The sequence below is a fragment of the Moschus berezovskii genome, chromosome 25, assembly GCF_049115385.1.
Source record: "Moschus berezovskii isolate FMDL1 chromosome 25, NW_MosBer_1.0, whole genome shotgun sequence".
NCBI lineage: Eukaryota > Metazoa > Chordata > Mammalia > Artiodactyla > Moschidae > Moschus > Moschus berezovskii.
Genome location: NC_142484.1, coordinates 7,619,536 through 7,726,470, shown reverse-complemented (window position 1 = coordinate 7,726,470; position 106,935 = coordinate 7,619,536). Strand labels below are relative to the sequence as shown.

Here is a 106,935-nt window from a genome sequence, read left to right as displayed (position 1 = left end):
TACCTGGGACTGAGTAGAAGATAGACCTTTCATTCCGGTTCACCTTGCGATGGGAGTGTTCTATGCAAAGGGAGGGACTTCACCGTCGTGTGCCTTCAATTCAGTTCAGTTCAGTCGCTCAGTCGTGTCCGACTCTTCGCGACCCCATGAATCACAGCACGCCAGGCCTCCCTGTTCATCATCAACTCCCGGAGTTCACTCAAACTCATGTCTACAGAGTCGGTGATGCCATCCAGCCATCTCATTCTCTGTCGTCCCCTTCTCCTCCCGCCCCCAACCTTTCCCAGCATCAGAGTCTTTTCCAGTGAGTCAACTCGTCGCATGAGGTGGCCAAAGTATTGCAGTTTCAGCTTTAGCATCAGTCCCTCCAATGAACACCCAGGATTGATCTCTTCTAGAATGGACTGGTTGGATCTCCTTGCAGTCCAAGGGACTCTCAAGAGTCTTCTCCAGCACCACAGTTCAAAAGCATCAATTCTTCGGCCATCAGCCTTCTTCATAGTCCAACTCTCACATCCATACATGACCACAGGAAAAACCATAGCCTTGACTAGACGGACCTTGGTTGCCTTCACCCCTCCCCAAGCCTACTGCGTTGCAGTTCTTAGATCATTCTGTCCTGGGCCGCCGTAGCCACAGCTCTCCAGATCTTGGCTGTCATCAGCCAACCCAGTCTGCTCATTAACAGAATAGAGCTAATGCGCCGACCGTGCGTTGCGTGTTCCTCGGTCATCGCATTTAATCATCAACCACTAAGTTGATAAGCAACGTGGTGCTAGTCTCATTTCGTACCGTGTGCTCAGTTGCTTCAGTTGTGTCCGACTCTGCGACCTATGGGCTGTAGCCCGCCAGGCTCCTCTATCCAGGGGATTCTCCAGGCAAGAATACTGGAGTGGGTTGCCAAGCCCTTTTCCAGGGGATCTTCCCGACCCAGGGTTCTAACCGCGTCTCCTATGTCGCCTGCATTGCATTTTATGTGTTCTTATTTTATACATTCTCATTTTATATGTTGGAAATTGAGGTATAGAGATTTAGCAAGTCCTGGGATGGACACCGGATCTGTCAAACTCAATTCCCATACTGTTAGTCTCAGCCACCTTTATCACCACTTGTTAACCTGAGTTGGCCTGACCAGTTTAACTTGTAGTCTGTCACTGAGCTGGCTTCCCCATAAGATCACCTATGACTTTCTAATGACTATATCCAGTGGGCAGCTTTCAGTTCTTGCGTGACTCAGCCATTCTCTCCTTCCTTCCTTCTGCACCGATTAGCATAAGGGATCTTTGATCCTCCAGGGATGGGATCCGTGCACCCTGCAGTAGAAGTATCCAATCTTAACCACTGGACCGCCAGGGACGTCCCCATCTCTCTGCTTCTTAAAAGTCTTCTCCTTGAGCGTCTGTGACCCCACATGCCTCTGTTTTTCCCCCAATTATGTATCTGCCCTCTTCCTCTTCCCTTCATTTAAATGTTGTCCAGAAAGTCCTTTCCTTCTCCAAGGAATGTCTTTCTCCTCAGTTATCATCACAGTAAACATTGCTTAACTCCTTGAGTTGGCTGGGGGCCCCTTTTATGTGTTTCCACGATGTTTTGTGCTTCTGGTATCGTGGCATTCAGCACCCTGAACTGACATTGGCAATGGACTTGACTCTCATTTTTAGAGGCCCTGAGCTTAAGGATGGAGGCCTGAGACTTTGCACCACACCGAACAGAAGAATTAGATTTCCAAGCAAACAGGATCACCACTGATGAGACTTCCCTGGTTGAACTGCTAGGAGAAATAGGCAAATTCATAATAATGGTCAAAGGTTTTAATAACCTTCTCTCATTTATTGACAGAACAATAAGTAGGCAGAAAATCAGCAAGGACATAGTACACTTGAGCAATAATATCAATCACTTGTCCTGATTAACTTTACAGAACACTTTATATGTTCTGTTGAAGCACACATGTTTTTCTTAAATGAATATAGAGCATTCATCTAGACTGATGGTGTGTGTGTGCTAAGTTGCTCGTTCATGTTAGTCTTTGTCCCTGTGGACTGTAGCCTGCCAGGCTCCTCTGTCCATGGGATTTTCCAGCCAAGGATACTGGAGTGGGTTGCCATTTTCTCCTCCAGGGAGACAGATTTATTCTGGGGCAGTAAACAAGACTCAATAAATTTAAAAGAATTCAAGTCATATAAAGTATTTCTATGACCACAATGGAATTAAATTGCAATCAAGAAAAATCCTTGGAAAATCCCCAAATTTTTGGAAACAATACACGATTAAGTAAGTAATGGATTAAAGAATAAGCCATAAGAAAAATTAGAAAGTATTTTTAACAGAGTGAAGGTGAAAACACACATAATGGAACTTAAGGGATTCCACTAAAGGAGTATTTGGGGGAAATTATAGCACTAAATGCTTATCTTAGAAAAGAAGAAAGAATTGGAATTATGACCTCTGCTTCCACCTTAAGAAACTGGAAAGAGAAGAGAAAAATTGAACCCCAAATAATAAAATAAAGGAAGTAATCAAATCCAGAAAGGAAATCAATGAAATAGAAAACAGAAAAAAAAATCAAAGGAGAAGCTGGTTCTTTAAAGAGATAAATAAAATTAATAGACTTTCTAATCAGATTGATCAGGGAAAAAAAAAGAGAAAGACACAAATTACTGATACCAGGATTGAGAGGGGTGACATCTGTATAGATTCTACAGATACTAAAAGGGCAATAAGAGTATCATGAATACTTTTATGCCAACAAATTGTACAGCTTCTAAGATGAGCAAGGCAAGGATGTCTGCTTTTCCCACTTCTACTCAACATTGTGCTGGAGGTCCTGGCCAGGACACTAAGGCAAGGGAAAAAATTACAGATTGTAAAAGAAGAAATAAAACTGTCTTTGTTCACAGTCAATGTTATTGTCTATATAAATACTACTAAGTGTTTCCCTGGTGGCTCAGTCGGTAAAGAATCCACCTGCAATGCAGGAGACCCAGGTTCAATCCCTGGGTCAGGAAGATCCCCTGGAGAAGGAAATGGCAACCCACTCCACTATTTTTGCTTGGGAAATCTCATAGAGGAACCTGGTGTGCTATGTCCATAGAGGCACAGAGTTGGATATGACTGAGTGACTAGACCACCACCAAGGAACCCACAGGAAAGCCACTAGAACTAAGTGAATTCAGCAGGTGTAGGATGGAAGGTCAGTATGCAAGAGAAACTACATTTCTAAATATCAGTAGTAAACAATTGGAAATCAAAAATTTAAAGATACTACTTCAGTTCAGTCTCAGTTGTGTCCATCTCTTTGCAACCTCATGGACTGCAGCACACTGGGCTTCCCTGTCCATCACCAACTCCTGGAGCTTGCTCAAACTCATGTCTATCGAATCAGTGATGCCATCCAAACATCTCATTCTCTGTCGTCCCCTTCTCCTCCTGCCTTTAATCTCTCCCAGCATCAGGGTCTTTTCCATTGAGGCAGTTCTTTGCATCAGGTGACCAACGTACTGGAGTTTCAGATTCAGAATCAGTCCTTCCAATGAATGTTCAGGACTGATTTCCTTTAGGATGGACTGGTTGGATCTCCTTGCAGTCCAAGGGACTCTCCAACACCACAGTTCAAAAGCATGAATTCTTCGGCGCTCAGCTTTCTTAATGGTCCAACTCTCACATCCATACACAACTACTGGAAAAACCATAGCTCTGGCTACACGGACCTTTGTCAGCAAAGTAATGTCTCTGCTTTTTAATACGCTGTCTAGGTTGATCATAGCTTTTCTTCCAAGGAGCAAGCGTCTTTTAATTCCATGACTGCAGTCACCACCTGCAGTGATTTTGGAGTCCAAGAAAATAAAGTCTTTCACTGTTTCCATTGTTTCCCCATCTATTTGCCATGAAGTAATGGAGAAAGCAAGAGAGTTCCAGAAAAATATCTATTTCTACTTCATTGACTATGCCAAAGCCTTTGACTGTGTGGATCACAATAAACTGTGGAACATTATGAAAGAGATGGGAATACCAGACCACCTGACCTGCCTCTTGAGAAACCTGTATGCAGGTCAGGAAGCAACAGTTAGAACTGGACATGGAACAACAGACTGGTTCCAAATAGGAAAAGGAGTACGTCAAGGTTGTATATTTTCACCCTGCTTATTTAAGTTATATGCAGAGTACATCATGAGGAACACTGGGCTGGAAGAAGCACAAGCTGGAATCAAGATTGCCGGGAGAAATATCAGTAACCTCAGATATGCAGATGACACCACCCTTATGGCAGAAAGTGAAGAGGAACTCAAAGGCCTCTTGATGAAAGTGAAAGAGGAGAGTGAAAAGTTTGGCTTGAAGCTCACATTCAGAAAACGCAGATCATGGCATCTGGTCCCATCACTTCATGGGAAATAGATGGGGAAACAGTGGGAACAGTGTCAGACTTTATTTTTGGGGGGCTCCAAAATCACTGCAGATGCTGATTGCAGCCAGGAAATTAAAAGACACTTACTCTTTGGAAGGAAAGTTATGACCAACCTAGATGGCATATTAAAAAGCAGAGACATTACTTTGCCAACCAAGGTCCTTCTAGTCAAGGCTATGGTTTTTCCCGTGGTCATGTATGAATGTGAGAGTTGGACTGTGAAGAAAGCTGATCGCCGAAGAATTGATGCTTTTGAATTGTGGTGCTGGAGAAGACTCTTGAGAGTCCCTTGGACTGCAAGGAGATCCAACCAGTCCATTCTAAAGGAGATCAATCCTGGGTGTTCATTGGAAGGACTGATGCTAAAGCTGAAACTGCAGTACTTTGGCCACCTCATGCGATGAGTTGACTCACTGGAAAAGAGTCTGATGCTGGGAGGCATTGGGGGTGGGAGGAGACGGGGACGACAGAGAATGAGATGGCTGGATGGCATCACCGACTCGATGGACATGAGTTTGAGTGAACTCCGGGAGTTGGTGAAGGACAGGGAGGCCTGGCGTGCTGTGATTCATGGGGTCGCGGAGAGTCGGACACGACTGAGTGACTGAACTGAATGGGACCAGATGCCATGATCTTAGTTTTCTGAATGTTGAGTTTAAAGCCAGCTTTTCCACTCTCCTCTTTCACCTTCATCAAGAGGCTCTTTAATTCCTCTTCACTTTCTACCATAAGGGTGGTATCATCAAACAATAGGGAGGGAACACAGCCCCACCCATCAACAGAAAATTGGATTAAAGATTTACTGAGCATCAGTTCAGTTCAGTTCAGTTCAGTCAGTCAGTCATGTCCGACTCTTTGCGACGCCATGAATCACAGCACGTTTTCATTAGTTATCTATTTTATACATAGTATCAATAATGTATATATGTCAATCCCAATCTCCCCATTCATCCCACCTCCCATCCTTCCTTGGTGCCATATGCTTGTTCTCTACATTTGTGTATGTATTTCTGCTTTGTAAATAAAATCATCTGTACCAGTTTTTTTTGCAGATTGCACAGTTCCATTAACATGATTATTTGTTTTTTCTTTCTGACTTACTTCACTCTGTATGGCAGTTTCTAGGTCCATCTACATCTTTATAAATAACCCAATTTTGTTCCTTTTTATAGCTGAGTAATATTCCATTGTATGTACAAATATATACATCTTGATTATTCATTCCCCTATTGATGGACCTTTAGGTTGTTTCCATGTCCTTCACTTTTTGATTCTTTGCGTGTCACCTGCTAGTAAATGACAAAACGAATTTACAAGTAGTGAATCAGTGTAAATTCAAACTTCATAATAGTGACAATAATAATAATCCTGCAATAACTCTCAATCATCTGTTCTATATAAATTAAGCTGCATATTGAATTTTATTTATATTCATTATATAATGTAGTTCTCCTACTAACAGAGAATTCCACTTTGCAGATGAGGAGACTGAAGTTATAGAGAATAAATAACTCATCTAATGCCTCTTGAAGTTTCTGCTTCTTCTTTATCATTCTCTTGCCCTGAATTTCACATATTCTTTGGGAATTATAATGAAGTGAACAGAGGAGGATATTCTAATCAAATCTTTTTGTGATATTAGTGTGATGGAAAAAATTAACCCAGAATTTTATGCTGTGTTTCATAAAGCTTTTATTTTGTTTCTATTTTGATGGCGAGGGGCTCATTTGAGAGAAGGCAGGTCAAATCAAAGTTCACAGAGAAAACCTTCTAATGCTACAGAATCCTGGTTGCAACCGACCATTGTTAAAGGTATTCAACTTATACCTTGTAAAAGTAAAAATGAGCCCCTCTCCATCAAAATAGAAGCAAATAAAGCTTTGCTGAGCATGGCCCCTTCCATCAGAACAAGACTCAGTTCCCCCACAGTCAGTCTGTCCCATCAGGAGCTTCCATAAACCTCTTATCCTTATCCATCGGAGGGTAGACAGAAAACCACAATCACAGAAAACTAATCAAACTGAACACATGGACTACAACCTTGTCTAACTCAATGAAACTATAAGCCATGCTGTGTAGGGCCACTCAAGACAGATGGGTCATGGTGGAGAGTTCTGACAAAAATGTGATCCACTGGAGAAGGGAATGGCAAACCGTTTCAGAATTCTTGCCTTGAGAACCCCATGAACAGTATGAAAAGGCAAAAAGATACGACACTGAAAGATGAACTCCCCAGGTCAGCAGGTGTAAAAATATGCATGACTTGTACACTGAAAAGTGCAAAACATTGCCAAGAGAAATTAAATATCTAAATAAATGGAGAGATATACCATATCTGTGGAGCATAAGACTCAATACTTCCATGATGTCAATAAAAGGGAGAAGATTCATAAAGTACAAAGCTGGCTCTTTGAATAAGCTAATAGGCAAAACTCCAGCGAGGCTGATTAAGAACATAAAGTGAAGGTAAAAGTAAACAATAGAATGAATGAAAATGGGAGATGAGCACAGACACAGCAAAGATTCAAAAATAATAAGAATATGATAGGTGTAACTTCATGGCAACACATTTGAAAACTTAGGTGAAAGGAATAATTTCCTAGAAAAGAAAAGGTGTGTCAGACTGACCCAGCACAGAATAGAGAACATGAATAGACCAATAAATATTTTTAAGATGACTCAGTATTAACTATCTCCATTTCTCCTCCAGACACAACTGATTATCCATGTGGGAAATAACTGGCTTTCTATTTCACACCGTATACAAAAATCAGTTCTAGGAAAATTGATTCACTTAAATGTTAAAAAGCAAAAATTTTAAACTTTCAGAAGAAAATATGGGGAAATATGAGGTAGTCAGGGATTTCTTTAAAAAGACCCAACAAGCACAAACCAAAAGGAAAACAAATATGGATAAATTTGACTTCATTAAAACATAAAATTTTTATGCACGAAAGATTCCATAAATAGGGTTAACAGTGGATGTAAAGAATCAGACTGAGGTGATGGAAATGTCCTAAAACTGATTTATGATGATAGTTGTATAACTTGATAAATTCACTAAAAATCTGTTGAATTGTGCACTTGAAGTGGGCCAGTGACAAATGTCAGATAAGCCTCAATGAAGTTACACCATTAAAAAAAAATTAAAAGATTCCATAAGCAAAGGAAACAATACATGACAGATGGGGAGAAGACTAAGGATTAGTATCCGGAATATGAAGAGTGCTCTTCCAAGTCAACAAAGAAAACCTGAAAGAAAAATGGTTGGAGTGCTTTTCTAGTTGTTAGATGAAATGCTGTTTTATTGATTCCTGGACTGTGTAATAAAACCAATTAATCCACAAAACTTGAAAAGGTACTCAACCTCAGCAATAATTAGGGAAATGAATGTACAAATAAAAATGAGATATAATTTTTTATTTATAGTGTTGGCAAAAAGTAAAAGTCTTAACATCCCTGTCCCTAGTGATCCAGCGTTTAAGACTCCACATTTCCACCACAGGGGGCATGAGTTCCATCCTGGTGGGAACCAAAATCCCACATGCCAAAAGGCATGGCCAAAAAAAATGTAAAGCAAAGTAACTCTGGTGGAAGAAGGTAAAGGAGAGTGGTTTGGCAATATCTGGTAGATTTAAACGCATAGCTGCCCTTCAATCTAGCAATTTCACTCCTTGAGAAAGTCTCTCATGTGTACAAAAAGGACACATACAGAGAATATCCATTGTGACTCTTCATAAGTAGAGGAGACATCCAAGTAGGCATTCTTAGAATGCATAAGTAAGTTGTAATTTAATCATGAGATGGAATATTGTATACTGAAAATGAACAGGAAAAGGTCAATTTTCATTCCAATCCCAAAGAAGAGCAATGCCAAAGAATACTACCTTACAATTGTACTCACTTCACATGCTAGCAAGGTGCTCAAAATCCTTCAAGCTAGGCTTCAGCAGTACATGAACTGAGAACTTCTAGATGTATAAGCTGGGTTTCAAAGAGGCAGAGGAAACAGAGATCAAATTGCCAACATTCGTTGGATCATGGAGAAAGCAATGGAGTTCCAGAAAAATGTCTACTTCTGCTTCATTGACTAAAGCCTTTGACTGTGTTCACAGCAATCTGTGGAAAAATTTTAAAGAGATGGAAGTCCCAGACCTCCTTACCTGTCTGCTGAAAAACGTGTATGTGGGTTAGGAAGCAACAGTTAGAACTTTACTTGGAACAACTGTTCAAAATTGGGAAAGGAATATGACAAGGCTGTATATTGTCATCCTGCTTATTTAACTTCTGTGCAAAGTACAACATTTGAAATGCTGGGCTGGATGAATCACAAGCTGGAATCAAGATTGCTGGGAGAAATATCAACAACTTCAGATATGCAGAAGATTCCACTCTAATGGTGAAAAGTGAAGAGGAACTAAAGAGCCTCTTGATGAGGGTTAAAGAGGAAAGTGAAAAAAAGCTGGCTTAAAATTCAACAATCAGAAAACTAAGATCATGGCATCCAGTCCCACCACTTCACGGCAAATAGAAGGGGAAAAAGTGGAAGCAGTGAAAGATTTTATCTTCTTGGACTCTGCTCCAAAATCACTGCAGATGATGACTGCAACCATGAAATGAAAAGATGCTTGCTCCTTGGAAGGAAAGCTAAGACAAACCGAGACAGTGTTTTAAAAAGCAGAGACATCACTTTGCAGACAAAGGTCCGTTCAGTCAAAGCTATAGTTTTTCCAGTAGTCATGTCTGGATCTGAGAGCTGGTCCATACAGAAGGCTGAGCACTGAAGAATTGATTCTTTTGAATTGTGATGCTGGAGAAGACTTTTGAGAGTCCCTTGGACTGCAAAAAGATCAAACCAGTCAATTCTAAGGGAAATCAGCCCTGAATATTCATTGGAAGCACTGTTGCTGAAGCTGAAGCTCCAAATCTTTGGCCACCTAATGTGAAGAGCTGACTCATTGGAAAAGACCCTGATGCTGAGAAAGATTGAAGGCAAAAGGAGAAGGGGTTGGCAGAGGATGAGATGGTTAGATAGCATCACCAACTCAATGGGCATGAATCTGAGCAACTCTGGGAGACAGTGGAGGACAGAGGAGCCTGGTGTGCTGCAGTCCATGGGGTAGCAAAGAGTCGGACATGACTTAGCAGTAGAACAACAAATTCAACGTGGAGAAATCTCTAAAAAGTGTTGATCAAAATAACAAGTTACAGAAGAACACATAGAACATGACACGCTTTCTTACATTTTGTTTATGGATAGAGATTTACTTACTAGTGAAAGTGCCCCAAATTTAGGACGGAAGTGGGGAAACATAAGAACACCATGGTCCTGCAGAGATACTTAGCTGTATTTATGGTGTTTCTTTTCCTGCTCTGGGTCGGGGGTTATGTGTGTGTGCCTACATTTTTCTCTTTTTGTAATCTGAAATATTTAAGTAACAAGAATGAGGCCAATCTGTGTATCCTGGTATAGAAACATTTCTAAGACATTTTATGAAGTTAAAAAAGGAACTTTTAGGGCTTCCCTGGTGGCTCAGTGGTAAAGGATCTGCCTGGCAATGCAGGAGATATGGGTTCGATCCCTGATCTGGGCAACTGCAACCCTACGCCACAACTACTGAGCCTCTGCACTAGATAGAGCCTGGGAGTCACAACTACTGAGCCCATGGGCCACAACTGTGGAAGCCCTTGAGCCCTAGAGCCCATGCTCTGCAATAAGAGAGGCCGCCCCAGTGAGAAGCTGGCACATCACAACTGGAGAGTACCCCCGTTCGCCACAACTAGAGAACACCATGTGTAGCAATGAAGACCCAGCATAGCCAAAAATATATTAATAAATGATTTTTTAAAAGTAACTTTTAGAAAAACGTTATAAACACGATCTCATTTACGTAAACACAAATAACCTACGTGTGTATATTTATATACATATGTATTATACGCACCTATTAATGAAGGGTGCACTGTTAACCAATGGACATCTCTAGAGAAAAGAGAATGGGGTGGGTGTTGTGAGGGGAGATTACGGTGCTTTACCCCATTTATTAGTAATTGTATAATAATTTATAAAATGATTTTGTAGATTTCAATGAATCAGAAAATTCAGATACCAATGACCCAGTAATTCCAGTTCTAGGAACCTTTCCTAACATAGAAGTCATTAAAGCAGGGTTTGTAATAGAGAAAACTGAGAAACAACCTATACATCCATCAGCAGGTAAGTGGTTAAATTATATATCCATACAGTGGAATGCTGGACTTCCCAGGTAACACTAATGGTAAAGAACCCACCTGTCAATGCAGGACATGTAAGAAGCACAGGTTCGGTCCCAGGGTCAGGAAGATCCCTTGGAGGAGGGTGTGGCAACCCACTCCAGTATTCTTGCCTGGAGAATCGCATGGACAGAGGAGTCTGGCGGGCTATGGTCCATAGGGTCGCAAAGAGTCGGACTCGACTGAAGTGACTTAGCACGCAGGCACAGTAGAATGCATTAGAAGCCTGGAATCTTAGCCACTGCACCATCAGGGAAGTCCTGTCCTTCCACTCTCTGATGGAACACTCCCAAGTACTCCCAGCCTCTCCCGATTTCCTAGAATGACCCTGCAGAACTGCACCACGTGTGAGGCTCATGCAAAGCCTTGACCAAATTGCAAAATTGTCAGGAAATAAATGATTGTTATTGTTGCAAACCTCTAAGTTTCAGCCGTTTTGTTTTGTTTCCACAGTCACTGACAACCCAGGTAGTCAGCGGCATGTCTGGTTCTTCTCCCTGTTCCCAGGCCCAACGCCAGGGCCTGGTACAAAAATAAGAGCCCAGTGAGTATTGAAGGAGTGAATGAACAAATGGATGTTTGGATAGATGGATAGAAGAATGGGTGATGGATGGATAAGTGAACTGTCTTGGGCCTGGTAACCTGGGGGTGGTAGGTTGTGGCAGCATCAGGGATCCCAAGAGTAACAGCTTTGTGGAGGATGAGGCAACAGTCTCTGCTGGTATTTTTATAAATGCAGGGTGCCTGCTGGGTCTAACTGGGGCAGCGTATTACAGGCAGTGCACTCACAGCTGTTCAAGTGAGATGATAACTGCACCTGGAGATGTGGAAGCCTCTGCGGTGCAGGGGTTCCAGAGCCACACCATACCTGCCAGAACCACGGCGGCCGAAGTGATGTCTGGAGAGCCACCATTTCATTCAGCTCTAAATGTAAGTCTCGCATGATTGCAACTGTGGGAGGAGTGCCTGAAACACGTGGTTTTTACTGTTCCAGCCTCTGCAGTCCAGGAAGGCAGCTGGGAGGAGGTGGCAACAGATGCTGAGTGAGCCAGTCGGCTACACCCACTTCCTCTTCTACTGGCTGCTCTGCCAAAGACCTTCCCAACTGGGCATCTAGATTCCTGCACAATCTTTTTTTTGTGGGGGACAGATGTCTTTTATTGGTCTGACTGGCGTGACCAGCAGTATGCCCCAGAAGAACTCCCCTATCTGTCCTGGCTCCCATCTTCCCATCCCTAGAGTTCATGATTCAACCACAGGGGAGAAGGGTGGCAGGCAGAGCCAGGATAGAACATACAAGGATGAGATCTGAAAGGGGCTCCAAACCATGCATAAAACATAAGGTTACTAGACCATCCAGATAAAATGTCCCTCAGGCAGAGCAGTTTCCCTACATAGGCCGCTCACCAGGAATGGCAAGGGGTCAGAAGGAAGAGGTTCCTGAGAGGCTGCCTACTGTGCCCTTCGCGCCATCAGCATCTTCCGGATATTGTCCTCAGCTTCCTTCACACTCCGCTCCAGATAGGATTTTTTCTGTTCCAATTCTTTAATTTTTTCTTCTGCTATCTTCTGTTTCTCTAGCAGCTGATTATGAATTGCTTCCTTGGATTGAAGAATAAACATTCTTCCCACACCTTCATACATGTTAGTCTCATCTACCAAAGTCATAATCTCTGTATCTGTAAGATGTGCATGCTTTTTTGTTCTGTTCAGCTGTTCAATCTGTACGTCTGCAAGCTTCACCTTCTGCTGAGTGTCAATAACTTTGGCTTGAAGCTCTGTGAAGGCCTTCTTCAACTCCAGATCCACGGGGGCCGCCATCTTCCTTCACTACTGCGCCTGCGCAGTCCCTGCACAATCTATAGCCAGCCTGCCTCCCCTTTCCCACATGATCCACTTTGTAATATGGCCAACTAACTTGTCCCATTCCCTGAAATATGCTTGCTCCTCAGACTAGCTTTCTCCTCTTCGGCTCCTCTTTGGCTCCTCTTTCTGCAAGATGCTCTCTGTCTCCTATTTGCTCAGAAAACCCTTCTCGCACAGAAGCTAAGAATCTGAGTGAGTCTCTCCTTTGTCTTGGCACCAGTGGCACTGACCCAATGGGAACACAGTCTTGTGCGGCCCGATGTTGTAATTGCTCCAATGTCTGTGACCTCCATCAGGGAAGGGCTCAGAATTAAAAATATATATATAGTAGTGTACATGTGCTGTAAATTGCAAGGATAGTTATACATCCCGTTGCATGTTGGGCTCGGACTGTCTACCAGACACATGTTTAACCCTCAAAACAGTCCTGTGAGTCAGGTCCTATTCTCATGCCTATTTTATAGATGAGGAAACTTAGGCACAGAAAAGTTAAGTGACTTGCCCAAGGTTTGCACAGCTAATAGGGGGAAACAAAGCCAGGATTTAAAGCAGGCAGTGTGGGGACTTCACTGGTAGTCCAGTGGTGAAGAATCCACCTGCCAATGCAGGGGACACAGGTTTGATCCCTGGTCAGGGAACTAAGATCCCACATGCCGAGGGGCAGCTAAGCCTGTGCGGTACAACTACTGAAGCCTCCGAACCCTAGAGCCTGTGCTCTGCAACAAGAGAAGCCACCGCAAGGAGAAGCCTGAGCACCGCAGCTAGAGAAAGCCCAGGCACAACGAGAAGGGCCCGGGCACCACGACAAAGACCCAGCACAGCTAAAGATAAATAAATCAATTTAAAAAGGAGAGTTTCTATAAATAAATGAAGCGGGCACTGTGGCCCCACAGCCCCACTCTCACCCTCCATACTTTGCAACATGTCCATCTTCTCAATCCTGTGGCAATTTGTTTCACTGATGAAAAAGCAGCAGTTCAGAGAGAGCAAGGAACTTACCCGAAGTCACCCTGGAGAGTGACTGAGGTGGGACTGTCTGGCTCCCTGACACACCATAGCCCTCTTATAAGCCACCAGGTCCCACTGTCTGGCCAACTCCCTCAGGGTCTGTGATGAATACACTCCCAATCCAAGCAGGGTCTGGGGGCTGTGTCCTTCCCAATAGTCTCTGGGCAAAGCCAGGGAACAGCCACCACTGGGTTAAACCACCCGGGTGTCCTTGGAGGGCAGAGCAGGGCCCGAAGTCTGAGTGTCAGCCCGCTGCAGGGGCAGGCAGCCAGGTCTGAGGCCACGTCAGGACTCACCTTGGGCCACCAGGGGTTCAGTGAACAGGACACACAATTCAGAAGACAGGTCCAGGGACAGCACCTATTGCCCAGGTCTAGCACAGACAAAGAAAGGTGTGGCTTGGGCAATCAGCTGGCACCCAGCCCATCAACACACTTGTGTGGAACCTGTTCTGCATCAGAGTAGGGCTGGGTGCTGGGAACTCGGTGGTGAGCAAAAAGATACCTTCCGCCCTCATGAGCCTTCTTGCCCAGGGTAAGAAACCTAAGGCACATACCTTTCCTCCTGCTTCTCCCTTGCTCCTGTCTTCTTCCCGTTAGAACAGATGGAGTTTCCCTCCTCTCATGGGTTTTTATTCATCCAACAAGTATATACCGAGTCTCCACCATTAGCCAGCCCTTGTTCTAAGTGTAGAGAATGAATCTGTGGACAAAAGAGATAAAAATCTCTGCCCTCCTGGAGCATGCAGTCAATAAGAGATGACAAACAAGGAAACACATAGGGAAGTGAGGACTTTGGGAAGTCCATAGGGGAGGGGAGAGGAGGGACTTCCTTGGTGGTTCAGTGGCTAAGACTTTGAGCTCCCAACACAGGGGCCCTGGGTTTGATCCCTAGTCAGGGAGCTAAATCCCACAAGCTGCAACTAAGAGTTAGCATGTGTGTCTGTGTGTGTGTGTGTGTTGTCACTTCAGTCATGTCCAACTCTTTACAAGTTTATGACCATAGCTTGCCAGGCTCCTCTGTCCGTGGGATTCTCCAGGCAAGAATACTGGAGTGGGTAGCCACGTCCCTTTCCAAGGGACCTTCCCAACCCAGGGATCAAACCAGCACTTCTTATGTCTCCTGCGGGAGCAGGTGTGTTCATTACCACTAGTACCACCTGGGAAGCCCAAGAGTTCAAATGCTGCAACTAAAGATCCCTCTTTAGTTTAGATCCCAAACACAAAATATTTTTAAAAATCAAAAATGGTAGAGAAGGCGGAGCAGATGAGGAGGATCCTGAGTGTTTGAAAGGTGGAGAGACAGTTCTGTCTGAGCTGGAGGTGGGTATAGATGTGGATTCAGGTAGATACAAGAGCAGGAAAAGAGAAGTGAGGAGTGGGGAAAAACTGGGATTAATTATCTCAGAAAGAGGGAACAGGAACTTTGTATTGAGCTGCAGTAGGAGTACCAGGAAGCATAAGAATTTTATGGGCCTTTGGCCCTGAGTTCAAAGTGAAACAACCTTCTGGTTATCTGAGTTGATTTCTATCCCCGTACAGGTACCGAGTTGGTGGAAGTGTTCAGCCAGGGATGGAATCTCCTGCGCGTGGTAGTTTGGGGACATGTCCATACACTCATGATACCTCTCATTTCAAGAGGTGGACCCTAATTCTCCTTCCCTTGAATGTAAGCTGTATTCAGTGATCGGCTTGTAATGAATAGAATAAAATGAAGTAGAGGGTAGGAAGGGAGAAAGGAATAAGGATCGGTGGAAAGACCTCTGGCCTGAAAGTCTGTATTTTAGGAGGCAAAGAGAATCCCAGCATGCCTGGAGCTTGGGGAGAGAAGCCTAGAATGGCCGAAAAGGAGCCTGAGGAGGTGGGTGGAGCCAGATGCACAGGGCCCTGTCAACAGCCTCTACAGGACTTTAGGGTTTATCCAGGTCTGTGAGATGACACTGCAGGGTTTCAGCAGAGACTTCAGAGACCTGATCACAAAAGGCACTCTGGCTTCCTGCTTGCTCTGTCTTGGATCAATCGCTCTGGAGAAAGCCAGCCGCTATGGCAGGAAGACACTCAAACAGCCCTACAGGCAAGTCCAGGTGCTGAGGAACTGAGGCCCACAGCCGTGGGAATGACCCCTGGGAAAGGGGAATCCTCCAGCCCCAGCCAGGCCTTCAGATGACTGCAGCTCTGGCCAGCTTCATGTGAGATTTGTAAATCTCACGAGACTGTGAGTCAGACCCTCCCAGCTAAGTTGCTCCTGAATTCTTGACCCACAGAACAGTGAGATAAATTGCTTTTTAAAATTTTAAGCCATAGAGTCCTGGAATAATTTTCACACAACAACAGTTAACTCTTACACCAGGTGTCCTGGATAGATTGAGAAGCAGTTGAAGGGTGGGCTTCCTCTTAGCATATTCGAGAACCCAACTCCTTCTATCTGATGGCCCTGCTATCTCCAAGGGGCCTTTGGAGTTCCCTGGAAATCTTCCGCATTTGGCTGGAAGTCAAGGATACAGAAAGTGAGAGAGATTGTAAGAGACAGAGGTTTTCAAAGGCCATACCTGGTAATGAATAATAAAAAGTCATGAAAAGTGGGACGAGGAAGTGACATAAAATGGAGCCAAAAGAGGATTAGAGGGTAGGAAGGGAGAAAGGCATGCAGATCAGTGGGAAGATCTCTGGCCTGAAAGTCTGTATTTTAGCAAGCAAAGAGAATCCCAGGGCGACTGGAGCTTGGGGAGAGAGGCTGAGAATGGCCAAAAAGGAGTCAGAGCAGGTGGGTGGGGTCTGATGTGCCAGATGGCACAGGGGCCTGTCGACAGCCTCTACAAGACTTGGGGTTTATCCAGGTCAGTAGGAAGACCCTGCAGGGTTTCAGCAGGAGACAGCTGAACAGATCTGCACAGAGCACCAGCCTGGAGGAGGGAGGGGAGCTTCAGCTGGAGCAGGAAGAGTGGCCAGGAAGCTGATGCAACTGCTCAGGGAGTGATAAAGACAGTGGTGTTGGGCTGGGCAGGGTGGACAGGCTGAAGGTATGACAGGCCAGGAGGCACTGTTTGATTAAGTGTGGGCGGGGGGAGGACCTCAGAGGCCCCAGTCGTCTTCTCTTTTTAAATATTTATTTTATTATTGTTTTTTCCTGTTTGGCTGCACGGCAGTCATGTGGGATCTTAGTTCCCCAACCAGGGATCCAACCCACACTTCCTGCAGTGGAAGTGTGGAGTCTAAATCTCGGAACCACCTGCCCCAGTCTTCTTGTGGAAGGTAGAATTGTTCTTGAGGATGGTGCTTCCCAGAGACAGCAGGTTTGCAGGCAGCATGCCGAGTTCACTTTGTAAGATAATGAGATATTTGACATGTACAAAGTAATTAATGTCAAATATACATAAGCAAGGGCTTCCCCAGTGGCTCAGGGGTAAAGAATCCTCCTGCATTCGATCTCAGGGTTGGGAAGATGCCCTGGAAAAGGAAATGGCAACCCACTCCAGTATTCTTGCCTGGGAAATCCCACGGACAGAGGAGCCTGGCAGGCTACAGTCCGTGGGGTCCCAAAAAAGTTGGACATGACTTAGGGACTAAACAACAACAATAACAAATATTTAAGCAATGGAGTGAAATCAAGATAAATACCCAACTTGAGAATCAGACTATTAGCAATATCGCCAGTTCCCTGTTTTTCCCATCACACCTCCCTGTCTCCCACCCCAAGATACCATATTCCCAATTATATTATTTTTAAATATTAGATGGTTTTAAACGCATTACCTTGATTTTATTTTTCTCATAAACCCAAGTAGCTATTTTATTGTAAATATGCTTGCAAAAATGTTCCAGTTAGTCATTGAATGGATTTGCTTTTCAGTGCAGAATTGACTGCCCTCCAGATCAAGCTGCCAGTGTTTTGATCCCATCTCAACTGCTGCCTCTCCTGTTGCTCTAACCACATGTCCCCCTCTGCCTCCTGGGGTCTTGATTACTGGGCACGGCACGATGAGCCTTTGCACTCTCTGAGATGATGAACTTTTTCCCTCCTCTTATCTGTTAAAAGGGTAAATTACATTAATTTTCTTATCCCTAACCTTGCATTTTTGGAAGAAATCCAACTTGGGCAGGTTGTCTTATCTTGTCTATATATTACTGCTGCTGCTGCTAAGTCACTTCAGTCGTGTCCGACTCTGTGCAACCCCATAGACAGCAGCAAACCAGGCTCCGCCGTCCCTGGGATTCTCCAGGCAAGAACACTGGAGTTGGTTGCCATTTCCTTCTACATATTACTAGATTCAGTTTCATAATTTGCTTCGGTTTTTTACATCTGTGTTTATGAGCCTGTATTATGAGCATGAAAGTTAGTTGCACAGTCATGTCCGACTCTCTGCGATTCCATGGACTGTCCTGCTGCTCCGTCCATGGAATTCTCCAGGCAAGAGTACTGGAGTGGGTTGCCATTTCCTTCTCCAGGGGATCTTCCCAACCTGGGGATCGAACCTCCCACATTGAAGGCAGATTCTTTACCAGCTAAACTACAAGGGAAGCCCAAAGTATGAGCATACTTGATGCCAAAATCTAAAAAGGACTGCATAAGAAAAAAAATACTGCAGGCTCATAAGCACAGATGTAAAACCTAAGCAAATTATTAACCAAACTAATAATGTATAAACAAGGTAACACATTGTCCCCAAGTTGGATTTATTCCAAAACTGCAAGGTGAGGAATAAGAAAATTAATTAATGCAATTTACCCTTTAACAGATTAGATGCTACATTTATGACATGTGAGTGGGAAAGGTCCCTCTTTTTATATACCCTGGAAGAATTTGTACAAGATAGAAGTGTTTGTTCTTTGAATGTCTAGTTAATCTTCCATTGAGGCCTTTTCTTTGTGATAAGATTAAAAAAAATTTTTTTATTGATGTATAGTTGATTTACAATGTTGTGTTTGTTAGTTACTGGTGTACAGCAAAATGATTCAGTTATACATATGTGCACATTGTTTTTTCAAAATATTCTTTTCCATTATGGTTTAGCATCGGATATTGAATAGAGTCCTCTGCTATATAGTAAGACCTTGTTGTTTATCCATTCTATATCTTTGTGATAAGATTCTATCTACTGATTCAATTTAATATTATAGGATTAATCAGCATTTTTTTTTTTTTTTGGTTGTGTGAACTTTTCGTTGTGGCTCAAGGGCTTAGTAACCCTGAGACATACGGGATCTTAGTTCCCTGACCAGGGATGGAACCCGCATCCCCTGCATTGAAAGGCAGACTCTCAACCACTGGACCACTAGGGAAGTCCCTAATCAGGATTAATAATTCTACTTGTTTTCATTTTGCTGAGTTTTATTTTTGTATAGGGACTTGTCTATTTTTATATAATAAAACATACAAGTTGGCATAAAGTTGTTTATAACATCTTTGCATTTTTATTGTCTAACATATCTCACTTCTTATTCCTGCTATTGTTGATTTGTATCTTCTCTTTTAAAAATTACTCTGATTACAGCTTGTCAAAGGTTTGTCAATTTTATTGGTATCATTCAGTTCATTTCAGTCGTGTCCAGCTCTTTGCAACCCCATGGACTGCAGCATGCCAGGCTTCCCTGTCCATCACGAACTCCCGGAGCTTGCTCAAACTCATGTCCATCAAGTCAGTGATGCCATCCAACCATTTCATCCTCTGTCATCCCCTTCTCCTCCCACCTTCAATCTTTCCCAGCTTTAGGGTCTTTTCCAATGAATTGGCTCTTTGCATCAGGTAGCCGAAGTATTGCAGCTTCAGCATCCAAGGTATTCAGCTTCAGTCCTTCCAATGAATATCCAGGTTAATTTCCTTTAGGATTGACTGGTTTGATCTCCTTGCTATCCAAGGGACTCTCAAGAGTCTTCTCCAGCACCACAATACCAAAGCATCAGTTCTTCAGCACTCAGCCTTCTTTATGGTCAAACTTAAATCCAGACATGACTTCTGGAAAAACCATAGATTTGACTATACGAAACTTTGTTGGCAAAGTAATGTCTTTGCTTTTTAATATGCTGTGTAGGTTTGTCATAGCTTTCCTTCCAAGGATCAAGCGTCTTTTAATTTCATATTGAAAAGAAAGTAAGGTTGAAGTTGAGAAGTCTTTTACCATCTAGGTTCAGAAATCACACAGTGTCATTTCCACAATGTCCTGTTGGTACACAGGTCAGCCTTATTCCATGAATACCAGGCTCATCTGAAGGCCACTTGGGAGGCTGGCTACCACAACTGTCCTGTCTCCTCGGTCTTCTCCATTTGGAACAATTTCTCAGGTTTCTTTTTCTTCTATGAACTTGAAACTTATGAAAAGTACTGGCCAGTTATTTTGTAGGCGATCCCTCAGTTTGGACTTCTCTGATGTTTTCTAATGCTTACTTTGAGGTTATTCATTAGGGGCAAGAATATACAGAAGTGATGTGCTCTTCTCAGTGTATCCTACTGGGTAGTATGTGAAATTGGCTTGTCTTTTTATTGATCACATTAACTTTGATCACTTGGTTAGGATGTGTCTGCCAGGTTTCTCCAATGCAAACTGACTCATTTCCCCTTTGTAATTAGTAAATATCTTGGGTGAGGGGAGATACTTTGAATTTATGCAAATATCTTATTTCTTATCATCCCTTGTTAATCATCGATGATTCCTGCCTGAAACAATTACTACTGTGGCATTTGCCTAATGGTCATTTTCTATTTTCATCATGCCTCTTCCTTTTATTTACGAAATCCTACTGGAAGAAACAACTATCCAGCTTCCGTGGTGGCTCAGTGGTAAAAACTCCACCTACCAATGCAGGAGACATGGGTTGGATCATTTGATCCAGGAAGATCCCATGTGCCTTGGAGCAACTAGCCCATGCACCACTATTGAACCTGTGCTCTAGAGCCTGGGAGCCATAACTATTGAGCCCACATGGTTCAACTACTGAAGCCCAAGTGCCTAGAGATTGTGCTCCACAACAAGAGAAGCCACTGCCGCAACTAGAGGGCAGCCACAGCTGGAGCCACAACTCCACTTGCCACAACTGGAGAAAAGCCCGGGCATCAGCCAAGACCCAGCACAGCCAAAGATAAACAATTGTTTAAAAGAGAGCTGTCACTTCTCCCCCATTTACTTAATTTATTTATACCAGTATAGATTCATGGATATTTGTTCTATTCCATGGGTAACAATCCCTTACAATCTATGATAGTTAATTTTATGTGTCAACTTGACTGTATCAAAGGGTGCCCAGATATGTGGCTACAGGTTTTGCCTGTGAGGGTATTTCCAATTGAAATTAACGTTTGAATCAGTGGACTCAGTTTGCTCAGAATCAGTGAAGAAGTTTGCTCTCCCAGATATAAATGGGCGTCATCCAGCCCACTGAGAGCTTCAGTAGAATGAAAACGTGGAGGAAGGAAGAATTCACCCCTTTACCTGACTCCTTGAGCTGGCCATCGATCTTCTGTCCTTGGCCACCCTTGTTTTCAGGTCTTCAAATTCAGAAGTAATTACACCACCGCTTTCCTGGGTCTCCAGCTTGCAGACAGCAGATGGTGGGACTTTTCTACCTCTGTAATTGCCTGAAGAAATTCCTAATAACCGGGGTCCCCAATCTCCCAGATCTAATGCCTATTGCTCCAAGGTGAAGCTGATGTAATAATAATAGAAATAAAGTGTACAATAAATGTAATGTGCTTGAATCATTGGAAACCATCCCCCCCACCACCATGGAAAAATTGTCTTCCAAGAAGTCAGTCCCTGGAGCCAGAGAAGTTGGGGACCGCTGCTTACACTAAATCTCTTCATATGTGTATCCTATTGGTTCTATTTCTCTGAAGAACCCTAACTAATACACTATCATTGCTTATTTTATTGTTCAAATTGTCCCAGATTAAGCCCCAGGGAGCTCCTTCAGGTTGACTCATCTGGCTCCTTGCTTTCTGTCACTCGGTGATATTCCAGATTTATGATGCACCATCTCTGCACCAGCCCTGAAATGAACCATTTCTCCAAAGAGCCCTGATTCCTTTTCACTGAAGAATGGAATTTAAGAACCAAGAACTGGGCATCAGCAGTGCTCACTGTTACTGGGGTGTTATCGCTTCCAGGTCCTCTCAGTGGATAGAGTAGGAAATATATGTATACCTGTACCCATCTGTTTATTTCTAGATCTACCCATCTGTACATATGTATTCATCACACAAGTTTATACTGATGCCTTTGATGCTCATTCAAAATCACGGGGTTCTTTCTAACTTTCCCCTTTTCCTACTTGTAATTCTTCTCTGACAGTGAGAAATAGGATCCTCATAATTTACAGTATTCTATTTATGTGCTTAGTACATGTAAGTATTAAATAGGTTCAGAATTTCTAACCCACATCTCTCTGAAAAACAAATCTGCTACTAAGAGTACAATACTTGTTCATTCCTTTTTTCTTACAGTAGTCACTCAAAGATTAAAGCTGGAATCAAGATTGCCAGGAGAAATATCAATAACCTCAAATACACACTTATGGTAGAAAACAAAGAACTAAGGAGCCTCTTGGTGAAAGTGAAAGAGGAGAATAAAAAAGTTGGCTTAAAACTCAATATTCAAAAAACAAAGATCATGGCATCTGGTCCCATTACTTCATGGTAAATAGATGCGGAAACAATGGAAACAGTGAGAGACTATTTTCTTGGGCTCCAAAATCATTGCAGATGGTGACTGCAGCCATGGAATTAAGAGACGCTTGCTCCTTGGAAGAAAACCTATGAGCAACCTAGACAGCATACTACAAAGCAGATATATTATTTTGCCAACAAATGTCCATCTAGTCAAAGCTATGGTTTTTCCACTAGTCATGTATGGATGTGTGAGCCGGACCATAAAGAAAGTTGAGTGCCGAAGAATTGATGCTTTTGAACTGTGGTGTTGGAGAAGACGGTTGAGAGTCCCTTGGACTGCAAGGAGATCAAACCAGCCAATCCTAAAGGAAATCAGTCCTGAATATTCATTGGAAGGACTGATGCTGAAGCTGAAGCTGCAATACTTTGGCCACCTGATGCAAAGAACTGACTCATTGGAAAAGACCCTGATGCTGGGAAAGATTGAAGGCAGGAGAAGAAGGGGACAACAGAAGATGAGACGGTTGGATGGCATCACTGACTCGATGGACATGAGTTTGAGCAAGCTCCAGGAACTGTTGATGGACAGGGAAGGCTGGCGTGCTGCAGTCAATGGGGTTGCAAAGAATCGGACACGACTGAGCGACTGAACTGAGGTAATCAAAATACTGTTTTCCAAAGTTACTTAGATGAGACTTTTACCTCGTCATTTCCTTCAGAATGGTTGTTACTCGTTTTAATACAGTTGGATTCATTTCTTATGGTTTAGTTTCCTTTTATGGGTTCTCCCGAACATTCTAGCTAATTTTATTGGATGTTTTGTGGAGTAAGTAGGTAAAGCACTAACATGGGTCTGAGAGTCAGAATTGTACCAAAAAACCACACTCAGAGAACTGTCACTCTTCTTTCATTCCTTTATGCCAGTTCTACCGCATTCCCACTTACTCCATGTGGGCGACAAACGAACATCATTGGTTCTGGTTTATCTTTCGTGTATTATTTTTTTCACAAAAGAACAGATATATGTGTATTTTCTTATAATCTTTTTCTTTTTTACATAAAAAATAGCATTCTATATGCTTTTAGAAATTACTTCCTGGGAATTCATAGAGACCTTTCTTATCCATCTTTACAGTTGCATAGTACTCCATTGTCCAGACGCATCAAATGTTTTCACCTGTCTTCCATGTATACTATAGTATGTAAAGATTGTTTCAATTATTTGCAATTGTGATCAATGTTTCAGTATATAATCTTGTGCATATACATTTTCTTATTCTTGGAGGTGTATTTTCAGGGTGAATTTCTCAAAGTGGCAGTGCTGGGTCAAAAGACACATACATATGTAGCTTTGGTAAACACTGTCAAATTTCCCTGCAGAACTATTGTACCAGTTTGCATTTCCATTAGCAACATATTAGAAGGTATATTTCTCCAGTCTCACCATCAGAATATGTTCTCATATTCTTTACTTTTGCCAATCTGATAAGAGAGGAATGGTATTTCAGTGCTGATTTAATTTGCATTTATTTAATTTTAAGTTAGTCCACAGTTTTTAAAATATATTTGAAGGAGATTTTGGTGTCTTTTTTTCCTGTGACTTTTCATACTTTTTTTCTAGTTCTCAAAGTATGGGCTTGATCATTTGTCCCTTAATTTGTAATAGTTCTCTCTATATTGAGGACTTACATTGAAAAATTTTCTCCTAGCTTGCCTTTGCTTGTTTGTTTATATATTAAGAAGCTGTGGGGAGCTTTTATTTTCTATTTTATATATTATATACATCATATATACATAATGTGTATACATACATAGGAACATATTATCATATAATTATATAATATATATTATAGTTACATAAAATATTATATATATTATGTATAATATACATACATAATATATAATGTGTGTATTATATATAATTATATATACATAATGTATATATATTATAATTTATATAACTATAGTATATATCATATAATTATATGATAATATGCTTCTATGTATATATGTTATACATTATATAACTATAGTGTATATTACATAATTATATGATAATATATTTCTATTGCTGAATGTTTCATGGTGATCAAATATATGGAATAATTTCAACTGCTAGTAAAAATCTTTTCTTCCAAAGGTTTTAAAACAGAGGACATTTATTATTTCATACAACAAGAAGTTCGGGCAGGTGGAATATGCCTCAGATTATTAAGTTGGTTGATACCATCAGAGACCTAATTTTTTTTTTTTTGCTTGCCATGGCATATGGAATTCTAGTTCCTCAACCAGGGATAGAACCTGTGGCCCCTGCAGTGGAAATGCAGAGTCCCAACATTCTGCCTTCTAGGTTTAGATGTCAATGTTTTACTTGCTTCATAAAAAAAATAAGTTGTAAGTCAAGTATATACAGGAAAAGGAAAGCTGTCTTTATTTTGGATTCCAGCAACCAGGGTTGAGAAGGGCCACCACCTGTCCAAAGGTTGATTCTCCCCCACTGACAATATAGACAGAGGGGGCTAATGCAGAAACAGCAGATAACTCTGACAGGCATCTTGAAACTGATCATCAGTGGTATGACCAGTATCATCTTGATTGTTTTAAGTACAAGATTGTTTTAATTTCTAGTTCCATGGTGGATTTGTTCCCATTTCTTAGAGGCCAATTCTTGAAATTGTGGCAGATTATGTCATGGCTACAATCTGGTCATCATGTAATTAACTTCTTCCACCAGGTGAGGGTTTCAGAATCTAAAAGACAGCTCACAGGATATGGCTCATAATATTATCTATAGCCCTTGAGAAGGAACTAAAGGTCCTTGACTAGATTTAATGACTAAACAATTACTTAGTCTTGTTGGACTGTTTCCCTTTGTTTCTGGTTTTCTCGCTTCTCTGATTAAACTTATTCTTTGGCTAAGACAAAAGGTAGGCTGAGGACACAGGGGCAAGGATCATAGGGTCCTGCTCCATTTCACCATTAAGACAGACAAATAGATCAATATAATAGAATTGGGCATCCAAAAATAAACCCCTATGTTTGTGGTCAACTGATTTTCTGTAACAGTGCCAAGATCTTTCAATAAGGGAAGAATAGTCTTTTCAGTAAATGGGTGCTGGGACAACTGGATAATCACATTAAAAGGAATGAAGTTGGACACCTGCCTCATACCAGATGAATAATAAAATAAAAATAAATCATAGACCTAAAATCTAAGAACTAAAACCAGAATATTCTCAGAAGAAAACATGGGCACAAATCTTCGTGATCTTGGGTTAGGCTTTCTTAGATACGACACCAAAAGCACAAAAGAAAAAATAAGCTACGTAAAAATTAAAAACTTTATGCTGTGAAGGATCCTACCAAGAAACCAAAAAGACAGCCACAAAATGGGAGAAAATGTTTGCAGACCAAGTATCTGATAGGGAACTTGTACCTGTAATACTGAAAGGACTCTGACAACTGTAGCCCTTATTTTTTTATTTTAATTATGTATTTGTTTATTTACTGGCCCTGCTGTGTCTCCATTGCTGTGCAGGCTTTCTCGAGCTGCAGAGAGTTGGGTCCGTTCTCTAGTTGCGGTATGCAGGCTTCTCATTGCGGTGGTTTCTTTGGTTTCGGAGTACAGGCTCTAGGGCGTGCGGCCCACGTACTTGTGGCACGTGTTCTCAGTAGCTGCAGCTCCCCAGCTCTAGCACACAGACTCAATAGCTGTGGCTCACGGGCTGAGTTACCCTGCTGCACGTGGGATCTTCTGGGACCAGAGACTGAACCTGTGTCTTCTGCATTAGCAGGCAGGTTCTTTACCACTGGAATCCAAAATAAAGACAGCTTTCCTTTCCACCAACCCTGCCTCTTTTCTGGCTTTTGAGCGGCAAGCACCTGGACCCCACTTTCGGATACAACGGCAGTACCACACAGTCCAGATTATCGTACCTTTGCAGTAAAGTTTTGAGTCCAGGAAGATTGAATCATGCAGCTTTGTTCTCTCTCTTCTTTTTTTCTTTTTTAATTTTTATTGGAGTAGAGCTGATTTATAAAGTTGTGTTCGTTTCAAGTGTACTCTCTTATTTTTTTCCTCAAGATTGTTTTGATTATTTTGAGTCTCTTGCACATCCACATAAATTTCTGAATCTTTACTTTGCTGTATACCTGAAACTGGAGAAGGCAATGTCAACCCACTCCAGTACTCTTGCCTGGAAAATCCCGTGGACGGAGGAGTCTGATAGGGTGCAGTCCCTGGGGTCTCTGCGAGTCAGACACAACTGAGCGGCTTCGCTTTCACTATTCACTTTGATGCATTGGAGAAGGAAATAGCAACCCACCCCAGTGTCCTTCCCTGGAGAATCCCAGGGATGGGGGAGCCTGGTGGGCTGCTGTCTATGGGATCACACAGAATCAGCTACGGCTGAAGTGACTTAGCAGCAGCAGCAGCATACCTGAAACTAACACAATATTGTAAATCAACCAGAGTTCAATTTAAAAAATTAGACATCACAATAGCTCATTTCTTTTTGTTGTTCAGTCGCGTAGTTGTGGCTGACTCTTTGCTACCCCATGGACTGCAGCATGCCAGGCTTCCCTGTCCTTCACCATCTCCCAGAGCTTGCTTAAATTCATGTTCATTGAGTCAGTGATGCCATCCAACCATCTCATCCTCTGTCATCCCCTTCTCCTCCTGTCTTCAATCTTTCCCAGCATCAGGGTCCAGTGAGTTGGCTCTTCACATCAGATGGTCAGAGGATTGGAGCTTCAGCTTCAGCATCAGTCCTTCCAATGAATATTCAGGACTGATTTCCTTTAGGACTGACTGGTTGGATCTCCTTGCAGTCCACAGGACTCTCAAGAGTCTTCTCCAATATCACAGTTCAAAAGCATCAATTCTTCAGTGTTCCGCCTTCTTTATGTCATTTGTTCATTTCTTTTTATCACTGAATAATATTCTATTTTATGGATATACCACCACTTTGTTTATTCACTCACCTATTAAAGGATATCTTGGTTGCTTTTGTTTTGGGAAATTATGAATGAAACTGATAGAAACATTTGTGTGCAGGGTTTTGGGTGGACATAAGTTTTCAACTCCCTTGGTAAATACTAAGGAGGACGGTTGCTGGGTTTTATGTAAGAATATATTTGGTTTTGTAAGAAACTGTCAAACTCTCTTCCAAAGTACCTGTACTGTTTTTCATTCCAACCAGAAATGACTAAGGAATCCTACTGCTTCACATCCTCGCCAACGTTTAGTGTTGTCAGTGTTATGGATTTTGGCTATTCTATTAAGGATGTTGGGTATCTCATTGTTGCTTTAATTTGCATTTCTCTAATAATGTATGATATGGAACATCTTTTTACATGAATATCCGCCATCTGTATATTTTCTTTTGCGAAATGTCTGTTAAGGGTTTTGGCCCATTTTTAAATTGGATCTTGTTTTCTTATCATTATGTTTTTGTTTTTGTCTTTTATTGGCCAAGGCATGTGACTTGCAAGATCTTGGTTCTCCTACCAGGGATGGAATCCAGGCCCTCAGCAGTGAAAGCACAGAGTCCTAACCACTGGACTGCCAGGGAATTCTCTCTTATTTTGGAGTTTTAAGAGTTCTTTGTATATTTTGAATAACAGTCCTTTAACAGATATGTCTCTTTTACAAATATTGTCTCCCAGTCGAATTCTCTTGACATTGTCTTTTGCAGAGCAAAAGTTTTTCATGTTAATGAATTACTTTATCAATTCTTTTTTCACAGATCATACCTTTGGTGTGGTATTTGAAAAATCATGGCCTTACACCTTAAACTAATACAATGTTATATGTCATTTATAGCTCAGTAAAACTGCAGGGAAAAGTTATGGTCAAACCCAAGGTTTTCTGTAATGTTAACTTCTAGGAGGTTTATAGCTTTCTATTTTACATTTAGGTCTATGATCCATTTTCAGATAATTGTTGTAAAGGGTATAAGGTCTATATCTAGATTTTTTTTTCCATGCGCATGTCCAGTTGTTCCAATATCATCTGTTGTAAAGACTATCTTTCCTCCACAGCATTGCCTTTGCTCCTGTGTCAGAGAAACGCCCACTGTATTTATGTGGCTCTATTTTGGGCTCTTGAGTGGGTAAAGCCTGGTATTGTGCACGGCCTTCCCAAGCCCCAGGATAGACTGGGACCCAAGGAGGGCCCTTCCTGGCTGCCTCTTTCCCTGATTGTCTTGTAAATGTCCAGTTGCCATTTTACCTATAAATTGCTCTCCACAAAAATATCAAAGATCTCATTTTGTTTGATAATGCTAATAGGCATTGTTCCAGATAAGGTGAGTGCCTCAGGCAATGCTATGGAGTTCTTTACGGTCTGCCCTTCCACCTGGGAAGAACCTCTGGCCCACACTTTAGAAACTAGGAGTAGGGAAAGCAGCCCATTAGCCATGAGTGACACCCCTGCTCTAGAAGCTGATGGGAGTGGGAGACAGCAGCTCCTGGTCTTCTTGATTTTCCCCTCTGGCGTGGACTCTGTTTTAGCAGAGCCATGAGGATCCAGTACTTTACGCCTGTCGTGCCCAGATCGTAGAGCTTCTTGCCTGCAAGTGTGGGTTGTGTCAGGGAAGAGACGCCCAGTTCTCTTTTGCTGCACCTGCCTGGAACAGAGCGTCAGCAATGAGAGGATGAGAAACACGGACCACCTGCCTTTCTCAAGGTGAGAGCTTCACTCTACGCTGGGATATGGGGACTAGAGTGGGAGAGGGCGCCCCCTATTTTCTTGGCTGCCTGTGCGCGAAGCTAAACTCCTGGAAGACAGAAAGGAGAAGAGGAGGAAGGAGAAAGCAGTGGGTGGTAGCTCAGAAGTCATAGCCTCTCACTGTTTTTATGTTTTTGCTTTTGTCTTTAAATTGAAGTATAGTTGATTTGGACTTCCCAGGTGGCGCAGTGGTAAGGATTCTGCCTGCCACTGCAGGAGATGCAATTGCTGTGGATTCGATCCCTGGGTTGGGAAGATCCCCTGGAGTAGGAAATGGCACCCCACTCCAGTATTCTTGCCTGGAAAATTCCATGGGCAGAGGAGCCTGGGGGGCTTCTCCAGGGGGACACAAAGAGTCGGACATGACTGAGCAACGAAGCACACAGTGGATTTGCAGTCCTGTGTCAGTTTTAGGTGTGCAGCGCAGAGATACAGTGTTTTTGCAGGTTATATGTTAGCGGTTATTATAAGATAATGGGTGCAACTCCCTGTGCTAAATAGTGTATCCTTGTTGCGACTCTCACTGTTTTGAGCAATATTCCCTTAAATGAATCCTTCTGAATTTGCTGGACATGCCTTTAGGATAATCTCCAGGCTAAATAATTAGGTAAAAAATTTCTTTCTAGTTAGATAGTTGTTTTACCTGGGGCAATTTCAACTGTGCTCCTCACTCTGCCATTCTTAAAATCAATCTTAAGATTGAAAAACTTTTCTTATTCCAATGGTTGTTTTCCTCTTGTCACTTATTTGCTATATACATGTTTCCCCCCCTTTTTCTTGAACAAATTAACTAGTGGTTTGTCTCTCTGTTAATTTTTCCAAAAACACAATTCTAATTCCTGTCCTCTACTGCACTAATCTCCGTTTTTCTCTTTATCCTTCCCTCTTTGTGCTTTCTTTTGGTTTACTTTATTGTTGTTTTTTTCCCTAGCTTTCTTAGAATTGGGAAGTAAATTCATTTCTTCTCTTTCTTTTACTTTAAATAATAAAAGTGTTCTGTGTTATGAACGTTCATCGAATCATTGCTGTACTTTCATTTTGAATTTTTTTTTTTGGCAGCTCTGCATGATGTGTGATATCTTAGTTCCCTGACCAGGGATGGAACCCATGCTCCCTGAAGTGGAAGCTCGAAGTCCTATCCACTGGACCACCAGGGAATTCTCTCTAATCATTGCTTTAAATGTATCTCATAGAGTCTTATTATTTTTTAGAATTTTGTATTCCAGTTTTTTACCTAATTCATTTTGTTTTTGTCTTTGTTAATGACTTCTCATTTTGTTACACTGTATTCAGAGAATATTGTTTAGAAGAGTTCCATTTTATTCAACTGTGATTAATATGATTAATTTTTTGTGGATATTTTGTTTCTTTGGATTTACAGGGGTTTTTTTCAGGGGAAAGTTTCCTCTGTTGATTTGTGTTGGATTTTATGTTCTGGTAATTTTTTGGTTTTTAAATAATAGTTCCAAATGGATCTGTTAACCTTTTCCTTGTTCATTTTGTGTGTGTGTGCTTTTGGTGTGTTTTACAAGATTCCTAGTTCTATCGAACACTCTCATGTCAATATACCAAAGTCCAGACACTTAAGTGGATTTTAATTTGTTTAGTTGGGGAAGGGGTTTGTGTCCTCCGATTTTCTGTTTAGCTTTGTTTCTCTTTTGTCTTGTAAGACCCTAATTTTTGCTTTTCCCCTCCTTCCTCACTCAATTGCCCAAAGACTCTTCAACCATTTGCTGCCCCCCTTTCTTTCCCCTTTCCCAGAACCTATGTGTTTAAAAGACTGACCCTTCAAATGCCATGTACTCGAAGTCCCTTCCCCATAGTCTGCATTCTGATGTCCTGGAACATTTTCCTATTATTTACAGCCTCCAGAAAAAACGTCCTCTTCCTCATGAAGGTTCTAGATTGACAAACTGGACCATGTTGCCAGCTGTCATTTTCTCTCTTCCCTGTTTTTCTGGGCACTAAGCCACCTGACAAGGTGGAGTGGGGCCAGAGTGCAAGAGATGTTCTGTTTACATTTATTCTGAAGAGTAGTTTCCCTGGTGACTCAGATGGTAAAGAACCTACCTGCAATGCAGGAGACCTGGGTTTGATCCCTGGGTCAGGAAGAGTCCCTGGAGAAGTGCATGGCAACCCACTCCACTCATGCCTGGAGAACCCCATGGACAGAGGGGCCTGTAGGGCTACAGTCCCTAGGGTCGCAAAGAGTCAGACAGGACTGAGCAACTAACACTTTCACTTTCATTCTAAAGTGTGGACATTCTCTGCTTTCAAGTTATGCTGAAGCTACAGCAGAGTTTTATTTCCCATGTTTGTTGTTTTGACTTGCTTGGGAAGGAAGCACTGGGAGATGGGGACAAAGGCAGCCACTGTGGTCCTCAGTTACCCAGAAATCCCTCTGCTTTTTCTTGGTAAGTTTTTTTTTTTTTTTAACATGTATTTATTTATTTGGTTACACTGGGTCTTAGTTATGCCAGGGGGATCTTTTGATCTTCCCCACAGCCTTTGGGATCTTTAGTTGGGGCATGCAAACTCTTAGTTGCAGCAAGTGGGATCTAGTTCCCGGACCAGGGATCAAACCTATTCACTGCATTGGAATCTCATTGGACCACCTGGGAAGTCCCACCTTGTAACTTTTAAAGGCGGAGTTTAGCTCATTTATTTGGACCCTTTCTTATTTTCCAGTATACGCACTTGAGTTCATAAATTTTTCTCTAATTATTTTTAGCTGGATCCTCCATCTTTGATATATGATATTTCATTATGATTGTAATCTAAAATAACACAAATTTATACTTTATTTTCTAATTTCAGTTGTTGTTTTTTTCCCCCATGATCCAGATATTTCATAAAATGTTTCTTAATTTCAAATGCATGGGATTCCCCATTTTCCTGTTTGTTGGCACTACTTAACTTAATTATATTGCAGTGAAAAGAATACAGACTGAATGATTTTACTTTTTTGAAACTAGTTGAGTTGCCTGATGGTCTAGAATTTGATGGATTTATTGGGAAATGTTCTTTATATGCTGTTCTGCATTTAGGTGCAATGCTTCACTAGGTCAAATTTGTTAACCATATTCTTCATATCTTTTATATCCTAGCTAAATTTTTTTGCCTGCATGTGTCATGGAGTCTACAAATAAGACTGTGATGTAATCTGCTTTTCCTTTTGGTCCTATATATATATATATATTCTATTCTATAGAATAGAACCACAAGTGCAGAAGAATTGATGCTTCTGAACTATGGTGCTGGAGAAGACTCTTGAGAGTCCCTTGGACTTCCCGGAGATCAAACCAGTCAATCAACCCTAAATATTCATTGGAAGGGCTGTTTTTGAAGCTGAAGCTCCAGTTTTGGCCACCTGATGGGACGGGCTGACTCACTGGAAAAGGCCCTGTTGCTGGGAAAGATTGAAGGCAGAAGAAGAGAGCAACAGAGGATGAGATGGTTGGATGGCATCACTGACTCAATGAACATGAGTTTGAGCAAGCTCCAGGAGTTGGTGATGGACAGGGAAGCCTGGCATGCTACAGCCCATGGGGTTGCAAATAGTCGCATATGACTTAGTGACTGGACAACAAATATATAGAATAGAACCATATATATATATGTATATTTATTGCTTGTTGATCTTATTTTTAAGGATAAATTTTAAATTACTGTGTATTTAAAAAATCACTAAGTAAGCAACTTCTTCGGAGAAGGCAATGGCAAGCCACTCCAGTACTCTTGCCTAGAAAATCCCATGGATGGAGGAGCCTGATAGGCTGCAGTCCATGGAGTTGCTATGGGTCGGGCACGACTGAAGTGACTTAGCAGCAGCAGCAGCAAGCAACTTCTTTAACCTGAAATTTAATTTTTTTCTGATTTTTTTCTAATATAGTTATTCCAGCCTTTAGTAAACATTTGCCTAATATTTTTTTCCATCTTTCTGATAGAGATGAAGTACGATAATCAAATAGTTAGCTCAGAAATCACATTCGGGGACTGTAAATAGAGAGGAAACTTTAAGGGGCTTTGAGAGATCATGGTGAGTTAATGATCATTCAAGAAAACAGGTTTGCTTAACTACAAAATCAAGTAAGCTTGCTAAGAAACAAAAACATGCGACAGAAGAATGAGACATGCCTCAAAACAATAGAACAATGGTGGCATGAGACCCACATTCTGCCCAATGAGCTCATAAGTTAATGATCCCTAAGACATGCTCTCTATACACATGATAATTTGTGGAAAGGATACATTTAAAAGTGAAAGACCCTTATTGTACTGAGACCTAAAATAATTTTTCCTTTGCACCATGACAGTCCTGGCTTGACCATGTAAGGACAAAAAAAACAAACTCCCCAGCCCAACCTGGAGGAGGAGCTGATAATGGAAGCATGATGTCTATCCAAGAATGAGGAAGATGAAGATCTTGTTCTCTCCCCATTTTTCCTTTGGTTATAAAAATATAATGCACTAAGTACTGGAATCAAGATTGTCAGAAGAAATACCAATAACCTCAGATATGCAGATGACACCACCTTTATGGCAGAAAGCAAAGAAAAACTAAAGAGCCTCTTGATGAAAGTGAAAGAGGAGAGTGAAAAAGCTGGCTTAAAACTCAACATTCAAAAAACAAAGATTATGGCATCCGGTCCCATCACTTCATGGGAAATAGATGGAGAAACAGTGGAAACAGAGACCGACTTTATTTTCTTGGGCTCCAAAATCACTGCAGATGGTGACTGCAGCCATGAAATTAAAAGACATTTGCTCCTTAGAAGAAAAGATATGACCGACATAGACAGCATATTAAAAAGCAGAGACATTATTTTGCCAACAAAGGTCCATCTAGTCTAAGCTATAGTTTTTCCAGCCATCATGTATGGATGTGAGTGTTGGACTATAAAGAAACCTGAGCACCAAAGAAGTGATGCTTTTGAACTGTGGTGTTGGAGAAGATTCTTGAGAGTCCCTTTGACTGCAAAGAGATCCAAGCAGTCCATCCTAAAGGAAATCAGTCCTGAATATTCATTGGAAGGATTGATGCTAAAGCTGAAGCTCCAATCCTTTGGCCACCTGATGGGAAGAACTGACTCATTTGAAAAGACCCTGATATCGGGCAAGGTTGAAAGCAGGAGGAGAAGGGGACGACAGAGGATGAGATGGTTGGGTGGCATCACCGACTCGATGGACATGAGTTTGAGCGAGCTTTGGGAGTTGGTCACGGACAAAGAAGCCTGGCATGCTGCAGTCCATGAGGTCGCAAAGAACTGGACACGACTGAGCAACTGAACTGAACTGAAGTACTCAGGGTAGTGCGATGCTCACCTACCCCCTTGTAAGTCTCACAAGAGTCCTATTGTGAGTCCTATTGTAATAAATCACTTCAGATCTATCACTCTGCCTCTCACTGAATTCTTTCTGCGCTGAGACATTTAGGATCAGAACTCCTCAGAGCCCTCTGAAGCGCCACCTAGTGGTCTCACTTCTACTTCTGAATGTGTTTCACGCATCTTTTAGGACTATCTTAGGTTTTTCATTGGAGGGACTGATGCTAAAGCTGAAACTGCAATACTTTGGCCACCTCATGCGACAAGTTGACTCACTGGAAAAGACTGTGATGCTGGGAAAGGTTGGGGGCGGGAGGAGAAGGGGACGACGGAGAATGAGATGGCTGGATGGCATCACCGACTCTGTGGATATGAGTTTGAGTGTACTCCGGGGGTTGGTGATGGACAGGGAGGCCTGGTGTGCTGTGATTCATGGGGTCGCGGAGAGTCGGACACGACTGAGCGACTGAACTGAACTGAACTGAACTGAGGTTTTTTCATGTATCTTTTATAAATACAGGTATATCTCAGAGTTATTGTGCATTCACTTTCAGACTACTACAATAAAATAATACTGCAATAAAGCAAGGTCACAAATTTTTTGGTTTTCCAGTGCATATAAAAGTTGTTTACACTCTATTATAGTCTATTAAGTGTGCAATAGGACTGATGCTAAAGCTGAAACTCTAATACTTTGGCCACCTCATGCGACAAGTTGACTCACTGGAAAAGACCCTGATGCTGGGAGGGATTGGGGGCGGGAGGGGACGGGGATGACAGAGAATGGGATGGCTGGATGGCATCACTGACTCGATGGACATGAGTTTGAGTGAACTCCAGGAGTTGGTGATGGACAGGGAGGCCTGGCGTGCTGTGATTCATGGGGTCGCAAAGAATCGGACACGACTGAGCGACTGAACTGAACTGAACTGAACTGAGCTTTATGTCAAAACAAAACCATGTACAAAGCTTAATTTAAAAATATTTTGCTGCTTAAAAATGGCAACCATCATCTGAGCCTTCATGATGATGGATCAAGAAGAGTCGTGATCAAGGCTTCCTTAGTGGCTCAGTGGTAAAGAATTCACCTGCCACTGCAGGAGACACGGGTTCAATCCCTGGTCCAGGAAGATCTTATATGCTGTGGAGCAACTAAATCTGTGTCCACAACTACTGAGCCTGTGCCATAGAGCTTGGGAATCAAAACTATTGAGTCCACATGCCATAGCTACTAAGGCCCTTGCACCTAGAGCCCGTGCTCCACAGCAAGAGGAGCCACCACAATGAGAAGCCCGCACACTACAACAAAAAGTAGCCCCCACTCTCTGCACCTAGAGAAAGCCCACACAGCAGTGAAGACCCAGCACAGCCAAAAATAAAGAAATAAAATTAATGAAGGGTCATGATCTTTTTGCAATAGTAGCATCACCATAACAAATATAATAAAAATGAAAAAGTTAGAAATTTTGGAAGAATTACCAAAATGTGACACAAAAACACAAAGTGAGCAAATGCTGTTGGAAAAATTATGCCAATAGATTAGCTCAACATATGGTTGTGATAAAAGAAACGTTCACATATTGAGCTGTGGGAAAGTCATTCTGGCTTATACATGGGTTCAGTTCAGTTCAGTCACTCAGTCATGTCTGACTCTTTGCGACCCCATGAATCACAGCACGCCAGGCCTCCCTGTCCATCACCAACTCCCCGAGTTCACTCAAACTCATGTCCATTGAGTCGGTGATGCCATCCAGCCATCTCATTCTCTGTCGTCCCCTTCTCCTCCTGCCCCCAATCTCTCCCAGCATCAGAGTCTTTTCCAGTGAGTCAACTCTTCACATGAGGTGGTCAGTTAGCTGCTTTCATTATTAAATAAAAAGACGCGATGATCAGCAGTAAAGAATATCCACGTTAAAAGTAAAGATTAAGTGCCTCCTGGGACACCAGTGCTGGTCCTCTTTTGCTTAAGACCACTTCCCAGGTGCCAAATCCATACTGACTCACTGTGTACTTGCTGGTCTGATTTCTTGTTTGTTTAACTTTCTGTTTTATGTTGGAGCATAGTTGATTAACGATGTTGTGATAGTTTCAGGTATACAGCAAACGGATTCAGTTATGCATATGCGTGCATCTATTTCAAATTATTTTTCCATTTAAGTTGTTACATAATATTGAGCAGAGTTCACTGTGCTTTACAGTAGGTCCTTGTTGGTTATCTATTTTAAATACAGCAGTGTGTACATGTCAATCGCAAATTCTCTAACAATTCCTCCCCCCGACCCTTCCCCCCTGGTAACCATAATTTGGTTCTCTAAATCTGTGAGCCTATTTTCATTTTGTAAATAAGTTCACTTCTTTTTAGATGCTACATATAAATGATGCCATACAGTATTTTTCTTTCACTGACTTACTTCACTCAGTTTGACAATCTTTGGGTCCATCCATGTTTATGCAAATAGCGTTATTTCATTCTTTTTAATGTCTGAGTAACATTCCATTACTTCCCAAGAATCCGGCTGCAATTTGAGCGACCTGAGTTCGATCCCTGGGTTGGGAAGATCCCCTGGAGAAGGGAAAGGCTACCCACTCCAGTATTCTGGCCTGGAGAATTCCATGAGGTCACATAGAGTCAGACACGACTGAGCGACTTTCATTTTAGCCTTCTGTTGTATCTATGTATGACATCTTTATCCATTCCTCTGCTGATGAGCATTTAGGTTGCTTCCATGTCTTGGCTACTGTAAACAGTGCTGCAGTGAAAACTGGGGTGCGTATATCCTTTTGGACCATGTTTTTCTCCAGGTATATGCCCAGGAGTGGGATCGCTGGATCATACGGTATCTCTGTTAATGTTAGTTGCTCAGTAGTGTCAGACTCTTTGTGACCCCATGGACTGTATAGCCCATCAGGCTTCTCTGCCCGTGGGATTCTCCAGGCAAGAATACTGGAGTGGGTTGCTGTTGGTAGCTCTAGTTTTAGTTTTTTAAGAAATCTCCATACTGTTCTCCATAATGGCTATACCAATTTACATTCCCACCAACAGTGTAGGAGGGGGCTCCCTTCCCTCCACACTCTCTTCAGCATTTGTTGTCTGCAAATTTTTTGATGATAGCTGTTTTGACTGGTGTGAGCTGATGTCTCATTATGGTTTTGATTTGTGTTCTCTATGGTCCATTTTTCAAAACCTTGAAGGAATGTATTTCTGATTTGTTTAATGTTCTTTGTTCTGACCAGTTATAAAACTGTGCTGAAAACCCTGCTCCTCTGGAGCAGTTCCTCAGAGTAATCAGGAAAGCTGGCTTCCAGGCCACAGTCTTCAGCTCGTTTCAAATAAAACTCTTTTCTAGGGAATTCTCTGGTGGTCCAGTGGTTAGAACTCCACGCTCCCACTGCCAGGGGCAAGTAAAATCCTGCAACCAAGGTCTTACAGGTTGTGCAGTGCGCCAAAAAGCAAAAGAACCAAGAAATGAAAAATAAAAACACTCTTTTCTATTCCTACTGTAGATTGTTTATTGACTATTCTTTTTGACAGTTATTATAAACCTTCAATTTGTAAAAAATGCAATATCTGTGAAGCACAATAAAGCAAAACACAATAAATGGACGTATGCCTCTAGCTTGTAGCACAATTATTTTATAAACAGTATATTAGTTAGCTCAGTAGAAATTATGCTGTGATAAATATGGTAGGCAGAAGAATGACCTCCCAGATATGTACCCATCCCAGTTCTTGGAACCCATGAACATATTATCTGACATGGCAAAAGGGACTTCACAGATGAAATTAAGGATTTTGAGATGGGGAGATTATCCTGGATTATTCACATGGACCCAATGTAATCACAAGAGTCCTTAATAGTAGAGGAGAAGACAAAAAAAGTGGAAGAGGGATCAGAGTTAGTAGAAGCTATGCTACTGTCTTTGAAGAGGAGGAAGGAAGCCAGAAGCCAGATGCCAAGGAATGAGGCTGGCCACCTGAAGGAATTAAACCTTACCCACACCTTGATTTTAGCAGACTGAGACCCCTTTTGGACTTCTGGTCTCCAGAACTGGAAGATGATAGATTCACATTATTTTAAGCCACTGAGTTTGTGGTAATTTGTTAGGGCAGGAAATGGAAATCCAACCTAATAATATTAATAATTATTTGATATCAATGATATCCAAAATCTCAGCAGCTTTCAAAACAGAAGTTTTTCTTTTCTTTTTTTTTAAAAGAGGAATTAGAGGAAATGTTTAACAAGAGTCTCCTTTTCTCTTTAAATTATGAAAGCGTGATAACACATTTACATGAGACTTGGAAAATACAGAACAAAATTACATGTAGTTCCACTGTATATTACAAGTTTTTTTTAAGGAGATAAATTAAGACTTTTAGTTTGAGTTTCAGTAAGGGGTCTCTTTTTAAAAAGAAATTGAATTAGAGTTGATTTACAGTGTTTCACTGTACAGCAAAGTGACTTAGTTATACATATATTCTTTTTCATTTTTTTCCTAATATATATATTTTACCGAAGTACAGTTGACTTACAATGTTTCAGGTGCACAGCAAGGTGATTCAGTTACACATATGCATGCATATTATTTTTCAGCTTATTTTCCATTACAGGTTATTATAAGATATCGACTATAATTCTCTGTACAGTAAACCTTTGTTGCTTGTTGCATACCTGTTTTTTAAACTAGAAATCTAGCATTCTGTTCATATTAAGTCAAACAAGTAAAATCAAAATGTCATAATTTAAAAAAAATTTAATATGTATGTATAATATATATATTTTAGAAAAGATGAATTGTCTAATTAAAAATTTTAATTAATTTCTAGATTTCTAATTTTTAAAAAATTTATAATGTATACAAAAGCTTTTCTACCTCACTTGATAAAAGCTTGAGAAAGAACACAAAAAAAAAGAGAGATGGAGAAATTGGAAAACATAAACTAAATGAAACGGCAGCACTGAATATAAAATAGAAAAAGTGAAACAAAGTAGTTAAAAGTAAAAGATCCTCACATAGTCCAGTTGCTTTCAAACAAGGCTGCTCATTAGAAACAGGTCTCGAACTTTGGAGAAAAAAAGCAATACCTGAGCATTTGTATTTTTCAAAAACTTCCAAGATAATTCTTATATGCATCTGGATTTTTAAAAAGTGATTACAGGTTTTTCTACTAAATAGTTGTTTTGGTGATATAGAATTCTATTATTTTTCTGTTGACCAATCATGATATAATGGTATTGAGTAATAGTTACATAATCATAATAGTAAAAGGTGTTTATAAGTTTTCACAATCAGTAGCCAGACAAAAAATAAAAGATAATTACAGTTTCAAGCCATATTGGGAACATGATTAACCTAACAATACAATATTACATACAATTGGGGGGTCAAGCAGAGTGCTGTGGTAAGTGGAAATGCATACACAAACATTTTCAACTGCCCAGCCAGGCTGTCTTTTGCTTGGTGCATTTAATCCATTTACATTTAAAGTAATTATTGATATGTATGATCCTATTACCATTTTCTTAACTGTTTTGGGTTTATTTTCTGTAGGTCTTTTTCTTCTCTTGTGTGTCCTGCCTAGAGAATTTCCTTTAGCATTTTCAAAAAGTTTATTTCCTATTCATATTACGCGTCCTTTACTGTTCAGCTTGAATGTGTGTGTGTTTGTTTTTTGGCATACCACACAGCATGTGGGGTCTGAGTTCCCTGACCAGGGATTGAACCTGAGACCTCTACAGTGGAAGCACCGAATCTTAACCACTGGACCACTAGGGAAGTCCCTATGTTGTCTTTATCCTAGACCCCAGGCCGGAGAGGCTCCCACTACCTGGAGGTACACTTGACCCAGGGCAGATGGAAAAGAGGAAAGGCTTAACCACCTTGGAGCTCTTAAAGCTTCTACTGAGATGTGGCATAAACAATATCTGCTCAAATTCCACTGACTGAACCAAACCACATGGGAAAGCATACATGGCGTAGGAAGTAGCGTCCTCCCAGAAGGAAGGACACATTGTCCTTTTGGGAGGGGGCCACATGTATGAGGGTCCTGGGGCAACAGGGGTTGGAGTCGGGGAGGAAAGAGTTGACAGGAGAACTGAAAGAAGCTGCTGTGGCTGGAGGATGGTGACGGAGGGCAGGGCTGGGGTGCTCTTGGAGAAATTCACAAGGGCCTTGTAACCATTCATTCACTCATCCAAATGTGAGCAACAGCAGACTCTGAGTCAGCACAGAGGGTCTGGGGGCTGACAAGGTGCCTGTTCTGAAGGCAGTAACCCGGTGGGGAAAATGCATGAGAAGTAAGTAAATAAGGAAGCGAGATGATTGCAGACAGTGATCAAATACGTTCTATAGTTTAGAAGTGTGTGTTTTACTTGTTTTTAAAATTTTTTACTGAAGTATAGTTGCTCTGGCTTCCTTGGTGGCTCAGTGGTAAAGAATCTGCCTGCCAATGAAGAAGACTTGGGTTTGATCCCTGGGTAGGGAAGACCCTCTGAAGAAGGAAATGGCAACCCACTCCAGTGTTCTTGCCTGGGAAATCCCATGGACAGAGGAGCCGGGCAGGTTATAGTCCATGGGGTCGCAAAAGAGCCAGATGTGACTTAGCAACTAAACAACAACACAGCTGCTTTACAACGTTGGGTTAGTTTCTATTGCTGTTACTGTTCAGTCGCTAAGTCATGTCCGATTCTTTGTGACCCCATGGACTGCAGTACACCAGGCTTCCCTGTCCTTCAGTATCTCCCAGAATTTGATCAGATTCACGTCCACTGAGTCAATGATGCTAACTACCCATCTCATCCTCTGTTCTACAGCAAAGTGTATCAGCTAGACATGTACATATGCACACGTGCTCAGTAGCTCGGTCGTGTCTCTCTGAGACTCCATGGACTGTAGCCCACAATGTTCCTCTGTCCATGGAATTTTCCAAGCAAGAATACTGGAGTGAGTTGCTGTTTCCTCCTCCAGGGGATCTTCACCACCCAGGGATCAAACCTGTGTCTCCTACATCTCCTGCATTGGCAGGCAGATTCTTTCCCACTGAGCCACCTGGGAAGCCCATGTATACATATATCCCCTCTTTTTTGGACTTCTTCCCCTTTTGGATCATCACAGAGCACTGTGTAGAGCTCCCTGAGCCGCACAGTAGGCTCTCATTAGCTCTCTCTTTTATGCATAGTGTCAATAGTGTTTGCATGTCATCCCAGTCTTCCGATTCACCCCGTCCCCCTTCTCCTCTTGATGGCCATACATTTGTTCTCCACATCTGTGTCTCTATTTCTGTTTTGCAAATAAGATCATCTGGAGCATTTTTCTAGATTCCACATGTATTAGTTAATATAAAAGTTTGTATTTTACTAAAAGGACTATTTTTAAAAGATCACATCTTCTTCATTCCCAGTTCTTTTTTTTTTTTTAATTTTTATTTATTTATTTTCTTTTTGGCTGTGCTGGGTCTTCATTGCTGCGAGGGCTTTCCTCTAGTTGCGGAGAGCGGGGGTTACTCTCCAGTTGCGGTTCAAGGGCTTCTCGTTGCAGTGGCTTTTCTTGTGAGGAACAGCGCCGGCTCTAGAGTGAACAGGCTTCAGCAGTTGCAGCATGTGGGCTCAGTGGTTGTGGCTCGAGGGCTCTAGAGCACAGGCTCAATCGTCGTGGTGCCTGGGCTTAGTTGCTGTGCAGCAGGTGGGATCTGCCCAGATCAGGGATCAAACCCGTGGCCCCTGCATTGGCAGGTGGATTCTTCCCCACTGACCCACCAGGGAAGCCCCTCCCAGTTCTTTTGGAGTGTGAAAATCAGCAATTCTCTGATCTTCAAAGAGAAACCTGACTGAATTCCTGGGAACCCATTATGATTCTTTGAGTTTCTTGAGATGCGTCATCATTTTCACTGTAAAGTGAATCTCGCTGTTTTCCTGTTCGATGACTTCGAGTTTAATATCCTCTTCCTTCTTATCCCCCAAGTCCTCAGTTGAAAATTTTGAAATGGGGAGCTATTGTTTCGTGAATACTCAAAACTGTGAACTTACAGGGTGTTAAGGCAGTACAAATTGTTCGAGTTAAGTTATGTGTATTTATTACGGGAAAAAAGGGGGGAGAAGTCACTTGTCACATGTAGGTGCTGACTGTCCTATAAAACTAAAGAGTAAAGAGTAACTGAGTCAGTGAAGATGGAAAGGCTTAAGGTCTGCTTGGTGGGGCGCCGGGAGGCGCGGTGTGGAGGGGTTGAACCTGGTGGTCCTGGGCAAAGCCTTCCTCCTCCACTTTGGAGCCGCTGGCGGGGCTCTCATATCCCTACAGGACCTTGGAATGGGAATGCGGCCCCAGGGAATTCTCATTCCAAGACAATCTCCTCTCTGGTTCCCAGGTTTTTGGATTCCTGTATCTGAAATAAACAGAGACACAACCAGCGACCCTTCCCCAGCAAGGCACGATCACTGAATATTTATAATTTACTCATCAGCCACGCGCCGCAACCCAGGCCGGTAGCATTCTAGGTCCCGCACCTTGGCACTGCATTTGTAAAGGGCGGAGGGAGGCTCCTGCCGCCTTTCTGGCCCTGGGGTCCCGCTGGCCTGCTCTCACGCGTCTTGTAGGTGATGAAACTTTGAGAGAAGCCTTTACCCAGGAGAGCCGCAGCTGGGAGGTGCGTGGTGGAGACTGACTGGGTTAACTCCAAGTAGAGGTGAGTGGTGATGACGAGAAGCCACACCCTTTCCCAGGAAGGGGCCTGATTGGTGGAGGGCTTCTAGGGCGGGGCAGCTCTGCGGCTATATAAACGCACTTGGTGGGCTTGGAGTTACGCTGTAGGTTAACTCCTGAGCTCAGGTAAGTCTTCTGGAAGGAGGAGGCTGGGCTTAGTTGTGGGAACCTAGATGGAGGCCCCTAGGTTGACCAAGCCGTTTTGGAGGGACCCTCACCCGAGCCCTGTAGTTGGAGTCTCTCTCTTCGTAGCTCCAAGTGTTTGTGGTGGCTCCACCTCAAAACTCGCCTTAAACCCCAGTATTTTTTTTCTGATAACGTTCCTGCCTCTAGGCTTCAGTTTTTCCTCTGTGAAGTAATGGTCTGCTGATTTTTTCAGGGCTGCTTGATGAAGGGTAAGGGGGTGGTTGTGAATTGGGTGGCAAGAGGCGCCCTGAGTCTCTGGCTTTGGGGTCAGACAGGATCCACCTTGAAGTGGCCGTGAGACCTCCATGCTTCAGCTTCTGTGTTTGCAAAATGGGTCTGCTTACCAGGACGAAATAAGTTAAAGGTTTTAACACAGCTCCAGGCACTTAGGAAACCGCCAGAGGCACTCGCTGCTGCTGTTGTTACTCTCTGGCCTGGTCTGGGGTGCCAAGAGGAGGGGTGAGGGTGCTGTAGCTCCCAGGAATTCTGCTGCCTTTCTTGTCGCCTCACCACAACCCCCACCCCCGTTTCTCCATGCCTATCCCTCCACCTTCTGGAGGTCGTTTGTCAGGCCAGCCACACTGATCCCCTTGACTTGTGCGGGGCTAATGGGGTAGCTGCCAAGTCCTGGGGCTGCTTTCTTTACAGGTCACCCTGTCCTACCCCACCCCACCCTCCCCCAACCCCCCAAGAGATGAGTGATGCCCAAGATCCGGCCACAGTCCCTGGAGCTGGCACCCAAGTGAAGCTGAGGGGCTGGAGCCCTCAAGGTGAGGGCGATGAGTCTTCCCATCTCCGCCGACACCAGGAGCTCCAGGCCTTCCTTCACCTTCTGGGTGAGTCCACTTGGGGGCTGGCACAGGGGGACTGTGAGGAGCCAGCGTGAACTGATGTGAGAGGTGGGGTCTCAGCCTGCCCGTGTCTCGGTCCTGTCCCTTCTCAGGCGACTCCGGTTTGGCAGGTTGTGTGTGTGGGGGGGTTCATGTCAGAAATGTCAGAAAGTGGGTTCAGTGGGGGCTCGGGCTTTGGAACTTAGAATGCTGCTCTCATCTCGTGGGGTGAGGGTGGTAACCCCAGTCTACCGTTTCTCCTCTCTCTCCCCCAGAGCACAGTTTCCTCCAGGATTTCCTCTCCAAAGATCCCTGTTTCCAGATTTCAGACAAGGTGAGAGTGGGGGAGAGTCCAGGCTCACTCGGGGAAGGTTGAATTAGTGGGGCCTGCATGCTGCTAATGCACTGGGTCCCCTGGTCTGGTGGAGGGAGCGCCCCTGTTTTAAGCCCTTGTCTTTGCAGGTCCGCCTGCACCATTTTACCCTGGATTTTCTAGGCCTGCCCCACACCCAGAACTTGCCTGCTGGGCCTGGCACAGTGCCCTCCCCTGCCCGCAGTGCCCACTCGAACCCTCCCCGTTTCTGTGTCCGCAGTATCTCCTGGCCATGGTGCTGGTCTACTTCCGGCGTGCCAACCTGCCGCTCAGCGAGTACACCCACAGCAATCTGTTCCTGGCACTGTGAGTGGCCCGGGTGCCTGGTGGGGATGCCCACGTGGAGTCGCAGGGTGGGGGCAGGGCGGATGCTTAGGACCTCTGTTCCCCCCACCCCCCCACCTCTGTGGCCAGGTACCTTGCAAATGACATGGAGGAAGACCCGGAGGACCCCAAAAGCGTGATTTTTCTGTGGGCCCTGGGCCGAGATTGGCATCATCAAGTGTCAGACTTCCTGCATCAGAGGGACAAGCTGTGGGCACGGATGGGCTTCAGGGCCGTTGTGAGACGCCAGAGCTGCGAGGAGGTGAGGGCCCCCGCCCCACCAGCATCCCAGGGTGGAGGAAAGAGGTTGGACCTCCCACCTACCACTTACCATCCACCCTTCTCATGCAGGTCATGGCCAAGGAGCCGACCCACTGGGCCTGGACTCGGGAGCGGCACCCCCACCATGGCAGGGCTCAAAGGAGCTACCCAAAGGCCCAGGTCCCCCTCCCCCGGGGCCCTGGCCTCTCGCCACCCCGCTGTCCTCTGTGTGCCCTGCCCCCTCACCGCAGCCTCTGCTGCCACCGCCCCTGCCCCTTGCCTGTCTTATCCAAGTGCCTTTCCTACAATGCTGAGTGGCACCGCCCTTCATCCCAAGCTTGGCCCTGGAGTAGGGGCTTCCTCATTGTCCTGCCCAACCAGCTGCCACTGGAGCCAGGCACCTACACCCTCCACAGTGAGTAGGGGACAGGAGCTGGGGGGAGCCCAACAGAACGGGAAGAAGGGGCATGGCGCCTGGGGTCCAGGAGGCTTGGGCAAGTGTCCAGCTCTGCACCCCCTTGCTGTGTGAGCTTGGCAGGCTTCCTCTGAGCAGCTCTCTGTCCTTCCTCCCCCAGTCTTCTCTAAGCTGCTGCTGTGTCCTTGGCGCTGATACTTGCAGGGTGAAGAACAGCCTGTCTGCTTGCCTGCTGGCCCAATGCTCTACTGACTGTGGCCCCTCCAGCCTCCTGTCTTCTTGGCCTCAGGCTGGCAGGGCTGCCCATGCCTCCTGCCCCTTCTTCCCAACCTGCAACTTGTACCCACTCTGACCTGACTCCTAATAAATTCATGCCCACAGGACATCAGCTGTGCTTAGGCCCTGGTCTGGGTCCTTCACCCAGGGTGGGGGAAGGGAGGGAGTTTTGCGGGGGTGGGGGGTGTCTGTCAGATTTAGGTACCAGTGGTTGAGACCCCTGAGCACAGGCCCTGTACTAGCTCTCGCTTCCCACTGGTGACCAGTCATCCCGCTGTTTCTCCTCTTTAACATCTTAGTGGATGCTGAGACCCACACAGAGCCCACGGAACTGAATGAAATGAGCTATATGCAGTCCTTAGAAGAGGGCCTGGGACCTACTGGACCAAAAAGAGCTCCAAAGGAAAACGTCTGTATGTCAGTCTAGAAATGCCTGCAGGGTGAGGTCTTTTTCAGAATGAGCCTTGGTCCTTGCTCTGGGCTGCAGTTGCCTCTTGTGACCCCATGGACTGTAGCCCACCAGGCTTCTCTGTTCAAGAGATTTCCCAGGCAAGAATACTGGAGTGGGTGGCAATTTCCTTCTCCAGGGGATCTTCCCAATCCAGAGATTGAACTCGGGTCTCCTGCATTGCAGGTGGATTGTTTGCTGCCTGAGCCACCAGAGAACCCCATATACTGTGATGAACTATGTCAAGTTTGCCTATGCTCGGGTGGTGGTGATGAGGAACAGGAGCTTTGGAAAGACTATCTAGAGTAGTGATTCAGACTTCCTCTTTGGTGCCAGATAGCTTAAGTTCAAAATCCAGTTTTCTGTATGACTTTAGCACAACAGATTTAATCTCATCTACTGCCTCATCTGTAAAATGAGTATTACACTAAAAAGGATACTGTTTGAGATTTGGATAAGATAATACTAGAAGGGTTTAGAACTAGATCTCAATAAAGGAGCTCAGATGTGGGTGTTATCAGTAGAGAGAATTGCTGCCCAGAGAAAGGTTAAAGGCGAGTGTATCTGGAACAGAAAGAAGACAGATGTCTAAGGGGTCAGGTGGCAGAGGAATCTAAATGTAATTCCCCTCCCTCCTCTCTGAGTGGCTCCCAAGAAGCATGGGGGTGAAGCCTGGAGGCTGCAGACATTAGAAGCCAAGACAAGGACTGTAGAATATTTTTAAGAGTTTTTCAAATAGGTAATATATTCACATGTATGTTTCGAATTTTGAACCAAGAGTCACCTCCCTCCCCTGACTACCAGCCAGCTGGTTCTCCTTCCTGGAAACAATGTAAGTGATCATTTATGTCCGTCCAGAGAAAGAATCTAAATGTATGTGACCAAGTGTGGTATAATAAAAATATACAAATTTGGTCTTTGTCCCTGGTTCCTGGCACAGAACGCCTAATACCCTTGGAATTTCCAGAGTTATAGGAATGTCTTTTGTTATTCATAATGAGCTCCTATAGATCACACTAGAGTTTATGCTAATGAGGTTATTCAGGATGGTAGCTGTTGCCAAAAAAACTGATCTAGAGGGTGGGAACTTTCAGCTTCCCCAGCTCTTCCAGGAAGGGCGAGGCACTGGAGAGTTGGGATTACAGGGAAACGTGGCTCCCTCCCTATCTCTTTCCCTATGAATCTCTCCTATTTGGCTGTTCCTCAATTGTATCCTTTATAATAAACCAGAAACTCCAATACTTTGGCCACCTCATGCGACGAGTTGACTCACTGGAAAAGACTCTGATGCTGGGAAAGGTTGGGGGCGGGAGGAGAAGGGGACGACGGAGAATGAGATGGCTGGATGGCATCACTGACTCTGTGGACATGAGTTTGAGTGTACTCCGGGAGTTGGTGATGGACAGGGAGGCCTGGCGTGCTGTGATTCATGGGGTCGCGGAGAGTCGGACACGACTGAGCGACTGAACTGAACTGAACTGAACAGTGAATAAAGCATTTTCCTGAGTTCTGAGTCTTCTACTGAATTATCAGTCCTGAGGAGGGGGGTTATGGGCATCCCCAAATTTGTAGTCAGCCAGACAGGAGTATGGGTCACCTGGGGATTCCATTTGTGGCTGGCCTCTTGTGGAACTGAGATTCATTGGGCCTGTGCTAATTCTGGGAATTAGTATCAGAATTGAATTGTAAGTACCTAGATGTTGTTAGAGAGTTAGTGTAGACAAATCACATGGTTTCCTATCTGCAATTCCTTTTGACAGCTGTATAGTACTACTCTGTATGGGTGTACTCTTTTTTTCTTATTGACTGGCACATATTTCCACACTTCTGCTATTCCAAACAGTGCCATAGAGCAGTGGCCCCCAACCTTTTTGGCACCAGGGATCAGTTTTGTGGAAGACAACCACTCACCTTTGCTGTACGGCCCAGCTCCATTAGACTGGTACTGTGCTGGGGATCCCTGCTATAGAGAGTCACTAAGACTCTGTAAAAGTATGAAAGTTATGTAAATCAGTCCTGAATATTCATTGGAAGGACTGATGCTGAAGTTGAAGCTCCAACACTTTGGCCACCTGTTGTGAAGAACTGACTCATTGGAAAAGACCCTGATGCTGGGAAAGACTGAAGGCAGGAGGAGAAGGGGATGACAGAGGATGAGATGGTGGGATGGCATCACTGACTCAACAGACGTGAGTTTGAGCAAGCTTAGGGGTTGGTGATGGACAGGGAGGCCTGGTGTGCTGTAGTCCTCAGGGTAGCAAAGGAGTTAGACACAGCTGAGTGATTGAACTGAACTGACTGAAGACTTTGTAACAGCATTATTCAAATATGAAACGGAGTGAATTCCTAGAAGAATTGTTCAGCCAAAGGTCAAGTCAAAATTGTCATCTTGTTTTAAAGGACCATTTTATTTACTTTTTGGTGGCACTGGGCTTTCACTGTGGCATGCAGTCTTCTCTAATTGTGGCATGTGGGCTCTAGAGTGAGAGGCCTCGGTAGTTTCAATGTACCACTTCAGGGCTTAGCTGCCCTGAAGCATGTTGGATCTTAGCTCCCTGATCGGGTATCAAACCCACATTCCCTGCATTGGCAGGCAGATTCTTAACCACTGGACCACCAGGGAAAGCCTCCAAAATTGTCATCTCGAAGAACTTTGCCACATGTCCATCTGTTGGGGCTGTGCCTGAAACACCTCCCCAGTCTCCAGCTGTGTGAGGGCTGTTTTCCACAACACTCACCAATCAATGAGGAACAAGGTTATTTTATGTTTACAAACTGCTAAGGAGAAAATCGTGTCTTGGTGAAGGTTTAGTTTGTATTTCCTTTTCTTTCAAGTGAGCTCAAGCATTGTTTCATACATGAAAGAGCTGTGTGTCCTTTTTGTGAACGGTTCTGATCTTTGCCCATTTCTCCACTGTTTTTTGGTACTTGATTCATCTGTAAGGAAAAATAGCCTTTCAGGATGTAAATTGTAAGTATTTTCTTCAGTTTATCCTTTTAACTTTGTGTGTGGTAAAATAAATTTTTGTGGCTTCTGGGTTTTGTGTCACAGTTAAAAAGAATTTTTCTACACTGCGATGATTAAAAGAATGTCTCCCTTAGCTGCTGACTGTATTTTTGTTTTCATTTTTTACATTTAAATCTTGAGTTCATCTGGAATTGATCATATACAAAATTCCCTCCCATTTTCCTAATGCTTTATAATGAAAAACTCATCTTTTCTCAACAAATTTGAGATACTGCTCTTATGTACTAAATTCCTGTATGCATTTGGATCTGTGTCTAGATTCTTCTTTCAATGATCTATATGTATCAGTACCCCCTTCATTAATTATTATATAACAATTATTTAATCATTATAGATGGCTCAGATGGTAAAGAATCTGCCTGCAATGTAGGAGACCTGGGTTTGACCCCTGGGTCAGGAAGATAACCTGGAGAAGGGATTGGCAATCCACTCCAGTATTCTTGCCTGGGGGAATTCCATGGACAGAGGAGCCTGGCAGCTACAGACCCTGGAGTCACAAAAAGTCGAACTTGACTGAGTGACTAACACTTTCACAGGGTTAGACTCCTAACTTGTTTTCCGAAGTCTCTTGGCTATTCTTGCTTGTTCAGTTTTCCACAGGAACTTTAAATCAGTTTTTCTAGTTCTTTTCCCCAAATAATGTTAGAATTTTTTTTTTTAACTTGTTAGAATTTAAAATTTTTTTTTGGCTAAGCCATGTGCATACAGGATCTTAGTTCCCCAATCAGTGATTGAACCCATGTCCTCTGAATTGGGAGCTCGAAGTCTTAACCACTGGACTACCAGGAGAGTCTCTAGAAGTTATAACTTTGATCCATCCACAGATTACTTTAAGAACAGACATCTTTATGAAGCAACTTTGTATCCAGAATGACATGTCTGTTCCCTGCCTCTACTTCTTTCAGGCAGCACGATGGTCAATGACTCCCAAATTTGTTCCTCTAGTCTGAGGGCTCTTCCCACCCCCAGGCATCTCTCCTTGGATGAGAGTGGGTCCCACAGCTTTCTCAGTTCAGTCACTCAGTTGTGTCTGACTCTTGCGACACCATGGACTGCAGCACGCTAGGCCTCCCTGTCCATCACCAACTCCCAGAGCTTGCTCAAACTCATGTCCATTGAGTCAGTGTTGCCATCCAACCATCTCATCCTCTGTCATCCCCTTCTCCTCCTGCCTTCAATCTTTCCCAGCATCAGGAGCTTTTCCAATGAGTCAGTTCTTCACATCAAATGGCCAAAGTATTGGAGTTTCAGCTTCAGCATCAGTCCTTCCAATGAATATTCAGGACTGATTTCCTTTAGGGTCCCACAGTTACCTCCCTCCTTCAGTATCCCCTCCAGATAAGAGTCCGCTACACCATGAATCTACTCAGATGGTCTGTTACTGCTGCTAAGTCACTTCAGTCGTGTCCGACTCTGTGTGACCCCATAGATGGAAGCCCACCAGGCTCCCCCGTCCCTGGGATTCTCCAGGGAAGAACACTGGAGTGGGTTGCCATTTCCTTCTCCAGTGTGTGAAAGTGAAAAGTGAAAGTGAAGTCGCTCAGTCGTGTCTGACCCATAGCAACCCCACGGACTGCAGCCTACCAGGCTCCTCCATCCATGGGGTTTTCTAGGCAAGAGTACTGGAGTGGCTTGCCATTGCCTTCTCCGACTCAGTTGGTCTAGAGTTGTCTTTTTCCTCCCTGTCTCCCAAGAGCCATATCCCATCAGTGGCTAAGTTCTATAGATCTTTTTAGCAGCTTGACTGAGGTATAGCTGACATTAAATAAACTATGTATACTTCAAGGTTCATTTTTGTTGACAATATATACCCCCACAAAACCAATACCATATTCAAATAATGGACATATCCGTTACCTCCAAAAGTTTCCTCAGGCCTCTTTGTAATCCTTTCCTACCATTCTTTTCCACCTGCCAGCCCCCATTGCCCCCAGCAATCACTGACCTGCTTTCTATCACTAAATTGCTATCATTTTCCTAGAATTTTCATAGAAATGAAATTATATAGCAGGCCCTGATAGCTCAGTTGGTAAAGAATCCGCCTGCAATGTGGGAGACCTGGGTTTGACCCCTGGGTTGGGAAGATCCCCTGGAAAAGGGAAAGGCTACCCACTCCAGTATTCTGGCCTGGAGAATTCTATGGACACTATAGTCCATGGGGTCGAAAAGAGTCGGACACAACTGAGCAACTTTCACTTCACTTTGTCTTGTTTCTTACACTCAGTATAATTATTCTGAGATTAAGCCATTGTTCCTTTTTATGATTGAGCAGTATTCTGTGGTATATATATAGACCACAAAAGTCTTTGCATGGACACATGCTTTTATTTCCCTTGGGTAAATGCCTAGGCGTGGAATGGCTGGGTCATACGATAGGTGTATATTTAACACACATGCTCTAAGTTGCTTCAGTCGTGTCTGACTCTTTGCAACCCTATGGACCTTAGCCCAGTAGGCTCCTCTTGTTCATGGGGATTCTCCAGGCAAGAATACTGGAGTGGGTTGCCATGCCCTTCTCCAGGGAATCTTCCCAACTCAGGGACCAAACCCAGGTCTCTTATGTCTCCTTCACTGGCAGGTGGGTTCTCTACCACTAGCACCTCCTGGGAGGCCCATATTTAACTTTACTGTTCTTTTTTAAGATAGACTGATTTTTTTTAGAGTAGTTTTCAGTTCAGTTCAGTTCAGTTCAGTTCAGTCGCTCAGTCGTGTCCGACTCTTTGCGACCCCATGAATCACAGCACGCCAGGCCTCCCTGTCCATCACAAGTTTACACAAAAATTGTTCAGAAAGTAGAGAATTCCAGTACCCCCTTTCCCATCTGCACCCAGTTTCTCCATTGACATTTTGTATCCGTGTGATCTATTTTTTATGGTTGATGAAACAATATTGATACGTTGTTATTAAAGTCTATAGTTTACATTAGGGTTCACAATTGTTTAAAAAACCGTTTATTTTACTTGTCTGGGCCAGGTCTTAGTTGCATGCAAGATCTTCCCTCTTTGTTGCAGCCTGTGGAATTGCTAGTTACATTTGAACTCTTAGTTGCAGCATGCGGGATCTAGTTCCCTGACCAGGGATGGAACATGGGGACCCTGCATTGGGATCTCGGAGTCTTAGGCCCTGGACCACCAGGGAAGCCCGCAGGGTTCACTCTCAGTGTTGTACATTATATGGGTTTAATGTAATGTCACGTATCTACCATTACAGTACCACACAGAATAGTTTCAGCACCCTAAATATGCCCTGTGCTCCCTTCCCCCATCTTCCCTGAAAGCTTGACTATCACTGATCTCTTTACCATCTCTAGTTATACCAGTTCCAGAATGTCACATAGTTGGAATCATACAGTATATAGTTTTCTCATACTGGCTTCTTTTACTTAGCAATATGCATTTAAGGTTATGGCATCTTTCTGTAGCTTGATAGTTTATTTCCATTTATTGCTGAATATATGTTTAACTTTTAAAGAAACTGCCAAACTGTTTAACAAAGTGGTGGTATCCCACCAGCATCGTATGAGAATTCCAGCTCCTCCACATCTTTGCCCACACTTGGCATGGTTAGTCTTTTTAATTCTAGGTTCATAATGTTGGTCCTTCTAGTTGTTTTAATTTGCATTTCTCCAATGAATAAACATTTTTTCATGTGCTTATTTGCCATTACATGTCTTCTTGGGAAATGTCTATTCAAATCTTTCACCCAATTTTACTGGATTATGTTTTTAAATTGTAAGAATTTTTTATATATTCTAAATACAAGTTCTTCATCAGATATATTTTTTGGCAATGATTTCCTCCTAGTCTGTGGTTTTTCTTCATTTTCATAATAGTGCCTTTTGAGGAGGAACAAAGTGTTTTATTTCAATAAATTTCATTTTTTTTTTCTTTTATTGTCTGGGCTTTTGTGTCATATTTAAGAAATCTTTACCAAACCCAGTGAAAGTGAAAGTTGCTCAGTTGTGTCTGACTCTTTGTGACCCCATGGACTATACAGTCCATGGAATTCTCCAGGCCAGAATACTTGAATGAGTAGCCCTTCCCTTCTCCAGGGGATCTTCTCCACAAGGGATCGAACTCAGGTCTCCTGCATTGCAGGTGGTTTCCTTACCAGCTGAGCCACCAGGGAAGCAGATCATAACCTCATAACCTGCACATCCTTAATTTAATACACAGCTCTGGCTTCTCAAAACGTGGGGATCAAGCTTCATTAAAATAAGGCTGGATCATTACTCACATTCTCCACCAGAAATCAAAAAAATGATAATGCTGGTACTCGTTATAACAAAGTCCAGAAGAAATGTGTCCAGTACCCAGAGTACCTATGTTGTATTGCCTAAAATATCTAGTTTATAACAGAAATATGAGACATGCATAGAAATAGGAGTTGGACCATATAGTGGGAATAAAGGGCATTTGAAAAATGACCAGTAAAATTACCCCAGTGAAATTAGGTGATATCTCAGCAAAAATACGGGGAGACCAAAAGGCAGAGGGAGGCATTCAAGGCGTGCTAAGGAAAAAACCTATCAACCAAAATTCCATCTTGATCAAAACTACCTTCTGAAAGATAAGAGACAAAACAAAGATCCTCTCAGATCAATAACAACTGAAAAAGATGTATTAATAGCCAATTGCCTCACAGGGATTACAGGAGGAGTTCTTCAGCTTGAACACTAGGGATTCCAGAAGACAGTTCACATTAACATTAACAAAGAAAAACACTTGTATATCTAATGCCATAAGAATAAAAGGTAGAAGTAATACAATTTTCTTTTAATTGATGTCAAAGGAACTATGTAAAATCCTATGTATGTGACATGTTAATACACTACAATATATAGCAATGTGATACCAAAACCAAGACAGACTTTACTTTCTTGGGCTCCAAAATCACTGTGGACAATGACTGTAGCCACAAAATTAAAAGACACTTGCTCTTTGGAAGAAAAGTTATGACAAACCTAGACAGCATATTAAAAAGCAGAGACATTACTTTACTGACAAAAATCCACATAGTCAAAGCTATGGTTTTTCCAGTAGTCACGTATGGATGTGAGAGTTGGACAATAAAGAAAGTTGAGAGCCAAAGAATTAATGCTTTCAAACTGTGGTGCTGGAGAAGACTCCTGAGAGTCCCTTGGACAGCAAGAAGATCAAACCAGTCCATCCTAAAGAAAACCAGTCCTGAATATTCTTTGGAAGAACTGATGCTGAAGCTGAAGCTCCAATACTCTGGCCACCTGATACAAAGAACTGACTCATTGAAAAAGACCCTGATGCTGGGAAAGATTGAAGGTAGGAGAAGGGGAGGACAGAGGATGAGATGGTTGGATGGCATCACTGACTTGATGGACATGAGTTTGAGCAAGCTCCAGGAGTTAGTGATGGACAGGGAATCCTGGTGTGCTGCAGTCCATGGGGTCGCAAAGAGTCAGACATGATTTAGTGACTGAACAACAATGCTTCTTTTAGAGGTTGTTGTACTTTTTTTTAAAAAAAAGTTTATTTATTTGGCTGCACCGGGTCTTAGTTGTGACATATGGGACCTTTTAGCTGTGGCATGTGGGATCTAGTTCCCTGTCCAGGGATCAAACCCAGTCTCCCTGCATTGGGAGCAAGGAGTCTTAGCCACAGACCACCAGAGAAGTCCCTCTTCTAGAGGTGTTATAGTTCTAAGGTTTATATTTAGGTGTATAATCCAGTTTGAGTTAAATTTTGATATAGTGTATCCTATTAATAAATGGTTTTCAAATCCATCTCTTCCTCTCTTATGTCTACCACCTCTGGAGTTTGAGCCACCCACTGCCAGGTGTCCTTCTCCATCATCTGTACAAATCTGAGCAGGCTTCTACCTCAGGTAGAACAAAATCCACCTTCCCCAACCCACCCAGGCCTGCCACAACTCTCCTCTCCCTTTCTCTCTCAGCTCAAGCAACACTCAGAATATTTTAGTTCCTCCATATGCCAAGGCAACTAACTCCCCTACCTGGCATCTCTCCCATCCCTGCCATAATTTCTTTGTCTGATTTATCTTTACTCTAATACCCTGGATTAGTGAGGGCTTCAGCTACAGGCTTCCTTCACATCATTCTTCCTTTATCCCTTATGGGCATAAGAGTTGAGTCAATGTCTGCCTCCATGTCCAGGTGACCACAGCACCTTGCACATACAGGAGGTGGTCAGTGCCCATTTGCTGAACAGTCAAACACAGTCAGCTGCAGTGACAGTTTAGTGAAAATAATCTGGGGACTTGGGGCACATAGGTTGAGCCAGAGTGCTTTGAGGGGAAGGGGGGCCTTGGCTACCTCTCCAGAGCATCTCCCAGGCCCCTGCTCCCTGTGTCCCAGTCACAAGGAACAATTGCGGTCCCCTGATTGACCTGTGTCCCCCCAGCCCCTAGACCTTTGCACACGCACAGTTCTTTCAGCTTGGAACACCCTTTCTAGCACCTCACTGCCTAGTTAACCCTACTTTTCCAATAAGATTCACCTTTCTTAAACCCCAAAGCTGAACCGGAAGAGCAGCCTCCTCTAGCTGGGCCTGGTCTGCCTTAGTCATGGGTTTGCTATGCAAAGACCTGTCAGAGGGGTTTGGTCAAGATCCGACACATAAATGCCCAATGGTGATAAGCAAAGAGCTCAGAAGCTGTTTCCAGGCCTGACTCACCAGTTGAAGGAGCTCAGCAAGCTGCACTCTTAGGCCTCAGTTTTCCTCATTTGTACACTAGGAGTGAGAATGGAGTCAGGTTAAATCAGTGCCCCTTAACCTTCTCGGGGTAAAGGACCCTCAAATTCGAGGAAGGCTAAGCACTGTTTCCCCTATAAAAGGCTTGTGTGTACATCACATAAGGGGCTTCCCTGGTGGCTCAGTGGTAAAGAATCCACCTGCCAATGCCTGCCAAAGCAGGAGGTGCGGGGTTCGATTCCTGGGTCAGGAAGATCCCCTGGGAGAAGGAAATGGCAACCCACTCCAGTACTCTTGTCTGGGAAATCCCATGGACAGAGGAGCCCGGTGGGGTACAATCCATGGGGTCACAAAGAGTCGGACACTTAGGGACTGAACAACAACAAGAAAACAAACATCATGTAAGGGCCGCGACCTTCCCGGCTGGGGCCCCCAAGGTCAATCAAAAGCCCTGAGCCGAGGGTCCGCTGCAGTCTCCGTCCCTCCTACTTCTGCATCTCAGGTGTCAGGGTCTCCCCGGGTCCCGGGTGAGTCTGCTGTCCTCCTCGCAGCCTCTGCCGCCCCCTCCTGGGTAAAGCGGCACACGGGCGTTCCCAGGTGGGTGGGAGAGGGAGGGCAAGGATGCTGGCCTCTCGCAATTTCCGAGTACAAGAAACCTCAGAGCGCAAGATGGGATCCCGCAGTTCCTCATTTCATCCCCTTCGCGGCGCAAATGGGGAAACTAAGGCCGAGAGGGGCAGGGACTCATCCAAGGTCACGCAGCCAGCCCGGGTCCGGGGGACCGATCCCCCGAGCCCCGCCTGGAGGCCGCGAGCCGCTGAGGCGGGGCGGCGACGCCGGGAGCCTGCGCCCCGGGGCGCGGGGGCGGGGTGGGGGCGGGGAGCGGGCCGGGCCCGGGAGCCGGGCTGCGGCGCGGACCCGGCGGGGCGGGGCTGCCGTTTGCAGAGCGTCCGGCAGGGGTCTGCCCGCCGCCGGCCCGGCCCCTCCTCCGAGCAGCTGCCACAGCCCGAGGTAATCTCGGCCCCGCGCTAGGGGCGCGCGGGGCGGGGGCGATCTGGGGGGACAGCTGCGGCTCCGCGGAGGGGAGGGGGAGGACCCCGGGCTGCGGGAGGTGGCGCCGCGGGGCTGGACTCCTGGGAATGCCCTCCGGGGCCGCCGCGTGGGGTGGGGCCGCCCGGCCCTGCAACTCGAGCTGCTGCCCCTGGTTAAAAATACCCCCTGTCCAGTCCTCCAGCTCCGCTCCCCCGCGCTGCCCTGGCCTCCGCGCCCCAGCCCTCCCCACCCCGACAGGCGCGGGCCCCTCCCCGGGGACGACTCTGCCTTTGACTAATTTGTCCTCTCGCGGAGTTGGCCCGGCGTCTGCGGAGGAGGGCCGGGGAGATACCGTGAGTTAGATCGTCGGGGAAGGTGCCCGGAGAGCAGGGAGGGCGGAGAGGAAGCGGGGTGGAAGCCCGAAGAGGAGGAGGAGGAGGGAGGGGAGGAGGAGGGCGGGGAGGAGCGCTCTTCCTGGTTGGGCCCTGTCCTCAGCTGCCACCCGGGAAGCCAGCGCAGGGACCGCAGCGACCCCCCAACACGCCTCCCCCAGGTAAGGAGGGTGAGGCCGGCCCGGCGTTCCTCCAGCTGGGCCTGGATCCCGGCTGCGAGGCTGCCTGCCCCCCGGGCTCTCTGAGTGCCTGCGACGGGGCGGGTGCTCGGGAACCGCAAGGCTCCAGAGCCCGCCCCAGCCTGCGTTCCTCACTGTCTCCAGGGGCTGGGCTGGGGGCTGGCGGGAGGGGAAAGGACTGAGGCCGAGCAGCCCTGATCCTTCAACCCGTTTCAGGAGCCTGGGGAGGGGAACCCTGGACTGCCTGGACTGATCAGCCCCCAAGCCTGGGAAAGGGGCCAGTGCCTAGGAGCTCGGCTAGTCTGGGGAGAGGGGCATTCAAAGAGGACTTGCCTTCGGGGTCTCCCACCTTCCTCGTTCCTTGTGCTATTATCTCGGGCCCCGCCCTTCCCCACCTGACTGGCTGATCGCAGGCCTGCAGACCCAGGACAATGGGAGTCTGGGAACAGAGAGGTGGTAGCATTGGGTGGGGGTAGGGAGACGGGGGCCAGCGCACCTGGGAGATGGGAAGCCCCCTCTGGTGTATTCTGGGAGCAGAGAGGTATGGCTGCCAGCCCTAATTTAGTGAGGAGGTGGGGAAACCACAGGCTTGGGGAGAAAGGATGGCAGCGGGCCAGAGAGCAGCGTTAGCAGATAGGAGCCCCAGCTCTAGTCCTGGGAAGGCCTGGGTTCTGACCCGGGCCCCTCTGTCCCACAGGATGGCCGAGGAGTTCATCACTCCGGTGTACTGCACCGGGGTGTCTGCACAAGTGCAGAAGCAGCGGGCCAAGGAGCTGGGCCTGGGCCGCCATGAAAACGCCATCAAGTACCTGGGCCAGGATTACGAGCAGCTGCGGGTTCACTGCCTGCAAAGCGGGGCCCTCTTTCGTGACGAGGCTTTCCCCCCAGTGCCCCAGAGCCTGGGCTTCAAGGAGCTGGGCCCCAACTCCTCCAAAACCTATGGCATCAAGTGGAAGCGTCCCACGGTGAGAGGAGACACCCTGGATGGGATTCACCCCTTCCTGAGTGAGGAGTGGGGAATAGGACGCCAGGTCCCTAGAGTGGGGTCTGGGATGGCTGGGTTCCAGTTTCTCGGAGGGGCTGGCCCAGAGACAGGACTCTGGGTCTCTTGCAGGAGCTGTTCTCAAACCCCCAGTTCATCGTGGATGGAGCCACCCGCACAGACATCTGCCAGGGCGCACTGGGTAGGCCCTGGGGGATTCCGAGTGTGTTTTCCGTAGTAGTTCCCTGGGCCCGTTCCTTCCTGCTCTGCCTCAGCCTCTCCCTCCTGCAAGCCCAAGCAGGCTCTGGCTCTCAGTGCTGGGGCTGGTTTGCCCAGATTCCTGGGTCTTTTCTGTAAGTTGAGGGGCACCCTGCCCGGGGAGTCCCAGGTTCTCCCCAGTATGGCACTCACTGGGCAAAGACGGTTAGAGTAGACCTGATGTGGATCCTTCTATCCCAGGGGACTGTTGGCTCCTGGCTGCCATCGCCTCCCTTACCCTCAATGACACCCTCCTGCACCGAGTAGTTCCACATGGCCAAAGCTTCCAGGATGGCTACGCTGGCATCTTCCATTTCCAGGTGAGGAGCCCCACATGCACCTTGGACAGGGTGGGGGGGTGAGGGAGAGAGGGGTAGCAGGCAACAGAGATGGGCGGGGGGACCCTGAGGTTAGGGTGGCTCAGGGCCGCACCTTGCGGGGCCAGCACCGCCCCCCCCCCGAAAGTATTTGACCTCTTGATTCCATCTCAGGTCTGTCATGTGTGAGAATCTGTCATGTGTGAAATGGTTGGGCAGGTATTTCAGCTGGCAGTTTTCCTGGCTGGTTGTACATACTGGAGAAAAAAAAGTGCTTAGAAGAGGAGAAAATTCTCTGGGTTATGTCCTGTGGGACAAACGCTTTTCCTCCTCAGGGTCTCAGTTTCCCTGTCTGAGAAATAGTGTTCTGCTGGGGAAAATCGGCCATCACTTGTGGTCATCTACACCCCTGGCCTCAGTCTCCCCCCGACCCCCTAACCCCCAACTCCTCCTGCACTCTGTCAGTCTCCAGCCACTGAGAGAGGCCTGCAGAAAAGAAAGACTCGGGATACAGTTTATTTAAACCAGCTTTTCCTGATGCTCTTCGCGCACAGGGCCCACTTTTCAAATTACACTGATGAATTCTCAGTTTTGGGGAAGAGACACGCCCAGCAAGCCTGGATGAGAACCTCTGGCGCCGGTGTCCTCTCCTTCCGGCTAGTCAGGGAGCGCCTTGTCCTACTTCATCCTCACCCGCCTTGGCGCATATGGCTTGGCTTGCGGGACCCACAGTGCGGCGCCAACTACCCTGGCCAAGTGCGGCACCTGCCAGCGCGGGTCCGCAGGGGCGTGGCCTCGCTGCCCTTTCCCCACCCTCTCCTCTTACTCCTCCAATCCGTTCCTCCGCGGCCTCTGATTGGCCCGTTCACATTCTCCACGGTGCTGTGGGCGCACCTCCTCCCTTTTGCCCTATTGTTTTGCACACTCACGGCCCCCAGTGATGTAGCACAGAGTTACTTTTGGCCTGGGATGGGGGAAGTCCTTTCCCCCACTGGGAAACTTGCCTTTCAAGGCATCTTTGAAGCAAGTCCGCGATTGTGGGAATCCTGTCCACCTTGTGGTTGAAGGATCCGGATCCCGCATTTTCATTCCACGCCTAATTTACCTAGGTATCCCCACCCCGCTACACACACACACAAACCCACATTTTCATTCCACATCTAATTTACCTAGGTATCCCCACTCCCTACACACACACACCCCCACATTTTCATTCCACATCTAATTTACCTAGGTATCCCCACTCCCTACACACACACACACACAGGCCTAGAATGGTGCAGAGGGAGAAAGTCTGGGGTCATGGTGGGGCCCAGCAGAGCCAAGGTCCAAGGGCATTGCAATGTCTCTGTACCCGAAGAGGCACCTTGGTCTGTTTCAAAAATATCAACAATGCTCCCTTACAAGCGTTACCTGCCTAATCTTGTTTAGTTTTCCCACTAGGAAGGCATTACTGTTCCCTTTTGTGGAGAGAGAAACAGGCTCGGAGAGGATGACGTGCTTAGATCCTGTGTCTAGGATGCATGGCCTAGAATCAGGTATCTAGCGAGTGGCAGAGCTGCTGAGGCCTGACCTCAGGCCTGGGGGATCTCAAAGCAGGGATTCACCATGCCCCTCCTCCCCCAGCTGTGGCAGTTTGGTGAGTGGGTGGACGTGGTGGTGGATGACCTGCTGCCCACCAAGGATGGGAAGCTGGTGTTCGTGCACTCTGCCCAAGGCAACGAGTTCTGGAGCGCCCTGCTGGAGAAGGCCTATGCCAAGTGAGTGGGGGCCCAGGAGCAGCTCCAGGCCAGCCCTGGGGTGGGGGGTCCTGCTCTGTGCAGAGTGCTGACCTGGGCCGCTCACAGGGTGAATGGCAGCTACGAGGCCCTCTCGGGAGGCAGCACGTCTGAGGGCTTTGAGGACTTCACTGGCGGAGTCACCGAGTGGTACGAGCTGCGGAAGGCTCCCAGTGACCTTTACAACATCATCCTCAAGGCCCTGGAGCGAGGCTCCCTGCTGGGCTGCTCCATCGATGTGAGTGCCTCCCCCATCCTGGGACCTGAGTCTCCTAGCGGTTCCTTCTCTCTACTCAGCCCAGCCTCATACTTGCCACGGGCTTGGCTCTAGACCCTGTCCTTCACCTCACACCATCCCTGGATCCTCACCCAGCCTCGCTCATCACCTCAGTCCTCCACCTCCATGCCTGGCTTCCTCCTGGTCCCCAAAACCTCAGACCTCAGCATATTTTCCAACTTCCTCTTTCCTGTCATCTGAGGCCACGCTCGCCCACTGTCCAGTTCACAGCCTGACCTCAGCTTCTCCTGAGTCCCAGCTCCCGTGGGCCCCACGTTCCCCATTCATTCCTTCAGTTGCTTTTCTGTTCCCCGACTCATCTTCAGACCTCCCTCATCCTGGATTTCGGCCTCCACCCCACCATCACTGCATTCTCCACTCTAACCCCACCGCCACGCTCTTCCCCAGGCCTACCCGACTCTAGTCTGTGCTCACCCCTCTTCTCCGCCTCCCTGAGTCCCTCCACATGAGGTCCTCTGAGGACATCGTGGCTCCTGGGTGAGGGGAGCAGCTTTGCATGGCTGTATGTTTGTGTTCACGCATGTTTGCCCAGGGTCTGGCCAGTTCTGGCCAAAAGCAGTGTCAGTGGGGTACACAGGCCCCCTCACCAGCAGTAACATTGGTGGAGTAACCAGCAGCTCCCGCTTCCAGCGACTGAGATGGGATCAGGGGTCCTGCCTATCGCTCCCAGTAACTGTGGGTGTATGCACAGGAAAGCCAAGACTCGGAGCTCATCTCCTGAATGGGGGTGGGACAGCAGCCGCAGCCCGTGTCTTTCTGCAGATCTCCAGCATTCTGGACATGGAGGCCGTCACCTTCAAGAAGCTGGTGAAGGGCCACGCCTACTCTGTGACCGGGGCCAAGCAGGTACCGCCCCAGGTGGAGGTCTTCCCCAAAGGGTGATTCCAGCCTCCTTGCCTCTCTGGCCTGTGTCCAGGGCTGTGGGAGAGGCCGACTCTCCCTGTGACCTCCTGCAGCACCTTTCCTATCTCCCGGGGACTTTTACCCAAAGATGGTTATCTTGGGTTAAAGATGGTTACACCCTGATTTACTGTACTTTGTGTATAGAGCTGCCTCCCTCAGCAGTTTATGCCCAGAGAGGCTTCTCAACTGCACTTCCAATGGTGGGTGCTAGTTGCTGAGCTGGGCTCTGTGAGGATGAGGTGGCGGGAAGGGGTGTTAAAGTTTGTGCCAGAAGCAGGCACTGATGGGAGCTCTGGGGAACAGGTAAACTACCAGGGCCAGATGGTGAACCTGATCCGGATGCGGAACCCCTGGGGCGAGGTGGAGTGGACGGGAGCCTGGAGTGACGGGTGAGGGGCCTTGGATGCTTGCCGGGGAGGCCTGGGAAGACTGTTCAGTGCCACTGGCATTTCTACTGGGGTCTCTGCCAGCCCACAGTGGACTCAGGCTTGAAAAGAGGGGCCCATTTGAGTGTGACTGGGTCTGGGGACTGCCCTGGCAAAGCTCAGGCTGTGTGTGCGGGCAGCTGTGCCTGCCTGCGAGCATTCTCAGGGCGCCTGACCTGGCCTTCATAAGATAACCCCGGGACTGGGATCTCTGGACTTGACCTTGTGGAGGCCTCCTGACCCGGGCCAGGGAAGGACAGACTCCAGGGATAGAGGCTGGGCAGGTCAGTGGCCGCCAGCCCCTGGCAGTGCCCTTTTCCTGCAGCTCCTCGGAGTGGAACGGCGTGGACCCTTATGTGCGGGAGCAGCTCCGGATCAAGATGGAGGATGGGGAGTTCTGGTGAGCAGCCCCCTCCTCAGTCTGAGTGGGCACCCCAGCTCCCAACCCCTCCGAAACCCAGCTGTGCCATGTGCTTGATGCCCCACGGGGCACCCTGGTTCACTCTCACCTCGACCCCCCCAGGATGTCATTCCGAGACTTCATGCGTGAATTCACCCGCCTGGAGATCTGCAACCTGACGCCCGATGCACTCAAGAGCCAGAGGTTCCGCAACTGGAACACCACCCTGTATGAGGGCACCTGGCGGCGGGGAAGCACCGCGGGGGGCTGCCGCAACTACCCAGGTGACCTGGGGGGTGGGGTCCTGGGCCCTGCTGGCCTGGACAAGACATGTCTTCTCTCTGAGCCTCAGTTTCCTCACCTGTACGATAGGGGTAGTTGTCCTGGTTTTGCAAATTTGCTTTGAGGATGAAAATGTGTAAATTCCCAAAAGCCACCTTTGACTGCCTTGCTGGAGCCTGAGCTCAGGGTGCCAACAGAGACGTCATTGCTGTCCGGCTACCTCCTGTCACTCCTCATTCCGGACCTTCCTTCTGGCCCACTGTCTCCCTCCTTGGTCCTTCTGTCACCTTTCCCTGGGGTCCATGGTTATTCTTCCTCTCCCACCCTGCCTTCTCTTCTCATCAGGTTAGCATCCTCATCCTTCCCAGGCTGGAGTCAGCATTTTAATGCTGTCCCTGCAAGCACTCAAGTTTGTTGGCTCCTAGCTCCCTCTGGTCCTTTTACCTGGCACAATCATAATCCTAATGGAACCCTCTCCACCGGCTCCAGAACCGCTGACCGGGCCTGGAGAGAAATCACACACTTAGGGCAGTATTTTCCCTGTAAATTCATAGTCACAGACTTCAGATGTGCACTTTGTATGACCCCAGCAATTCCACTAGTCTCTCCTAGTCTCTCCTCAGGCCTGCCTTCTCCACTGACACTGTTGTCCGATTTCACAGGACTCCCCTCGTAGTCCCACCTCCAAGTCCCCCAGCCTGTCTGGACCTGTGCCCGTCTTTCCTGCCTGCGACAGTGGCAGAACTGTCCCCGCTTGGGGCACCCCTCCCCCGACCTCTGCTCTAGATCCTGTTCTCCCTCAGGCTTCTTCACCCGTCACCCCTAGCTCCGGGTCATGGGAAAATTGCCTGCCTCCAAGCAGTTGCCTGTCTCTGGAGCCCACTTCCCCGCTCATTTCTCTGCTCCCCTTCAAAGTGAAGTTTCTCAAAATGGCCACCCTCCCCGTTTCCTTCCTCACTTCCAGTTCATGCTTAACCTGCTCCGGTCCACCTTGCGTCCCCACCATCTGCTGCAGCTGCTCCTTGTCCGCTTTGGTTTTGCCAAATCCACCACCACTGCTCTCTTTTCATGTCCTGCTTCCTCCAGCTGTTCTCAGCCTGGCTCCCAGCCCTCCTCGTTCAAGCATTCTTCTCCCTCGCAGGAATCTAATTTCAGTTCTCCCCCAAACAGATGACCACTGTTTTCTGAGAAGTCTGTCCTTTCCCTGCAGGTCCAGCCCTGTCATACAGTTCCCACGTAGTTGGGTCTGTTTCTGAGTTGCCTTTCCGTCCCTTGGCCTATCCCTTTGCTACTGCCGCACTGGTTTAGATGCTATAGATTTATAAGTCCTGGGGACTTTGAGTGGTCCAGTGGTTAAGAATCTGTGCTTCCAGTGTAGGGGGTGCATGTTTGATTCCTGGTTGTGGAACTAAGATTTCTAAATCCTGCAGTTGGGCAGGATGAATTCCTTCTTCAAGAGTCTGTTAGCTCCTCTTACTTTTTGTTTCTGGTTTTCTTTTATCTGTGTGAATTTTAGGATCAGTTTACCAAGTCCTACAAAAAGCCCTTTTGAGATTTTAATTTGGAATTGCATAGACTATATAGAGCAACTTGGGGAGAGTTGACATCTTTCCAGTTTTGATTCTTCTTATCCAAGAATGTGCTGTGTCTCTTTATTTTGGTCTTTAGTGTCTTTCAATAAAATTTTATAATTTTCATTGTGAAGGGCTTATACGTCTGTTGAGATTTGTTCCTAGATACTCTATCATCTTGTTGCTCTTGTAAATGGTATCTCTTCTTAAATGACATCTGCCAGGTCATTGCTGATACTGTAGTATGCAGCTGACCTTTTACGTTTTTTTACATCTGGCAAGCTTGTTAAACTGTAATGAATTTGACTCATTTTTCTGTATTCTTTTTTGGTTTTCTAACTGACAGTATAGCATCTGCCAATAATGATAAATTTGTTTCTTTTCCAATGCTTATAACTTCTGTTAAATATTCATTCTTGTTTAATGTACTGGCCAGGCTTGCTGCATTCCCACTAGCACTCACTATGTTTTGGTCTTACCCTCTCTCAAAGGAGAAGTTTTTACTATTAAACGTTGACTGTAGATTTCATCACTAAAATCTTTTCTACTCTAGGTTTTTTTGGTGTGTGTGTATGCACCTTTTATCAGAGTAATGAAACTTAATGTTATGAAATAACTTTATTATTAGAATTAGCTGTTTTAAATTACCTGTTAAAACAATAAGTTACATTGATCACTTTTCTCATATTAAATTAACCTTACATTCCTGAGATAAAACAACAGAGTGATGATATAAATTTTTTACACAATAATTTTACATTCACGTTCATGAGTGAGGTTTGACAATAGTTTTCTTTTTTCATACTTACTTTATCTAGTTTTGATATGGGTGCTATATTTGGCTGTCAAAGTGAACTGGGAAATGTTCTGTCTTTTCCTGTTTTCCTGGAAGAGTTTGCATAAGGTGGGGATGATTTCTTGCTTGAATGTTTGGTGGAACTGGTCTAGAAAACTACCAGGCCTGCTCTTTTATGTGAAGATTAACTTTTGGTATTGAGTATCTTTTATGGTCATTGAATTTTTCAGATATTCTACTTCTTTTTGAAACTATTTTGAGGAGTTTTATTTTCTAGGAGTTCATCCTTTGCATCTTGTTTTCTCAATTATTAACATGAAGTTATCGTTAATATACTATACCTCATCTGTAATGATAGCATCTCTTTTATTCATTGTCTCTTTTGTCTTTATTAATCCTGTGAGGGGTTTGTCAATATAAGTCTTTAAAATAAAATGATTTTTTACTTTATTCTTCATAGTATTTTTTTTCCATATTATGAATCTTTCTTGCTTGTTATTTCATTCATCTGCTTTCTTTGGATTTATCTTTAGAATTTATTTTATGACATTTTTTCCCTTCCAGTTTTATTGTGATATATTGACATTCAGCATTGTATAAGATGTGCAGCATAATGATTTGATTTACAAACATCATAAAATGATGGCCATAATTTTATGAATATCCATCATATCATATAGATACAATATTAAAGAAATAGAAAAAATGTATTTTTTCCTTATGATGAGAACTCTTAGGCTCTTAGAATGTACTCTCTTAGCAACGTTCATATCTAACATACAGCAGTGCTATATTTATCATGTTGTACATTGTATCCCTAGTATTTATTCATTTTATAACTGGAAATGTGAACCTTTTGGTCACCTTCATCCAATTCTCTCCTTCTCTACCCCTCGCCACTGATGACCACAAATGTGATCTCCTATGGGTTTCTTTCTCCCATTCAGTAGGCGGCCTTTTCATTTTGTTGGTAGTTTCCTTTGCTGTGCAGAAACTTTCAGTTTGATGTAGTCCCACTTGTTTATTTTTGCTTTTGTTTCCCTTGCCTGAGGAGACAGGTCCAAAATAACATTACTAAGACCAATGTCAAAGAATGTATTGCCTATGGCTTCTTCTAGAAGTTTTATAGTTTCAGGTCTTACATTAAATCTTTATTCCATTTTGAGTTTATTTTGTATATGGTGTGAGAAAATAGTTGAGTTTTGTGTTTTTTTGGATGTAGCTCTTCAGATTTCCTAACATCATTTATTTAAGAGGCTGTCTTTTCCTCATTGTGTATTCTTGACTTCTTTGTCATAGATTAATTGCCCATATAAGTGTGGGATCATTTCTGGGCTCTCTGTTCTATTCCATTGATCTGTATGTCTGCTTTTATGCCAGTACCATATTGTTGTTGTTGTTTTTAAAGAATCCAAATAAACCCTTTATTTTTATTAGCAGTTTTCTATATTTTTTAGTTGACAGTACATGGTGTCCAAAGTGGGATACAAAGCAACCTGTGCATACTGTTTTGATTACCATAGCTTTGTAGTATAGCTTGAAGTTAGAGAGTGTGCTACCTCCAGTTTTGTTCTTCTTTCTTAATATTGTTTTGCCTATTCAAGATCTTTGTGTTTCCAAACAAATCTTAGAATTATTTTTTCTAGTCTGGTGAAAAATACCATTAGTATTTTAATAGGGGTTACATTGAATCTGTAGATTGTCTTAGGTAGTATGGTCATTTTAACAGTATTAATTCTTCCAGTCCATGAGCATGGTATAGCTTTCCATTTGTTTGTGTCCTCTTTAATTTCTTCCATCAGCGTCTTGCAGTTTTCGAAGAACAGGTCTTTTACCTTCTTAGTCAGATTTATTCCTAGGTATTTTATTCTTTTTGATGCAATTGTTGTTTTATGACTTCTTAAATTAGATGCTTACTTCATTAATTTTTTTCTGTGTGTACCTTTGAGTTACACAATTTTGATATGTAATGTTTTTAAGAATTGTAATATAATTTGCATTCCATAAGACTTACACTTTTAATGGGTACGATTCAGTGGTTTTTAATATATTCACAATGTTGTATAGTCATCACCATTACCTAACTCCAGAACATTTTTACTACCTGCAAAAGAAATCTTTTATCCATTAGTAGTCACTCCCTAACCCTCTCATTTACCAACCCTGGTAACCACTAATTTAATTTTGTCTATAGATTTGTTCTGGGCATTTCATAAAAATGGAATCATGCAATATGTGGCCTTTTGTGCCTAGCTTTTTTCCCTTAGCATTGTGTTTTCAAAGATCATCCATGTTGCAGCATGATCAGTACTTCATTTCATTTGTAAGGTTGAATAATATTCCATGACATGGATATGCCACATTTTGCTTATTCATTCCTCAGTTGAAGAATTATTTTCAGTTTGGGGCTGTTGTGAGTAAGCTGCTCTGAATACTTATGTTTGTATGAGCATATATTCTCTTAGGTCTACAAGTAGGAGTGAAATTTTTAGGTTGTATGGTAACTCCATGTTGACCTTTTTGAGAAACTTATCTGTTTTCCAAAGTGGCGGCACTGTTTTACATTCCTTCTATCAATGCATGAGGGTTCCAATTTCTCCACATCCTTGTTCTTTTCCCCACATCCTTGTTAACACTTATTGTCCACCTTTTTCATGGAAGCCATCGTAGCTGTATAAAGTGGTATCACATTGCAGTTTTAATTTGCATTTCCATGGTGACTAATAATGTTTCGTATAATTTTCATGTATTTATTGGCCATTTGTGTATCTTTTCTGGGGTGTCTATTCAAACTGTTTGCCCATTTTTAGATTGGGTATTTGTCTTCTCACGTATTCTTCATATATATTTATATATTCTGGATGTGAGCCTTATGAGGTGGATAGTTTGTATGTATTTCCTCCCATTCTGTGGGATGTCTTTTCATTTTCTTGATAGTGTTTTTGAAGCATCAAAGTTTTTAATTTTGACGATGTCCAGTCTTCTATATTTTCTTTTATTGCTCATGCTTTTGGTGTCATAGCTAAGAATCCATTGCCAAATCCACGGTCATTTATCTTTGCGTTTTCTTCTAAGAGCATTATGCTTTTAGCTCTTAGATTTAGATTGTTGACCCATTTGGAGTTAGTTTTTGTTTATGTTGTGGGATAGGATAGGTGCCCAATTTAGTTCTTCTGATTATGGAAATCCAGCTGTCCGAGGATCTGTTCTTTACACATTGAATGATCTTGGCACCCAGTGGTCAAAAATCGTTTGGTCATTTATGTATGGATTTACTTTTGGTCTCTCAGTTGTATTCTTTTAGTCTATGTGTCTGTTTATTCTTATTCTAATACCACACTATTTGGATTATTTTAGCTTTGTAGTAAATTTTGAAATCAGGGGGTGTGAGTCTTCCAACTTTGCTCTTTTTCAAGATTATTTTAGCTTCTGGGCTCCTTAAAATTCCATATAAATTTGAGGATCTGCTTTTCACTTCTGTGGGAATTTTGATAAGGATTGCATTGAATCTGCGGATTACTTTGAGTATTATTGACATCTTAATAATATTAGGTCTTCCAATCCATGAACATATCTTTTGACTTTTCTATGTCTTTTTTAATTTGTTTCAGCAAGTTTTGTAATTTTAAGTGTATAAGTCTTTCAATTCCTTGGTGAAATTTATTCCTAGGTATTTTATAGTTTGGATGCTATTATAAAGATATTGTTTTCTTAATTTCCTCTTTGGATTTCTTTTCATTGTTGGTGTATAGAAACACAACTGTTTTTTGTGTCCTGATGTAATCTGCAGCTTCACCGAATTTGTTATTCATTCTCATATTCTAATTTTTCAGGTTTTTTTCATACAAGATCATGTCATTTGCAACTGGAGATAGTTTTTTCCTTCATTTTTAATTTGGTTACTTTTTCTTTTTCTTGACTAACTGATCTAGCTAGAACTTGCAGTTCAATATTGAATAATAGTGGTATAAGTAGGCATCTTGTTCCTGATATTGGAGAGAAAGCTTTCATTTTTTTTCACCACTGAACATATTCTTCAATGCTCTTAAATGCCCTTTTTCTTACTGAGGAAGTTCTCTTTTACTCCTAAATTTATGTATGATCTTGTCATGAATTTGTGTTGGATTTTCTAAAGTGCCTTTTCTGTCTCGGTTGAGATGGTCATGTATTTTTTTCCCCTTTGTCCTATTAATGTGATGTATTACATTGGTTGATTTTCTTATATTGAACTGTTCTTGCATTCTTGGGATAAATCTTATTTCATAGCATGTAATCTTTTTAATAAACTGTTGGATTTGGTTTGCTAGTATTTGTTGAGGATTTTTATATTGTTATTCATGAGTGATACTGATCTGTAATTTCCTTTTCTTATGGTGTTTTTATCTGGCTTTAGTGTCAAGGTAATGCTGCTCCATAGAATGAGTTTATCGCAAAGAAATAGTAATGTAAATGAGAAATCACATACGATAGTAATTAAAACACTGTGTACCTATATTAAAAAAGAACTCAAAACAATAGCCTAATTTTCTACCTTAAGGAACTAGTAAATAGGCAAACTAAACCCAAGGCAAGCAGAAAAGCCAAATAAATGAAATAGAGTAACAACAGAGAAAAATCAATGAAGCCAACAGTTGGCCGGCCCTGTGCAGTGGAAACGTGGCATCCTAACCACTGGATTGCCAGGGAATTCCCTATTTTATTGTTGATTTTTAATTTAATTTCCTTGCATTCAGAATATATGATCTAATAAGTTTGTAACTTTGAAATAACAGAAGCTGGTACAATGGCCCAGCATGAATATTCACGTGTTCTTAAAAAGACTGGCTGACACTTTCATGTTGTGTACTGTATGCTAAGCATGTCTGTAAATATTTAAAATATAATCTACTTAACTTTCACACTGACCCTATGAGGGATGCACTATATTATCACTATTTTACAGATGAAGAAAGTGAGGCACAGAGAAATTAAATAGTTTACCAAAGTCACTAATAAGTGGCTGAGCTGGGATTTAACCCGATCTGGAGTCTATTTTCTTAACAGGCTTATTCTCTTGACTATTCTCTGAATGTTACAGAGAATCTTCTACAATTGTTCATTGTATCAAACTTACTGATTATTTTGTCTGCTTAATCTATCAATTACTGGAAGAGGGATAATAAAAATCTCACACCACCCTGTTGGCTTTGCCAATTTTTCCCTTTATTTCTGTCAATTATTTTTCTTTACATATATTAAGCTATGATTTTAGGTGTACCAAGTTTAAAATTGTTTTAAGTTCCTAGTGAATTAAACTTTTTTTTATTTTCTAGTGCCCACCTTCATCTTAATAATTCTTTTTACTTTGAAATCTGTTTCAGTCTGTGTGACTATGCTATTCCAGTTTTCTGTTGATTACTGTTTTTGTGGTATGTCTTATTATACTCTCTGATGTCTGGTCTTTCTATAGCTCAGTGTTTTAGTTATCTCTTATAAATAGCATATGACTTTTTTAATAGTCAGATTTGATTGGAAAATTTAGTCCATTTACATTCATAGTGTTACTGATATATTTGTATTTATTTCAGCAGACTTACTATGCATTTTCTGTTCATCCCTCCTGCTGTGCCTTCTTTTGGAGTGAGTTTTTTTCTTTTCTGTCTGCTAGTTTTTCCCTCTGTGAGTTTGGAAGATATAAGAGCTTGCTTAATAAGTTCCAAAGTTAGTTGATCAGTATCTTTACCCTCTACCTGAACAATATAAAGACCTGAAAATGTTTCAGCTGGATCACATCTTCTCTTTGTTCAATATGCTATCTTTAGCTAGTACTTTAATCCTCAACTATTTCCTGCCTGTCCTAAAGTAAGCTCCATCATCATCCCCATTATGTGATATAATCCATATTTGTTTGAATACCCACATAATATTAGTATTTTTGCTCACCATACTCAGATCTTTCACCTGAGATCTTTTTCTGTCTGTCTGCAATATATCCTTCTGAATTTCTTTTAGTGAGGGTCTTTGGTAATAAATTTTCTCAGAACTTGTGGTAAAATGCCTTTATGAGGTGCTCATTCTTGATGATTCTTTGGATGTTGAATCTTGAATTGACATTACTTTCACCTCCCTGGAGATGCTATTACTCTTCACTCTGCTGCCACTGTTGCTGTATGAGTCTGGAATCTGTCCATCTACCATGTCTTCTGAAATGTTTGTCTTTCCTCTTTTATGATTATTTTCCTTTAATATTCTACAATTAGACAATGATGTGTTGAGTTGGGGATTCTGTTTTGGATTTGTTGAGCTCCCTGTATATGAAGATTCATTCAGCAGTTCTAGAAAATTCTTAGCTGTGCTCTTTTAGAATACCATTTTCCTAGTCTCTTTATTTTCTGCTTTGAGAATGCCAATCAAATGTAAGCTAGACCTCCTCAGTCAGTCCTCTAGATCTCTTAACATCTCTTAAATGGTCCTTCTCTGAATCTCCCTAGATTGCATTCTGGGTAGTTTCTTTAGATCCATTCTCAATTCACTTGAATTTTCTTTTTTGCAGTTGGTTAATCTTTCCAACAAATACTTAATTTCACTTGAAAAAATTATTTCTGGAAGTGTTCATGGCTTTTTTCTAATCTGTTCATTCTTGCTCATATATTCCAGCTTCTCATTTATTTCTTCAAATGTAGTAAGCTTAGTCTTTCATAGTCCATGTCCAATAATTTCAGTATCTGAAGTCTTGGCAAGTTGTTTTTCATCCATCATGGCCGGTCAGTCTCAGCCATCATGAGGCTTGTCCACTGTGGCTGCTTGTTCTCAGCCTTGAGAGGTTGTTGGCTTATTTGACCTAGAAGTATATCTGTGGGAGTTCTTTGAGTTCTTGGATGAAGTTAAGTTCCTCGAGTGTTTCTGCCAGTCACCTAGGATACTCCAAAGCCATGACTCTTAAAAATAAATTCTTTCCTTAAGTTTTTTTTTTTTTACCTCACGGGCAGCATGAATTAAAACTGCAAGCTCATAAGAAGGCTCCTTATGGTTGTAAATTCTCAGAGATGCTTTCCTTCCTCCCACTGGCTTTATCTTCTTTCACACTTCCGCTGCGGGCATTCCTCACGGAGCTTCCAGTTTTATTGCTGGGATCTCCTGTTGGACTTCGTCTCCTGCCCTTGTGCCCAGGCAGGACTCAAGGTCTCTATGAGTCCACAGAAGTCCTTTGGCATTATTTACCTTTCATGGCTCCCAGTTTCCATTTTTTAAAAGTAGCTTTATTGAGATAAAATTCACGTACCATATGTTTCACCCATTTTACAGTATAAAATCCAGTGTGGCCTTTACTGCATTCATAGAGTCGTGTACCCATTATCACATCAATTGTAGAACATTTTCTTTACCTCCCAAAGAAGCCCTGACACCCTGGCTGTTACTCCCAAGTCACTTCTTCCCCTTGTTTCTATCCTACCACGAATCTGTCTCATGGACGTGCTTGTTCCAGAAAATAATTTCATATAAATGGAATCGTACAACATGTGATCCTTCGTGACTGGCTTCTTTCACTTAGCATAACGTCTTCAGTGTTCATCCATGTTATACAGCATGTGTTCATACTCCATTCCTTTTTTGAATAATATTCCATTATTTGGTTATATCACATTTTGTTTAAATTGGGTTGTTTCGATCATTTGGCAGTTATAAATAATGCTGCTTCGAACAGTCACATACAGGTTTTTTGTGTGGACATATGTTGTCATTTGGAGAAGGAAGTGGCAACCCATTCCAGTATTCTTGCCTGGAGAATCCCATGGACAGGGGAGCTTGGCAGGCTACAGTCCATGGAGTCGCAAGAGTCAGACATGACTTAGCGACTAAACCACCACCACCACGTTGTCATTAGTCTTGGAGATATATACATATACCTAGGAGTGGGATCGCGGGGTCACGTGGTAATTCTATGTTAAACCATTTGAGTAACTGCCAGATTATCACGCAAAGTAGCTGTACCATTTTATGTTCCTACCAGCTGTACGTGAGGTTCTGATTTCTCTACACCCGCACTTATTGTCTATCTTTTTGATGAATGTTTATTTGGTATGTGGGGGGAGGGAATGCTGGACTTACTGGTACCTTTAAAAGGAGGTTTTGTATTTTCTGTCCAGTACTTTGTTGTTCTCGTCAGGGGGTTGTTCAGGCAACTGAATTACTAAACAGCCAGAAATCCAAGTATCCCTCAGCCCTGTGGCCTCCCCTCAGACCCTCTTTCTCTGCCCCTGTTCCAAGTCACTGTCCACACAGCAGCTACCTTCTGAAACCCTAATCCAATCATGCCCCTCCCAGTACAGACCTGTCCTGGGGTCTTTTTGCTCTTTGATTCAATCCACACTTCTTACCACCGAGCTCTGTCACCATCCCAGATCCCCTTTGATCACTGGAGCTCCCGCTGTGGGTCTTTTTTCTCTCTCTGCCTTATCCTGCTTCCCAGGCCTTCTCCTTCAGGTCTCAGCTCACAGGTCACCTGGAAGATTCCTTCCGTGCCCAACTCCAGCTTGCTTTCTTTGTAATTGCCCCATTGACTAATCTGACTTGCTTGCGCTTTGCCCCTCCTTCTGGAATGTGAGCTCCTGAGGGCAGGGAGTTTGTGTGTCCCCACTGCATACATGGCACCTGGCACACGGTGGTCACAGTGATATTTGTTGAATGAACATATGGAGGAGGGAAGGCTTGATGGTGGGCTGCTCTCCTCCGCCTCTCCCCTGATCCCTGCCTCTCTACCTCCTGCAGCCACTTTCTGGGTGAACCCCCAGTTCAAGATCCGGCTGGAGGAGACGGATGACCCGGACCACGACGACTACGGGGGTCGCGAGTCAGGCTGCAGCTTCCTGCTCGCCCTCATGCAGAAGCACCGCCGTCGGGAGCGCCGATTCGGCCGTGACATGGAGACCATAGGCTTCGCTGTCTACGAGGTGAGCAGGCGGATCGAGCGGAACGCAGCAGAGAGCGCGGCCTCCCGGCGAGCTCCGCCAGGGGGCGCCAGGGGGTCTCCGGAGAACTTGGTGACACCTGCCAATCATGGTTCAACTGGGGCCAGTCACACCCCTGAGGTGCACAGTCCTAGACCTGACCTTGGGGAGGCACCTGCTGAGGCCCTCCACCAGGACTAGGGCAGCCAGGGGCCTAAAATTCTTCCCGGGAGGCGGATAGTGGGTGAGGGAAATGTTTAGCCAGAAGAAGGGAAGATCCTGAGATTCTTCTCCCTGTCCTCGGAGGCCAGCAGGCTGCTCTTGGGCAGAGCTCTGGCTTAGCTGACGCCTGGGAGACAGACTGCCTGTCTCAGTTTCAGAAAGAAGTGGGCAAGTGGTCTGCCCTGGAGGAGCAGTGAGCTCCCCATCTGGTAAGTATGTAAGCAGATGCTGGCCATGGAGGGCCCTGCTACATACTCTGTATTTGTGACATACAGACACTTCTGGATCTCCCTGGTGAGGGTAAAGGACAGTCACAGCCTCTGCCCAGGCCCATAGGCTCCCGACAGCAGATTGGTGTGGATCTCTGATGTCCCTGGGCTGGAGGACTTAGCAGCTGGCCCTGCAGGGGGCAATCCCGGAGACTCCGGTTCAGACCCGAGGTGCAGGGCATTCCAGGAACCAAGAGGGCCCTGCCTGGGCTTCCCTCCTGGGGTCCCTCTCTAGCATGAAAACAGGTCTGAGGCAAGAGTAGCCCCAGGCCCATCCCTAACCCTCCTGGTCTCCCCATCTTGTCCTTTTCATCTGAAGAACTCTGGGCCCCTGTGTGGCACACACCACACCCCCTGCCCCTGGGCCAAGCATGTATCTCTAACTCCCCTCATTTCTCCGGCAGGTCCCTCCGGAGGTAGGTGTGGCACCTGACTCACCTGGATTTACACACCCTTGAACACACGTGGCCCGATGGTGCCCAGAGGGAGCAGGACAGCAGCACGCCCACACATAGAGAGCTAAGACGTCACCTCCTTTGGGGGCTCACACAGTGCCCCCACCCTACTGCCCGCTATTCAGTGGGCAGAGCAAACACTGTCCTCCTGCGTGTCAGAGCAGGTAACAAGTAAGGAGGCTGGATTTGAACCTTGACCCTCAGAGCCCTGCCTGAACCACACCCACAAGGTTCTTCCTGTCTGACTCTACACTGAGGACATCTGGGAAGGTGCTTGGAAACAGGGTAGTGAGTGGGCTGAGTGTTCTGTACCCTTGAGCAAGTTGCTTAAGCTCTAAGCCTTATGGGCTCCCATGAGCATCAGTGAGGTGCTTGTGTAGAGGGCCCTGCAGTGTCTTATATGGGAAGCTCCTGGTAAGAATGATAAGAAAGTTGTTTCATAGTGTCATCAGTCAGTTCAGTTGTATCTGACTCTTTGCGACCCCATGGACTGTAGCATGCCAGGCTTCCCTGTCCATCACCAGCTCCCAGAGCTTACTCAGATTCATGTCCATCAAGTCAGTGATGCCATCCAACCATCTCATCCTGTTGTCCCCTTCTCCTCCCGCCTCCAATCTTTTCTAATGAGTCAGTTCTTCCCATCAGGTGGCCAAAGTATTGGAGCTTCAGCGTCAGTTCTTCCAATGAATATTCAGGACTGGTTTCCTTTAGGATGGACTGGTTTGATCTCTTTGCAGTCCAAGGGTCTCTCAATACTCTTCTCCAACACCACAGTTCAAAAGCATCAATTCTTCAGCACTCAGCTTTCTTTATGGTTCAATTATCACATCACATGACTACTGGAAAAACCGTTGCTTTGACTAGATGGACCTTTGTTGGCAAAGTAATGTCTCTGCTTTTTTAATAAGCTGTCTAGGTTTGTCATAGCTTGTCTTCCAAGGAGCAAGTGTCTTTTAATTTCCTGGCTGCAGTCACCATCTGCAGTGATTTTGGAGCCCAAGAAAATAGTCTGTCACTATTTCCATTGTTTCCCCATCTATTTGCCATGAAGTGACGGGACCAGACTCCATGATCTTAAGTGTTTTGAAAGTTGAGTTTTAAGCTAGTTTTTTCACTCTCATCAGGAGACTCTTTAGTTCTTCTTTGCTTTCTGCCATTAAGGTGTTGTCATCTGCATATCTGAGGTTGTTGGTATTTCTCCCTGCAGTCTTGATTCCAGCTTGTGCTTCATCCAGCCCAGCGTTTCTCATGATGTACTCTGCATATAAGTTAAATAAGCAGGGTGATGATATATAGCCTTGACGTACTCCTTTCTCAATTTTGAACCAGTCCGTTGTTACAGGTCCGGTTCTAACTGTTGCTTCTTGACCTACATACAGATTTCTCAGGAGGTTGGTAAGGTGGTCTGGTATTCCCATCTCTTGAATAATTTTTCAGTTTATTGTGATCCACACAGTCAAAGGCTTTGGCATAGTCAATAAAGCAGATGTTTTTCTGGAATTCTCTTGCTTTTTCTATGATCTAATAGTTGTTGGCAATTTGATCTCTGGTTCCTCTGCCTTTTCTAAAACCAACTTGAACATCTGAAAGTTCTTGGTTCACGTACTGTTGAAGCCTGACTTGGAGAATTTTGAGCATTATTTTGCTAGCATGTGAGATGAGTGCAATTGTGCAGTATTTTGAGCATTCTTTGGCATTGCTTTTCTTTGGGATTGGAATGAAAACTGACCTTTTCCATTCCTGTGGCCACTGCTGAGTTTTCCAAATTTGCTGGCATATTGAGTGCAGCACTTTCACAGCATCATTTTTTAGGATCTGAAATAGCTCAGCTAGATTTCCATCACCTCCACTAGCTTTGTTTGTAGTGATGCTTCCTAAGGCCCACTTGACTTCGCATTCCAGGATGTCTGGCTCTAGGTGAGTGATCACACCATCGTGGTTATCTGAGTCATTAAGACCTTTTTTGTACAGTTCTTCTGTGTATTCTTGCCACCTCTTCTTAATATCTTCTGCTTCTGTTAGGTCCAGGTTGTTTGTGCCCTTTATTGTGCCCATCTTTGCATGAAATGTTCCCTTGGTGTCTCTGATTTTCTTAAAGAATCTCTAGTCTTTCCCATTCTGTTGTTTTCCTCTATTTCTTTGCAATGATCACTGAGGAAGGCTTTCTTATCTCTTCTTGCTATTCTTTGGAACTCGGCATTCAGATGGGTATATCTTTCCTTTTCTCCTTTGCCTTTCATTTCTCTTCTTTTCTTAGCTATTTGTAAGGCCTCCTCAGACAACCACTTTGCCTTTTTGCATTTCTTTTTCTTGGGGATAGTTTTGGTCACTGCCTCCTGTAAAATGTCACGAACCTCTGTCCATAGTCCTTCAGGCAGTCTGTCTATCAGATCTAATCCCTTGAATCTATTTGTCACTTCCACTGTATAATCGTAAGGGATTTGATTTAGGTCATACCTGAATGGTCTAGTGGTTTTCCCTTACTGTCTGCATTCACCTCCATGGTGTCTCCTCCCCTTTCCTTGTGCAGTAGGCAGGGCTCTTACACCCATTTTACAGATGGGGAAACAAGCAGTGTGACTTGTCAGGGTTGGGCTGCCTGCAGATGACTGAACCATGACCCAGCTCTCGGACCCCTTGGCCAGAACCTGGAGCCTGAGGTCTGGGGCTGGGTCTGGGGGCAACTCCTAAGGGTGGGCTGAGCTGCAGCCCCCGCTTCCTCCTCCCCTCCCACCAGCTGGTGGGCCAGCCGGCCGTGCATCTGAAGCGGGACTTCTTCCTGGCCAACGCCTCCCGGGCCCGGTCCGAGCAGTTCATCAACCTGCGGGAGGTCAGCACCCGCTTCCGCCTGCCGCCCGGGGAGTACGTGGTGGTACCCTCCACCTTCGAGCCCAACAAGGAGGGCGACTTTGTGCTGCGCTTCTTCTCAGAGAAGAGCGCAGGGACCCAGTGAGTAGAAAGCCCCTGCCCTGTCTCCCCGTTTCTTCCCGCCACGCCCTGGCTGCCCCTACCCCCGCTGACTGGCCCCTCTCTCTCCCCACCCTCTGCAGAGAGCTGGACGACCAGGTCCAGGCCAATCTCCCTGACGAGGTATGTGCCCTGCCCCCTCCCTGAGTGCACGATGGGGACCCAGGTGTCCTGTGTCTTGGTCTCCAGCCGGCAGGGCAGAGCCCCTCCTGGCAGGAGCCATACATATCCCTCACTTAACAAGCACTTTACAGTTTGCAAAGGACTTTGTGATAGTAATGGCGCAGGGCCCCTGGGTTCTTGCTCTCTGCGGGTCGGTGCTGAGCTGTTTACCTGGGTCCCATAACAACCACGTCAGAGTGCTGTCACCGTCTCTCCTCTCAGAGGGAAACTCGGGTTCAGAGAGGTTAAGGAATTTCCCCAAGGTTGCGCAGCAGGGATCCAGGCTCACCCCTCATCATTGGGCTGAACTCCCGCCTCCACATTTAGACCACAAGGGTTCTAGACAGGGGTAGAGTAGGGCTTGGGTTCCCATTTTACAGTTAGGAGAGTGAGTCTCTGAAGTGAAGTGACACCTAGCTGATGAGTGCTCCCAGCCCCGCCTGCGCTGATGGCCGCGCAGAGGCTGGGCTGGGGTGCCCCTGACCTGCTCTCCCTGCCTTCTCTCTCCAGCAAGTGCTCTCAGAAGAGGAGATTGATGAGAACTTCAAGTCCCTCTTCAGGCAACTGGCAGGGGAGGTAGGCTGGGCCTAGGGGTGGGTGTTCTGGGGCACCGAGGGGTTTCCCCAGCACAGGTGCCATCTTTCCCCTCCCCGCAGGACCTGGAGATCAGCGTCAAGGAGCTGCGGACCATCCTCAACAGGATCATTAGCAAACGTGAGCATCCCCGGGCGGCTGCTCTCTACCCCTTGTCCTGCCTCCACCCCCTCATCCCCCATTCCTCCAGACTCCAGGATCTAGGCTTCTCCTCCCACCCTGGGCTGAACCCAACCCCTTGGTCTTCAAGGGCAGGCACCCTCCACTGCCTTTCAGAGCCCTGCTCACCTTGCTTTTTCCTCCTGAATTTCTCTTGCCGGACCCCATGCTCCGTGCCTGAGCTCCAGGCCCTGGTATGATTAGGAACTTAGCTGGGGAGTGGGCCAGTGGTTAAGAATCCACCTTTGATCCCTGGCCAAGGGGCACCAAAGCCCCTGAGCCACAGCTGGAGAGTCCATGTGCCTCAAGGAAGATCCTGCATGCCGCAGCTAAGACCCGACGCAGCCAAATAAGTAAATAGATGGATATTTCAAAACAGAAGCAGCTTAGCTGGCTGATGGCACCTTAGGGCCAGTGTGCCAGCCCCCTTCCTCCCAGAAGACAGGTGACTGGCTTCACTCCCCAATGGGTACAACTGAAGGCAGCTGCCTTTCAGCCTTCCCTTTGCCCCCGCCTCTGACCTCTGACCTCCGACCTGTGTCCATGCTTTTCCCTCAGCCCGGAACCCCTCTCTCCTGCTCTTCTCACCCTTTGGGACCTGCGGCAGCCCCTGGTCCCGCCGTGACCGCCTTCAATGCATGTTTCTGCTGCGTTTCCTTCTCTTCCGTCTGGCACTGTTCCTTTTTACTCACATCTAATTGTGGTGTTGACGTGGCTGTTGGGTCAGTGGCTTGATTACCAGAATACTTTAAACTCCTTTTTCTGATGATAAAGCAATCCTGCGCATGCCCTCAGCTAGATTTTAGACACCAGGGGACAGGAATGGTGCCTCCCTGCCCCTTTGTCTCACCCAGTGGGCCCAGCACGGGGCAGGCTGGGGGTGCTGGCCGGGTTGAGGTGTTGAGACTGGTCCTTCTTGCAGACAAAGACCTGCGGACCACGGGCTTCAGCCTGGAGTCCTGCCGCAGCATGGTCAACCTCATGGATGTATCCTCCTGAGCAGGGCCCGGGGTTGGGTTGTCGGCATAGGAAGGGCTCAGGTTGGGATGTCAGCATAGGAAGGGCTTGGGTTGGGATGTCAGCATAGGAAGGGCTCGGGTTGGGTTGTCGGCATAGGGAGGGCTCTGGGTGACCCATCCCAGGAGCACCACAGGGAAAGGGACGGGTGTAGATGGGCCAGTTTTCTTCTTCCTGGCATCCTCCCCTTGACTGGGGGGAAACTGAGGCGCAGGCCTGTGTCAAGTGACGGGGGAAGGCCTCGTCCACAGGCAACCCTAAGGCTGGCACTCAGTGAACGCCCCTCCCAGCCTACCCCGATTCAGGCCTGGCCTTGGGCGGCTCCTGCAGCTTCTCCCCTCCCCTTCCTCGGGTCTCTCGACGGCCAATCTCCCCTTCCCTCGGTGCTCAGTACTCGCTCACCCAGTATCTGGTTTAAGCTGTGGAGTTTTCTTCTTAACGGCGCCCAGCGCGACGGCAATGGCAAACTGGGCCTGGTGGAGTTCAACATCCTATGGAACCGGATCCGGAATTACCTGGTAGGTGGTTCCTGCCAGCATCACCCTCCCCTCTGCAGCCTCAGTCACAGCGGGCGGCGAGCCTCCGGTTCCTGCGCCGGCTGTGTGGTTCCCAAGCCCTCACCCTGGCTCCTGCCCTTCTGAGCCCACGTGTCCCAGCGGCTCACCCCCTCTCCCCCCGCTATCCTTAACCCTCCACGCTGGGCTGATGGGAAGGGCTGGATGCTTGCGAGCCCTCACCCTCTGTCTCCTACCCCAGTCCATCTTCCGGAAGTTTGACCTGGACAAATCGGGCAGCATGAGTGCCTACGAGATGCGGATGGCCATTGAGTTTGCAGGTGAGGCCTGAGGGCGGGCAGGACCTGTGGCGCCCCCAGGGAAATGGCCCCGGGTCACTTCCCTGACAGCTCCCAGGGCAGTGGCCCAACCACGGGGCCTTGTCGGGGCAGGGGAGAGGGGGTGGGGCGGGGTGCTGGTGGCGATGGTGGTGAAGGGACAACAGCCACCTACTGCTTTTTTCTCCTGGTGACTGTTAGCATTTCCTCCTGTCCTCACTGCAGCCTGCTGAGGATAGGGTCTTTTATTATCCGAGCACAGAGAAAAGTGTGCTCAGAGAGGGGAAGTGACTGGCCTGGAGCCACACAGCCAGGGAGAAGTGCAGCCGGCCTCCAGAGGCTCCAATGGGAGAGGTGCAGGGCTCACCTTTCCAGTCCCACTTCAGGATGAGGCTAGGGCTTTCCGAGCAGATGAAACTGGACCTGTGGGCCCTGATGGCCAGCTCCTGGGTGGGGCATTCTGGGTCCTCAAGCTTTCTCTGGGCCAGCACTTGCCCAGGCCCCCACCACCACCCAGGGGCTCACTCCACCCAGCCTTCCATCCCCCTCCCACGCCTCCCGTTGCCTCACCTGCTCTTCTGGGCCAGGCTTCAAGCTCAACAAGAAGCTGTACGAGCTCATTATCACCCGCTACTCGGAGCCCGACCTGGCCGTGGACTTTGACAACTTCGTGTGCTGCCTGGTGCGGCTGGAGACCATGTTCCGTGAGTGTCCCCGTGGGCGCCCCCTTCCCACGAGGGTCTCGGGGAGTGGAGCTGGGTGTCCACACAGTCTGAGCGCCAGGAGATGAGGAGTAGGGAGGGAACTCTGGAGGGGGCTCTCGGGCAGCAGGGGGAGGTGGAGGGTGAGGCGGGAGGTGGGGTTGGCCCTCGAACTCGTGTCTCACTGAGCCCTTCTCCCATCTCATCATTTCTGGAACACACAGGGTTTTTCAAAACTCTGGACACCGATCTGGACGGAGTGGTGACCTTTGACTTGTTTAAGGTGGGGTTCTCCTCTGGTCGGGTGGGGGAAGGCACTCAGGGGCAGTGGGTTTTTCTCACCGGCCCCCAACCTCCAGGGGGCTGGAGCTGCAGCCTCAGAGTCAGCCCTGAGGCTGGCCACCTGCATCCTGCACGGACATAGCAAGGATCTGAGGGTGGGGGCAGAAAGGCCCAGGCCCCTGGAGGCCTGCACAGGAGCCAGCAGCCTGGGCTCCCAGGGGTAGAGGAGGTAAGAGTGGCCCCCTCCCCAGGAGGGTCCCGCTCTCTCCTGCCCTTGACAGGGGGAGGAGACGGCAGCTCCTGAGCCATGGAGCAGGGAGGTGGGACTTGGGGCTTCTGCCCTGGCAGACCGCTCTCTATGCCCTCTCTGCCCGGCAGTGGTTACAGCTGACCATGTTTGCATGAGATGGAGGCTCGGGCTCCCTTGCTGTGCTCCTCTGTCCTCCTCGTCTGCCAAGCCATGCCTTCCTGCGACGCCACACCAGGCCACACCAGCTGCAAGTGCCTTCCTTGGAGCAGGAGGTGGCCTCGACCTCCTGTCCCCTCACCTCTCAGCCGCCGCGGTTCATTTGCTCTGGGCAGAGCTGTGGGGCCCTCCTTGCCTCTACCAGGCACAGGTGGACTCCCCCAGCCCCTCCGGTCTCCAGACCAGGGAAGCAGCTTTCGCTAGTTCCTGCCTCAGGATGGGGCTCCCCGGGATGCTGGGGGCCCCAGGCCTCCCACATCCTGACGTGTCCTCTCTCCTCCAACAGGCCACCCATCCGCCCCCTCCCCCACCTGCACACTTTATAACCACTAGCTCTGCAACAGTCTGCACTCTAGACCTGTGGAGCCCCCTCCCAGCTGGGGCCCCCTCCCCAGGACTGGGAACGCCTGTTTATGCCTGTGCGGAAGCCAATGCTCCCCTCTGCCCCGTGACCCCCCCAGCCTGTCCCCGCCAGCTGACCAGAAGCAGCCTAGCCTGGGGGGTGGTCAGGCCTTCTCTCCCTCCCTCCCTCCCGCTCTCCTTTTTTATATTGGTGATTTTAAAGGGGACTCTGGGGACTGAGTTACAGGGATACCAGAGGTACCTGGGCGTGGGGTGGGAGGGGTCTCGTGTTTACATGTGGAGAAACCCCGAACAATAAAGGAAAAAACCCCACTTTTGTCTCTGGAGTATGTTTCTGCCTAAACCTGCTGGCCACGAAGGCACCTTGTCCTGTACCCGCCCCTGCCCTGCCCTCTGTCTCCTTCCCCATCGCCCCAGCGGCTGGCACCTCTGCTGGAGTCCTGGGAGTCTGGCGGGGCCAGGGGGCAGGGATGGTCCACACTGCTGAGGTCCCACGTGGCCCTGCTGGTCCTCCATGCCCCGCTCCTCTGAGCCCTGACCCTTTGCTTCCCCGCACATTCTGCAGGGAATGTGAGGCTCTGGCTGAGACCCAAAGCCCTGCTTAGCACCAACCTGACCCCCAGGAAGCTCCCCAGAGCACAGAGCCTCCTGGAAGTCTTCTTGAGGCTGGGGGAGGGAAGTTGCCCTGTGACCCAGACACCTGTGGTTTATATAAGCTGTTCTGGTCCTTCTGGGATCTGGGCTCTTCTTACCAGAGATAAGAGTAGGTTGAGTTGGGGGTAGGGGAGGGCTGGGGCCTGTGCTCAAAGAGGGAACCGCAAACCTGCAGGGCAGAAACTGACAGGGCCAGGTGGGGGGTGGGGACTGCCCTTGGCCCCAGGAGCCCCAGGCGGAGCCCCGAGAGGAGGCAGACGGGGGCCTGGGATCTGCATTTTGACTTTGGGAGTCCCTGGGCCGGTTCGCTGTGTCTCATCAGTAAGGGGAGTGGCCCGTCATTTCCTGGGCCCCAGGGCTGGTTTGTGAGAGGGGGCAGGTGGAGGGCCCAACCCTCTTGGTTCTCTGTGGTGGGTTTCCTTTGATGAGAGGCTGGGACACTGTGGGTGCCCAAGTGTGGAGGCCCTGCCCCCTCACCCACCCCCGACCTGAGGGTGCCTGGGATGGAGGCAGGGAGAGCAGGCCTTCCTCTTGGTTGCCCTATTTGGGCATTTTTAAAGGACTTTTTCCTGAGGATCTCCTGTGCAGCCCCCGACTTCCAGGAAAATGGGGGAGAGGCAAGCAGCAGTAAGGGCTGGCACCCCCGTTATGTGACCTCTGAGCTTTTAAGGCTTTGGCCTCAGGGGAGACCAGTGACAGGCCTGAGTCCCATGTGCTGAGGCTGGAATTGGGCTCCTGAGGATGCCTCACGGCGGCTTCCAGAGAAAAGGGGAGGGTGACAATGGTGCCGCGTTTACTGCTGGGGTCCACCCATGAGGGCCACAGGCAGGGGGCTGTGAGGTGGCCCCTTGGGACCCCTCGCTTTTCTAACCTGGGAGGTGAGAGACTAGGAGAAATGAGGAGAAAGGGCCTGGCAGCAGGGGAGCCTGCAGACGTGGGGACGCCCCAGGCCTCCTGTGAGGTGTAACCGGACCCCTGTGAGTTCCGGACACGGGGCATCAGCGGACCTAACCCCGGCCTGTTCCTCCACCTCCCAGGGCCCAGCCCCTTTACTTAAGGCCCCACACCTGGGCCTCAGGTCAGGCCCGGGGCCATGGCCTTCACAGACCTGCTGGACGCCCTGGGTGGCGTGGGTCGCTTCCAGCTGGTCTCCACGGCCCTGCTGCTGCTGCCCTGCAGTCTGCTGGCCTGTCACAACTTCCTGCAGAACTTCACGGCCGCCGTGCCCCCCCACCACTGCCAAAGCCCCGCCAACCACAGTGCGGCCGCCGTCTATGGCTCGGGGGCCTGGCTGAGAGCCACTGTCCCCCTGGACCCGCTTGGGGTCCCCGAGCCATGCCGGCGCTTCACACGGCCCCAGTGGGCCCTCCTGAGCCCCAACGCCTCTGTCCACGGGGCAGCCACGGAGGGCTGCAAGGACGGCTGGGTCTACGACCACAGTGTCTTCCCGTCCACCATCGTGACTGAGGTCAGGCGGGGCCAGGGGCTGCGGGGTTGGTGGGGGCTGCACCCCAGGCCGAGGCTGGAGCGTCCCTCCCTCCCCGCAGTGGGACCTGGTGTGTGAGGCCCGCACCCTCCGTGACCTGGCTCAGTCTGTCTACATGGCCGGGGTGCTGGCAGGTGCCGCTGTGTTTGGCAGCCTTGCAGACAGGTGAGCCTTCGGGGGCAAAGGTCTCCCCAGTCTCTTCATTAACTTTTCTTTATTAAAGTTTATTTTAAACTAAATTTTAAAATAATATGTATTTTAATGTATTTAATATGTATTTAAAATATGTATTTTAAAGTAGATATATGTATTATATATTGTATTATATAATTTATTATAATACATTCACATGGTTCAAAATTCCAGAAGGTGCAAGTGGGTATGCAGGCCAGCGTTCTCCCCTCTGCCCAGCACTCCAGTAAGTCCTCTCGGGCAGCCTGGTTTCTGTGTATCTCACAGATGTTTTATGATTTGATACAATCCAAGGCTGGGCGAGCTGCGTTCCGTGGAGTCGCAAAGAGTCGGGCATGACTGGGCAACTGAACAACACCAACAGCCCAAGAGAGCGCATACGTGTGCTCCACCCCCTTTTTTATACAAACGCTGGCACAGCCCACACTCAGGTCTCGATCAAGATTTTATTTTACTTTATTCGTGGCCTCTGCGTGCTGCTTCAGATGGCTATCCCATCCTGCCTACATCCAGGCCGCACCCCACTGTGTGGGTGAGCCGCTGCTGACCATAAGGGCCCCTGAGGGTATGGAGGCGCCCCGAAACGCAGCGCACACCACGGCTCCGACGGAGTTGGCATCCTTCCCTCCCCCGTCCTCTCTCCCTTCCCTCCCTGCTTCGCCTCCCCTTCTCTCTCTCTCCCGATCTCCTCCCCTCTCCCCACAGTCCCTCTCAATCTTCAGGCTCTGGGGTCTCCAGGACTGCAGACCCACATCCTGGACTGTGCTGTGTGCCTCAGCCCCCTCGTGGGTGGCCCTGTCGTAGCCCCGGTCACGCTGTGTCGTGACACTTTGGGTCTTTCTCTGTATGAGCCTCTATCTCATGCATAGTGTCCAGCCCGCAGCTCAGCCCACCGCTTAGAGGCCATCAGTGGATCTGTGTGACAGAGTCAATGAACGAATGATGGAGTGAATGAGTGTAGCATGCGGTGTGAGCAGGAAGTGCTGCCCACCTGGCCAAGCTGGGGCTCCGGCCCGCAGCCTCACTTACAACTGGGGCAAAGCCAAGGCCCTGCTTCCTGGCCTTGGACTCCGTTATGGTATAACAAGCCCCACCTCACCCTGGCCCCCAAAAATGACCCATTCTAATGAAGACCTGGGGTCCTGCTCCCATCAGCCTGGGCCCCCTCAAGGGCTCACACCCCCATGAGTTCTGGTTCGAGGGCTAGCCCCTGCCAGGAAGTCACTCAGGGGACCCTCTCATAACCCTCTGCACCAGCTTCTGGGCCTCTGCAGAATCTCTGCCTTCCCCCAAACCCTGGGAGAGTGGGGGCTTGTTTGGGAGCTAGAATTCTCCTTGAGTGAACGAGCGAAGGTGGGAAGGCGTCTCTTCATCCCCGCTCTCCTTACACACCGTGTTCTCCCTCCCTGACCTCTGCCGGGGCCTGGGCCCCAGCCAGTGCGCTTCTCTTAGGATGAGTGGCTTTCCAACTGGGGGTCAGGGCATGGGGGTAAGTAGCTTCCTCTCATCCTCCCTCCACAACTGCCATGGGGGAAGTTGCTGCCACCTCGGAACCCTAACCCTGTGCCCATGGCCGGGCTCAGGCTGGGCCGCAAGGCCCCCCTGGTCTGGTCGTACCTGCAGCTGGCAGTTTCGGGGGCAGCCACGGCCTACTTCAGCTCCTTTGGCACCTACTGCTTCTGCCGGTTCCTGATGGGCATGACCTTCTCCGGCATCATCCTAAACTCGCTCTCTCTGGGTGAGTCCAGCCATGGAGGGGCCTGGAGGGGAGGGGCCTGGCAGGGCAGGAGGGCAGTTGCAGCCCCTTTGGTGGGCGTCTTTCCCATTTCCTTGTGGTGGGATTCTTATCCGGTGACCTCAACTCACAGCCTCCCATCAGGGTTCTCAGGAGACCTGGGTTCTCAGAGGTGGCCTGCCAGCAGCGAGCCGGGGACCCTGGGTTGCAATTTGCCTGTCTGCAAGCTGAGAGGGCTGGGTTCCCTTCTTGTGTGAATTAGTCAGCAATAACCACTTACTAAGGACCTACTGTGTGCCAGGCTCCTGTGGGGCATAGTGTGGGGACGTGGAAACGAGGTAAGACACAGGGGTCCCCGGGGTGGGTGACAAGCATCCCGAAAGTATATGGATCCAAAGAAGTGAGGCTTCCCCTTGGGGCCACTGGCGGCCTGGCCTCCTGGGAGCCAGGTGGGAATGTTCCCACCCCACAGTGACAGGGTCAGTTGTCACTCCAGGCTGGTTCCAGTGGCTGTGGCAGAGAGCCGTGTGGGCAGAGGAAGCCCACCCTGGATGCAGGCCCGCCCCCTGCCTCTAATTACTTGGTTTGTTGGGTCTTTTATCCCAGGGTAGTGGGGAATCTTGGGGCCAGAGAACTAGGATGCTCAAGGTCACACTCTGGTCACCTCTCCTCCCCACATCCGGACATTGAAGGGTGCTGAGCTCACGGTGGGACCTCAGCAAACCCCAGCCCACCCACCTCATTCTTCAGGGTGGGCATCCAGCCATGGCTCGTGGAATCTAAAGGCAGAAACAGTCGTCCAAAATTCATTTCCTGCTAGAATCAGCTGTATAATACACATGCCTACACACACACACCCCCCCATATACACACATCCTGACATACACGCATGCACACTTCTAACCACAACACACAATATATAATGTGTATATTGTATGTACAAAAATGTGTACACCTCTACACACACACACACTCCTAACCATAACACACACACCCACATACACATACTCCTACATACAGACACACACACATGCTCCTAACCATTACACACGCACCGTGCACACTCCTAAGCACAAGACATGCACCATATACACACATCCCTACACACACACACACACACCCCATATACACACATCCTGACATACACACATGCACACTTCTAACCACAACACACACCCCTGCACAATATATAATGTGTATATTGTATGTACAAAAATGTGTACACCTCTACACACACACACACACACTCCTAACCATAACACACACACACACACATACACATACTCCTACATACAGACACACACACATGCTCCTAACCATTACACACGCACCGTGCACACTCCTAAGCACAAGACATGCACCATATACACACATCCCTACACACACACACACGGACACACACATACACTACCAGGTGTGGGAGTTGGCGAACAAGTAGATCCTGCTCTGTCGAGCCCGTGCTCTCCTGCAAGAAGACAGATAAACAGCACACATAAGCGAACTGCGTAGTGTTAGAAGGTGACAAGCACTGCAGATGAAAACTAAAGCCCAGAGAGGAGATGAGAGCGGCCAGGCGAGGGGGCCGGGTGGTGGCGTCCTGAGGCGGAGAGAGCCTGCAGTTGTATTGGCTCAGGGCAGGCCTCGCTGAGTAGGGGTCACTTTGGGCAAAGCTTGAGGGAGGTGAGGGAAGGGGACCTGTGGCCACCGGGGGAGAACGTTCCAGACAAAGGCCCTGAGGCAAGAGTGTGTCTAGTGGACTCAAGAGCAAGGAGGTCCTTGTGGCTGGACAGAGCTGAGGTGGGTGACAAACAGGGCTGGGGCGACAGCGGCAGATCCTTAAACCTGGTGGTCTTGAAGGACGTTGGCTTTGACTCTGAGTGAGGGGGGAGCCTCTGGAGGGTCCTGAGCTGAGGACAGGCCTGACTTGGTCCCACTTGGCATCGGCCAGGACCCCTCAGGCTGCCATGCGGCTCGAGGACAGGAGCAGGAAGGCCGGTCTGAGGCTTATCCGGTCACCTGGCAAGAGGCGAGGTTGGAGTGAGCCGGAGTTAGCACAGGGGAGGCAGCCAGGCTCAGAGTCTGGTTTGGTTCTGCAGGGAGAAGCCACAGGATTTGCCAATGGACTGGACACACGAGCTGGCTGCTGACTGAAAGCAGCATCCTCTTCTGTTTATTCTGGTTGCTTTGTGAGACTGTGCCTGCTCTATTTCACCAGGTCCCCACAGATGGACATTTAAATTGTTTCCAAGTTTTCCTATTTGCAAAAAATCATGTAATTAAGAGGGGCTTCCCTAGTGGCTCAGATGATGAGGAATCTGCCTACAGTGCAAGAGACCCGGGTTCGTTCAATCCCTGGGTCAGGAAGATCCCCTGGAGAAGGGAATGGCAACCCACTCCAGTATTCTTGCCTGGAGAATTCCATGGACAGAGGAGCCTGGCAGGCTATATATAGTCCACGAGGTTCACAAAGAGTTGGATATGACTGAGCAACTAACACAGACAAACACACATGTGATTAAGAGTCATTATATTCCCTTTTCGACCAACTGTTCACAGCCTTTGCCCGTTTTTCCTTTTGGCTTGTTAGTTGTTTTCCTATTGATCTGTAAGAATTCTTCCCAGATTAGGGAAATTCACCCTTTGACTATTATTTGAAATGGCATTTTTTTTCCCTGTCTTTTTTGCTGAAGTTATGACTCTGCTTACAATGGATATTTTTTTTTTTTAAGCAGAGACTTATTTTTATGAAGCTCTTTGTTGGTCTTGCCTTTTGTTGTTTCTGGCTTTTGTGACATTCTTGGAAAAGCCTTTCCTGACTCTAAGATTGAAAAGACATCTAGCATGCTTTCTTCTAATATTGTTATGGTTTTATCGTTGTGTTTAGTTCCTTTTTAATATGTATTTGTTTATTTTTGGCTGTGCTGGGTCTCGGTTGTTTCACAGGGACTTTCTCTAGTTTGGGGGCTATTCTCTAGTTGCAGTGTGCAGGCTTCTTACTGCAGTGGCTTCTCATTGCAGAGCAAAGGGTCTAGGCTCAGGCTTCAGCAGCTGTGGTGCACAGGCTTAGTTGCCCCATGGCATGTAGAATCTTCCTGGACCAGAAATCGAACCAGTGTCCCCTCCCTTGTAAGGTGGGTCCCTAACCCTGAACCACCAAGGAAGCCCTACATGAAGTTCTTTAGTCCACCTGTCATTTGTCTAAGGGTAAGGACTGAGGTTGGGACGTCTTTTCCCTTGTTCAGTGCCTCTCTGGAGTGATTTCCAGTGGCCACAGAGTCATTCTAAAAGAGCAGGGAGGCTTGAATTAAACACCCCACTGAGCCTGGCGTGCTTTTCTCCGCAGTCGTGGAGTGGATGCCCACCCGGGGCCGGACCGTGGCGGGGATCTTGCTGGGGTACTCGTTCACCTCGGGTCAGCTCATCCTGGCGGGCGTGGCGTACCTGATCCGCCCTTGGCGGTGGCTGCAGTTTGCGGTCTCTGTCCCGTTCCTCGTCTCTTTCCTCTACTCTTGGTACGGCCTGAGCAGAGAGGGCTGGGGCAGGGTGCGCCTGTATAGCCGGGCCCTCACCTGTCCCTGGGGAAGCCTTGGGGTGGGCAGCGCCTGGAATTTGGGGGACGTGGTGGGGACATGCAGGAGTGAGGACACAGGCTCACGAGGACTCTGCATGGCTGTGGGCAGGTTCAGTATAGAACCCCTTATGTTACTGTGAGGCTCCAGAACACACCGAGAGCTTTACCTTCATCAACTCCTCTGCGCCTCACAACAACCTCAGGGAATTTTATCGGCGGAGTGCTGAGGCAGCCCAGGTGGATCCATGACTTCTTCAAAGCCACATACTGGGAGAGACTGGGAGTGACATATACACACCACTATATGTAAGTTAGGCTTCCTGGTGGTTCCGATGATAAGGAATATGCTTGCAGTGCAGGAAACCCAGGTTCAATCCCTGGGTCGGGAAGTCTCCCTGGAGAAGGGAATGGCTACCCACTCCAGCATTCATATCTGGAGAATTCTACAGACAGAGGAGCCTGGGAGGCTACAGTCCATGGGATTTTGCAAAGAGTCGGACACAACTGAGAAACACACTTTCACTTTTTTTTTCCCATATATAAAGTAGATAACCACTAAGGACCTACTACGTAGCATAGAGAATTCTCCTCAGTACTCTATAAAGACCTATATAGGAAGAGAATCTGAAAAGAGGGGATTTAGATGTGTGTGTGGCTATTTCACTTTGCTGTTATCGCAGAGAGTAGCACATTATAAATCAACTAGACGCCAGTAAAAATTTTAAGAAAAAAAGAAAATTAGCTACAACAAACAACCAAAGGAAAACAAACAAAAAAGTCATTTACTGGGGTCAGAACCAGTTTCAAAACCAGATCTGTGGACACCTGAAGGCCCATGTCGTCTCTAAATACACTGCAGAGACTCTCTGAAAGATGTGCTGCAAGAAAGAGAGGCCGCATGTCCCCGTTTTCCTGATTCTGCTGACAGCAAGGGTTTTTCCCTTCTTCTGGGATCTGGAAGATGAAAGAGGGTGTACTCTGGTTTGAGGAATGGCATGAGTTCCATCTGCCCATTCAGTGCCCCAGTGGCCATCACAGGCCATCACAGTGGCCATTTCAGTGCCACTCATTCTCCATCCTTCTGTTGGTCCCAGGTGGCTGCCTGAGTCGTCTCGATGGCTCCTCCTTCATGGCAAGTCCCAGGTAGCTCTGAAGAACCTGCGGAAGGTGGCTGCGATGAACGGGAGAAAGGAGGAAGGGGAAAGGCTGACCAAGGAGGTAGGCAGGTCTGGTGCAAGTTAGGGGAGCACCAGTTTTCAGTCTTGCCGGCAGCCTCGAGATGCGCTAGGATTTGGTGACTTGCCAGGACTCACCATCCAGGTGAACAGGCTGAGAATAAATAGAGTGGGAAGAGCTCCAGTGGGAAGATGTTTAACCACGGAATGGCTCTGTGATCTGGGGTAAATCATTCCACTGCTTTGTTCATCAGTCTGTCCATCCATGGGATGGGGAAATAACCCATTGACATTTAGCCAAAAATTCAATAAAATAAAATAAAAATCCTAAAATGAAATTATCAAATAATCGATAATAAAAGTACCATTTACTATGCATACCATTTATGATAAGATAGTTACCATTTATCATAAATAAATACATTTATCGAGCCAGTTGCTTGGTACCGAGCTAAGGGTTTTCTGTACACAATCTCACTTAAAGCCTCACTTTTTTTGTTGTTGGCTGCCCTGTGCAGCTTGCAGGATCTCAGTTCCCCCACCAGAGATTGAACTGGGGCCATGGCAGTGAAAGGGCCGAGTTCTAATCACCGAACCACCAGGGGATTTCCTACTGCCTCACTTTTAAAGATGAGGAATCTGATGTTTGGATTACCAAGTCACCCAACCCTTTGGATCCAGAGGGAACAGACAGGGAAATAATAACTTAGGCAATCTGCTTAAGAAAGAACAACAGGAGGTGGCAGAACCCCTGGGAACCTGCCTTCTTAACCACTGGCTGAGACTGTCTCAGAGTTGATGCCAGGAGTGGGGCCCGAGGGTGCCCCTGATTATTTCAGCCTAATCAGTGGGCAGCCCAGGCACCTTGGGACTCAGGTTGGAGCCTCTGCTTCACCTCAAAGTCCTGGAAACAGCCTGGGGAGGAGACAAAGTTCAACCATCCTGCCAGGGCTTTCGACCTTGGCCCTCCCCTGGGAATAGGATCGCAGACCCCACCCCACCCTGATCAGACTTTCCTTGCCCAGGTGGTGAGCTCCTACATCCAGAGTGAGTTTGCAACTGGTCGCCCCTCCAACTCAGTCTTGGACCTCTTCCGAACCCCAGCCATCCGTAAAGTCACATGCTGTCTCATGGTGGTCTGGTAGGTATTGGGCTCCTGTCCAGGACTTTGACCCAAGGCCAGGACATGCCAGTGTCCCCGCTGACAAACTCTCAAATACTTAATGCAATGCACAGAAGGGCCTTGTGAAGTCAGTCCTGTTCTCCATGCTTTTTCCCAGGTCTTCTGAGCATCCAGGGTCCTCTGGGCCCCTGCTGGTTGCTAAGACCTGATTGTGCATAAGATACCCCTGCTGACCTAGGGAACCCACATCTGGGGATGGGTCTCACCCAGCTGGGGGCACCGACTGAAATCACCCAGGCAACTTGAATAAAATACACCTGGTTGCATCCTAATATGCCTCCAGGGGATTCTGGGAAGTTCCCCACTCTGGAAAAACACTTGTCCTGTGCCCTGCAAATGTGCGGTTGTCCCCTGCACCGAGCATTCAGAGGGCTTCTGCCACAAAAGTGCTGCCTGTGAGGCTGTTCTGGGTCTGGGCAGCCAGAGAGCTCCTCAGGACCCCAGTTCTGGGAAGACTTTCAGCTGGGGCGCTCACATCCTCACAGGTCACTCCTTATATTCCCCACTTCCTAATGCCCGGTTGAGAAAACGCGTTATTGAACAAAGGATGTTAGTTGTTGACTGGGTGTCCCTCAACCCTCTCAACAATCACTTTAGTGTCATATACTGTATTAGTTTCATGTTGCTACATAACAAATGACCATAACTCAACAGCTGAAAACAATACCATTTTTTTCCATTAATTGAGTTTCTTTAATGAAATGTTAATGATACAGAAGTACATTTGAAGTCTTAAGAAATACCCAGGTTCAATAAACTAACAATGTCTTTTAAGCAACAATTTCCCCCTTTTTTAAATGTATTTATTTTTTTAATTGAAGGATAATTGCTTTACAGAATTTTGTTGTTTTCTGTCAAACATCAACATGAATCAGCCATAGGTATACAAATGTCCTCTCCCTCTTGAACCGCCCTTAAAACAATACCATTTTTTAAAGTTTATTTTGTTGAAGTACAGTTGGTTTACAGTGATTTACAATGTTGTGTTAGTTTCTATTGTACAGCAAAGTGACTGTTACATTACATGTATATATACATTCTTTTTCATATTCTTTTCCATTATGGTTTATCACAAGATGTTGAATGTAGTTCCCTGTGTTATACAGTACCTTGTTGTTTATCCATCCTATATGTAATAATTTAGATCTGCTAATCCCAAACTCCCAGTCCAACCTCCTCCTCTTCTCTTCCCCCATGGCAACCACAAGTCTGTTCTCTACATCTGTAAGTCTGTTTCTATTTCATAGATAAGTTCCTTTGTGTCATATTTTAGATTCCACACAATACCCATCTATGAGCTTATAGCTGTGTAGGTCAGAAGTCCAGGCATAATACGGTTGAGTTCTCTCTTCAGGATTTTCTTACAAGGCTGAAATGAAGATGGTGGGCAGGCTGCATGGGAAGAATTCACTTTCAGATTCAAATTGTTGGCTGCATTCAGTTCTTTGTAGTTGTGGGACTGACATGTTCATTTCTCCACTAGTTGTTAGCCAAGGGCCACTCTCAGGTCATAAAGGCCATTTATATTCCTTGCCATATGGCCACCTCCATCTCAAAGGAGAATTTTCATCACAGCAAATCCTTCTAACATTTTGAGTCTCTGACTTCCCCACCTTTGACCTCCATATCCAAAATTAAAGGATTTCTATGACTAGGTCAGGTTCACCCAGAAAAATCTGTCATTTTTCTCTCTCATTTTTTAAATTGAAGTACGTAGCTGATTTACAATGTACTTTCAGGCATACAGCAACATGATTTTGTTATACATTATCTATTTTTTTTCAGATTCTTTTCCCTTACAGTTTATTACAAAATATTGAGTATAGTTCCCTGTGCTGTATGGTAGGTCTTTGTTGGTTATCTATTTTGTATATAGTAGGTACATGTGTTGGAGAAGGCAATGGCAAGCCACTCCAGTACTATTGCCTAGAAAATCCCATGGATGGAGGAGCCTGGTAGGCTGCAGTCCGTGGGGTCGCTAAGGATCGGACAGATTGAGAGACTTCACTTTCACTTTTCACTTTCACACATTGGAGAAGGAAATGGCAACCCACTCCAGTGTTCTTGCCTGGAGAATCCCAGGGACGGGGGAGCCTGGTGGGCTTCCGTCTATGGGGTCACACAGAGTCGGACACGACTGAAGTGACTTAGCAGCAGCAGCAGTAGCAGGTACATGTGTTAATCTCAACTTCCTCCACTTTTCCCTATAAAAACTGTGAGTTTCTTTTCTATCTGTGGGTCTTTCTGTTCCACATATACACTCATTTGTATCGTTTGTTAGATTCCACATATAAGTGATATCAAATGATATTTATCTTCCTCCGTCTTACTTCACTTGATGTGATAGACTCTAGGTCCTTCCACGTTGCTGCAAATGGCATTATTTAATTCTTTTTTATGGCTGAGTGATATTCCACTGTATAAATATACCACATCTTCTTTATTTTATTAAAACAATTCTATTTATTCATTCTTTTTTTTTTTTTTTTTTTTGGCTGCACTGAGTCTTCATTGCTGCAGTGGCTTTCTCCAGTTTTGGAGAGGTGGGGCTACTCTCTAGTTGCGGTGCACGGCTTCTCACTGCACTGGCTTCTCTTGCTGTGGAGCATGGGCCCTAGGACACGCGGGCTTGAGTATGTGGCACACAGGCTTAGTTGCTCCACAGCATGTGGAATGTTCCTGGACCAGGGATCGAACCCATGTCCCCTGCATTGGCAGGTGGATTCTTAACCCCTGCACCACCAGGGAAGTCCTACCACTTCTTTATCCATTCATCTGTCCATGGACGTTTAGGTTGCTTCCATGTCTTGGCTATTGTCAATAGCGCCCACAAGAATGACTGTCACCTTTTCCTGAAGTCTGTTCTCCTTTTCTCCATCTTCACTGACTCACATGGCTGGGGATAACCAGGAGAGATGTAAGGAGTTTCTCAGTAAGTGGTTTGGGGGCTGATGCTGGGCCCTGGTAGGAAAGAGCCCACTGCCACTTTCTGTTTATCCACTTCCCCTCTCCCTACACTCCTGGGTCTGTGCCAGCATGTCCAACAGAGAAACAAGACCTATGCGGTGGGTCATGAGGGCCCATCTCAAGCCCCTTCCTCAGAGACGTTTTGTTTCCCTTCCAGAAAGTGTCATAAAATACACATAACATAAACTTTAGCATCTTAACCATTTTTTTTGGCCATGTCACGTGGCAAATGGGATCTTAGTTTCCAAGGATCAAATCTGTGCCCCCTGCAGTGGAAGTGCGGGATCTATACCACTGGACCACCAGGGAAGTCGCAGCATCCTAACCATTTGTAACTGTGCAGTTCAGCAGTGTTGAGTACCTACCACATTGTTGTACCACCGTCAGCAGAACTCTTTTCATCTTTTAACACTGAAACTCTGTATTTATTAAACAATATCTCCTCCATTCCTGCTCCCCCCCAACCTCTGGCAACCAGCATTCTACCCTCCACGTCTGTGAACTTGACTGCTCTAGGGGCATCCCGTAGTGGAATCACACGATGCTTCTATTTTTGAGAGTGGCTTATCTCGCTTAGTATAATGTCCTCAGGATCCATTCGTGCTGTAGCACAGTCAGGATTTCTGCCTTTTCCAGGCTGAGTCATTGCATGTGTAGACCACTTGCTGTTGACGGACACCTTGCTTGCTTCCACCTTTTAGCTATTGTGAATGACACTGCTATGAACATGGATGTACAAGTAACTCTTTGAGACACTGTCTCAGGGACCTTATAAGTTTCTGTGGAGACCCCAAGTGTTGGAACTCCAGTCTGCTTGGCTGTGAACCCCGAGATCTTAGCTCCTCAGCCAGGGATTGAAACCAGGGCACGGCAGTGAAAGAGCCGAGTCCTAATCACTGGACCACCGGGGACGTCCCTCCCTCCAATTCTTTTTTTGTTTTTAAGAATAACAAAAAACATTTTAGTAAAACATAAGATTTACAGAAATTTCCAGACAAGCCATATAAAATGGTCACAAGCTTTTTCTTGAACCTCCCTCTAATTCTTGATGTCCTGTCCAGATCAGATCAGCCGCTGAAGCCTGGAGACAGAGGGGCTCGAATGGTGCTGGCTGGACTCAGGGTGGCTGGAAAGGGATGTGGATGGAGGGCCGTGGGCTCCAAGGCCAAACTCAGAGGCTTAGGAGACCAGGAGGGAGTGTCCTGCCAAGCCGGGGGGTTTTCACTGCGTGAGAGAGGAGTCCTGTGTCGTTCATCCTTGGGTGCCCTTCTCAGATCCTGGACGGTGAGCTCTAGGGCGAAGCAGGACCGTTCTGCCTCCTCTCCCAGGTTCTGCAACTCCTTGGCTTACTACGGCCTGGCCATGGACCTGCAGAAGTTTGGGCTCAGCGTGTACCTGGTACAGGTCCTATTTGGCGTCATAGACATCCCAGCCATGCTGGTGGCCACCGCCAGCATGATTTACGTGGGCCGCCGGGCCACAGTGGCCTCCTTCCTCATCCTGGCCGGGCTCATGGTGATCTCCAACATGTTTGTGCCGGAAGGTGAGCTGCCTGCTTCTGCCTTTGGGGTTGAGGGTTTGAGGGGCAACAGACACTGTGCAGGAACAGGGCTGAGGGATAGTCTTCTGGATCTGGGAAGAAAGTGACTGTAGACTACTGGAGCTTTTAATAAGCACTGGGAGCTAGTGACAGTGTCACATGGAGAATCTGCAAAGGACATGAGTCTTCGCCCTTAGAGCATTTACTCTTCTTGCCAGAGATTAGAATGATGGATAAGAACACCAGGGCTTCCCTGGTGACTCAGATAGTAAAGAATCTGCGTGCAATGCACAAGACCTGGGTAAGATCCCTGGGTTGGGAAGATCCACTGCAGAGTGGAATGGCTATCCACTCCAGTATTCTTGCCTAGAGAATTCCATGGAAAGAGGAGCCTGGTGGCTATAGTCCATGGAGTCACAAAGAGTTGGACACAACTGAGCAACTAACACTGTCACTTTTCACTTCACTAAGATGAGCTGGAGAGGCAGAGGGCGGGCTGGCGTGTCCACCTGGAGCCTGGCTAGGCAGTGTCTTGAGCGTCTGAACTTCCGCCTGCTGGAACTGAAACAGTGGTTTGCAAAGCTGGCTGCAGTCATCACCAATCTGGAGACCTTTGAAAACTCCCAAAGCCCATGGGCTCCAGGCCAAGGCAACCAGTCTCAAAGAGAGGGACCCAAACCTCAGTATTTAGTCCAGTGATCACAGCAAGAAGCCAGGCTTGCATATCAGAGACCCGAGCAAAGCCAAGGGTCCAGCTGTGACCCCAGTTCTGCCACCACAGCCTTGGGCAGGTTGTTTGATTTCTCTGGGCTTCAGTTCCTATCCTGAAGAATAGATGTGTGTGTGTGTGTTAGTCACCCAGTCATGTCTGACTCTTTGTGACCACCATGGACTATAGCCACCAGACTCCTCTGTCCATGGGATTCTCCAGGCAAGAATACTGGAGTGGGTTGCCATTCCCTAGTCCAGGGCATCTTCCATTCCAGGGATTGAACCCAGGTCTCCTGCATTGCAGGCAGATTCTTTATTGTTTGAGCTACCAGGGAATGGTAGAATAGATAGATTATTACTACTGAAATTTTGGCTTATTTTCTTCCAATCTTTTTTCCTATTCATAGATTTTGTACATGACATAATTGAGGTAAATATATACATAATACTATGAATAGGATTATATATATATATATATACACTGTACATAGTTATCCAAATAAAACACATCTCTTTTCACTATTTGTTATAACACGAATCTGCTTTTCCACATTAATGCAAATGTTTCGTGACCCTAATTTTTTATACTATTTAGTATTTAACCTGATTGGTGTTTTTCAACTCTAGTTGCACATCAGACTCCCCTCGGGGGGGGCGTCTTTTAAAAATACCCAAACTTGAACCAGCCCCAAGAGGCTTTGATGTACTGGAGATGGAGCAGGGCCCAGGCGTGGGTGTTTTATAAAATTTCCTCTCCTGATTCCAGTGTGCAGAGGGAGCTGCCCCCAAATCCAGAGGACGTGTCATAATTTCTTTGACCATCGCCCTGTTGTTGGGCTTGTCCCTGGAATTTTGCTGTTTATAACCAGCTGCATGATAAATACTGATGGCAACAGCAAACTTTCAACGACTCTGAGCATTTTTGCCTCATTTTACAGATGAGGACAGGGAGGCTCAGAGAGGTTGAGTCCCAGTGGCCAGGTCACCCAACTGAGTCAGAGCTGGGGTTGGAACCCAGGCCTAACTCTGCAGCTTGGCCTGCCTCCCCAGAAGGACAGGTGACAGATGGAATAAGGCAGGAAGGAGGCAGAGGGCAGAGAAGGGCAGTATGCAGACTTCTGGGTCCCAGGAGGTAGAAAGCCCCCATCCTCCCCTCCATGTTCTGCAACCCCAGCCTCTACCTCCTTGGCTCTGCCTCCTTTCTCCCTCTGCAGGCTCTGAGCCTCATCCACCCTCCTCCCCAGGAGTCCCTCCCCTCCAGCCCCACCCTGCTGTGCCTCCCTGCTCCCCTTTTGGGCTCTGGGCTCCCCCTGCAACTCTGTCCCCCTGTCCCCCAGATATGCAGAGCCTGCGCACGGCCCAGGCAGCACTGGGCAAAGGCTGCCTGGCCAGCTCCTTCATCTGCGTGTACCTGTTCACGGGAGAGCTGTACCCCACAGAGATCAGGTGGGGGCCTAGGGGCAGGTGAGGGGGTACGCAAGGGTGCTGGCCCCAAACTGGGAGGTCCTCACTCCAGCCTGGTGCCTGCTGGGCTTGCTGAAGCAGGACCCGCTCTCCATCCTGCTCTGCCCCCAACACCCAGGACCTGCTGCGCCCAGCCCTCCAGGCGTCCAGGCCACAGAGGCTAACCCGGCTCCACTGTTCCAACAGGCAGATGGGAATGGGCTTCGCCTCGGTCAACGCCCGGCTCGGGGGCCTGGCGGCGCCACTGCTCACCATGCTCGGGGAGTTCAGCGCCATCCTGCCGCCCGTGGGCTTCGGGGTCCCCTCGATTCTGGCCGGGCTGGCCATCTGCTTCCTGGCTGAGACGCGCGACGTGCCCCTGGTGGAGACCATCGAGGCGATGGAGAGGAGGTGAGGGGCCTCTGGGCACAGTCAGGGTGGGCGGCGGAGACAAGTGCGGGTCCTCCACGTGCCGCTAACACGTGGTCTGGTGGCGACAACAGAGCCCAAGAGACCAGCGTCCTGCCTGCCTCCATCTTTCCACAGTGAACGGTCAAACGGAAAAAAGAAAAACCCATAGACCAGGAAAAACAGGATGAGTTGAAGTGAAATGTGGCAGAGCAGTGGGGTGATTTTTAGCCGGAGGAACAGGTGCCCCAGTTGAAGCAGAGACCAGCCCAGATGGTTGTCCGCTGGCTGTCCACTTTGGCTCTAAGCTTCCTGGCAGCAGAAAGGGAGACCCCTCATTGATGACTTTTTTCAGAGAAGACGAGGAACACCAGTTCCTTAGAGAAAAGGAAGTTTTTCTCAGTAGCTAGAACTGGACGACGTGTCTCTAACGCGTCTTTTCAGGGAGGTCACTGTGTGAGCTGACAGGGATGTCCTTGACAATGTTTCTAAAATAAGAGCCAGAGGGGACTCGTGTGGCTTCTTGAGGCATTTCTCACCAACAAGGGCTCCATGATGAGCCTTAGTTTTAGAGTGCCAGGAGACCTCTCTGGGTCCAGCTTGACGCCACACCTGAACCATCTGTGCCCAGAGGCCTGTGTGCGTGGACTGTGTTTGCATCCCTTAAAAATAACACCCCGTGGGATTTTCAGGAGGTCCAGTAGTTAGAACTCTGCGCTTCCACTGCAGGGAGCCCAGGTTCAATCCCTGGTTGGGGAACTAAGATCCCACAAGCCTCGCGGGATCCATAACCCAAACCATAAACATCCCATTTCTACCTTGAGCTGTGGACGAAGTCTGGATTCATATAGATCAAGGATATAGACCTTGACAAATCCTGTCAATTCTACCTCCAAAATATATTTTGAATCTATCCATCTCTCTCCACTTTCCAGGCCACCATCATCTTTCGTCTGGATAATCACAAAAACTCCAGATCCTCCCCTGTCCCTCTCTTCTTTCCTCTCCACACAGGCACTGGCGTGAAGGACTTACTTATCCTGAGTAGAATCATGGCGTTCCTCTCCTCATAACCCTTTCTTGACTCTTTATTGCACTGAGGATAAAAATTGAAACCTTACAAAACTCTCAGGGTCTGGTCCCTGCCCACCCTCCCATGGTCAACCCCTGCCCACCACCAGGGGTCCCTGTCTGGAATGCTCTTCCTTTTGCTTTTAGCCCCTACTCATCCCACAGAACAGATGTAGGTCCAGGCATCCCAGGGACTGGTAAGTATTTGTCAATAAGCCAGTCCGGAACCTGTTCACAGGTGCTCTGAGATGTTGCCTGAGGGCCCCAGGTACTTGGAAGAGAAACTGGAGAAGTGTCCTTCCCTAATATGACAGAGAGAACCACTGTAATGGTCTGGCCTGGGCATTTTAAAAATCAGATTTTGCTTGCCCTGGCTATAGAAAAATCTGAGTAATGACAAATGAAATTCTGGTTTTAGGTAATATACCTTCCTTTGACCTTGCCAGGAACAATTAATTGTGAAACTAAAGTATGTTGTTACTGGCTATGAACCAAGTGAATTTGGGGCACCTTTTGCCCCAAATAATTTTGATTTTTATAGCAGTTGACAACAAGCGATTCTTTCTCACAATGATCTACTGTTTGGGTTTGATCTAGCTGGTGCTGTCAGGAGTCCACTCCTCCCCAGGGTGAGGAAGAGCTTGTGGCGGCCACAGTACAAGTTCTCTTAAGCGTGACAAAGTAGTCCTGTATTTTGCATTGCTTTTGTTGTTTATTGTTATAGTTGTATATAATTGTATATATATATATATGTATGCACATATGCCTGTGTGATTTGGAACAATTTCAAACAGAAATGCTAGTGTTGGACAAGAACTTTTTTTTCTGAACCATACAGAGAACGTTGTTGAAATCTCTTTCAAATATGTTCATGTGTAATTTTTCCAAGGGTGGTCTCCTGCACGAGCCCAATACAGCCACCACATACAGTCAGAAAGTTAATGTGGCTATGTGACTACCATTTCACCCTCAGACCTCATTCAAGTCCTCCCCAACCACATCCTAGAGAGCAGGACGGTCGGGTTCAGAATCACAAGTGGCATTTAGCTGTCGTGTCTCTTTCAGGCTGGAGTAGGTCCTTTGCTCTTTGACTTCCACTACTCCAGCAATTACACAGGATTTTATAATTGGAAGCACTAATAAAACTCCACAAAGCACACTTATTTAAGGTTGTCATAATTCAAAGGATACGATATGGCAGGAGGAAGAAAATATGGGCTAACATCAGAAAGGGCCAGGGCACCCAGTGCACCTGCCAGGGTCCTCAGAGCCCCTAGGATGCCATTGATTCCCGCATCACAAGCCATCAGGATGAGGGTCTCGATTTCAGGGAGGCCAAGCACAAGCTTGCTAAAGGGTCTTTTCCATTCCATTGGTCATAGCCCAAACCAGCCTGTGTAATCTGGTAAGCCAGATGCAGACAACAAATCTATAATTTTCAGTCAACAGTGTAGACAGGCTGGTAAGAGACTGCCTCCAAGAGGAGATTTAGACTTGACTAGCATATTATATGGCAGCCCACTCCAGTGTTCCTGCCTGGAGAATCCCAGGGACAGGGGAGCCTGGTGGACTTCTGTCTATGGGGTCACACAGAGTCAGACACGACTGAAGTGACTTAGCAGCAGCAGCAGCAGCAGCATATTATAAATTATAGAAGCTAGTACCTGGACTTCTTCAGTGACCAGTCCAGGGTTCTTCTTGACTGTTCTTGTCCAACCAAACATGGGATGGCAACATTTGGCCTTGTTTTGGTTTGTTGGTGAAGGGGAGACAAGAGACAGCCTTTCTGATGAGACAGTTGAGTAGAGTTTCAGACATTTAGACAATAGGAATTCAGAACTTCTCAGCCCCTCTCATTTTTCTCAGTTTCTAATCTCATCAGATACTTATGAATGCCATCACAGGCCTAGGATGTTAAAGATTAAGGTGAAAAGAAAATGCCTGTTTCTAAGGTTCAAGTTGCTCATCCTCAAGATCCTCCATTCATCACAAGACCAGATACTGTTTCTGAGAATATCTGAATGCCTGGTGTGGTCCAGGGCTCAGTCCCAGTTGGGTCTATGCCCTAGTTTGTTGGAGCAACATAGCAAAGGAGCAGTTGACTAATCCTGTTTAAAAAAAAAAAAAAAGGCCCTTTTATGTAAGAATAGAGCATTCACAAAGAAGGAAATGCCAGTAGGAAGCAAACAGAGAAAAAATATCCACTTCAGTAATAATCAGAGAAATGCAATTAAAACCATATGATGTCCTGTTTTAAATACATTTTCAATGCAGGAGATGTACAGGTAGCAAGGAGGAAACTCCTGCAAGCTTTCTGGAAGGTTCTTTGGCATTATTGACCATGAGTTGGAAAATTTTTCACAAGCTTCTAGGCAGCAATGACATTTCCAAGATTCTGCCCTAGAAAAATTAGCTGAAATGTGGACAAAGTTTATTTACAAGGATATTCATCATCATGCTTAATGTATCAGAAAAAAATTTCAACTCTCCAAATATCCAGCAATTTAAATAAACTATGATACACTGTGCATCAGTTAAATGGTATGTTGATAAGGAATTTTCAATGGCATGGGGAATGTTTACAATATGCTGTTAAACAATGTGTTATAATTAGGATATTTTCCTAATTAGGTCAAGAAATAGAGACTCAAAAGAGAAAAAAAAGTATATTAAAATGGTGACAGTGGTTGTTTCAAAATATAAGTGATATTTTATTTTTTTCCTGGCTGCTTTATATTTAAATTTTTTTCTCCACATTATCTGCATTGAACTGGTTTTCTTTGGTAATCAAAGAGATGAGTCACACAATGAAAAAAATTGTAAGAATTCAATTAGGCCATTTCCCATTTCCCAGGCCTAGAAGTGAGAGAAAGATCTGGGTGAAGCTGAAGCTCCCCTAAGCTTGAGAGGTGTCAGGAAAACCTGGAAGAGAGGTAGCCTCCTTCCATGGAGCTCTTCCCACTGGTGGGGGGCATGGAGAGGTGAGGGGTGGAGAGAAAGGTTCAGCCTTTCAGCAGAGGTCTGGTTTCCACCAAGGCCAAGGGCCAGGCTCTTGGTCAGCTAGGACCTTCTGCTGCCCTCCCACCCATGGTGAGCACCAGCTGCATGGCTGACCCAAGCATGTTTTTAATGCTTACCTTGAGAGAGTTTAGTCCTAATCACTGTGTGTGTGTATATATATACTATAGTTCAGATACTTGTATATATATTTTATACTGTATTTCAGATACTTAAAAAAAGAAGACCATTGATAGTTCCCTGGTCGTCCAGTGGTTAGGACTCCACGCTTTCACTGCTGTGCTCTGGGTTCAATCCCTGGTAAGGGAATTAAGATTCTGCAAGCTGCGAGGCACAGTCAAAAAAAAAAGACTATGGATTACATGAAGAGGCTGCCTCTGGTCATCTTTGCTCATTTGATAAGTTTAAAAAAGAACACTGAGCAAGCCTACCCATCGCAGCAGTTGAATGTGGAGAATGTCTGCCTCTGGGTTTTTAGGAATCATCTTTGAAAGGGAAGAGGAATCTATTAGAACTGGAGAGAACCACCTCTCAGTCCCCACCAGAGGCACTGAGCAGATAAAACCAACAAGCTTCTGTCCCTCAATGACCCTAAGGGACAGAAGTCAGAAAAATGAGGCTTAATGGGCGGAAAAGAGAGATGCGGAAGAGTAAAACGAGAAGAAAAATGTTTCTTTGTGATTATGTTAGGACATGATCACACACACACACAAAGGCTTAAACCATTGAACTAGAAGATCAGAAATAGAATAGGGAATAGGTAAGGATTAAAAATAAAAAAACACTGATGAAATGTTTTGAACATGGAAAAAGTTCTAAAAATGGAACCAGCTGAAACTGGACAGGAGAATCTGGCAAGCTATGTGAGTGATTAAGACAAGAAGATAAGAAAAACTAAGTAGAAAAACAAACAGTTCTTAGTCTGTGCAAGAGGAGGATGAAATAAGCAGAAGGAGGTCAGAACACAATCATTTCAAAGGCTAGAGGGTGGAATAGGAAACAGCAGAACGGGATGTGGTCAGGGACAGGCAGCCCCGGGGCAGCCCTCGGGCTACTGGGAGGCTATTGCAGTGACCTCCCTGCCCTCATCCTCACCTGACTCCTCCCTCCCTGCCTCCTGAGCGACTGACCTCTACCTGGACCAGGGCCTAGTCCTGGGGTCTCACTGGTGCCTCTGGTCCCTGGGCAAGCCCGGCCCAGCAGCAGAAAATGGGCTGAGCCTGGTGCCCTGTTCACCAGCTGTGTGACTTGGGGTGTGTGTCTGGCCTCAGGTCCTCATCCGAAGACTCTGACTTTGTATCCTTTCCAAGTCTGGCTGATACCAGCCAGGCCAGCCCCAGTGGCTGTGGACCTCAGGAGAGCGCGAGGGAGTGGACGGGACGGCGGGAGGGCACCCGCTGAGGTTCCTCACAGGGACGCAAGGACGGGTCGCCTTCTTTGGGGCCTTTGGGACCCCTCCTGTATATGGAACAAATACACCCTCGACCACAAGGCTCGCAACCCCTGCCCTCATCACCTCCTTTTTATGTCCTTTGTCTTTTCATTTCAACAGAGTCAAAGAACGGCTGTCCAGGAAGGATGCAGAAGAGAAGGTTGAAGAAGTTTCTCTTCAGCAGCCGGGAGTCTCGCCCCTCAAGGAAACCATCTAAGCTGCCAACAGCCTGGCACTTGCTGGCAGCGCCCCAGCCAGAGTCCAGTTTCCTCCAGTTCCTCCTGGCGCGGATGGGGCAAGACTGGCTGAGGACTAGGGTGACTCTGCAGACCCGTGAGAGAGGGCTGCCCTGACAGAAAGACTGGGGCTGCTGTAGAAAACCAGCCGGCAGCAGCCCGGTGGCTTTGTGAAGGTATAGAAAAGAGAAACTGTGCCCAGGGACCAAAGAAGTCACCGTCTTCCTTTCCAATCCCTAAATCTGCCCTTAAAATCCTCTCTGTTCATCCTTGTCCTACGTGGAAATGCCATGTCTTTGGAGGGTTAAGGTGATGTTCCTGCCCCCGGTTGTCCCTGGAGCAGCCCCTGCCTGCTTGGTTCAGGAACTTCACAACTCATTGTTCTCATCCATTTGGCATTAACTCTTTCCTGCCTAATATGATTAAAGCTCTTCCCCGGTATGTGACTTGTATCTTCCCCTGGCAAATGTCTCCCCAGCAATGGGCCTCGGAGACAGTACAGTCTCAACACACAATTGATGAGTAAATGATGCAGCCGGACTCGGGCAATGGATAGAGACCTCCACCCATCACTGGCATTCCTAGCAACTCCACTTTGCAGAAATGGGATGTGGTTTGGTTCCCCAGGCGTCAGGCAGAAGATCGAGTCCCTGGTATGACACAGCACCCCTTGGAGCTCAGATCCAATATTAAATATATTTTGAAAGATTAGAGACAAGTTGGAGAAGGCAATGTCAGCCCACCCCAGTGTTCTAGCCTGGAGAATCACATGGACAGAGGAGCCTGGCAGGCTTCAGTCCACAGGGTCAGAAAGAGTTGGACACGACTGAAGTGACTTAGCAGCAGAAAAAAGTACAACACAAATTCAAATGCCTTTCCTGATACATTGCATTATTTTTATTATCTTAGTAAAAAAAAAAGAAGCAAATACTAAGACATTGTAATATTTTCATGGGGTATTTCCATGGAGTATTGGAACAAATACAGAGGTATAGAGATAACCTGTCTCTCTCTTCTTTTCAATGATTTTTGCCACTGTTTTTGGAAGTCATAGCAAACTATAGGTGGCATTCTGGGGGACCTTTATGTCTCAGCACAGAGAGAATTCAGTGAGAGGCAAAGTGATAGATAAGAAGTGATTTGTTAGAACAGGATGATTTTGAGGCTTACAAGCAGGCAGGGGAGAGGGTGCTGCCCTGAGAACTTAGCAAGCTACAGTTTTATAATCAAAAGAAGAGCGGGTAGGGGGAGAAGACCTTCCTTGTCTTTCTTGAGTAGACGTCATGCTTCCAACATCAGCTCCTCCTCCAGGTTGAGCAGGAGAGTTTTTTATTGTTTCCACATGGTCAAGT

The 106,935-nt window shown here is 46.4% G+C and overlaps 3 protein-coding genes and 1 pseudogene across 5 annotated transcripts; 3 read left to right on the top strand and 1 right to left on the bottom strand.

Moving 5' to 3' along the window:
• Nucleotides 1-11,942: 11,942 nt before the first annotated feature.
• Nucleotides 11,943-12,514, bottom strand: LOC129548429 (prefoldin subunit 1 pseudogene; annotated as a pseudogene).
• Nucleotides 12,515-43,770: 31,256 nt separating this feature from the next.
• On the top strand, nt 43,771-45,489 carry SPDYC (speedy/RINGO cell cycle regulator family member C). Its single transcript, XM_055414951.2, has 6 exons — nt 43,771-43,927; nt 44,197-44,255; nt 44,515-44,600; nt 44,709-44,880; nt 44,970-45,294; nt 45,455-45,489. The coding sequence occupies exons 1-6, from the start codon at nt 43,786-43,788 to the stop codon at nt 45,487-45,489; spliced, it is 819 nt and encodes a 272-aa protein (XP_055270926.2). The 5' UTR covers nt 43,771-43,785.
• Nucleotides 45,490-56,584: 11,095 nt separating this feature from the next.
• CAPN1 (calpain 1) lies at nt 56,585-83,073 on the top strand. 3 transcript variants are annotated; one of them, XM_055415566.2, is made up of 22 exons: nt 56,585-56,743; nt 58,033-58,300; nt 58,450-58,519; nt 58,777-58,895; nt 60,519-60,652; nt 60,740-60,908; nt 61,731-61,814; nt 62,175-62,260; nt 62,622-62,696; nt 62,820-62,980; nt 74,094-74,275; nt 75,168-75,179; nt 77,956-78,167; nt 78,269-78,308; nt 78,858-78,923; nt 79,004-79,061; nt 80,023-80,087; nt 80,567-80,635; nt 80,874-80,952; nt 81,537-81,653; nt 81,875-81,933; nt 82,311-83,073. In XM_055415566.2, the coding sequence occupies exons 2-22, from the start codon at nt 58,034-58,036 to the stop codon at nt 82,335-82,337; spliced, it is 2,151 nt and encodes a 716-aa protein (XP_055271541.2). In that variant the 5' UTR covers nt 56,585-56,743; nt 58,033; the 3' UTR covers nt 82,338-83,073. The 3 variants fall into 3 exon arrangements, with proteins under 3 accessions (XP_055271541.2, XP_055271543.1, XP_055271542.1); XM_055415568.2 differs by lacking the exon at nt 56,585-56,743 and adding an exon at nt 56,851-57,117; XM_055415567.2 differs by lacking the exon at nt 56,585-56,743 and adding an exon at nt 57,160-57,317.
• A 1,435-nt stretch (nt 83,074-84,508) lies between these two features.
• On the top strand, nt 84,509-106,016 carry LOC129548427 (solute carrier family 22 member 20-like). The gene is made up of 10 exons (XM_055414949.2): nt 84,509-84,883; nt 84,963-85,066; nt 86,677-86,831; nt 90,172-90,340; nt 91,494-91,617; nt 92,600-92,715; nt 97,053-97,267; nt 99,313-99,421; nt 99,626-99,829; nt 105,468-106,016. The coding sequence occupies exons 1-10, from the start codon at nt 84,509-84,511 to the stop codon at nt 105,562-105,564; spliced, it is 1,668 nt and encodes a 555-aa protein (XP_055270924.2). The 3' UTR covers nt 105,565-106,016.
• Nucleotides 106,017-106,935: the final 919 nt, after the last annotated feature.

Bases quoted from the DNA above. Each gene is read 5' to 3' on its own strand.
- SPDYC (XM_055414951.2), top strand. From the start codon at position 43,786: ATGAGTGATGCCCAAGATCCGGCCACAGTCCCTGGAGCTGGCACCCAA. The intron at 44,601-44,708 runs GTGAGTGGCCCG...CTCTGTGGCCAG, and splicing joins AGCAATCTGTTCCTGGCACT to GTACCTTGCAAATGACATGG. The intron at 45,295-45,454 runs GTGAGTAGGGGA...TTCCTCCCCCAG, and splicing joins AGGCACCTACACCCTCCACA to TCTTCTCTAAGCTGCTGCTG.
- CAPN1 (XM_055415566.2), top strand. From the start codon at position 58,034: ATGGCCGAGGAGTTCATCACTCCGGTGTACTGCACCGGGGTGTCTGCA. The intron at 58,896-60,518 runs GTGAGGAGCCCC...CTCCTCCCCCAG, and splicing joins CTGGCATCTTCCATTTCCAG to CTGTGGCAGTTTGGTGAGTG. The intron at 80,088-80,566 runs GTATCCTCCTGA...AACGGCGCCCAG, and splicing joins GCATGGTCAACCTCATGGAT to CGCGACGGCAATGGCAAACT.
- LOC129548427 (XM_055414949.2), top strand. From the start codon at position 84,509: ATGGCCTTCACAGACCTGCTGGACGCCCTGGGTGGCGTGGGTCGCTTC. The intron at 84,884-84,962 runs GTCAGGCGGGGC...CCCTCCCCGCAG, and splicing joins CGTCCACCATCGTGACTGAG to TGGGACCTGGTGTGTGAGGC. The intron at 97,268-99,312 runs GTGAGCTGCCTG...CCTGTCCCCCAG, and splicing joins CAACATGTTTGTGCCGGAAG to ATATGCAGAGCCTGCGCACG.